Below are 124,891 nucleotides of genomic sequence, written 5' to 3'. Positions count from 1 at the left end.
ACTCGTCAATTAATCTAGGCCATGTCCCAGGACCCTTTTAAATGGCCGTCATTAAGCCTCTTATCAAGAAACCAAACTTAGATCCAAATGAACTAGGAAACTATAGACCGATTTCAAATCTTCCATACCTGTCTAAAATCCTAGAAAAAGTAGTGTGTACTCAGTTGTGCTCTTTCTTACAAAATAACGACATGCACGAAAAATTTCAGTCAGGCTTCAGACCGCATCATAGCACTGAGACTGCGCTCGTAAAAATTACAAACGACCTGCTTATAGCATCAGATAAAGGTAACATCTCACTCCTGGTCCTGCTTGACCTTAGTGCTGCGTTCGATACCGTAGACCATAACATACTTCTAGATCGCTTAAACAATTATACTGGTATTGAGGGACAGGCACTACAATGGTTTAGATCTTACTTGTCAGACAGACATCAATTTGTCCATTTAAATGGGGAATCATCAAATCTAACGCAAGTAAATTATGGATTACCTCAGGGATCGGTTCTGGGACCCGTTCTGTTCTCCATATACATGCTGCCCCTCGGAAACATTATTAAAAAACATGGAATTAGCTTCCATTGCTATGCAGATGATACTCAGCTATATATCTCATCAAGACCAGATGATTCCTCCAAGCTATCCAAATTGGCAGAGTGCATTGTAGATATAAAACATTGGATGACCTGTAATTTCCTTCTTTTAAATTCTAATAAAACAGAAATATTACTTATCGGACCAAAGACACGCAAACCAAATATTTCTGATTATAAACTGCAAATTGAAGGATGTACTGTTACTCCAACAAATACAGTAAAAGATCTAGGCGTTATATTAGACAGCAACCTGTCATTTCAAAATCACATCTCAAATGTCACAAAAACAGCCTTTTTCCACCTAAGAAATGTGTCCAAGTTACGAAATATTCTGTGTGTTGCTGACGCGGAGAAGCTTATTCATGCATTTATAACCTCAAGACTTGACTACTGTAATGCGCTACTCAGTGGTTGTCCTGCATCATCAATAAACAAACTACAGTTAGTTCAGAACGCAGCTGCCAGAGTTCTAACCAGGACCAGAAAATATGATCACATAACCCCAATTCTATCAACCCTTCACTGGCTACCCATTAAGTATCGTATTGACTTTAAAGTTCTTTTAATCACTTATAAAGCCCTAAAGGGTTTAGCCCCTACCTACCTAACAGAGCTTCTATCACACTACAACCCATCACGCTCTCTAAGATCTCAAAACGCGGGACTTTTGATAATACCCAGAATAACTAAATCCTCCAAAGGGGGTCGAGCTTTCTCATACGTAGCACCTAAACTCTGGAATAGCCTTCCTGATATTATTCGAGGATCAGACACACTCGCCCAATTTAAATCTAGATTAAAAACGCATCTTTTCAGCCAAGCATTCAATTAATGCAAATATGCTAAATAAATCAGATTTACATAGATATTATTTACTAGAATAATTGGATTTTTTATAAAACACCATGTAGCGTGTTTTACCCTTTCTTGGGTTTTTCGTTTTTCCCCTGTAAAGCTGCTTTGGAACAATGCAAATTGTGAAAAGCGCTATATAAATAAAATTGAATTGAATTGAATTGAACCCGATCGAGCATTTCCGTGGGTCTTCTCCGCGAGAAGAACACCAGGACGAGAAGAGGCGCCACTTAAAGGCGTAAAGCCGCCTCGTGGCCGGGGCCCTTGCCTATGTAATGGTCTCTACCACCGCAGGGGGCAGACCACTCAGGGTCTCCTCGTCCCATCCAGAAGCCAGACATGGAGGTCCCAGAGGTCTGGACTCGGATGCCACAACGTGCCCTTCCCCTGCAAAGTCAGAGGAATCGGCCAGGGGGAGTTGTCGTCAAGAGCATTAGCTCCGAGAACCAAGTCCGGTTGGGCCAGTAAGGCGCAACTACTCAGACTTGATGCTCCTCTTCCCTGACCTTGCACAGGACCTGTGCAATGAGGCTCACTGTTCCCGCGGCCAGCTGTGCGCTAGGGTATCCGTGCCGAGGGTGCCCTCAGTCAGGGAGTACCAAAGTGGGCAATGGGTGGTGTCCAGGTAGGCAACAGGTCCACCTGCGCCTCCCCGAACTGCACCCAAATGAGCGGAACTGCGCGGGGGTGGAGTCGCCACTCTCTCCGAGGCGTCGACTGACAAGAGAGCGCATTGGCTGTCTGGTTCAGGTCGCCCGGGATTTGTGTAGCACCCAGGGACTTCGTCACCTGTTGACTCTAGGGTTAGGGTTAGGGTTAGAGAGGCGTCGGGCGAGTTGCATTAACTGCCGTGAGCGAACGGCACCCTGGCGGTCGCTACGGCAGTAGTACTGTCCGACCTGCCATCACCTACTGCCAGCAAGTAGAACAGCTAACAACTCTTGGCAATTGAATGCAAGCGCAGGCGGGGGCCCGTCCACAGACCCAATACTGCGTTCCCGTTGCACACCGCACCCCAACCCTGCGAGGAGGCGTCTGCTGACACCATGACTCGCCCGAGATCTGCTCGAGAGGGACTTGCTGTCTGAGAAGGCTCAAACAGTTCAGCACTGACTGTGCGCGCTCTAGGGTGAGTCGTGCCCTCATGGAGACAGAGTCGAGTTCCATACCGAGAAAAAAGGGCGCTCTGCACCAGGGAGAGCTGGCTCTTCTCTCGGTTGACCCGTAATCCCAATCGGTTGAGGTGCCAGAGCATCAAGTCCCTGTGTGTACACAACAGATCTCGCGAGTGTGCCAAGATAAACCAGTCGTCGAGAAATTTGAGTACCCGCACACTGCTCTCCCTGAGGGGAGCGAGGGCGGCTTCCACGACCTTCGTAAAGGCCAGTGGAGACAGGGACAGGCCGAATGGGAGGACCCTGCACTGATATGCCCGTCCCTCGAAAGCAAACCGTAGCAACGGCCGATGACAAGGGAGAATCGAGACATGAAAGTATGCGTCCTTCAGGTCGATGGCTACGAACCGATCCTGACGTCTGCCAGACGTCAAGATGCGCCTCTGTGTGAGCATCCTAAACGGTAGCTTCTGCAGGTGCTTGTTCAGGGTACGCAGATCAAGTAATAGGGCGCATCCCTCTGCTTTTCTTGGGGACGATGAAGTACAGGCTGTATAACCCGCTGGACATCTCGGCCGGGGGGACGAGCAATCTCGGCCCGTAGTACAGGAGCATCTCTGCCTCTGCTGAGGTAAGAGGATGCCCCGAAACCTGGGCGGAGGCCTGGCGAATTGGATCGCATAGCCGAGACGGACCGTATTCTGTAGCTAACGTTATTGCTTGGACAGTGCTACCCAAGCACCCAAGCACCCAAAGACCGGAACAGGGGGACTAGAGGTACGATCTGCTTCATCGCCCCCACGATGGGGTGGATCGAAAGCCAGCAGTGCCGGTCCCCCGCCAGGGGAGACCCCCACAGGAAGGGACTAGCTACGCTGTGTTTCATGCCTGGCGATGGCACAGCTCCACGCACCGTCGAGGTGAGAGTGCTGAGGGCTGGCTATGTTTATACTCTGCACTGCGCGTCACCGTGACGCAATGTCGAGTCGCCGAACACCGTCCACAGAGGATGAGAGCGCCTGTGAGAAAGACCCAGGGGGAACGAAAGCTGTTGTGAACATGTGAAGGGGCCCAGCAGATGTCGGGATGGGGCAGGAACCATCCCAGTCCGACCCGGCAGCGATAGAATGGCTGGGGTCAGGCCCAATCTTGTTCTCCTTGGGTTCACCTCATCAGGAGCGCTTGTGCTTCCGTGGCGGCTGCTGATGAGACGGCGGACCTTTCCTTGACGTCTTCCTCCGGGGGCCGCCTGAGGAGGGGCGCCGGAACCGGGGACGACGACAAAGGTGGCCGGGGCTGTTTAGGAGCAGACCACGCACTGGACCTCGACAGCCGGAAGAGGGCCGGCCCGCGGCGGGTCTCACCAAACAGCCCACCCTGCGAGATGGGTGCATCGAGAAAGCGTACCTTCTCGGCATCCCGCATCTGGGCAAGGTTGAGCCAACCCAGGGCCCGCACCACCACCTTCGTCGCCCCGGAGGGCGAGGTCGGTGGTGGCGCAGAGTTCCTGCATTACCTTTGGGTCGGTCTTCCCTCATGTAACTCTTTCACTGATGGACCTGCAGGACGGGCATGGTGTGAAGAGCGGGGGCAGCCTGGTCCGTGGCACTGCAAGCTCCTGACACCGGGGTGCCGAGAACCCACAAGCCGCGGACGGGAGGCTAGATCGGCACGGAAATCCCCATGTCAGCCACGCTGCTCGCCGTCGCTGATGGCGTGGCCGGAGCCACCGCGGTCACAGGACAGTAAGCAAACGAGGTGGTGGCAGGCTCTTAAAAGAGCACAGCCACCCGTTACTGCAACGTCTGAGTAGCCATCTGCCCGCATTTATCCACAACGGCTGCGTCAGCGTGTTGGACCCCCAAGCACGCGAGCAGACATCGTGTTCCTCCCCCTACTCAATGAGTGTGTTGCACCCGTGAGAACAGCGAGACATGCTGCGCTGTAGAAATTTGCTCTTTTAGAGAGAAAAACACCTCCGGAACTGCTGAGACGCCAGGGGAAGTCACTGATGAGGGACAGTCCGCTGCATCACGTCGAGAAATCAGCTCTTTTAGAAGGATTGTCATCAGATGCGAAGGCTCCGAAGAACAAAAGGTGAATGAATGCAGCACGCCGTCTCCCTTTTATACCCGGATATCCGGGGGGCGGAGTCCGGCATGCAAATTTCATTCGCCAATTTCATTGGCCTTTTCAAAATAGTCAGAAGATAGGTTCTCAAGTCAAACCCCATCTGTCGGTTCGACACAACGTCGAGAGACCGACAGAAAGGAAACAAAACTTTATTTAAACAAAAGACCCACGATGGGGAAAAGAGAAACAAAAGACAAAGATGCAAATGAACACTTCCCACAAGGGGGACAAAAAAAAAGGTCCTTTGAATAATAAATAAACTTAAGTAAAATCCACAAACTTGAGCACAAGAAACAGGAACAAGAAACACGGGTAATCCAACTGGTGAGTACTGATGACAAATAATGACAAACTAAAACAATGCTCTTTCTCCACACAAAACACATGGGACTGACATGATCCTGCCACAAGACTCGAAAACCAAGACAAGGAGAGGCAGTATCATGAGCTTAAAATACTGTTTTTAAGTAAGTAGTACTTTTTCATAAAATGTACTTTACAGAAAAATTTCGTCAAATGATCCCCCGATGATATACTGAGAAGGCACGGTCGAGATATCTTGCTCCCTTTACCTACACTTTCTCCACACCCTGGTCTCCCACCCAAAAATGTACTCACCCTCTTATCATATCAAACCTGTATGACTTTCTTTCTTCCTTCCGCAGAACACAAAAGAAGAATTTTTATGAAATATGTACAATAGACACAGGAGGGTTCAGTTTCCAACTTTCTTCAAACTGTCTTTTTGTGTTCTACGGAACATGAAATGAAAAGAGGGTGAGTGAATGATGACAGAATGTTTTATTAAAATTTTCAACATTTATTAAGTGTAAAGAGCAAGGCGGGACGAGAGCCTTGAGGGAACGTTGCACTGTCTCATGTAATTCATCAGAGGAGAACTGGCACTCCCTGCTGAGACTGGTTTCTCCCAAGGGTTTTTCTCCATTTATTATTCATTGGAGTTTGAGTTCATTGCCACCATTGCCATGCTCACCGAGAGACTGCTAATTACATGTAGGCAGGCACTTTATCCAAAGCAAATTACAAGTAGGAGAGCATATAAACATTTTGTCAACACGTTAAACAGTACAGTTAGTTTACAAGGCCACGCTACCAGGAGGACAGACAGTTCTTGGTTAGTCAAATAAACGCAGAACAAGTACGTTTTCAGCTGTTTTTTGAAAGTTGTGCTGATATTAGATTAACTTCTGCAAATTCCATGACCATTGACATTGTGATTTATTTTCTATGTAACAATGCAACATTGTAGAAAGCACTATATCAATAAACTTGACTATTAAACTTCTCTTTTTGAAAAAAGCATAGGAGATGGAGCCCAAACTGTTTTAAAGTTTAATTAAAACCTACATTAATACATCAAATAGTCATTACAAAGAACATTTGTTATGCATTCATTAAAGTTATTTCCTTAAGACGCACTCAAATGTGAAGTTGCTGCTTGATATACCTTGTCTAGCAAAGCTTACCTTGAAATGCTTCTAGTTTTACCACATAAACTCATGCTTGGTTTTATCATCAGCTTATCATTTTATCATTACTGACCGAAGAATGTCTGATTTCAATCCTTGAATTTGGTAATGGTAAAGAGTGATTTCTGTTTTGGATGACAAGCTTGGTCCAAATAAGAAAGTGTAAATAAAGACCCGAATTCCAAAGTTGAGTTTATATCAACCAGAACGTAATTAGAAAAATTGGTTCTCCATTATCTACAATTCTAATAGCAGTTTTGTTTGAATCAACATTTGACAAAAAAATTGGCGCAAAGAAATTAAACTTTAAAGATGGCAATATAATAATAATAGCAAAATAGTATAAAAATCTGTTTACAAACACCACAAAGCTGAAAACTTTGACAGAAAATACTCGTTCTATAAATAAACACCACAGGAATATCCATATATTTCTATACATACAGTGTTTTAGGAAGTTTTAAATTAAACTCACATATTTCATTCACCCATAAAATTGAAGACTGATTCATAGAAATTCACAATGAAAGTTTAAAGTTAAGGACAACACTGTTACTTTAAACTCAACCCTGTGCTGGACCTTTTTTGTTTTTTAAATCAACTCAAATCGACTCATAATGTGTTAAAATGATTAATTATTAAGTATGTTTCTGAGCATGCAAGTATGAAAAGTATACCAGTGACTTTGAAAATGTTAAATCTGAGAGTGAACTGTATAAATGATTTACAAAATATAAAAATGTACATAGATAAATTCTACATACAAGGAACAAAAATCTTTCACACATAAAACATTATTTTTGGGCCATGTGTATAAAACATTCTCAGACTGAGATAATAAAATATATGTATCAAATCCCTGCTAAAACAATCATTGTAAAATATTGCACTTTTAAGTTAAAAAATATGCTTAAAACATACAAATCAGCCACACGCTATAGAAATGACAGTAGTTTAAAGGAAAAACCTGTTTTATAACACAGAACAAAGAAGAACATTTTCATCACAATTATTCACTCACAACTCACGTTAGTCTATCAGATGATGCTGTGAAAGTTTGTTTTATTTTCTCGGTTCACAGTTATGGCACAACCGAGTCAAGGTTGTGCGCATTTAGACGTCGTCAGTTTCAGTGCTCCTTTGTTATGCAAAGTTTTCAAAGTCTTGAACTCCAGTGGCATGCGATGGGGTCCTGCACTGGAGAAATAGCGATATTTCAAGGTGTCGTAGTAATGATATTTCACAGTATTTCCGTTACTGTCTTTGGGAAAAGGCCAGAACCCATAGATGTGAATTTCGTCACAGAAACGTGTAGCCATGGTGTACATCAATAATCCAGTGCTTGGTCTTTTGATATTTATTTTGTTTGTGAGCCAGAATCTAGAAAAGAAACAGACATTTTAATTCATTTGGTACTCCACCTTACAACAATTTTAACTATTTAACTACTGTTTACAATTATAACTATTTTGGTGGCATAAATATTCTGCTTTACAATGAAAAAGTATTTAGATTTCAATTAGTCAATTAAAATATATTTGAGCATAATTTTCAGACAAACCAATATAGCAATTGTCACTTACCTTTATAACTATCAGCTGTAAATACATTGAGAGGTGCAATAAATTCTTAAGTACAACTCCTTATACTGTAGTACTGGAGCAACAATTTTCAAAATAAAAAGGTGATGCTAACTCGTAGCAGGCAAAGAAAATGAAGTTTAATGTAACCTACTTTATTGTATTACTCACCCTCGTACAGCATGCATAAGTCGAAGTGAAGGATAGGCTGTGCGCACTTTCAGCTTGTGTTTAAGAATGAGCTCATTCACACAGTTCACGTGCCTCTCGCTGCCCTTCACCATGAAAGCAGGGATCCAGAGCACACTGTCGTTGAGCAGCCGTAAACGCTGAACGAAAGCTTCCTGCACTGTTTTGTTGTGCAGGCCTCCGTACACCCGCTGGACAACAGAGGGGTTCATGGTAGTGAAGTCTGACTTTAAACCCACATCATTGGAAAATTTCTCTAGAGGGGCGAGATTACATCTGTTGAGAATAAAAAGGAAAGCAAATATCAGAGTCAGAATGAATGGGACTGAGGCTAGCTCCGGTGTTCTTCTCGGCAAATACTGAAATACAAAAAAGAACTGGATCCCAAACTTTTGGAACTGAATTCCGTTTTCCCCCATCCACTCCCACCCCAGATAATGCTAGAGACCATAATGCCCATCTAACATGTATTTCTGGGAGAACTTTTGCATAAGGCCTGTGAAGCTTCTCTAGGCTTTAATCCTTGTTCAAAAATACTGAATGGTAAGAATCAGAACACAGAAAATAAGAAAACATATATCAGCTTACCTGATAACAAAATCATGGTTGTCTATTTCTTTTCCACATCCGCTCTGGAGGAGAATGCCCGAGTTTCCCACCACGGCACATGTTTTGAACCTTTTGTTCTTCAGAGGCGATACTTCAGGAAGTAAACTGTGAAGACTGTGAGACACATTAAAGGTTCGGCGTCTTTCCAGAACGTAGTGGATGGTATCGCCTGGTTTGTAATTGCTCTTGATAATAGACAAGTCTCTCTCTGCATCCAAGAAGCGAAGGATGTCCTTCCTTTCGATTTGATAAAACAAGTGAAAGGGACCGTTTACGGGCAAATACTGATACTATATGTTATAATCATGGTCTAATAGACAAATACCAGTATTCACCTATGCACACTTTCTATTAAAATAACCTAATGCATTGAAACAAGAAAAACTGTCAGTCACAAGCTGGAGTGCCCTTTATGTCCACTAGAGGGCACCCCCCACATCTGCCTCCAGAAGACCTCCAAAAATGATGAACCTTTTGCGAGAAACCCCCTTTCTATAATTCATATCGATTTTTGGAATAAAGAAGCATTTAAATGGTACAGTAAGTGCGATATTATGAAGACAACATATTGTTTGTTGAAGAACGTCTTTTTGTTTCTCAAGAATTTTCTTGGGACCCCTAAGAACATTCTGGAGGCCCCTGGGGGTCCCCGGACACCAGTTTGAGAACCCCTGTGCCAGACTTTCACTCCCACTACATTTGGCATTATTCTAAAATTTTGCTTTAACGTGATCTAAATGGAAAAAAGTGGTAAACATAATAAAAAAGGAAACATGATAATCAGGATGTTGTCAGTCACTAGATTGTTTTTCACTTCAACTTTTAAAGCGATACTCTACCAAAAAAAAAAGTTCTGTCACCATTTACTCACCCTCAAGTTCCAAACCTGTATAAATTGATTTAGTTCTGTTGAGATTTATGGGTTAGTTAAATTAGTCAAAACAAGTCCAAATATCTGTGTTCAACCAAACCAAAATATGTATACAGGTTTGAAACAACTTGAGGACGAGTAATTTATGACAGAATTGTCATTTTTGGGTGGACCATCCCTTTAAATGCTGACTTGTAACTTTGTTTGATGTTGCCCCTTAACGTTTAACTCAACATGGCACCTGTTGTCAGAGGAGTTTGTAAAGGTCATACAGAACCCTAGGCGTGAAACTAAAAATCATTCATAGGAAACCAAATCAGTAAAGAGAACAAAACGGAAATGCACTGAAAGTAAAGCAACTGACTGGCAGGTGGGACGTGATGCAGAACTCATGAACGGCTCAACACAAAGCACACAAGGGCAATATAAAGGAAGGAAATCAGGAGGGTAAACAACTATTTCAGATGGGGTAATAAACAAGGGCAGTAAATAATGCCTCGAGACATAAGAGAGAAAACACACAGCACATAAACAGACAAACTAAATAAACAAATGACAATTGAAACAAATGACAGCCAACGAGAGTTTGGATCTTGACATTTATGGTATTTTCAACGTTTGTACAGGGTTTGAAACCACATGTTTTGTTTATCAGTCACCACATAGGAAATGTGAAGCTCACAGTGCAATGCAGAAAGAAGAACAAACTTTTCAACACCAGTCTGAACACAGCCATTGTGGTCTTCTACCGGAATGGACTTCAGAATAACAATAAAATTATAATACTATCATGATGCTTTAGGTGCTCCGTTTACACACATGCATCTGCACATCTTAAAGAAATCACTTGAAAGTTAAAGTAGGGTAGTTGATTTAACAAACTTCACAGTTGTTAATTGTGATGTACATCTATCTTACATGGAGGCCTTTTCCCCTCAGATCAGATTCGTGCTCCCTCAGTTTTTGTACGTTTAGAATGAGACTTTACAAAAAAGAGAACTAATTCAAACTGTATTGTGTATTCACAAGACTAAACCTGGATTCAAGTGAACAGAGTTTAGAGTTAATCTAGGGTTTGTTGATCCTAGTTTTATTGAAACAAAGATTAACAAATCAACAACAAAAAAACTTGATTCTTTTAAAACAAGGTTTACAGTTTGGTGCAATAGAATTAATAAATAAACCTCGATTTAATCTGGATTTAAACCTAATCCTTGTAGGTGAAACCTGCTCTATCTGATATATACTAAACTATACAGATCATTTCTTCTTTTCTAAATGTTTCCTTATGTCCATTTATTTATACACAACATGGCTGTGCGTCTTTTCTTTCGAACTTTTGGACCCAATGTGGATGCTGAATTTACTTTCACTCGTCAGTTTGTATGGACTGAATTTCGTTCGTTCAACAGGGATATTAGCTATTTATACTTGGCTAAAAATGACTTCTTTGTGTAACCTAATGTAAGGTATTCACTCTTTTTTTTTAAATGTACTCACTTACAATGGAAAAAGCATTTTTGAATAGCCTACAAAACATTGTTACAGTGGAGGCTACTCACCTTATTTTGTTGACAAGAGTGAAATTTAGTTTCCATCCTGCTCTTGAGTCATTCAGATCGCCAATGACCATCAGCCTTATAGCACTCGGATCAAAGTTCCTGTTCAAAAACAGAGGGTGTGATAAAGTAGCACATCTTGATACCTTTCAATGCATGTACATTTATAACACTACACTTTGTATTATATTACATTTGCATCAAATTACAGCGTTTCTTATACAGCGTCTTTGGAAGTCATGGTAAATTCACATCATTCTTTCATTTGACTGCCGTTATTAGACTCTCTCATTGTTTCATTTATTTAAGTAGTGGAAACGCAAACGTTGAGTTTTTCTTTTGCTTTTTGAGCAAATCAGAATGGAAAATGTATATTTGTGGTTGTCTCCCATTCTCCGCTATAGACGGTTTCATCTTGACAACATATACAAATGGCTTTTGTTGAGAGGGCACATCTTGAGTTTTCCAATGCAAATTGATTGGATCTAGAAAAGTAGGCCTTTTCTTTTGAAATGGAAATAGCAGCATACTAAAGGTTGACTTGAATGGCTGACAAATGGAGCTTTCACGTCAAGTGCGAAAACAAGTGGCGCTGAGGGGCAATAAGTTTGCTGTTGTGTCAGTAAAAGAAGATGGTGATGCCTTCATGAGAAATGAAGGGAGGTATACGGAATGATGTATCATCATTATACAATGAACATATGCAGCTATAAACCGTCCAGCACTAGCTGTGACCCATTGTTCTTATTTTCCTGATCCATCCATATATTAGGTTATTTGTTCTTAGATCTGTGTGCTGTTGTGGAAAGTAGGCTAGAGTCTAATTTTTCCATTAGCCATGTCAGTTAAACTAGGCAAAGTGATATGGAAATGTAATGTGGTTGACAGACCCGAAACTACTTCAGATGTGTGTTTCCTGAAAAATAATGGGTTTGTCAGCCAATCAGAATGAGTCTTTCACAGCCTGTGGTATAATAGAGTAATACATTGCCTGTACAGAGCCTGTCCGGACTCTTCCTCAGTGCGTTTACTGCTGTACTGATGAAGACTTTACAGTCAGTTCCAGAGTATAAGTGCCACTGCATCATTTGTGTAACAGCAGCGGCTCCTAGCATGTGATGTAAAGCTCAGATCTAAAAAGGCAGCCTGTTTCTACACCGGGTGAATGCTATCAAAAATGACATACTGATAAAAACCAGTGAAGAGTGAATGTTTGAGCACTGTGTGAAAGCATTTATAGGGATCCGTTGTTTTAATTCTGTTGTGTCATATTCACATCGCTTTTCTGCATCTAGTGTTAAAGCTCCAGGTTAAGAAAACATTTTTTTCTCATTTCCAGATTTTGATCAAAGATAACACAAACCTGTTTTGTCTTGCGATGAATTGCCACAAAACTAATAGGAGCTAAATATTTTATGTATAAACTGTCTCTGATTTATGATTTGCAGACCAACAATTAGTGGCCATTTACACCAGACAGTTTTCAAATAACAATGCAAACAATAAATTATGCGTTTTGGCTGTGTTTTGGGGGACTGAAAAGCAAACTTAAAAACAAAGGGGTCTCAAAGTGTAACTTTTTGAAAACGGCGTCGTTTTCGTTTTGATGTAAACTACAAGACGCACCCAGTTGCGCGAGTAAAGCCAAAACAATACTGCGAGCTCTCGCTGTTCGACCATGTATTAACGTTTCCCAAGACCAGCGGAGACACACTACTTACATTCAACAAACACATACATGTGGCACGTCCTGTTACTTTACACAACACCATCTCCATCCACTGGCCTGGCGTGCATACTAAACCCTTTTTATCTACCCGTGGAAATGCAGACCGTTTGATGACGCTGTCATGTGTACGTGAAACTTTTCAAAAACGCAAAGGAAAGCCCGTTCCCCTTCAGTCGGTCTCTCAACGTTGTGAGAGACTGACTGGGGTTTGATCTTGAGAACCTACCTCCTCCGAGATAATTAATTATAAAACGCCAATGGGCTTGGCGAATGGCACACGCACGCCAGTCTCCGCCCCGTACATACGGGTATAAAGGAAGATGGCGGCGGTCATTCACTCATCCTTTGTTATTCGGAACCTGTGTGTTTGCTGATGCTACATGCGATACTCGACTTCGAGAAAACTTTTAACCTGCTGGATTTATGACGCGGAGCAGCGGACTTCTCCTTTCGGTGGACTTCCCCTGGGCGTTACGGCAGAAGGCTACAGACCTTAAGAGGTAAGTCCCCCCGGCTACGAGCATGTCTCGTAGCTGTAGCCTTGGGTGCGACAGACTCATCCCGGAGTCTGACGGCCATGATTCCTGTGTCACTTGCTTGGCAAGCATGCTGAGGCAGGTTTCACTGATGCGGTATGTCCCGTGTGTGCGGACATAGCAATCAGGGTGTTGCGGTCACGGTGGCTACGTTCTTTTGAGCGCTGCCACCACCCCGTCTGTTTCCCAGGCGTGTTCAGCTGCCGTTTCGGCGAGGTTGACCGCTTTGGCGAGCGGCGGGGGTGATTTAGGGACTCCGATAGATGTTGCTCCGTCAGCTTCACGCTCGCGGACCATCTATACCCCTTCACGCTCACCTGGTTCGTCCCCTATGAGTGGCAGACGGCCGTCTCATAGTGGTAAGACTTCGCACACGGATGATGACGCTATCTCTGTCGCTGCGTCGGACAGCTGCCTGCTGGCATCGGATGCGGAAGACTCCTCTGATCTCCTGTCGTCAGGAGCTCCGGAGGAGACTGACGCTGAGATGTCGGCCATGCTTTCCCAGGCAGCCACGTGCATTGGGAGCACACAGAGCCTCAGAAGCTCTGAGCGGCTCTTTGTCTGTTCTGGGAGACAGCACCCGGGGGGGTGACAGCACCAAACAGAGGTGGCGCACTGGGTACCAATCCCAGGATCGCAGTACCCGCTTGCAGTGAGAGCCCACTCCACTCGTGGGCACTGGCACAGGGCGCCTCTCTGGCAGACTTTTGTAGAACTGCGGGTTGGGCTACGCCCAGTACCTTCACAAGGTTTTACAATCTCCATGTGGAACCAGTTGCAGCACATGCCCTTAAACGCCGCCAACGTTTAGGTTGGGCTCCTGGTTTGGGCGTACGCCTGCGAAAGCGCCTTCTCCCCTCACCAGGTGAGACTAGTGCGCTATTGTAGGCTCCCTACTTTCCCCTCTCGGGCGAAGTATAGGCATTCCATCCATCACTAAGCATTGCACTTGGTAACAGACTGAGCGGAGCCGTCTGTTAGAACCAGGTCCGTTATAGGTAGAGTCATCCCTGCTCAGGCAGACCCCTGTATTAGGACTAGTGCCCCATACATAGTGACTCCCCTCTGGGTCGTCCCGTGTGTTGAATTCCTCACTCAGGATTTCCCGATTGGTGAATCTGTGACCTCCCCGCCGGTGGTAATCCCACCTGGATTGTCCCCCTATTCGGGCTAACACCGTTCCGCATGTTGTTCTCCCCGCCGGGGAGACCATGTTAGTGTCTCAACATGTAACCTCCCCTTTGGGTAGGATGTGGCGTCCGTAACAGACTCTTCTAAGAGGAGAGCAGTGTTTCCCCAGTGTTCGGCTCCGGACAGCTCCTCGCTACTAGAGGCGTACGACACTGTCCGTGAGGCCGTCAGTAGAGGTTTCTCAGTATGACCAATACTATGTGACTGGAAGATTAAGTCTCGCGGTAGCACTCTTGTGACTCGCTAGCCCAGTCAGGGTCGCTCCACTAGAGGTCGTGATTGGTGCAAGCGCTGTGGCGTTTACGATAGATCCCCAGTCAGTCTCTCACAACGTGGAGTTCCCCTTCAATCGGTCTCGTCTCGGTTACGTCTGTAACCTCCGTTCCCTGATGGAGGGAACGAGACGTTGTGACTTCATGCCAAAACGCTGCACCGAATCACTGCAGTGAACGGGAGTGCCCTCTCAGATTCCTCAGTACAAAGGGTGAGTGAATGACCGCCGCCATCTTCCTTTATACCCGTATGTACGGGGCGGAGACTGGCGTGCGCGTGCCATTCGCCAAGCCCATTGGCGTTTTATAATTAATTATCTCGGAGAAGGTTCTCAAGATCAAACCCCAGTCAGTCTCTCACAACGTCTCGTTCCCTCCATCAGGGAACGGAGGTTACAGACGTAACGAGACGTTTTTCATCGCGTAAAGATGGCCTAAGATTACTTTAGTTTCTCTGAACCACGAAAAATATTAACCAATTTGAAACTCAACAGCTGCAATGAACTGCGAGAGCTTCCCGCTTCTGTTTTTTAGCAAGCACGATGAGTTTCCACTAGAAAAAAAGGAAACCACATTTATATAAGCGCAACTGTCTGCTGTCCTCTTACTGACACACGCATCCAAACATGCAACGTTACTCGTGCACCCACTCACACAAAAACCAAACCCTACATACAGCAGATTCTCCGAATGTTTGCCCTGAATCTATTAGCCCTGAATTAAAGTAGATTTACTGAGAACATGCCGTAAAATCAGTTGTGAAACATCTCTTCTCCGCCTCCATAAAGTAAAGCAAAATATGAACAAGTATAAACTTGACCACATTTTTAGTTCCTGAAAGAAAACGTGTGCGGACTGCTATGAAAAAACAAATGCACTTGTGTTTGAAAATTAAATCTGATCTGCTTAAACATCAATAAAACAGAACAATTAGATCCTATTAAAACTGACTTGACGGGTTTCGGTTTGTGTCTAAGGTTCAGACTGGAAATGACTTAAGCGCATTTAAACAAACAGGTATCTTTCATGAAGATCTTCACACTAAAACGAGAGGACAGAGAAATAAAAACAAACACGTATAACATGTTAAATGGAAGAGGTGTGGCAGTAGTGCTGGGCTAGAGTAACCAATTCACATCAAACAAAGCTGAATCCATCCTAATTCAATTAACACGGGCAATTCCAAACGGGACAATGGGGATGTTATATTTTAGAGGTTTGTAATACAAATAAATAAACATTCAATTCAGTAGCTAGAGCTTCACATTAGACCGCGATGCACACGAGATGAACAGCAGTAATTGACTCTTTTATTGGCTGTATTACGTCGACAGTTACCCTTGCAGTACCGCTTCCTCTCGTTCACTTCTGCCGATTTCTGTCGTCTTGTAGAATATCAACAGAACACTTATGGCGCAGATAGTCCACAGTTTCCGTGTCAGTCGCATTTCGTGAACGAATCTTCCGAGGATCTTAAATAACGTCTTGAATCTTGCGCTCACCCATATCGCTCACAGCAGCCGTGACAACGGCGAGAGGAAGGGCCGATGCGCGCGGCATGTTCCACAGCTGCACACCTCCCACCGTGAGTGACAAACGCAGCAGCCAATACATTCTCTCATATGTTAATTAGCTCCTAACGCGCGCCAATCGAGATGAAGACGCAGCAGCAGTATGTTTTGAGACTGATGTAATAAATTCCTTGCAAAGAAATGGTTGACTGGTGTGTTTCTGGATAAACAATATAACAACAAATGAAATGAAATATAATATAAAATATTTTATCATAACTATAATGAAGCCTTATTTGTAGTTAAACTCCTGCGGTAATACTTCTAGTAATCAGTGGGCCAAAACTCTTGCTTAGTAGCAAACAATTCAACTGTAGATGTTTTGACGTCGAATGCAATGAGGGTTTGTTTCCTTTTCAATTTCATGCAATTACCATGAAAAAATGCCAAAGCTTTCCACCATACTAAAACCTGATATCAATATTTGGTAGCTTTATTTGGTCTCTCCTAATGTTTTAAAATATTTTTTATAGCGCTGCTTCAATTTTCACGTAACATAAGTCCTCATATATGATCGCATTAATAATAAAACTAGTTTCGGTTCTGTTCCATTTGCCAACAGGGCCTTGCATCTTGGTTGGACTCGAGCTATACGAAAAGCAAACAAGAATGCGCACATTAGAAATGCTACTCTGGTTGTGGCTCAGTGTTGACGACTAGTTTCGTGGTAAAGAAGGCTATTCAATGTTAATATCTTAACGATATTTTACGGTTTTCACTTAAAGACCGGATTTGATGTTAAGTATCGACCAGACAATAAACACTAGATGGCGATATGCCTGCACATAACATGCCAATCGCCAGTTAACAGCAAGTTGACGTCACTTTGTAGTTTTACTCATTCTATCGATTGTACTGGTCTGAACCCACCAAACCGGAAGAACACAAGCAGGGAAAATTAAGGTAAATAACAAATCTTTCTCTGGAAGGGTTGTGTGGCGATTTCATGTTATCTCAAATAGGAAATAAGTTTTAAATAAGCTTATGGTTTGAGTGTAAGAGTGTTTAAGAATATAGATTATCGGTTTAAATTCAACCAGTGACGTTCACTGAACTTCACACGACGTCATCAGTTAGCACAGCAAGCTAATCACGAAACAGATTTTCTAAAACTTTATACATAATATTGAGCATAAACGTGTATCTGTTAACACCGTTACGAACAATTTAATTATTTTAGGTAGAAATGTACTAAGACTACGTTGTGTTATAAAGCATCACGTTTAATAATATTGAACCACAAAGATCTAACTTAACGGTTTTCTTTTTTGGAAAAAAGCTTTGTTGTTGTGTAATAAAATGTATTTAGTGTCAAATATCATGCTTTGGATTACGGATTTTTCTGCGATAATTTAATTTAGGGTTTAGTCAACACGTCTGTCTACTAAGGACCACATACCATCAATGTTTATTATTGTTATTGTCCTGTTTTGAATTATGACGGATTGTCACTGTTTTTCGACGGACCGTTTTTGATTCGTCATCTTCTGATTTTCTATTTCGGGCTCTTTTTAATAATAAGAAACATTTGGCAAGGGCACTTATTTGAATAACGCGTCTATAAATGCTGTCTGTAATGTTTATCGGCCTCTGAACCTGTACTCAGACGGGTCTGGTGCTCCGAGTGACCGATGACATAATGCAGGATTGTTGGTACGTGCTGCTGGGACCGTAAACCCACGTTAGTTCGTGTCACTGTCCAGTTTAGTAGCTTGTATGAACTTTGAGGGCTAGTCCACACTGATCCAACAAATGGAAACAAACTCATTCATTATAAAGAATGTCGTATGTGTAAGAGAAACACACAGCACTATAGGGTTTATCTGCCTTTCTGCTCACTCTAAACCTTTTCCCAGACCTTTTAAACATCCAGAGCCCAGCGATGGCATTTATGAGACGCACTGATACATTTGAAATGAGTTTTCAGAGTCGTTGTCCAGAAAGAATGTGTTGTATTGCACAGTGTTTAGTGTTCTGTTGTCTGAGGTGGAGATCTAAGTTGTAAACTGTTTTTCTGATTCATGCACTTCAGAATATTCCATCTTGTCCTGCTGTTGCAAGTCCCAGAGAAACTTGTATAAAACGAGTCTCACCTTTTAATACAATTGCCATGCGATCATAGCTGTAATGCTTCATGGTGTGTTGCTGCGAATGAAAGCTCACGACTGGTTAAACATGACGATACATCAATGTGAAGAGAGAGACTCATAGGGACGGTAACCACCGGTGACTGCCTGTGGGTGTGTGCAACCATTACCATAGTTACCTTCTCATTGGGTCCTGTGTGCGATGATGATGATGATGTCAAACAGCTTGCTGGACCGCCCCTTTCTCTCCTCCTGTGAGTGAGTCACAGGCTGCAGCGAGGAAGCAGTTCGCCTGTCGTCTCACGCTGATCGTCTGTTTTCTGCTGCGCTTCAGATATCAATGCGACCAGGGTCTTTGGTAGGCAGCTTGTTCTGTATGTCTTGTGTTCTCTGGTTTAGCAAATCTGTCTTTTCACCTGCTGTCATCCATCAGTGTGATTTTCTTTAGAATCAGTTTAATGCGGTAAATATAGCATTCTGCGATTATTTGTGTCTACAGCGCATGCGTTGTTGTCTTACATTTTATGTGGAACCAAATGAAGTGCATGCTGGAAATAGTCTCGGGTCTAGAAAGTGATTCCCTCACTTGACCCTCGCGGATCAGTGCAAATATGTTTTGAGCGAGTGTATTGTGTTGCTGATTGATATTTGCAGGAGGATCGTGGTGTGTGTGTGTGTGTGTTTGAAGTCATGCAGGGATCAATCGATATGGCTGTTGTGATGCTCTGAGTGGTCTCAAATGATGGTGACATCTGAAGAGTGCAGATGTTTGGAATGGACTTCCTCGAAATGTAATGCTGGAAAGGCCATGAATAATGGCCATGAATGAAAACAGCCCATAATGATACATTCACCTTAAGACCACACAAAAGAGCATTCTGTTATTATCCTACGCAGTACGCACTTTTAAGAGCGATTTACAGAGGTGGTGTCATCTTGCTCAATCATTTAATTTCGTATACACTTTTTTGTCTTTACACCTTTTGTTACTGTGATAGGATCAGTGTATGCTTCACAGAACCTTGACAAACATGACATGATATGGTCTCATGGACTCATGGATCCCAAATGAGACACCTGATGTGGACATTGGCCCAATGTCCACATCAGGTGTCTCATTAGGGATTAAAAGGGTGCATTCTCTTTTATCCATGAAAGGACAGAGAGAAAGACGCAAGCAATTGCGATTAAAATGTGATATCTTTATCTCTATGGTTCATAGACATTTTTGTGTCTTCCATAAACCAGAACAATGGTTTGTGAGGGAAATGTAAGATTGTGATTAGAAGTGGCCTTAACCAAATTGTTTCTGTAGATTACAAAATTGTAAAACCATTTATGGGTCATATTCCTAAATGCAATAAGATCTTAAATATATGAAAGTAAGGTGTGAGTTAATCACATCAAAGGAGCTGGAGTAGCTTCGCTGCTGGTGTTGACAATGGAATTTGTTAATCTGGTTTCACATGCTCGCATTTATTATACTGTTAAATGAAATTGATGTTTTGGTCCTACTGTTCTCATAACTGATGTTCTCAGAACGTTTGTCAATTTGTGATTTCAATATCACTATAAGTTGCTCATGCAAACTATTGGCAGAGCAGTTCTGTGAAAATAGGTGAGGTTTATAGAACAAATGGGAATATATTTTTTTGCTTTTACCCTGTCTGCTGCAGATGGGTCGTGTTCACTTGATTCCCGCAGATTTTCATATCTGTCGTACTCTTGGCGATGGCTGGTTCGACGATGGTGAAAAAGATTGGTTGTCAAGCTGCTTTTCACGGCTACAGACTATCGGCAGACACACGTCTGCCCTTTCAAAACCAAACCACCTCCATGCTAATAATGACGACCCACATCTGGCAATTAAATCTAGCGTGGGTTGCGAGGTTGTTTGTGTTTGAATATTTTATCTCCCTGTTGTCTTGCTCATATTTAACTTCTTTCTTAAAGACTGCATGGATGCGCTGCTGTGTCACGCTCTATATGCGCACACAAATATTTTCTGGATTTGAAAAACACTCCAATCAGTGTTCCTGGGAATAATTATAAGAGCACCCAGGTATCACTGCTCCATGCCACGATCATCCATGGAGGAATAGCAGGGATAGAACATTTTCATCAACATCATCCACCATACACCTATATTTTCTGGAATGTTAAAGTGTGTTCTTCCAGCTCTTGTTATTTCAATCTGAAAGCAGTTCCGGACTGGATAAAGAAAACACTTTCCTATGCTCGTGATAGGAAAATATAAACCAACCACACTAATTACAAATGTTGTTGTGTATTTTATTTATACTGTTTTTCTCTCTCCGTGTCTACACCAAATACAATAGAACGCATTAGAAGCCATTATAATTAAAAAAAAATTTCACACTGGATGCGGTGTGGTACGACACAACAAACCCATTAGAACAAGCCGTGTGTCACGTCGCATCGTGCCGCTCCAAAGAACTGTATTGTTTTTGTCTTAAACAACTTTTTTCTCAAGAATAGCTTTGTATGTATTGCCAAAAACTAAAGGTCTTTATTTGACTGTATATTTATGTCATACGCCTCAGAAAAAGCATTCAGCTCTGTTGGCAGTTTGTTCCCAGAGTGCTTGTTCATACTGAAAGATGTTAAGCCTTCCAATTCTTCCTGGGTTGTTTTACTGCCATTGTTTTCTCTTTATTGAAATTGGCCACATCATTTACACAATGAAACCTGTGCTTCTATGCGATTTGGCATCAGACATGGCGACGTCTGTTTTTGCATCTCATTGATTTTATCAATGATTTGTCTCAGCTGCTGATGCTGTTTGGAGATGTGTTGTGACAGATCACATTGATTGTTTTTAACAATCCCATCATTTCCAGTTGCTCAAACCTACCAGTCGCATCCAAACGACCTCACTGATATCTGACAGAGAATATCTCTGAATGTCTAGTTCAGGCCGCTATGACATTATTGTCTTTCATTTAGCACCGCTCATCGCCGTCCACTTCGTGTCTCTCAGAGGGAGCAAACAGACGGTGTTGTGGTGGGAATCCGCTTTGATTGGATTACCGTGCTTCTGCAAAGTCTCATCCTTTTTACAGACTCTGCGTATCCATTGCATGAATGTTGGGAAGGGTTATACGAATTTGATGTAGCAGTTGAACATTTGGTACATTTTCGTCTGCTTATTCTCATTTCTTTGGTTGGTGTTTCAGCAGGTTGTAAGGGAAGTCTGATGCTGCATTTGTGACATGCTCTGGCCGTCCTGAGGGAAGCGAGGAGCCTTCTCTCGATCCACCGCTCTCGCTGCGGTGTTACACTACATCTGGACAGCCCTCGTGTCGTTCAGCACAGACAAAAGTGACGTGGGCTTCAGATCAAGAGAGTACACGATTGAAAAGACAGAGGAGAAATAAAGGGCAGAAGAAGAGAATCCGAGCAGGAGAACCAGATGCCAGAGGTGCTGAGGATTGGCAGGACAGCAACTGATGCAGTGATTGTTTCTGCTCATTTCCGGTGTTGATCGTTCTTGACCGAAACATGAAGACGGGGATGGCTGTGCTGGGGTGCAGCTTGCTTGTCTTGACGCTTTTCTGTCAAAGCCATGGCCAGAATATCGAAAACTTCGAAAAGAGGTGACGCATTTTTAACATGTGTAAAGTTTATGTGAAGTTTCATTTAATGCGTTATTACATACTTAATCGTTTTTGTAGTTTCATACTTCAATTACAATGATTCGTTTACAGAGTTCTGTCAAGAAAACAGACTTTCTGCATCCTGTTTCATGTTTATTAAAATACCATCTCTAGACATGTTGTGTCATGTTTGAAATGCAGCTAGTTCTTGTGCGATGCCACTGGTTCAAACTTGTCTTGAAATGCCAAATGAAGGCATAATGGCCTTGAAGATGAAACAGGATGACAGAATAACTGTTTTTGGGCAAAATTAACCTTTAAGAGTTGCATTAGAAGATAAATCGTTTTTAGATTCAATATATGTTTAAATGTATGCATGGTCTGACTAGATACATCCCCTTTTCGGAGTTCAGGAAAGATTTGATGTACCTAGAAAATCTGCGTTATTGAGATGCTCAAAACAGTCCCACCAAAAGATTTTTGTTTTCTGTTAATAGGTTTCAGGACAATGCCTGGTCAGACCCAAATGACTGTTCCAATGTCAGACAGCCGTTGGTCCTCTCCAATCCTTACAATTTTTCTTTGGATATTCGCCTCCCAGGGGTGACTCCAACCGAGGTGAGAGCTCTTTGTCTCTTTGGGTATTTAGTACTTAAGTATCATCTCTGAAAGCATGCTACACGGATTTATTATTCATGTTTTGTGTATTTGTGGTGTTTAAAGTTGTCATTTGTCATGTCATGGTATTGATGTGGGGGTTTCTGCCTGGCTGAGATCTGGACTGCATCTCTTCTCTATTGATCTGCTGTAATGCATTAGTACCGCACATGCTGTTACAGATGGAAGCTTATGGGTCACATGACTGACGAAGGTCTCTGGAGGGCACTGACCCCTGTCACCCTGCAGAAAAAGAGAAGCTGTCCAGCCTAATGAAGATGTTAATAACAATAACAGAGAAACGTTCCTCCAGCATATGTGTGATTGTGTGGGGGGTGAGGACGGGGTGTTTCTATTCTTGTTCTCCGGCTCAGGTCTGTGAGTCATAGCCATGTGATTCATCTATGCCGTGGGGAATGCTGATGTATGATACCTTACTGAATAACTCAAGACTTACATCATTGATCAGACAATAACTTGCAGGAAAATGTACAAAATGAAAATTCTGACAAGTGTGTAGAACACAAAGAGTTGTTTGTAATGGATGTCAGTGCATTAACACTGTTTTGAGTACACGGCTCATTCATTGCAGCATGGCGACACTTTGTTCTCGGATTGTTTCCTTTTTAAAGGCACTAAAACAAAAACATTGTCCACTTTCTGTAGTTTTGGAAAAGCTGTATGAACCAGGCATGTATTTATAGTGTTTTCCTCTGGAAAAATTGTTTGCGACTCCATAAGGGCTTTTGCACCAGAGAAATATTTTCCTAGATCTGGACCTTTTGGAGGGACAAATTTAGCTCCTCATTCGAAATAGGGTCTAATTCAGTAAAACAGGAATTTCCTCAATATTTTCCTCCAAATCCAAAATGAAATGGTTAAGGAATATTGCTGTGTTTATTCTAAATGATTTGTTTGTGCAGGTCATTTTTTTATTCATATACCTTCATAATCTTTAATCAAAATCTATATTGACCATCTAATGAAGAGGCTTCCAACAATCCAATCAAATCCCAAAGAGTGAAATTAAGCCCGCCCTGCATTTTTCTTATTCCATAAACCGTTACACTTAAGCTATACATCAGCATTTGAAGAAAACCGAATCACAACTTCCATTTTTTGTCGTCATGGAACATTAAATAACGAGGACCTATTTAAATGTATTTGTTTAGTTTTTTTGTCTGTGTTTTGTATGTCTTTTGCCTGTGTAAATAGTGAACTTAACTGCCTATTTTAAGATATGCTAATAAATGTTTTATACTCAGGCTGCAGTTTTGTGGCCTGTGCTAAAACACTTAACCTTCAGCCTTAACCTTCCTAATAAAGGAATATTTGATGTTTTCTAAATAATAAACAATAATTAAAAGTACTATTCTGCTGTTTTGTAACCCGTCTGAATGAAATGCATATCTGTGACAGAAACTTTCTAATACATGTATTGTTTTTCTGACAGTCTGACAGCTATTTCTGTATGGCTGCTCCTGTCCCCACATCACGGGACGCCTATATAGGTGAGTAGAGCAAATATCATTTTTTATATTTTTTAACAAGGTCCCAATAAAAATTCAGTCTTTGAAATTCAAGCTCTTAGTGGTATTTTTTTGTTTAATGTAAAGAGATTATTGTTGCTGTCGGTTACACGTCTCCTTTTTAGACTCACAGGCCTTTGTTTGCTTAAACACACTCATCCCAGCCTTGATATTTAAACATGGCCATGTCACGGCTCATGGACAGAATGTTTGTCGAGCTCAAACAAAGTGATATTTACTGACCGACCGCCCACAGTCCTCTACTAACACTCACAGTCAAAAAATGCATGTTTATCAGTCGTATTGGACACAGTGTCAGAGATCTGCCAGTTCAGCTGCTGTGTGTTTTCTGTCAGTCTTTGTGAGAAGCTTTTTTGTGAGAAACAGGACTAGGAATGTAATGTAATAAAAATCTAAATGTCAAAAAGGTTATTTGACCTCAGTTGTGTCATCATTTTGATGAAACCTTAATAAATGAACAGATGCCTTTGTGGTCATAAATACTACTATGTTTGCCATATTAAATATAAAAAAGTGTCCCTATACAAGTATGACTTGTGTGGTATTATTTCAATCTCATAAAACCTTGTTTGGGTTTGTTATATTTGCGGTAGTACTTCACTTCATTCTCGACTAAATCTGGATAGTGTCACTGACTAAAGGTATTACATTAGACTTTCTTGCTCTTTTCAGTGGACTTTGTGCCGCATGCCAGTATGGACACTGCCCACCACATGCTGTTATACGGCTGCAAAAAACCTTACGCCACCAAAGGCTACTGGTGAGTCACATTTGATGTTAAAGTACTTTCTGCTATCACAGCTTCATTTCCCCAGAAAGAGTCAACTCTGAGTGGTATCAAAACGTTGATGTTTGTTCATTGTTTTTGTGATGAAACTGGATTTATAAAATGGTCAGTTCAGTTCAGTTCTGTTGCTTGATTCTGATTGGTTGAGCCGAGTTCTAAGCCGTTATAAACTACCCCCATTTATAACTGCTAACATAGCCTAAATATCACTTTATTTACTTTATTTTATGAAACCTTGCCACGCATATGGAATAACCGTTTTATAAAAGCAATATGTTATTGCTTTAATAGTACTGTAGTCTATCTAAACTCAGGTCAGTTTGCAAAACCAGTCGTCTGTTTTTCTCGTTTTTTAGCAGAGTTTAATAAATATAAATTGAGGAAATGTGTTTTTCGAGATGGCTGTAAAGGTCAGGTTAGACTTAACTGTGACACTGCAGCACTGTTACCATAATGAGAATAGAATTCCCCAAAAGAGGAGACACTGATAAACCTGCCTGTTACTATGGCAACGATTCATGCCTTGACAACAGCATCCCCACTGACAAGCGGGAAGATGGGGGTTTTCTCATTTATTCCTCAGCTTCTATAGGCACCGTGGTAAGACACCAAATGAATCTTGATTCTTTACAGATACGGTTATTTTACCGCGGACTCGCTTCATGCTGTATTCCCCTGCCGCTTTATTTTTCAGTTCTCAGATCGTATCAATAATGTATCATCCCTATACTGCAGGGGGTCTGAAGCGCAGATGTCATTAGACATTTGTAGTGTGAGAGATGTGAGGTTTCTGAGGCTCTGGGGATCAGCAGGGGGTGTGAAAGTAGGCCAGACATTTCAAACCCACATCCAATAAAATGAGCAAAGTCAGCCACGGCCTAAGCCTCTAGGAATTAGAATGATGCATTAGGTTGTGACTAAACAATAAGATTTTTAGCTCTGGTTCTGATGATTTTTAAAATGCTATGACCATACTTTAACCATACTTAATTTGGAAGGAACCTTAAACAAAAAGAATGTGTTGGATTCACAAATCATTAAGAAAGAACGCCTCTTACGGACATCTTATCCTTATATTATAATTTAATGAATGCAGTGGTGTGCGGTGGACTTAAAAAATGAGGAGGCAGATTTCTAGCCATGTCATTTTTGTTCATCTCTGCACTATTAACAAGTGCGATTGTCAGAAAACCAGTGTCATTTCAGTGTTTATGTGTGAAAAATTCCTTTTAATTACTACAAGTTCATTACAGTATGAACTTCTGATTTTTTTAGTTTTTTATTTTCCCTGCTTTGGGAAAAGGTACATCAACACCACCTTCATCTTTTTCTGGAACATTTGGGATTTCCTATATAAGAATAACATCATTACCAATACCATCAATTTAATTATTAGCAGTCCCAGAAATACTCAAAGCATTTAAGAGATCAAATCAAATAGATGTGACTTACTTTAGCCTTGCTGCTATCCTGAGCAAGCCTGATCACAAGCAAAAGTTTTTGAACAAATCTGAACCACGTAATATTCTGTCATCAATCGATAACTCCTCTGCCTCCGCTATCTCCGACACGAATCCTAAACTCCGATTAATACAACTAATAAAACAATTTAATTAACGTTCAGTCTAATTTAGCGCCCGCAGTTTAAAATGTATGACGAAGACGAGCAGGAAGGCGGGATCTCGCTGATGAGTTAATCCAATCATAGCCCGTTGGAGGCATTGCCTCCTCTCACGTGACTTTTCTCCATTCTTTTCAATTACCCCCACTCAAACTCACGGCACGCTTTAGCGGGTATATGTAAAGTCAATGTGCTTAGAGGAGGCAAGAGAAACGCTGCCTCCCTTTGGAATTCTTTCGAGCGGGGGCGCTGTTTCACACTGTTGTACACGCTGATTTATCTCATATTTAGCTAAATACGTTATATCCGCTGTCCTATTCGATTTCTGAACTGTTAGTAATATTCTCATTCGATTATTTTCGAGGGGGAGGGGAGACACTGCCTCCCTTGCCTCCTCGGAGGAAACGCCCCTGAATGAATGTTAAAGAATATTGTGTATACCTTCAAGCTTGGGCCCGACCTATATCATAAATTATGCGAAAGCCGGCATCCAATTAGGATATATGACGTCATGTGTAGTTTGTTTATAAAACGAGTGGCTAATACTAAAATACAAACAAAAAATTGTGACTAATTTGACTTATACTGATGAATAAACAGCCTATAAGTTAAGGCTTTTAAAACGTTTAATCCTCACTGTTTTTTATAATAAAATTATGTTGTTATGAGCCACCACCGTAATATAAACCAATACAAAATAATGAAATAACATGGCATTTTGGGTTAATGGAAGCAAGAGTTACCATGTTGAATACACAATACTAACATGAACGGATGAATATGAATATACAGAGTATAGCTCTGTATAATGTCTGTCAGGACAGGATAGTTCGCTTTTCTGAGGTGAAAGACTTTTTATTTCGTAACCAGTAACAATCAATATGAACAGAATAATGACACTGACATTCACCAGGACAACAGCTCACCTAAACGCAGATATTGAGTTGGTCTTTCAAAATAAAAACATTTAGAATTGCGTTTTTTGTTGTTGATGTTGTTTCTTAGACGGTACACTACACATCCCACTTAGAACGGTCTTGCGACCCACCAGTTGAGAAACACAAAAGCTGTTAAAATCATAGATATTAAAGGGGTCATATGACACAATATTTATCGTTTGTTTTAGATGTAACGCAAAGTGTATAAATTATTTAAAGATGCTGTGTTTTCCACACTGTGCATGTTTGTATCTCCTCTTTGCCCCGCCTCTCTGAAACGTGCGGTGTGCTATGATTGGCCAGTTAACCGGTGCGTAATGGTTAGTCGAATACTGCAAGTGTGTGATGGAAATTTAACGCCTCGGACCACATTTGAAACATCAGATTCCAAAGCAATTGTACTGACAGGTCACTTGCGTTTAGATATGGGCAGTCTCAGTCAAATCATACCACGAACTGACGTAGATTTGTGGGGGTGTGGTTACACGAGGCGTTTCAGGCAGGTCTGGGTGAGCATTCACTTTTAGATAGAATGAATCTTTTGTTCCGATACTTACATTTTTGCAGTTTTACGTGTCTTATAGTGTTATCACACCATACGCGAATGAAGCGTTAAGCGCAAGTGATCTACATGTTAAGTCAATGCTAAGACGTGATGACCTACTTGCGATGCGATTCGTGCGGATGAGGCAGCGCGAGTTAAAAAATCTGAACTTTGGCGAAAATTTGCGCCGCGTTAACCAATCAGGAGCCTGCTCTAGTAGGGCCTTGAGTGAGAGACAGAAGCCCCTCACATGACACGAATTTGCGTCTGTAATAAAGCGAATTTCACGCGCGAATGATGCGAGCAAACTCAAAATGTTCAAGCGTCCAACTAAACGCGCGATTTACCGCATTTGGTGTGAATATGGAGCGATTTTAGTCTCATTAATTATTCACGCGTAAAACAAGATACACACATGCTTAAACAGTTTCGCATGCATAAAATCATAGATGATGTTCAAAATCATCTATGTTCATGTAACAACTCTATTATTTTGGATTGGCAACCACATAAACACATATCGTAATGGTAACGTAAGCAACATTTAAAAACATAAAAACAGACTCGCTGTGAATGGTTAAACTATGTAACGTTAGCCTACAAAACAAAATATGTGCCGCCTGCACCAAAGGTGTGCAGAGCCCTTTTCCTTGAGTCCTGCGCCCTCAGCGGGTTGTAATTGGTTGAATGGTAAGCTTGACCCAAGTGGGAGGGGTTGCGTTGCCAGGAGAGTCTCAAAACACACACGTCCAAGGCAATTCACACGTGTGTGACGATTTGGACATTCGCATAACAAGACAAACGTGTACATTTTAACCTTTCGAAAGTTTTGTACGCAGTTGTATGTTTGCGAAACGTTCTTTGTGAGAAAATAGTTTTGTTTTACGCACGTGAATTGCTTTTCGTAAATGTAAATATATATACTATGTGCACGTAAATTAGGTTTTATGCATGCAAAACTGTTTACGCATGTGTGTATCTTGTTTTACACGTGAATAATTAATGAGACTAAAATCGCTCCATATGTGAACACTCTATAATACATGCATGGGCAGCGTATAACACACCAAAGACATATGATCCCTTTAATGCTTTTGCTGTATTTGGATGGTCAAATGTTATCTCCACATAAACGCATTAGTGTGTTCAATCACTCAGGGATTGTGGAAAAGAGATGGGGACGTGTCAGGATGCCAAGATCATGTACGCTTGGGCCAGAAACGCCCCTCCAACTAAACTACCCAAAGGTGCTTCCTCTAAATCATCTCTCTCTTTCTGTTTGTTAGTGTCTGTTAGGAAATGCTTCACATTATTTGACTACATTATGATTTTAACCTGTCTTATTGTAATTGGTCATCAGTTGAAAAAAGTAGAAAAAAAAAAGGTGCTCTTTTTTTCAGATGTTGGATTTAAAGTTGGAGCCGATTCCAGTATAACCTACTTTGTGCTGCAAATTCACTATGGTGATGTCAGTAGTTTTAGAGGTGAGCACCTGTTAAAAACCTGCATCTGCTTACTGAGTCTCTTAGAATTGCTTTGGTGACTGTTTAGGGGTGTTATTGAATTGTTGACATAAATGAAATTATACAGTTTTTAACTGTATTTGACTTTTATTCCTGATCGATGTGTTTTTGACTATGGTTTTTTTTTCGTAACTGATGTGTCTTGTCTTGTGTTATTGTAGATCAGCATAGAGACTGCTCAGGACTTACTTTAAAAATGACTTCCAAACCGTAAGTCTCTTCAACTAGATCTGACATTGTTTGAATACATTAGATAAAATATCAAAGCAAATGCCCATTTTATGTTAGACATATTCTCAGAGCCGGATACTGAAAAACCTTCAACTGAGATGAATGTTGTGTCGTCTCTGCAGACAGCCCTTTATTGCTGGCATGTATTTGATGATGTCTGTGGACACTGTTATCCCTCCTGGAAAGAAAGGTATGAATGTCTATCAACACACTGAGACTGACGCCCCTTCATAATGTTTGGAGCAGATTCTCCTTAAGTTTCCTCAATGCTCTTCAATTAATTATTTTTATCAATCACAAATATTATACATTTTGGTTTGAAGATGTATTTTTTTCACATGCTCTGACAGACTTGTCTTGCACGTTCCTCCTTGTTTTGGGTGCATATGAATAGAGTACTAACAGCTCAGTTGGGATTACATGTAGATTTGGTGAACCATTTGGCCAGGCTTTTTTTTTTACAATCAATGGTTTGCATCTTGCAGGACAGCCTCTGTATTTCTGTTCATAAAGACTTGTGAGGCCAGTGGTTATTGACACGTCCACACCCGCCTCTGGAAAAGTCTTCATTACTTCTCTTCTTTATAATGAGAATTCTTCATTCTTTGGTTGTGGGCTTCTTTTTGTGACATCAGTGTTCTTGTGCTTCTTAATAATGTTCAGACAGTAGATTTAGGAAACAGGCTTGAGAATGTATCCAAACTGAGATCCAATTTAGTTAATTGGAGTTCATTGATAAATAAAATGTACTGATGGTATCAGCATTATATTTTCTTGACATGCCATGTGTAAAAGTCAAAAGCCTAACATTTGTTCACGTGTTTGAAATATTATATTGATATTTCATACTGAAACTCTAAATACATGAATGTTCATAAACCAGGTCATGTTTTTTTTTCAGTTACTAATGCGGACATTGCTTGCGCATACTCATCGTTCCCAATGTATCCGTTTGCCTTCAGGACACACACACACAGCCTTGGTGAGTTACTGCATTTATTTCATTGTTTTAAAGGGAGGTTCACCCAAAAATGTATTTGAAGTAATTATTTACTCAAACTGGTGTGGTTCTAAAGAAGTACATCTCCAGGGCTGATAGTTGTCCGGCTTCGTGCCGGATCTCTGGCTTGCGGCGTTCGAGTTCATAGGTTCGCCTAGTATGAGAGGAATTTCATACTATACCGGCACGGTGCGGGACAACTTTCACGCCTGGAGATGTACTTCTTCAGAACAACACCAGTCTGAGTAAATAATAACTTTGCTAAACAACATTACTAGCCAATCAGAAGTCAAATGGGGCGGGTCTTGGAGTGAGGTTCCTCAGTTGAGACGTCACGTTGAAGAGAAACAAGCAAGCATAGTCAGCAGGATGGAGTGTAAGTTTATAAAGGAGTTATGTCATAAACATGGAAGTTTTTGTCTGAAGTGAGCGTTAAAGGTTGAGAAAGAAATCAGATGTCATTACATAAGTGACAGCAGTCTAATATTCCTGCTATTCTACGTGGTTGATATGACTCTAACAAATGAAAAGAGAAGCACTCGCTGCTGATTCTGTAACCTTTCTAGCTTTAATAGGAATTGATATTGTTTTCATTTCACAGTTTGTAGTAGAGTTTAAAAATGGATAATGAATCTGCCTCACACATTTTTATTTTTAAAAAACGAGCTTGATAAGGAGATGACTTTTTCTTTTTTGAGGGCTCATTTATGCTTCACTGCTTTGACCAACCGTGATCTCATTACTATGTGTTGTGGATGTGACCTGTGCCATATCATCACCGTTAATAACTATGAAACTAAATATTAAATTACTTGTAGAGCACAAAATTGTTAAGTAGCGCATACAATTCATCATAGATCTAGTCACTTTAGTTTGCTCTCAAAATGCCATCCTGAATAGGACAAAAAGGTGAGTCTTATTTTCTCTATTATGATGAATTTGGTATGTTAAGTGATGTTTTTATATACCCAAATTGTATAAAACTGGTTTTGTAGGTTATAATTATGCCTCCACTTTCAAGTCATTCTGTCATCCATACACACATGGCATAGCATCAAAGTTTAAGAAACGTCTGTCTGATTAGCTCAAAAACTGCTTGTAACTAGTATTTCCAGGAAATAATGTTGTCTACTCTCGCCACCCGCAAAAAAAAGTTCAGGCTCAGAATTCTTTGCTTTAACCCATGAATCTCTTTCTTCAAATGAAAAAATATCCTTCTTTACAAAAGTGGAGAACAGCGACCATAATTTGACTGTTGTAGGGTTTTGTGAAAATTATATGAAATTTAAATTTATATTTAAATTTTTTCAGGTAAGGTTGTCAGTGGGTACAGGGTTCGAAATGGACAGTGGACACAGATTGGTCGACAGTCTCCACTGCTGCCACAGGTAAATTCTTAATAAATGCATAATTCTTTTATTGAAGATTAGAAGAAGAATCGAGAGGGATTCGTTTGCATATACTTTTAAAACAATAAAGAATTGCAAAACAGAATTTGAGTAAACAAATTGTTTGTACCCCCACAAGACACTTGGATCCCACATATCTAGATAGGATTCATTTTGGTTTTGGATTTTCAGGATAAATTACTTTACAATGTATAAATTTACATTGATCATGAATGCAATGCCTACTACTGCAGTGTTACAATATTGAACCTTATTGTGAAAAACAAATCCTTCGATGAAAATATAACAATGCAAATGAAGTTCAATAGTACAATTTGTATGTCTTTTATTAATGTATTACTTGGTCAAATAAATAGTCAAAATATTAGATTATCTTTTTAAATGCAAGTGCCTGCATGTGTGTACGAGAAAGCTGTTGATCGGCTCCAGACACATTCTGTGTGGATCTGATCTTGTGTTTTTGTGTTAACTTGTTTTCAGGCTTTTTATCCAGCAGCCAATGCCATTGATGTTAAAGCTGGAGACACACTTGCTGCCCGTTGCGTCTTCACAGGAGAAGGTCGAACCACAAAGACACGAATAGGGTAAGTCTTGTGTTAATATTATGGTCTTGGACTTCCACGGTTTATGTATTAACTTGGTTTAAAATGTATAACTGGAATGGCAATATTTTAGTGCCTGTCTAGCTAAGAGATATTTCATCTTTTGTTTCATTTACATTTAGTCATTTAGCAGACGCTTTTATCAAAAGGGACTTACAAAGAGTTCAGGGAGCAATAGGCGATATGACACACAGGAGCAATAATACAATAGGTGCTAATACAAAGATACTAGTTTCAACAAAAGCCAGACCAATACCTGTTGAGAGAAAGACTCCGCATTCATCCTCATGTAAAGTTACTGAGGTAGTAAGTGTGTTGACTGACTGATGCTAGTGTGTGCGGGCTCTTCACTTTTACAGAATCTTTTCTTCTCTCGCCGCATGATTTGCTGTTTTGAAATTCATATCCACCAAGCGTGTACTTCAGCGCTGTTCTCTCTGTGATGTTTAAAGTCTGGTTAAACACACAGCATTGGCCTGCTCTCTATTGTCTCTGGGTTTCTTCATATTTGACCGTGACTGTGGGTGGGTGTCTATGTGCAGTTCATTATTCCTGTTACCATGGTGAAAGGGAGAGTACATCATATTCTATGCATTGACGCATCTTCCAGAAAGCGACCAATCCTCCCCCCCCCCGGACGCACGCACACTGTTCCACTAGATATGGATGTGATCATTAGAATGGTTGCCGTGGAAACTAAAAAACTTCACAGTTCATGGCTTTGAAACAAAGTCCTCATTGTTTTCAAGCTCATATCAGCATGATGTCTTCTCATTATATAACTTTGTCACCTGGTGTGACGCTAAAATAGCAATAGAGATGGTTGTTGGTTTTAGACAAAAGGGCTCTCATGTTAAAAACGGTGAATCTTTACTGTAACTTTGTCCTCTTGTTGCATTATATTGTTTGTCTGGTCTTCATTTTTGGGTTGGCTGTAGTCATGTTATTGTTCATCTTTTATGTGTGTGTGCACCCCTACTCCTCATGGCCTCTTGAGGAACAATAAGTCGTAAACTGAACTAAACTAATACAAAACAATATAATAAACCAATGGAACTTCACCTCCGGTTAGTGGTGGTCGGTCGGTGTGCCGAGATGATGTTTGTTGTTAATGTTGGTTCTCTTCTCTTTCAGCGGCACCTCTAATGATGAGATGTGTAACTTTTACATCATGTACTACATGGACAACACACATGCTGTGCCTTACATGGACTGCATGGAACACGGCAGTAGTGAACTGTTCCAGAAAATTCCAGCTGAAGCCAACATTCCTATTTCTGTCGGTCCAGACCACATGATGTCCATGATGCACAAGTCAGTTCCTCATGAAGGTACCGTTTTTATTTAATCAAATTCATTTAATACATACATTTATTATGGATGCGATTAATTGCGATTAATTGTTTGACAGCCCTAGAATAAGTATATTAATACATTTAAAACTATAAAGTATATATAAGTATATATAAATATGAAATTGTATATACTCATGTAAATTTGTCTTACATATACACATGCATGTTTGTGTATTTATATATACATAATTAATATACACAGGACACACATATTATGTAAACAAAATCATTAATTTGCATTCGATTAGTCGCGACTAATCGTTTTACAGCTAAAAGAAATTGACTTAACTCTTGAAGCAGTTAAAACTTTTAAAACAGTTAAATGGATGGGACACATTCAAAGTCACTGAAGCACATTTGATGAATTGTACATTAAAGCAACAGTAGAGAACTTCTGCTTATGGTGCCACCATGTGGTTGATAAGTGCAATTTTCTGTTATCATTGTCGGTAATACTGTCGCTGTATAAGCTTGGGCAGTGCAATACACATGAATTTGTTTACTACATACTACTGGACTATACTTATTGCGCAAACTAGATTCTGAGGTAGCAGTTGGTTGTTAGCTGTTAGCGCATATCGGCTAGCTACTTAGCACATTTGCAGTTACCCAACACATGGATGTTAATGCACCTTGCCTGGTTGCAAGTGTGTTTCCGAAAATATAACTACAGAAAAATAATTTTTGTTGGTTACAAAAATTATTTTCTGTAGTTACATTTTCGGAAACACACTTGCAACCAGGCGTTGTGCTTTGTGCTAGGTGCAATCACTAACTTACAGTTAACTGGCTATGGGAATAGTGCCTAGCATAGTCATCATAGATACCGTTAACATTAGTTTACGTGCATGAACTAAGGAATCAGCAACTTTTGACCATAAAACATTTATTGTGGTTTGTTTACAAGCATAACACTAAATTGGTGAGGATTATGCTACATAATCTATTGAGACCCGGCAACATTACAGTATCTCTAGTCTACCTTACGGTTGTAAATTGTGACCCAGTAACGCTAGTGTGCCAATAAACAAACTGAGCACAGCCTTAAGACTAATACGCTCAAAAGTACAGGCTAGTAAGAAATAATTTACATATAAGTCTTTCAAATCCAGAAGCAGGAAGGCTAGGTCTCCATCCGTTTTGCAACCTGTTGCCTCTTGCAGCTCACGCCGTCAGATATTGATTCATGTTCAGGCTTGTGTCCGATCACTCTCTCTATTTCCCTTTTAGTTTTTTTACCTGGGTCTGCCATGGTGATGGTTTGGAGATTTGTGTGAACCAGATCATTTTGTCTTATTGTTAGCTGTTGGCTAACTTCACCCAGGCTATGAGTAAAACTGGTATGCCATAAAGCAGGTGATGGGCGGGGCTTGTGTACCTACCCCCACACCAAAGTTACAAGTGTGATTTCAGCCGATAGAGGACTACTTAAGTAGCAAAGGCAGTTTAATTTGTCCAGTTGTCTTACCCCTTAAATATTTTTGGAGAGAATATTTTAAGGTCGGAAACTCCCAAGCATTGCTTTATTGTGGCATCTGTGTTTCTGACATTTTTATTAGGCTATGTTATGGCAAAGTGCGACATGTGGGTTGCTCCTCAATTTCACAATTTTTAGATGGAGCACTCACGCATGCGAGTGTTTAGTTTCACCTTACATTAGATTTTAACTTACTCTCACAATGTTTTTTTCTATTTCCACAGATGCTGTGAAAGATTTGCAGCTGCAGCAGCCCATGAGAGAAGAAGAAGAAGAAGAAGAGGTTTTAGATCAGGGTATGTGGAGTTTTACATTATTTGGAATCAAAGACATAATAAAAAGAGAGTTCTGAAACACATCCCTTCTGAAATACAATAACACATTAAATCTGAAAGAAACCACCAGAATGCACATCTTTTTTTGTAGGCCACACAATAGATGTGCATTACTGACTACTAGTACAAAACTTCAGAAAGCAACTGTCAGATGTGTTGTGCAACAACGTATTGTGTTGTGACAGTGGTTTTAAATGGTGAACTTCTTCCCACATGTTCTCTCATACAGTAGATTCATTGTAGTTGGTTTGTGCAAATACATTTCCTTCTTTTCCTGTTTTTGTAAATATTCTGTATTATTGATGCCACTGAGAAGATTGACTTTCTAATCCTGCATTTGTTGGCATTTCAGTGCAAATGTATGGAGACAAAAGAATGGGGTTATTCAATGGCTGTCTATCACTGTCAGTTACTGAGTATGTGTAAAGTATCTTATAAATGAAAAAATACTGATACTTCTCTAAATGTGGATAAAGCATATTCATTGTGCCGCATGGTTGAATCAGAGAGATGCTTTTTCAGAAGGCCTGCTCGCCTTGACTGTCATTCATGATTGACTGTGGAGGCGACCACACAGCCACCTGTCTTACCGATGCCAGAGGTGTCTGGTTCAGTGATTTTGGCATCAAACTCTCTGTGAGCTTCCTGCAATGGACGCCATCTATGAGACTCCGGCTGCAGCCAATGAAACATCTCCAGAGTTTACTGTTTAGTCCCTGTGACTGGCGCGATGCAACTTATCAAAAGACATTACAAACTCACTCGAATTTTAATTATTATATTAAAAAATCTAGGTACAGTGCAGCACAACACGACAAACCCATTAGAAAAAAAAGAGTTAAAAAAAGTTAAAAGCGTGCGGTGTAGACACACTGTTAGGCACGATAGCTGGAACATTGGACAATAAAGTGTGGTTGCAGTCCGGTCTTGAGATGATGAGTTTGAATGAGAAGCGATGTACCGTACCCAGGAAAGGTCAGATTTTCCTGATATGGTAGAATGATCTAGTCTTTGTTGGAATGTGTGTTGTCAAACACCAGCCCTGATTCCTTTCCTTGAAGACCGAGTAATCTCTAGCCTTGCTGTGGTTCTCTGCCCCAGCGGTCCCAGCACGCTCTCCAGCTTTGTTTGTTTTCCAGCAGTTTGTAATGTAGAAAAGCTCCTGTCGCCCGTTTCCCTTCACTGTCCTAATCTCTGTCTTCTTACCTTAAGTAATCCTAATGTAGCCAGTAATTAAACCTATTAATTGCAAATTAATCATACATAATTTCTGGTAACACCTAAGAAAAATGTAAATTATTATTATTGTCATGATCGTGGTGGGTGAGACACGGACAGAGGACCCAGGTGCAGACAGCGGGTTAACATATATTTAATAAATAAATACAAAACAAAGACCCACGTGGGGGTAACATAACAAAACATGACATGGACACAGGAACATGGAATAACTAAACTTAACAAGACTAGGAGAACTTGAATACAATACAAAATAACTAGACTGGACTAAACTAACAAGACACATGGACTCACCACACAACCACAATGAACCAACACAAGACAGAAGACACAAGGGCATTAAATAAGGGACCAAATCAAGAGGGGAACAGGTGTAGGGAGGAGACGAGAGGACAGGAACAGAGACGAGACTGGAGAGAGTGTATGGAAGGCCATAAGGGCCATAAAAACCTCTCTCCACACAAAACATGAGACTCTGTCATGATCCTGCCACTAAACCAAGAGAAATATGACATGATGCGGCATAATCATGACAATTATGTTAACCAAAGAGACATTCCAAAAAGTAGCTTCAGAAAGAAATATTTTGTTTCAACATATAACTTATTGCACACTATTTTTTGGACAGTGAGGCTGAATAAATGATGACTGAATTTTCTTTTTTGGGTAAAATTTTTTATTTATATGGAAATATGCAGTTATTCTTTCACGCATTATACTCGAAGCTAAAACTGCCAGTAGTTGGTGGTGAATGTAGTCATGACTAAGTTATTCATTCATATGATTGTGATGTAAATGGTTCGCCAGATTTGTTCAAAGCAAAATGTTCAGGAAAGAAAGGTCACTGTGTTGCTCGGAGACAAACTGTTTTGCTTTGCCTTTATAGCTCTGGCTAAATTGAGCAAATACAGACATTGTTGTGTCTAAAATAGCAAAATATTAACTTTATTTATTGGGCTGTTGTATAAAGTCAACATCACATTTGCACCCGTTAAATTTGGAACAAAAAATTAACTCGAGGTATTGCGCTCATTATTTGTGGGATACTGCTTAACTATACTATTCCATATTATAAGATTTAAAAATGAGGCAAAACCTCAAACTTTTTAAATTTTGCCCCCCATCTCAAATTGTAGGGACATTCTGACTGCATTCTATCAGGTATTGTTGTTGCCCAACTAAAGCACGTGCGCACACATTGCCAAGAAAAGACAGACTCACTGTTCATGTCCGGCATCTTTTAGGGCTGAGACCGCCGTTCCATCAGTCAGTTTCAAACAACCTCCAAATCCAGCGTTATATCCACCGTTGTGCACATGCTCATTCTCCCGCTCTCCATGGTTAATGCGTGGGCGATCCGCATATTTTTCCGGGAGAAATGTCCAATAAAGGATTAAGAAAAGATACGTCCAACTCGTTTTGGACAAATTGATCACATTTAACATTGTAAAGTTTAAACTATGTTCGCCAAGTTCAGCTGTGTTTGTCTGTTCACTGCATTTGGGTGATGAATTTTATATAAACTGTGGATATAACGCTGGATTTGGTCAGTTGAAACTGATAGATGGAGCGGCCCTAAAAGATGCCGGACATGAACCGCACTTGGTGAGTGAAACTGATGTCTGTGTTTTGTTGGCAATGAGTGCACACATGCTATAGTTCCACCAACCCCATCTGTAGCATGTTTTAGGAAATAATTGTACTCCTGTATCCGTATTTTATAAATGTGATCAAACTAAAGACTCTACGGATATTTGAAGGGTGTGATACTATTCTGTATGTACTCAAGATTAACATGAGATATGTGGAAGCTCTGTGTGTTTTGGCTGCTTTAAGCAACAGCCCCAGGTTCAAGTCCATTATTTGGAGAAGAGCCCTGGAAAGCTTTCAAGGCTCAATTTGTTTTCGACAGAAGAAATAAACTCAATGGCTTGTATGACATGTGGCATTATAATCAATTAGTCAATTATAATGACATTTTAAAGTGAACTATTCCTTTAACCTGCTGGCATCATTTGGAGCTTTTTTACACTTGAAAAATTGGAGACTGTCCAGGGACATTACAAACTGATAAAATTCACATGTGCTTGGGATGGCATGACGGACGGTTAGTAAATATTGAGAGAGGTTTCATTGTGAGGTGAACCATTACTTTAACGTGAGAAATATTTTATGTAAGCCCCTGCTCTATGCAATATATTAAACACCACCAGCACCACTTCTCTTCCCCCACTTTCAATGACTTCAATCTCTCTTTTTTTTCATTCACATCACCCATCCTATTCTGTCTTTCCACTTTTCCACCTCTCTTTCCTCATGTGCAGGTGACTTCTTTTCGCTTCTCTCTAAAGTGCTGGGGGAGAGAGATGACATTGTCCCGGTGCATAAGTATAACCCTGCGAAGGCTGCCCGAGCCCAGGCACGTCTGCTGGCAGAGATTGATAGCATAATGCAAAAGAAAGACATGGGCTGGCCATGGTTAGGCGCCAAAGCCAGAGGGGATGCAGTTCTGGTGAGGGACAAAGTGCACAAGTTTCACCAGTTAGAGTCCACTGTCCGCCCCTCCGAGAGCAGGACAGGTGCTGCACGGGGGGAGAAAGAAGGTGGGTTTGGGACTCCTCTTATTACCCCAACAAAAATCATTCGGCTTTTCATCTCATTGCTCAATACATACGGCACAAGTTTATTGGAACATTAGTATCTGGAACATGAGCAGTGTTATAGAATGGATTGAATCTTTGAGTGGAATTCGTGCACTGGAAGATTGTTTTTTAGTTGTTGGATTAATCTAAAAGTCTATTTTCTGGATAAACATTTTTTTATGTTGTAGAATTAAATATTCTATGAGGGTAAATTCCGAAAATAATTTTAAGAACTTTTTTTAGGTTTCCGATCAATCCCCTGACGGCTATTGGTTAGCAAAACAGATAATCCCGCCCTAAACGCTTTTCTTTGGTTGACTCAAATGTTGACATTTAAGGCTGCTAAAATAAATACACAGCCTCCAGAAGCAGACTTTGTGGAGCTGTCTGGATCATTTAGTCATCGCAGTGATCTTTTTGTCAGTTCCCGTTTTGGGCAAAAAGCTACATGTGGTTTCGGCAATTTGTATTTTATATTATTGAAAAATATTGCGCTAGCATCCTTTGTTGGCATATTAAATGTAAATATTTAGAGTAAATATTTTCTGACTTTTAAGGTCTGTTTTGATTTATGGAGTGTCCTACAACAAGTTTACGTACATACATGGCTTAAAAACATTTTCATTTTCTAATAATAGGTAGTCATTCTCAAATGATTTGTTCGTCGATTCATCTGTCCAATCCCCTCCTTTCTGTCGGTCTATTCTGCTGTGATTGGTCTCTCGCGTGCAGTGTCGCAAATTGAGCGTTGGCTGGCATTACACGGAGTCTGACCCGGAACAAAAATTTAATTGACTTAAAAAATCACGCTTTTGCATGATTCCGAGACGACCCCTTTTTTCCTAAGCTAATAACCTTATTCATTCACTTTCGGCTTTACAACTTGACAGACTGCTTACATTTGCACATAGCGACATTACACACTACATGCAGTGGCGTAACTTTGAAAAGTGGTGGGGACAAAAGCTATGAATACTTTAATCAATTGTTTCTGTAATAACTCTTTGGGAATATTTTCATATATAGTGGGCGGTCCGTCCATTGCCTACTCTGCTTTTTGACTCCAGATCTCACAGTATGTGGCATTGGGGGAAGGTCACTTGGCCGTTGCAGTGCATTACACTTACAAACAGTTTATTGCTGTGACTAAAAATGCATTTTTGTGCTTGGACACTGGATACACAAGCAAGCTCTATGAACACGGTTGATGCACGCATTTCATACTGGCCGCGTTTCTGAAGTCGCGGCTCTCCGCATAAGTGTGAGCAGCGGGAAATGGTGAGAAAGCTACAGCGTTTTTCACAACTTTTACATGTTAATGGCCCCTAAACAAAACATTTACGCAATGCTCAATGCTCTTAACACTGAGCTACAGGAAAACGTGCTGTCCTTCCCACAAATTACGCCTTTGACCACATGAAATGTCATTTTAAGGACATTGGCGTTACTCTTTAAGCGTTGACTGTTATGCATTGTTGTTCTCTTAACCATTTCACTGGCCGTCATCACCTCATTAACATTTTTACATCTTCTCGTCTTGTCTTTTAGTTCAACTTCACATAACTGTGGTTTTGTCTCATATTAAATTAAATTAAAACTCTACTTTGGGTGAGCGTGTAGCCTCTCTTGATCTTAAGCTGATAGGAGTGGCATCCAGTGAGATCTTGTACTGCTGAAGCTAATCTGCTTCAAGCTTTGAGGTGTTTTGTGTGTTTAGAGAGATTCTCTCCTGCATACCTCTGTTGCTTATATGAATTCCTGTTGTCTTTCAATCAGCTCGAACCATTTGTGATTCTTGCTGCTGATTGTGTTAGATACTTGCATTAACATTTTACCAGGTGTATTAAATGAAGAGTATGCTTGTTGTGTGCGTTTCATTTTATCATTGTGGAGACCAAATGTCCCCATAATGATTGTAAAAATCGGATCTATCTATATGGTGGGGACCGGTCAGTGGACCCCACGGTGGAAATCCATCATTAAACAATTATTTAAAGTGATGCCATTTGATATTGTCAAAATGCAGAAAGGTTTAGTTTGGGGTTTGGTTTATGAGTAGAGTGATAGTTAGGAAATAGAATATACAGAAAAAACTGAAATATTGATCAACCTCAGTAATAGGCGTCTACATTGTGGAAGTTCTTTTAGATTCTCAGTTTTTGTAGCTGCTCAAAGTTACCGTTAGTTTTATTAACAGTATATTTAAAAAGAGACCACTCCAAATGTTCATTTAATCATCATTTCTAGATGTAAACCAACAGCAATGTGAAGGACTGACAGCATGAAACGACACATGAAAACCGGTTAAAGAAATGCACATTTCCTAAATCCATTGCTTAAAAGGGAACTTAAACTTGTTTTCTTTGCAGTATTTGAGGTCTGACAAATACAGAGCATCTTTTCCATTATTTTGACCTGATGAAAACCATTTTTTCTTTGTTTATGTGCTGCTGTAAATGTAATGCTTGTGGTCATGCGGTATTTTCTACAGTATTCAGTTTGCCGGCATTGTCAAAGGAGCTTAATGAAAACAGCTGAAAGCAACCTTAACGGGAGGACTCTATCTATATACCCTAAAAGTGATTTTAGTTCTTTAGATTTGGTATGAAGCGAATCATACAAAATGTTAGCACTATAAATGTAAGAAATGAGATTCATGCGCGTTACCTTGGGTTGTGGGTAAGAGAGATCACTTTCTGTTGTTCAATTGGCTGGTGATTTTTTTCTCCCTTTTAATCCTATGAATATATCATATTCGTTCGGGCAGCTTTGTATTGCCCAAAGTTAACCTCTCCAGTGACAGGCAGTTCATTCCTCAGCTGATGCTTTTATTATTCTCCTCTTTATTCCCCGTCATGATGCAGAGTCAGACTCCAGAGAGATACCGGAAGCATTATAAATGACCCGTCACGTTTATCGTGTTATGTCACGGTTTATCTGCTGGTCCGTGGCCGTATGTTTTGACCTCTGTATGTGTGTGTGCGCAGGTGCAGGTGCAGAGAGTCATCTGGTGGAGGTGGCAGACTGGCCTGAGGAGGAGCTGCAGTTGGGGCAGGTGGCTGGTTTGGCTCTAAACTCTGATGAGAACCTGGTCATCTTCCACAGAGGAGATCACACATGGGGAATCAAGTATGTTCTGCAAATCCACTCAATACAATTAAACATTCTGCTCCATCCAACTGCTTATACAAGTTTGTGAATTATATACAATTCTACATAGTGAACGTCAACCTATTCCTCGTGCAGTTCTCTCTCCAAACTCTAATCTCGCTCTCTATGAAACATTTTTGTGAAGAAAATGCCTGAAGTAAATGGATTGAGTGTTTGTATCTTATAAAATTGCTTCGTTAAGGTTTAATAGTTGAGTTTGTTACTAATATTTACAGTAAATAGTTAATCCTCTAATAAATGTAGGCTGTATTCTCTAGATATGAATATAATAATAAACATTACCATCTTTTCTGTCAGAGGGGGAGAGTAAACTTCTTCCCTCAAGTACATTTTCTATTGCTGTACTTTTTGCTCAACTACATTTTACAAATACATGATATTTTTTGTCCTTTAAAGATGGGGTAACACACGCAGTTTCTGCCGATCAGTACCTATACAGTAGTATTGCATACGTCGTATCTTCGTACTAGTATTTAGTTTGATCACATTTATAAAAGAGAGATACAGCTGTACGATAATTTCCATTCATGTTTTTTTACATTATGCACGTACGCGCCGATTGCCAACCAAACACAGACATATGACGTAGTTTGACTAACCGTGTGAGGTTCATGTTTTAGCACTGGGGCGGCACCATCTATCAGTTTCAAACCATTTCCAAATCCAATGTTATATCCACAATTTATATAAAATCCATCACTGAAATGCTGTGAACAAACACACACACCTAAACTTCACTATAGGAAGAGTAACAAGCTGCAGCTGGAGGCCCACAGCGCAGCCAATCTTGATAACCGGGTCTTTGTATTTTGAAACATTTCATAATGTGGTTGGTTGGCATGTGGGTGGGCTATTTCTTTCGCCTTGCCATGGGCGTTCTTTTCTGGGAGAGTTGCAGAATAAAGGAAATAGGATCCCTGTTACGAATCAGAGATCCAGACTTATATGTGTATTGGTCCTTAGTTAGGCTGAATCATTTTCCATATTTTCTGAAGTCAGAATCGCAGTATAGAATCACACTATAACATTTTTGTTTATATTAAATCAGGATTGTGTGGGGTTTCATGGCCTCACCACAAAACATTTTTAAAGTCATTCCTAAACAAAGAAGGTCTTGCGCTAAAATCAACCTTTCTTTCGCCCGACAGTTCTTTCAACAGGAATGGCATCTACCAACAGAAGTCTCTGGGCCCCATTCAACAGTCCACTATCGTGGTGTTGGATCCAGTGAAAGGACGAGTGCTCAGAGCTTCCGGAAGAAACACGTAAGACTTCACACCACATCCTCTGTGTTTTGTTCATATGGGCAATGCGCTGCTTTTGCACGCATTTTTTTATTTATTTATTGACATGTTTGTTTGAACAGGTTTTATATGCCACACGGAATAACTACAGACAAGGATGATAATTACTGGGTGACGGATGTAGCGCTGCATCAGGTAAAGACACGTCCAAATAATAATCTATTTGTCTGTACCTCAAAATAAAATTAAACAGTGATGTGTCTTGTAACGTAGATGTTTTATTTCTTTATATAAATGTTTTTTTTAACTATTTTACGTTTTCCGGTACATGATCGTGATAGTCATTGTTTACATGTTTTTATGCAAAAGAGTTGTTTAAACTTAATTCCAAGGCCATCAAAATAAAGAGCTCTCAGAACATCGTTCAGTAATCCCAAGTGACTGAAAAGTCATTAGATGCTAGAAAAAGTCAGAAAGACTCAAAATGAGCCAGCGGTGTGACTGATGTGATCTTTGTCCATGTTCAGGTTTTCAAGCTCAGCAGTGATGGAAAAGATCAACAGCTTCTGGTCCTCGGAGAAGCTTTCAAACCGGGAAGTGACAAAAGTCATTTCTGCAAACCTACAGACGTGGCCGTGGACCCCGTCACTGGAAACATTTTCATCTCAGATGGCTACTGCAATTCCAGGATCCTCAAATTCTCAGCCGAGGGCAAATATATTACACACTGGGGGGCAGGTAAACACAAGATCACTTCTCATTCAGACCCCTACAGTCATAGTAATGCAAAATCACATCATTTCGCTGATATCAGCAAGGTTGAATGTTAAGATTCTTTGTTTGGTTTTTCCTGGTGTCCAAGGCTTCTCAGACAGAAGACGGCGCATCCCATTCAGGATCCCACACAGCCTGACTTTCCTGCCGGATAAACGGGAGCTGTGTGTGGCCGACCGGGACAATGGACGGATTCAGTGCTTCATGGCAGAGACCGGCGAGTTTGTGAAGGAGATCAAAAAAGACGAGTTTGGAGGAGAAGTGTTCGCTATCGCATACTCACCTTTGCAAGGTTGGCATGATAGGTCATGATCTGTTCTTAGATTAATGCTAATACGGCAAACACAGGAATATTTGGATGAGCTATTTAAACTGTTCCTTTAAATTCATATGATGAATGCCCAGGTGTAATGAGTAGCTCATCACTAACAGATTCAATTTACTGGACTTTTGATCTTGGTTGCAAATAGGTGTTCAAAAGCACACAGAAGCCTTGATGAGTGATTGCAAAACGTGAATCAATATTAATGTTGTCTGCATTATTAATGCTAATGTGTTGTTTTAGGTGGTCTCATCTACGCGGTGAATGGTGAGGGTCCATATGGACGGGTTGCTCCCCTCCGAGGCTTTGTGATAAGTTATTCAACTAAGGAAATCCTGGATTCATTCAGTCCAGACACACAGGTACTTATTAGAGCTTGCACGGATATTTACACACTCACCCAGTCCATTGAAAAACACTCTTTGTATGTGTCCGCGTTGAACTCTTACGGAGAAGAGAGAGCAGTAATATTCAGCAGACACTGTGAAAGTTGTAAACAGAACATTATAGAAATATGTTTTTTTCTGAACTCCCTTAGGAATTTAAATTACCACATGATATTGTAGTGACATCGGATGGGAGTTGCTTCGTTGGAGATGCGGGATCTGATTCTGTGATGAAGTTTGTTCAGTCTGAGAGTAAGTTGATGTTTAATTCAGCAGTACAGTAAATGTCAAAAGTGTCAAACCATTACATCAGTTTAACAACTTGCAAAAGCAGTTAAGGATCCACCAATTTGGACATATTTGCCAATAACGATTTTAACTAAAGAAAAGATTACTACTGATTTAGGTATTATGCTACTTTTATTACTTTGTTTTTGAAATTTGTTTTGTTTTTCTATAGAAAAGCAGCATCAAGCTTGTGTCCCATTGTGTCCCATTTCAGTCAAGACGGATGTCATTTCAAGTGTTGTTGATATTAACAAGATATTCAAATCCATTTTAATTTAACTTAATATGACAACATACAGTGGTCAGAAAGTGTTAAACAAAACAAGTCAAAAACTAAACCGATATGTGTTTGCTGTTAGTATTATAAAGTGGTGGTTGTATTAGAATGAGGTTTTCACTTCAAAAGGGTTAATTGGGAATTGTGAAGATTGTATTCTCCTTCAGAATGTATTCACCTTCAGTCAATAAATACCAAACAGTAAATGTGGCTTGTTTTCTCTGTTGCACGTGTCTTGTATGCCTCTTCTCAGATTAGCACAATTATTTTTATTCTGATGTTCATGATCCGCATAAAAGACATACGGGATCCTCGACCTACAGTATTTAATTTTGTTTGATTTCAGAGACAGAACACCGCTCTGTTAAAAAAGGTGGAATTGAGGTCCAGGAAATTGAAGGTAAGCTGTTTGGATTGTCTTCATTTTGACCCACACTGAGCGCATCAGTGGCCCTATATGTTCCTGGTATCCAAAAAGAGGTCTTCAGTGTACCAATGGATATATTCTTGGTGACCAAGTTAAGACACCAAAAATGATTCAATAATATTTGTGTTTATACATTCGTAATGTAATGGACAACGATGATACTGCTTCAGTTAATGGATTTGTTTGACCTTAAACAGGCTTATTGTTTATTAAAAAAGTGTTCGATATGTTTTCAGTAATATACAGAATCATTTCCCAGAGTTTCTTATATTATTCTTCCGCCTTCTGTTATTTTAGAAACGGAAACATTTGTGCAGGCCGATATAAAGCAATTACCGAAGTCTCCAGTTCAGTCTTCAGAGGTAAATGTACAGAAAATCCAGGAGGTGCCACCTAAACAGCATCACCAGTCGCTGGAATCTCCCAAAGAGGAGGAGAAACCGCAGACGGTGACCAATCAGAGTGCTCGGGGCATGTCCCCTGCTGTCATCACAGCTCTACTGCTCGTCCCATTGGTGGCTGTTATCGCTGTTGCCGTCTTTATGCGCTGGAGAAAGAGCCACATGTACAGAGGTAACGGTTCATATTCAGTCTGGTGTAGTGTACTGTTGTACGTGAATTTGCTTTGATGGAGTTCTTTTTTTAAGATGATTGTGAGGTGAAGTTGGAACCGTCAGGATCAACAGGAGGAATCTTGGGTAAACTAAGAGGTAAGTATTTTTCTTCATCTGTATTTTTGGTTTAGATTTCAGTTTAAATGTCTAAATAACCTTAAAACAAGATCAATTATATTTTATTCTTAACAGATGAAACCGAACAACGCTTTGCAACCAGCTAGAGCAACCACATAGAACACCCTAGCAACAACTAGTTACAAGTGAAAACGTTAAAACACCCTAGCAACCAGCTAGAACACCTCAGCAACACCCGATAAACAGGTTATAGAACGTAACAAGGGAGTAGCACCCTAGATACCAAGAACACCTAGAAACTAGATAAAAACACCTTAGCACCACCTAGCAAACAGATTACAGAACCCGACAATGCCTAGCAACCAAATGAAACACCCTAGCAACCAGCTAGAACACCTTAGCAACACCTAGCCATGAAAATGTATGATTTGAAAGAGAAAACTGCTGGTAAGCAGATTCTTACTCTGCCCCTTGTGTTAGTGGTGAGAGTATACTAGATGTGGGGGTTTTCAGTAAGCTGTCTCTCTCTCACTCACAGGCAAAGCGGCGGGTACCTTGAACCTGGGCAACTTCTTCGCCAGCCACAAAGGCTACACTCGACACGGCTTCGACAGGCTCAGCACTGAAGGAAGCGACCTGGAGAAAGACGAAGAGGATGCTACGGACTCTGAGAACGAAGAGTACTCGGCTCCGCCTCCCCCCATTTCGCTGCCCTAACAAATATCTTTCAGTGAAAGCTGACCGGCGTTCCCGCTGCGGCCGTCAGGATGTACTTTAATCATGTATGTATTAGTTTGTATCAGCTGCCGATACATTTCATTGTGCGAAATGTCCCCTGAGACCTACCACTGCCACTTTAATTTATGATTGTTTTAGACACCATGTAGAAACGCGAAGCAATGTTCATTTTGAGTATAAAGCCGTTCATTTTAAACAGAGAGGTAGAGGTAGATTATTTATTTTGTTTTAATAATGAAAGGTTAGTTGATCTTATCAGATCCTTTATCAGTCTAACAGCATTACGGTGTATAACCGATTCATGCATTTGATTCATGACAGTTTGTTTTTCTGTACGGTTGTGCCTTTTTGGACAATGTATTTCGCCTTCCGCAGCACTTATATACTACTACAAATGTGCCACATATTTACGAGCTGCTATTGTCACCTGTGATTTAAGTTCTGTTTTGCTGCATTCGATTAAAAAGAGAAAAGACGACTTATTTAAGGCTGTATTTACTACGTTTTCAGAGCTAATGTGAGGTGTCTTATATTTGTTGTGACATACTGAGGTTTTATTGCAAGATAACTATTTTCAGTAACAATGTTATTTGTGTAATAAAGTGTTTGCAAAGCATCACCTCTTTCGTCCGGTTGTTTCTGAGCACTGGATATCATAGTAAACCTGATAAACAAAACTAAACATCTGTAATATTGTATTTTACTGTATAATTATATACATCACATTAGTTACTGTGTTCCGTTTTGATCAGAATGAGTAGCTTCTACACAGGGCTGGTAATCATTTGTATCATAAACGATGTCAAATCATTCTGTGACTACAAAAATAGCTATTTAACATGAAAAATTATAATACTCGGCAATGGAGGTAGACTAGCACTACTTTTGCACATTTTAAATGGTGAACATGCTATGTGCCTTTATATGCTGTTGACAGGAAATGACAGGAGAAACACAGGAAGTGCACTTATATTCAGGTGACGTCTCCATCTGCTGGTGGGGTCTTCAAATTAAAACAATACTGGTATTTTATCCTTTTACATCACAGTATCTTGTGAATTACTTTGACATTGAACATTTTCAATGTTTTGTTGAAATGTTAAACAAACTGTTTTTGAGTCAGGCTCAGCTGAAAGATATCATTACAAAGTCCACCTAAAGAGACATGTCATCTATATGTACAGCCCACATCCCCCCAATAAAATAGTTTGGCATATAACTAGAAAGATATAGATGTGTTATGAAAAAATAAACATTAGGAATAGCTGTTTTATCTTATTTTAATCTGTTCAAATCTATATTAAAATGTAGGGACCATATAGGAACCATAAGTATATGAATGCATGTTGAGAATATTAGGGTGGTGTTTTTGTACATTATTATTTGAGTAAAACACTGCCGGAAACCTGTCCAATAGCTTACAATAGAGGCCGCTGTTTACCGTTTTTAATGTTAATTCTGATTCACTAATATCCTGTCAAATGTTTCGGCAAATATATTGAAGTAAATGATTAGTGGTTCGGCTCTTTGAATATATGATCTGAATAATGACAGAGAAAACTTGCACAACAGTAAAAACAAAGACAGTGAGAACACCGAGGGTCAAAGCCCGGAGGACATCCTACAAACATAAACGAGGCTTAGAGGGGATTATTACATGTTAATAAAATATTAAAGACAAAGTAAATAGACGACTGAACCACTCAAAGACACACTGGTCCACTTTCCCAGTGACGTCACCCGAGACGCCACGCCCCTTCATCTGGTGTGTTTATATTAAAGCTAAAGCTGAGCAAAAGTCGGTCAGAATCACAATCACACACGAGTATATGTGTACACACGTGCCGCAGTCTGTCCGCGACGTTAGCGATAAAAACATCGCGCAGAATATAAAAAACAGACGATGCGTGAAAGTCCGTTAGCTGAGGGAGGATGCAGATGTTTTCACTGCTTTTAGCCTTTGTGCTAAGCTAGCTCGTTTCACACTGTGACTGTGTGTGGACAGCAAAGACAACAGCGTCCAGACTTTAAACAAACATTGACTTCAGCCGAACTGACCCGCATCAGGTAAGAACAGCGCGTGTTTTGTGTGAATGTCGTTAAACGCGTCTGACCTCAAGCACGTGCTTGTGTTCGGCGGCACATTTTGTGCATGAAGTGTCATCAGTTGCTGAAAGATCCACATCAGACATCACATCACCGACCTTCTGCTTTCACTTCTGCCGCAGTAATGACCGCGAACTCTCATCGTTTTAATGGACACTAATAGTTGCTGGTAATGAATGACCACAGGGTGGTGCTTTAAATGATGTTTAAATGGACATTTTCAGCAGCTTTCACATTCAATGACACTATGCGGATTCATTGCTTCGATATGAATTTTGTGTCATTTTACACTAATGCTTGTGGCAGTGCACGTGTCATGTGTTGTGTTCGTTGTGTGTTGTGTTGGTCAGTGGTGAAGGTGACAGATGCTCATGCGCAGTCTTAACCTTCGCAAAACAAACAAACATGACAAAAAACGGAATGTCAACTTTAGCTTACAAAACTAGGGCTGTGTGTAAACTTTGCACTTGCATTAGCTGCGGTAGATGCATTTTTAACATCAAAAGCAGTAAAGAGGTCACAAAACAGAAGTTTAATTCAGTTCAATTTTCTCTCTCTCTCTAGATATAGGATATATATATATAATGCATACTAAGAAGAATACAATACATTAGATGGTGTCATTGCAAATAACGTAAAAACCTTTTGCTGAGACTACAGGGTAGTCGGGGATATAATAAAAGGCAGGTATATAACCGCAAATGCTTTCCCAGCTTATATGGAAATTTCCCTTAGGCAGGAAAGAGAATTATATAAGAACTAACATGCAAAGAGAATTTACAGGTAAAGCAAGCTCATACAAAAAAGAAATGAAATGGTCAAGCTGTTAAAAATGCAGGAGGACGATTAAAAGCAAGTTTTTCTGAATGTACTGAACTCTAGGCTAATGTTTGAGCTTAGGGGGTGACGTTTGCACACACATACATATATATATATATAAATGCTATTTTTATCTGATGCCATTTCTTTATTTTATGTAATGTATAATGATGAAACCAAGTTTTCTGCACAAAAACACATTAAAGATATTTACAATTTCTTTCTGACCGTCTGAACACTCGGTTTAGCAGCTGCTGGTCCTTTATGACCTCAGACTAAACACCCACAGTTATGATTGGCTCACACATTTGCTTTGGAAATATCAACATTCAGAACTAGAATACAGCACTTTATGAAAAAGCTAGAGACTGATCCTGAATCAGCTCTACAGCTGCAAACAGCACAGCGGCTTGTTTACATACAACAGAGGTGCATGAAATATCAATGATACACCAAAGTCAGCAGATTCCTGAATATCTCAGTCATTATGACATACACTGCCAACAACAGTGTGACTTTTGAACTGTTCATTATTCAAATAAAAATCCAATTTAAACTCAAGAATGGAAAGGGTTGCGACCTTGAAGTTCTTATGTTACACCACAGATTGAATCCACTCTTAAGGAATCAACTAGCTTGAAACAGAATGCGTGCGTGCTGCCATTTCTAAATATTTCTCAGGTGGAAGATAACTTGTATTAAAAAAATTGAACCTTTAAAAATGAGGAAAGATTCCTAATGGAAAATCGAGTTTCATCAGCATAGCTATGCAAAGAGATGCAAAAACATGCAGCTGGATTGTTTTGTAAACGTAGTTATTTGTGTGTATTTTGGTTATGTTGTATAAACATCTGTGAAAAAGCTTTGTAGGCTAGCAAGCTACAAACAAGACAAACCTTATTTACATGGAAATAGTCAGAGTAGCATTAAGATATAATCATATGTTTATTCAGCCCAAGTATTGTACGAATGTCAAAGAGGTCATGATGATGTGTTGCTTTTATGGCAGTGATTTCTGTACCGATGTGTCTGACATCACGCAGTTGAGGAAGTAGAGAACAAGTTGATTTTGCTGCTTCTGTTGCTATCTTGCTTCTGTTTTTGCACCGGTTGTAACCTTTTTTATTACACGTACAGAAATAAATGTATTTCAAAGAATGATGTCATGAAAAGGTAATATTTTAACCTCTTGATCATTTTTAATTAAACAGTTTGCTTAAAGCCTACATTTGTATGTTATCTTTTTATATTCATGTTTACTACTTTAATCTATGTTACACCTCACATTTGTTTCGAGAAATAAGACTGTCACGATTATTAAATAATTGCGATTATGACGATTAATTGTCTGTTTTAAGGCTTTGACAATATAACTTAATGACAATTCATTTATTCAATGAAGAAATCATATGCTTTAGAAATGTGAACATAATAAATAACTAATATTATTTACTATAGAGTGACCCTGACTAGGGATGTAACAAACGATACTTCGTTTTACGATATTTCGTGATGCAAAAATGTTACAATGAGATGGGAGATACTTAACGATTGAATTCTATTGCTTGAGCGGTCAAGCATCGACCTACTCTCGTGCTTCTCTCACATACAGTATGCGGTCGAGAGAAGTCTCTGGGAGAAGGAAGCACAGAACACAATCTGTGTCTACAGGTGCTTTACAAAGCTTCCTATTTTCCTTCACAATCGCCGCTAAAACACATCAAACTTGAATCGTGACTTGCTGGCGCAAATGTGTTGTTTGCTAATGTTAACGAACAAGTCATTTGAATTGAGTTAGATTGAGACTGCATGAACTGGTACATGTCGCTCATGGTCTAATGTTCTCTGTGTTGCAACAATGCATATCCCAATAGTAAATGAAGGTGATGACCTTGTTTCATTTAATTCTAAGATTAAGTTAAATTATGTCAACACCGTATGGAACATTTAACTACACCAATTAAATTTGTTAAAACAGTTACATATTAGTAGACTTAATATAATGATGATTTCGTCGACCAAAACAAAATATGACTAAAACTAAATGGCATTTTAGTCAAAAGACAAAATTTGCTGTCATAGTTGAGTTGACAATGATCTTAATTTCATTTTATATTGCACATTTTATTATCAGCGACAAACCTGTAGTGAAGAAGGTTCAGTTAACATCGCATCCTAACCAAATGCGATGCGATGAAATTCCTGCGATAAGCAATTTGTTTGTCCATACCAAAAGCGAAAAAGGGGCGGGACGAGACAACCAATCACAATACACGGCCAATCAGAACGGTTTTTGTTTGTCAACGTACACTCCCGCGCTGCAGCTGAAGAGTGCAAATGCAGAGAGATGCATCATGTTCTCATGTTCTTCAGGGATGCTTTGCTAGAGTTTCAGAACCTAGAAATCAAATGCATAAAGCCTGTCATCATCCATGTTTGGCGATTAATATTCATGAGGTGCAGACCTAACATCGATTGAGATTGTTGTGTGGGTGGAGCTGTGAGCCGCGACATTGCAGAAATACAAACTGTTTCTAAAATAGAAAAGGCCGTTGCTCGTCCTGCAGCCCTGTCGCGTCTGGTTAGGACAAAACCTCTGATTAACATGGAAAAGATTCCTTTTATCATGTGTCGCGGCGTCGCGTTTGGTTAGGACAGGGTGTAAGACTCAAAATGTTCTTTCTTAAGTTGTATGTGCAACACAAAGTTATTGAAATTGTTAATATTTTTAATATGAATGTCATTTGAATTTCAGTTTTATTTTTAATTTTGTTCAAAATATTGTGATGCGCATCTTATCGTAAACCCAGCATCAAGATATGTACCGAATCGGGTTTATCGTAAACCCTCTAACCCTGTCAGAAAAGACTGCCTAGAGCACTAAAACTAGATATGAGGGTCTTGCTGTGTAGATGCAAAACATACAAAGCTAATATTACTCAAATGTGCAGATCAAGGACACCGGATGCAGAATGCAAAAGAAACTGCAGGTCACTCTTGTTTTCTAAGGATTCCCAATACTTATCTGAAATAATTACGAGGAGACGATCATTTAATGATTGTGACCTGAATACTAAAAATGTGGCGTTATGCTGGTGTGGTTTGTTTTATAGGGAACCATTAAAGATGAATGGTTGTGAGGAGCAGGAGAACGGGTGTGAAGCTGGATCATACCAGCTGTAACCTTCAGCTTTGACCGCTGCTGGAACTCGCTGAGTGATCGACATCAGTGAACATGTCTGTGAATGAAGACGCCGACCATCCACGCTTCTTTGTGGGTGGTGAGGATGGAGAGGCGGATGAACTTCTTGACCCGGGCAGAGTGCTTGGCTATGACTGCCTCTATGAGAACGTAGAAGAAGAGGACGAGGATGATGAAGAGTATGATTCGGTATGTTGTTATATGCAGATCCTCATCAGCATCTTGTTTAATTTGATGATGATAATAATAAAGTTATATATTCTTTTTTCCTCTCTCTCTCTCTCTCTTTTCTCTCTCTCTCTCTCTCTCTCTCTCTCTCTCTCTCTCTCTCTCTCTCTCTCTCTCTCTCTCTCTCTCTGTGTCTCTCTGTGTCTCTCTGAATGTTTATTTCTTAATTAAAATCTTCCTTTAAGAATATTAAACAATATTAAAGACAATGTCATTTTTAATCAGATGAGTATATCCAGAAATATATAGATTTGAGCTGACTTTATTGTGGTCACTTCAGCCCCCAGAGAGACAGATCGTGGTGGGTATCTGTGCCATGTCTAAGAAGTCCATGTCTAAACCTATGAAGGAGATTCTGGAGCGATTGTGTCTGTTCAAATACATCACAGTGGTCACGTTTGAGGAGGAAGTCGTTCTCAATGAGCCGGTGGACAACTGGCCGCTCTGTGATTGTCTCATTTCTTTCCACTCCAAAGGTTAGTGGCATGCTTGTCTTGCCAATCGTTCTTAGAAATAGACAACAACAGTTGAGTTTCATGTCTATTTGGGTGAACTTGGTTTTAAAGCAACACTTTGTAGTTTTTCGACCTTAAAATAATGTCTTAAAAATTATTTCAGTGGTAGAACAACTCTTAACCAGACACATTTTACTGCCGCTGCTTCACACGGCTACATGCACACTCTGTAAGTTCTGTGTTCGGGTCGGTACACACAGCCCCGCCCATCCCCTGCCGTCCCGAAGAGTTTCCAAACCACGTTTCTCATTATTTACATCGTTTCAATTCAATCAACTTAGTCAAGAAATGATTGTGTATTTCGCTGCCCACAGGGAACCTTACACAGCGACATTATTTACAACACTAGTAACAGACCATTGCGCTTATCAACCACATGGGGAACCTGAGAGCAAATGTTCTGGATATCGAACATGATTTTCTTGAAAACACTGGTATGAAAAAAATTCCTTTATATTCATATAAAACAAAATATGATATGTTTAAAGACATTCATTTCAAAACTTACTGAGAGATTAACACAAATTCTCATTCACCGTATCCATTTAAAACTGTCAATCTCATAGCATGTTTTGCTAAAAACAAGTGAAGCCATGATGCCTAAGCAAGTTTATATTAATCATACATAAATAGACATTAATGTATTATATTTTTATAGAATAATATACTTGTAAAATGTCTTTAAATGTGGAAAATATCCAGTATCGGTAATGAGAAGGGGAAACGTTGTGTACACAGCTGGACAAGTGAATATTATGTTTTTAACTACATTAAAGTTATTTGTTAAAGGTGTCCTGAACTGCACAATATTTAGCCATCTTTTTAACGGCTCGCTCTATCTGGTCATTCGTGAACCAGTGGGCGGGGCTAGAGAAGTCATCGTTGATCTTCTTCTGTGGAGGCGGTGTTGAACCTGTCATAGATCGGTGCATGGGCCTGGTGTCAATAACAGTTACATGGGGGGTTTCAGTTCTGACGCTTAAAGGATGTTCGCTTGAATACAACTACCTCTTATATAAGAAATGCCTGGGTTAAAATTAATGTCTTAATTCATCACCATTTATAACGCACAGGAGATTTATTTCTTCACATGAAATCAAACTTGATGTTAATATCTTTGTGTGTGTTTAAACAGTCTTTAAAAAACGTTACATAGGATGAGAATAGCAGTCCTGGACACGTCTTTCTTCCACTATTTCTTCATTTTTATTATACATTAATATTCTGTCAATAATTTTTTTGTAATTTGATAACGTCTAGTAGAACATCCAATTTTTTTCACAATATTTTGTTTGAATTACAACATAAAATGCAGTCCGACCAATCAGGAAGTGTCAAGGTTATGAGAATTTCAGCAGAAAAAGCCCTAAAATAAAGAATTCATTCCTGTGTCAAAAATGATGTTTTGAGAGAACACAATTATCTTTATTATGATCAACTTTTAGTGTTACCGAATTGTATATTTTATCATTCAAATCTTTACTTTTATTTAAAGTTTTATAATGTCGTGTGTTATGTGTTTGCTGCTTGGCTTGGAGCTATAATGAACCGAAACTACTGAAAAAGTGTGTGATGAATGGGCTGTGTTCTGTGATTCCCTCACAAGGTTAGAACTGACTCTGTCAAATGATTTCTGACCTTATGTCATTTTAACACATGCCGCACTACAGGAACCTCACAAGACCTGTTCATGTACAGTAAACACTGAGATGAATTATAAACATGTGACTGATTTATGGTAAGGGTCACAGGTCACCTTGTGTATTTCAGATTCCTCATTTTGAGCATTATTTACGGACAGACTCACCATGTCTGTGAACAAGCACATGTATTGTAGTAGCTGTGAAAACAGATTTATTCTCACCACGCTTCTGTTAAGTCTGGACATGGCTTTATTAAAGGGACAGTTCACCCAAAAAAGAAAATTCTGTCATGATTTACTCTCTCTAGTTGTTTCAAACCTGTTTTAATTGCTTGGTTTGGTTGAACACAGAGGAAGATATCTGAAAGAGTGCTTGTAACCAAACAGTTCTTGGACCACATTGACTACCAGAGTAGAAAAAATACAATGCTAGTCAAAAGTGTCCCAGAACGGTTCGCTGCCTACATTCAAATATCTTCACCAGAACAAAGAACTGTATACAGATTACTCAAAGGCGAGTAAATGATGACAGAATTTTAATTTCTGGGTTTATTTGACGTTGACGCATGTTTATTCACCTATTGTTTTCTCTTACAGGATTCCCGCTGGATAAAGCGGTGGCTTATGAGAAGCTGAGGAATCCGTTTGTCATCAATGATCTGGACATGCAGTACTGTATTCAGGACAGGTGAGATCAATGTCTCTTCTCAGAATGTCCAACCCCCCAAAAACCCAAAGCTTGCAGGAAGGTGTGGATACATGAATTGTTTGTTACTTGACTCCTGCATTTCAGCCATTTACTCTTTAGTGTTCGAGTGCTTAATGCACTTCACATAATGAACTTCACATGTAATTGAATTCTGCCTGTAGTGCGGCTGTATGATGGCATTAAAACTCACTTTGAAGGCCCGTGTTCTTCTGTGAGGGAGGGAACACATTATTGTGTACAGAATCTCATCTTTAAGTGACGTCTTCAGTCATGTAGCCCAGATGGTAGCGCTTGTTTTTCTCTTATCACGTGTATTGTTATGACTTTTGTGTGTTGCATGTTTAGGAGAGAGGTGTATGGGATCCTGAAGGCAGAAGGCATACAGCTCCCACGCTATGCGGTTCTGAATCGAGACCCTGCCAGACCAGAAGGTTTGTCTATTAAGCTCACAGTGACCTAGTTTGTAGTACTTAACCTCATGAAAGAGACAGATAATGTGTTTAAACTCTTCTGGGATGGACATTTATTATGTTTCATGTTCAGAGGCAGAAATGTATCCGTAAATCAGATTTGAAAATATTATTTCTATATACTGTTACAATTTTTCTTGAGCTAATTTGAAAGGGCACAACCAAAGAATGGCCTATAGAAATGGAAAAAAAACTAAAAATAACCTCAAAAGTAACTTAAGGTGGAGGTCTATGTTTGGTTTCGTGTATTGTGTTTGTAGAATGTAATCTAGTGGAAGGAGAGGACCATGTGGAGGTGAATGGAGAGATCTTTCATAAGCCTTTCGTTGAGAAGCCAGTGAGCGCTGAGGACCACAACGTCTACATCTACTACCCAACATCAGCAGGAGGGGGCAGTCAGCGGCTTTTCCGCAAGGTGTGGCCCACACAAACAATAATGCTTAAGTGCATTTCAATTTGATCTCGAATGATCCTTTTTTAATGGACCGTTCACCCAAAAATTTAGTCATGAATGACACTCTAGGTGTTCCAAATCTGTATAAATTTCTTTGTTCTGATGAACACCGTGAAAGGTATTTTTGCACGGACCAAACAGTTCTTGGACCCCATTGACCACCATAGTAGGAAAAATGACAACGGTAATCAAAAGTGCCCTAGAACTGTTCGCTTTCCTACATGCTTCAAAATATCTTCTTTTGTGTTCAACAGAACAAAAAAGGATAAAGTATTTATTCCTACTATGGTAGTCAATGGGGTCAAAGTACTGGTTATAAACATTTCTTCCAAATATATTTCTCTGGGTTCATCGAAAAAAGAAATTGATACAGATTTGGAACAACTTCGGAATTTGCATTTTTGGGTGAAGTATCCCATTTTAGTCAGGTGGAAATAACACGGCAGATGTTTTGATAAGTCTGTATTGAAAGGTTTACTAATATATGCATATACCTGTATATGGTGTGCCAAACACATGTTTTGCATTGTCTTTTGATTTACTTTTGATCACCGTATCTCCTTTAGATTGGAAGCAGAAGTAGTGTCTATTCCCCTGAAAGTAACGTCAGAAAGACTGGATCATACATCTACGAGGAATTCATGCCTACAGATGGGACTGATGTGAAGGTATATCTAATGCTTTATAACTAAAAGTAATGAGGTCCTGCGTGATTTATTACAAAACTAAAAAGGTTCGATTCTTTAAAAAGGTTATTTTAAAATGAAGGTCATACAGCTTTAGTACAATGTCAGGGAATGTATTCTGTCTGGCGGTATTTAATGACTGAATACTGTTCCAGATTGCTTTTAATAGGGTTGCCATCATCGGCATCCTTTGTCTCGAGAGACAATGGAGTATCTGCGCCTGGGTCAGTCTGTTTTGGAACTGCAGTGCCTGCTGTGGCTAAACCGTCCAATACTCGTCTAACATGGGCAGATATCAAGTTCCTCCATCTCAGGCAAGGAGGTGATGACAATCTCCCTCAATTACAGCTGCTGGTAGTCTGTAGCGGACTTCAGGGGAGCGATCTTGGTGGTGCATGGCACAAATGCTTTCTTCATGTCCTCATACATGACACGGATGTTCCCACATTACGCGGAGAGCTGAATGCTCTGACAGAGGTTCAGCCAATAGTCTTTGGCGCATTTCCTGGCAATCCACTGGGTGCCATTTCTGGCCTTCCGGAGTGTAACTAATGACTACCCTGAAGGCTCCCGCTTGTAATCTAGCAGAGCTGTACGTTTGGCTGTGATGGCTGCCTTAAATTCAGTTATTCATGCTTCGAACCAATCTGGGTTCTTCTTCCTCTTGCCGAAGGTTGCCATTGCCAAGTTGTAGAAGACGTGATGGATGTTGGTCCTTTATCGCTGTTGTCTGGGCGTTCCTTAAGAGCCCCTTCAATGGCACTGGCAAAGCGTGTGCAAACTTCTGTGACTGATGTCAGGGCTGTGTTGATACGTGGCAGTAGTTTTGCTTGGAGTTGTAGATCCGATTGGGATGAAGGCTGGGATGAGTACTCTTCTCCCAACAAGTGAGTGGTCAGTATCACAGTGCTGATCCAGCTAGTGCCATTGACAAGATCTGGGGTGTCGCCAGGACACATGATGGCAAAGTTTGGTTGAGAAGAACGTAGGGTTGTTATATAAAGGTAAAATAAACAGAATCTGGAATTTTTTTGTGATATTTTTCTCTCCGTCAGGTGTATACTGTTGGTCCTGACTATGCTCACGCAGAGGCCCGTAAATCTCCCGCTCTGGATGGAAAGGTGGAGCGAGACAGTGAGGGGAAGGAGGTCCGTTATCCCGTCATCCTTAATGCCAGGGAGAAACTCATCGCCTGGAAAGTCTGTTTGGCTTTTAAGGTAAATCATCAATAAAGGTGTGAACAGCTTAACTCACCTTAGATAAACCACACACATAAAAAATATGATTGAGATGTGCCTGAATCTGTATTAATATCAACATACACATGTGTATTTTAATATGTTTGTGGTAATATATGACAGTTATTGATGGAGCTATGAGTTATGAATCAAATAATTTTCTATATTTTAGTTTCATTCAGTTTGCATTATTCACAATAAACTGAGGTGTTAGCATTTCCGATGACAGCAAACAGTGTGTGGGTTCGACCTACTCCGTGCAAACGGCCAGTCATACGTCTGTGATGTCAACGGCTTCAGTTTCGTAAAGAACTCCATGAAATACTATGATGACTGCGCAAAAATTTTGGGGTTAGTACAACAAAACCATCCCTGCTAGCTATACAACTAATATTTATGATCTTCAGTTTCTTCATGAGATACATTTTTCCATGGATACCATGATATGCAAACACACATTTGTTTAAGCTAAAATCAACTCATTTTTTCTTTTGTACAACAGGAATATCATCATGAGAGAATTGGCCCCACAGTTTCAGATCCCCTGGTCTATACCTTTGGAAGCTGAAGACATTCCCATAGTTCCAACAACCTCAGGAACCATGTATGTCCTTAAAAAACATCACTGCCTGCTTTCACAGACAAGGCTTAAGGCTAGTCCTAGACTAAAATAAATGTCTTGACTGTCTTAACTTGACTTCAATTTACTCTGATAATTCATTCAGAAATGCGTTTGAGTAAACATGACGCTATTGTATTGAGTTTTTGGACCTGAGGGAGGGGTTCAAAGAGACCAATCACAGCGCAGCATACAGCATAGGTCCTACGCACAACTATAATTTACGCTTTAGTCCTTGCTTAAACTAAGCCCTGTCTGTCAAAGCCGGCCTAAAAGTGTTAATCGTGTCATCGGGTCAAAGCACACCTTTGGCATGAAGCTAAACATTTTTATGATGATTTTAAGACTGATTCATATTGGTAAGTTCTAAAATGGGGGCTAAAGTTGTACATGTTTAAAATGTTCACCGATTACTTTCTGTCCATAGCCAGATGTGATGCAACAGCTGGTGTGGACAAAAACTTAAAGGGAAAGTTCCTCCAAAAATGAAAATTCTGTCACTCATGTAATTTCACATCTGTATAAATTCGATGAACAGAAGATATTTGGAAGAATGTTAGTCATTTTCAGTTCCGGGACATCATTGACAACCATAGGAGGAAGAATTAAATGGTAGTCAAAGGTGCCCGAGAACTCTGTTTTCCTACATTCTTCAAAATTTCTCAATGTTTTCCACAGAACCAACAAATACAATATTTTATAGTGGACGATGTCCCAGAACTGAAAATTGCTAACATTCTTCCAATCATCTTTCTCAGTGTTCATTGGAACAAAGTAATTTATACATGTTTTAAATAACCTGAAGGTGAGTTAATGATGACAGATTCTTCAGTTTTAGATGAACTATCCCTTTAATAGCATGAAAGAAATGCTTTAAATTAGTCACGACATTGAACATTTCAAATAACTTTGAGCTGTTTGTATTTGTGCTTGAGCTTTTCTGTTCCATTTTGTGCAAATCAGAGAAAAAATGTAATTCAGCATTGTGCACCGTAGGAATGCATGAAGCAGTATTTATTTATCTTTGATCATTTTACATGAAACTAAAGTAGTCCAACGTTTATTCGTGTTAAGTAACATTTAGATATTTTATACCGTATGTATTAGTTATAAATTCTATAAAAGCTGAGATTAAATGTGATTTTAAGTGCTGTCATGTGACCTGCAGGATGGAGTTGAGGTGTGTAATTGCTGTTATTCGACATGGTGACAGAACACCAAAACAGAAGATGAAAATGGAAGTTCGAAACCAAAGGTACAGAATTTTTAAAACCATGTTCATAAAAATGTCACCTATATAATATGTATATAATAGCGATTTCTTATTTCTCCTTTCATCTCTCTCAGATTTTTTGATCTCTTTGAAAAATTTGAAGGTTACAAAACTGGAAAGCTGAAACTGAAAAAACCAAAGCAACTCCAAGTAAATGCATTGAATCTTGTATTTCAGTTGTATCATGTTCTACTGTGTCTGGTGTTAATAACAAAAACATTGACCCAGAAGACTCCTTTTATGTTGAAAAACAATTTATACACAGCCAAATATAATCTGAGATTTTTGATGAGGTGAAATGAATTGTTTCTGATGTTTTTTTGCATGTGACAGGAAGTGTTGGACATTGCCAGGCAGCTGTTGGTGGAGCAAAATAATGATTCCGAGATCGAGGAGAGTAAAGCAAAGCTTGAACAACTCAAAACTGTCCTGGAAATGTGAGTGTTTCTTACAATCCACTCCTGAGGCCGGACTCACAAAACTGTTCTTGTGACAAAATATAAGAATGCTCTGCAGATGAATTTTCTTTAGAATGTTTTGTGAATCCGGCCCCTGGTTTATTAAAGAATTGTATTCTCTGATCATTTCTTGTGTTTGTTTAGGTATGGTCACTTCTCTGGCATTAACCGTAAGGTCCAGCTAACATATCTGCCCCACGGGTGCCCTAAAACCTCCAGTGAAGAAGAAGGTAAAAATGTGCCTACCTCTTATTAAATCCTACTTCTGCCAAAAGAAAAAAAAATTCTTTCATAGATTACTCACCCTAAAGTCGTTCGTCAACTCTAGGACCTCCGTTTATCTTCAGAACGCAAACATCTTCTGACTCCTACATAGATTGCAATGCAACCAAACTTCAAAGCGCTGAAATAGTCCATGTCACTCCAGTGGATCAGATTTTATTATATAAAGCGAGGAGGATTTGTTTTGTGCACAAACAAAAAAATAAAGACTATTTTCAACAATTTCCACGTTAATGAGTGCATCCGAGGTCAACACTGCATGATGGATGCACATGGTGCTGACGAACATGCGTCGCGCAGTTTAACTTTGCGTTCCGGAGATAAACCGAGGTCTTAGGGTTGATGAATGACTTTAAAGTGAGTCATTTATGACAGAATTTTCTTTTCTGGATTCCTTTAAGATTTTAAATTGAAATGTTTTTAGTTCTTTTGACCTTTCATGTTGTTCGGCTTTTGCTATGGTTTACAACCAAACATTTGAAATAATTTTTTTAATAATTTAAAGTCACAATATGGAATAATTTTGTTATGCAATATCCCCAAATCACTGGCACAGTGTGATATCACTCAGTTTCCGGTTGTAGAAACTACCGCAACATGCAAACGGGTCGCAGCATCTGTCATAATATCTGATTCTGTATATCAGCACAGTAGTGATGAATATATGAACTACTTCACACATTAAATCCAAGAATGCAACCAGAAGGGAAAACCGCTGAACAAACAACTAACTATAACGCCCCTGAGGAGAAATTGTGATTATTTTCTACCGTAGATGACGATGAACTATCTAAAATCAATAGATCGTCTAAATCAACTAAATGCATGCTAGACTCTATACCTACAAATCTACTTAAAGAGATGCTCCCAGAAATGATAGATCCTCTACTTAGCATTATTAACTCATCTCTGACACTATGTGCCTAAAGCATATATGGTGACTGTTATAAGACCCCTTACTATAAAATCCCAACTCGACCCTAGAGAACTAGTTAACTACAGACCTATTTTGAATCTACTTTTCATATCTAAAGTTCTGGAAAAAGTAGTCTCAAGGTTTGTTGTTTTGCACCAAGCTGTAACATTTACACGCAATAAAGTGGCATAACCGAATTAAACTTTGTTTATTGGAAGTAACATGGTAACAGAGGATGGCTGCTAGTTATAAAGTTCCCCCAAGGTTTGATGAAGCCAGGCTATACGAGTGTTGGAAAAATTAAGGTAATATCTGGACGTGGGTTATCAATCTCGACAAAAAAAACAAAACTAGCCCTTGCTGTTGCTTTGGGGGTTGAGGGGAGAGCCTGTGATGGAAACACCGGCAGAGGACTTGGACAGTAATGACTGTATAGCAACGCTATTGGCAAAGCTAGACTATGTGTTCCTAAAAGAGGAAACAGATTGCACATATGAAACGTATTCTTATTTTGAGTGCATAACGGATGACATATTTGATGACTCATCAATAGGTCAGTTTCCATGGCCGACTACATAATTGACTTTGAGCAGACATACGACCTGATGAAAAAGATGCAGTGCTATCTTTTAAGCTATTGGACACTGCTTGTCTGGACCTAAAAAGCAGACAGTTAGCATTGACGGCATGCACAGAATTAAAATTCTCCTCCATGATGTCGGCCTTAAAGAGGCTTTTCAGAGGAAAAACGACAGGCTATACAAGTGAACCAGGGCGTGGCGTTTTACACCGAGCAAAGACCACAAGGAAGAGGAAAACTATACGCGACATTGCAAAGTGGACAACTAGGTCCACATTTCACTGGGCTAAAGACTGTCCTCATAAGAGAACTGAACAAGTAAGATGCACATGTGGAGGAATGTAACATAACATTGCTGTCATCGAAATGCTAACACCTCAGTTTATTGTGAATAATGCAAACTGAATGAAACTAAAGGCTTCAAAGTTAGATGCAGAGATATTCATGACGGAATCACTGGGACCAGCGATTATTGACACTGCTTGTACACGTACTGTGTGTGGGGAGAAATGGCTGGAAAATGATGTTGACGGCCTGACCCAAGACCAACTGAACCAACTGATACAAATAGAAACTCCCAGTTGCAGACTATTTCGGTTCGGAGATGGGAATTTGGTATATTCCACAAGAAATGTGAAGCTGCTTGCTAAAATAGGGCTGAAGAAGGCAGGGACCATTTTGGAAATGGAAAAGCACTGATGTCCAAACAATCCATTCCTCTTGAATTGACTAGTTCTGGACATTACTGTGTTGATATCAGAGACAAAGAAGAAGTTACAAAAGATCAAGCTGAAGAGGAAATCCAAACGGTGACAGAAAATATGTCTTCAGGTGAGAAACAAAGTTCTTCTGAAGCTTCATAAACAGTTCGGCCACGCGTCAGCAGACAGGCTACAGAGGCTCATGCTCAGTTCGGGAAATAAGGATAAAGAATGTTTCACTGCCTTACAACAAATAGTAAATGACTGCGAAGTATGCCAAAAGTACAAGAAAACGAAGCCAAAGCCTGCTGTTGGATTTGCCTTTAGCTTCAGCGTACAATGAGACAGTGGCGATGGATTTACATGACTTAGTACCTGGTGTATGGTATCTTCACATCATTGACCATTTCACATGTTAAAGTGCTGGTAACATTGTGAGAACAAAGGGTCACCTGAGATTGTCAACTCCATCATTCAGTCATGGATTAGTGTACATGGCGCCCCCCAGAGGCTGTACATTGACAATAACGCAGAGATCAGAGACATGGTAGAAAACTTTAACATTGAGACAAGAACAACAGCAGACTTGAGAGACACAATCAAAAACTCACCAAGATCATCCAGAAGGTCAAAAGAGGAAATGGATGTGACTGGCACACTGCCCTTGATTTTGCCCTCATGGTTAAGAACAGTATGTTGAATGTTCACGGTTACAGTCCATATCAGCTAGTGTTTGGAAAGAATCCTAATGTTCCTTCTGTTTTGATTGATAAACTACCTGCTTTGGAAGATACCACTGTGAGTGCTAGAGGAGAACACATCTCAGCTTTACATGCTTCTAGAAAAGCATTTACAGAGGCAGAATGCTCTGAGCACATTCGAAGGGCACTACGTAAGCAACTCAGGCCTACAGTATGTGATGGGTGACAAAGTATATTTTTATAAAGCATATTGCCCTGAACGGAAGGGACCAGGGGTAGTTATTGGTCAGGATGGAAGGATTCTTGTTCGAGTATATCGATCCAGGCTCTTTAAGACAAACACACAAGATCAGGAATCTCAGAATAATCAACCTGTGCGAGACAACAGTCAGACAGCAAGTGAGAAAGAAAGCTCAAACAATCTGATAGAAAGCTCAGATAATGAAGCACATAGCGAACAAGAAAATAACAGCGATAGTCAATACAGAAGAAGGGGTTCATTCTAGTATGACACAAACTACAAAAGATCACAGTGTTTGTTTAAGTCCTGATTCTTCTGCTGGGGTAAAATAAAAAACGGGATGGACAGTAACTTTTGTGAAACAAAATGCTGGTGTTCTACATAGATCCAAGGTTTTAAATAGAGCTGGCAAAGCCTCTGGAAAATACAAAAACTGGTTTCATTTGCAACATATTGCACACATAGTGTGGGGAAAAAGGAAATAGTAGATATGTCATGTTGATATTGAATCAACCGATAAGGAAAGTGATGTACTGATAACAAAATACATTTCATTTGATGCAGCCAAACACGATGAAATAATGAATTGGTTGATGATGCAGGTCAAAAGTGTGTATCCACCAGATGGGTCTGTAGTCTCAAAGACTCTCCTAAGGGTATTGTGCCTAAAGCGCGTCTTGTAGCCAAATGTTTTGAAGAGCTTAATATTCACGAGCTGCAAAAAGATACCCCAACCTGTGCTTCTGACTTTTTTAGGCTATTAGCTGCAATATGTCAAAATAAGTGGCAAGTCCATTCTGTGGACATCACATCTGCTTTCTTATGTATGCAGTTATGCAGAGAAATCTATGTCAGGCCTCCTCCTGAAGCAGAAAAGAGAAATGTTCTGTGGAAATTAAACAAGTGTGCATCATTGTATTGGTAGCACAAGGTCAAATAAATCATGCAGAGTACGTTTAAACATTTTTTATTTAGCCTTGTTGTGCAGCACTGTCGAGCTTGTGCAGAGGCTGCAGCTTTTGCCAGAGGGGAACTGGAATCCCCTGGTTAGGTCTGGTCTCCCTCTGAGGTTTCTTTTCTCCTCCAATGGAGTTTTGGGTTCCTCGCCACCCTTTGCATACTGTTTTGCACTGTTTGCCTGGCCGGGGGGCTGCTAGAATTTTTCATCTTCCGTCCATAGTCTGTTTAATATTTGACCTGTGTTTCTCTCCTTATATTGGGTGTGTGGTACTAGGTGATGCCCCCTGTGCTTGTGTCTGCTTATCTGTCTGTGTGCGTGCGTGTTGTTTGGAGTGTTTTGTGTGTGGGTGTCTGTCTTCTGTGTTTTCACCTTTTTTGTTTTGTCTTGCATAACCTTATGTTTTTAGCTTATAGTCAATATGTTTTCTTGTTCAGCTGCTCTGTAATGAAAATTATAAAAAGTCCTATATAAATAAAGTTGACTTGACTAATTAATGTAAAGGATAATTCACAGCTAGCCGTGCATTAAAGGAATTGAATGCACAACATAGAAGCCAAGAACCACCCGACACGAAGGCTTATGTATTAAATCCTTTAATGCACGGCTAGTGGTCATTTGCCAAATTAAAGCTTTTATTCATGTTTACAGTGTCACTTTTTGATCCGAGGGTTATTTCTGTCAGTTCATATCATACATTGATCTACCTGATCTACCTTAATGGTTTTAAAGCACACCTTCCGGAAAATTAGAATAGAGTATTCAAACAGACCATTGTATAAATTATTTTGACCCATGGCTTTAGCAAAAAACTAGTGTTTTCTGCATGATAAAGAAACGCTGGAGTTTCCACACTGATGGAACACTTTTTTTTCAAATATGAAGGCATGTCGATTACTTTGAATATCCCTGGTTCTCATTTTTAGATGTGCAGAAGGATGACCCGTCTCTGTTGCTGGTTTTGAAGTGGGGTGGAGAGTTGACACCAGCTGGCAGGGTACAGGCTGAAGAGCTCGGTCGGGCCTTCAGGTGCATGTACCCTGGAGGACAAGGTACGACTACTTCAAAACTGTACTACAATATAACTATTTTATAATTATTCTTAATGCCAAGGGCTGTTTTATACTGCATATGCGTCAATGTAATGTATATAAAAACAACATGTTACACAATTATTTTGTGAAAGCATCGTTTGTTCACACGGTGCAAAATAAGTTCATGACATTTAGTTTTGGTCTGTCGTAGGCGATTATGCTGGTTTTCCTGGCTGTGGTCTTCTGCGTCTGCACAGCACGTACAGACACGATCTGAAGATATACGCCTCTGATGAAGGCCGTGTACAGATGACTGCCGCGGCCTTTGCAAAAGTAGCACAACCTTTTATTTTCACCATTCTGTTTCACCATCCCGCTCTGTAGAAAGGTGGGTCAGATCATGTTTATATTTACAAGACGTCTGGTTTCCTCAGGGTCTGTTGGCGTTGGAGGGAGAGCTGACGCCGATCCTCGTACAGATGGTGAAGAGTGCAAATATGAACGGCCTGCTGGACAGTGACAGCGACTCCTTAAGCAGCTGCCAGCAGAAAGTCAAAGCACGACTTCATGATATACTTCAGAAAGACAGAGACTTTCTTCCAGATGATTTTGAGAAGGTCCCAGCATGTTCATCTAAACATTTATCCTCAGTATAATGATTTCAACAGTGTAATGTAGATGGAGGGGAGGAACGGCAGGCAGGAGATGAAGTGATGACAAAACAATATGAGAAGAGTTTATTAAATATTCTTATGCCGCGGTCACACTTGACATTTCCCCCCCATTGACTTCCATTCATACCCATGCGAAAGACCAGAAACTTAAGCCCGTCCAACGATATTTACATTCGATTCGTAGCAAAATTTAAGTTTGGTAAACTCTGACCTGTGAATTCGTGTCATGTGAGAGCAACAAAGGATCAAAACGACACAGTGTGACCTCTCGGTACATGCGGAAAAGCCGGAGGAATCGCAGATTCCAGGCATAAAAACTGAAATTGCTGTATAACGTGGAATGGCACGAATACTTGCAAATGCATTATTTTATAACTTTAATGGCTAACAAAACATAGATTGTGCATCAGATGTGGTTTAAACATATAAGCTGCATGTTTTGCGTGTCTATGAGCAAAAGAGAGATACGGTTGCATACTGCATGTTTGATGGTTATGGAACTTTTAGCGTCCGCGTATCACTCCGAGGAGGAAACTAAATACTGCATTGAAGCCACTGTCAAAGACCCATTGTGGCGACCCGTCAAAATAAAAGTCTGGTTAAAGCTGCAAGTCCTTTACTTTGGCCTTTTTATCACTGTAGTGAGGTAGGCGGGACTAGAGCTTACGTCGTCCCGCCTACCTCACTACAGTCACCATCTCAGTTTGAAACATAAAATGTCAGTCATATGCCGAGTCATTTTCTTTACGTGGTTTGTGCTTTGGCACTGCTGCGCTGTGCGGATGAATCCGAGCTCTGTGCTGAATGACTACATCAGAACACATCTGTACAACGTGACAGTTACATGTGTCTATACCAGATACAACGTGAAACATTTAAAAAGATCACTAGTAGCGTTTGATGTGCGCCACGCCTGATGAAAGACAAAAACTCTGAATAACATTGAAAATACCGCCTACATGTCGTCTGAACACTTTCCATATCTTCCACTTTTGTTCTGACTACGTGAAAAAAAGACTTCTAAATTACATTAGTGACGTCTTACCTGTTAATGCAATCCTTTCAGATGTCCAAGCGACTGTAATAAGAATGAACAACACTCTCTCATCCGTAGCAGGTGATGTAATAACGCAAAGAGGTTCTCCCCCAAAATCAAATTCCCTGCATGGGGCGACCCGCAAATTATAGATCATCAGCTTACCGTTGTGAATGATGGCAATATAAGACAATCGTTTAGAACACTGATCTGTCTATTTATGTACTCAATAATTGATTTCTGATTATGTTTTCCCCAAAATGATCGTGGAAGCTTTAAGTTATAACATACACACACATTGAACCACACCATCCCCCTTGATTTCTTTTATTTGACCACTGCGTATATTACTTACTTTAGTTAAATGAAGTAAATGTTCTAGTAAAAAATGAGTACTGCGTACTAAATTAAAAATATTTCTTTTTGGGAAAAAATCTAATCATCATTTCATAGGGCCCTAACTAAGCTTTGCAACACCGGCCTTTGAAACCCCCCTTGAGACAGAGACATTCTATTATCTTATATAACACACATAAAGGTTGCTTTAAAAAACATCGCACAAAAAAAAGTTGAATAATTATTTTGATGTTAAGATTTGCCAGTTTTTCATTATTTACTCTGCTAAATAAAGTAATTTTCCTATTGAGACTTTGGTTTAATTTTAAGTTTACATGTACAAAATAATTATTTAACAAGTTCATGTTTTGCTAATTTCGGCATCGTCTCGTCTACCTCTCCCCGTATCTCCTTCCGTATAATATATGAGTGATCCTCCAAAAAACACAAAATCACAACATCCGAGTATGTTATCTGTTGCTTTAATCATAAACATTTTCAATTTACAGATAATATAACCATCATTTTTCTTTCTATGAACCTTTTTGCACTATCTCTGTGTGACATTTGTCTTTACGTTGGATTATGGCAGCTGGCGCCCACCTCCAGCACATCTTTAGTGAAGTCCATGCAGATGATCAAAAACCCCGTGCAGACGTGTGACAAGGTTTACTCCCTCATTCAAAACCTCACGCTGCAGATCCGCCAGAGGATGGAAGACCCCAAGTATGCAGGTAACAGAATGAAATTCTCTTCAGTTTTATGTGTACATACATCCGCTTAAATAATTAAGAGTCCCTTGCAAATGTATTTCAAATCAGCATTTATAGATGTATTGTGTCCATTCCAGTCCAGTGTATTTTGAATTTCAACTAAATCAAACAAAACAAAAAGTCTGACAGCATGACAAGACACATTTACATTTAGTCATTTAGCAGATGCTTTTATCCAAAGCGATTTACACAGAGTTCGGGGAGCTAAAAGCGATATGTCATAATAGAGCAATAGTACATTAGGTGCTAATACAAAGTTACTAGTTTCAACAAGAGCTAGACCATTACCTGTTGAGAGAAGAGGGTTAGTGTTATTTTTTTTTCATTTGTCAAGTATTCACAGAAGAGATTTGAGAGATGTGGTTGACCGGACCACACACGAGTAGTTCTGTCTTGGCCGGGTTCAGCTGCAGGTGATGCTCTATCAACCAAGCTGAGATATCATCTAGGCAGGCTGTTATGCGAGCTGCCACAGAGGTATCGCCTGGGTGTAACGAGATGTAGATCTGGGTGTCGTCAGCATAACAGTGATACGAGTAGCCGTGTGCCCGTATGATGGGTCCAAGGGATGTCATGTGAATGGAGAAAAGCAGAGGTCCAAGCACCGATTCCTGAGGGACCCCAGTGATCATATGGTGAGCAGTGGACAGCCAGCCCCTCCATGACACCTGGAATGATCTGCCGGAGAGGTGGGATTGGAACCAGCGGAGAGGGGAGCCTGAGATTCCTAAGGATGACAGAGTTGCTAGCAGTATCTGGTGATTGACCGTGTCAAACGCTGTAGATAGGTCTAGCAGAATCAGGACGGAGGATTTTGATTCTTTGGCCTTGGCTAGCCGCAGTGCTTCTGTGACCGATTGCAGTGCAGTCTCAGTGGAGTGTTCTGTTTTGAAGCCAGACTGCTTGTCATCCAGTAGTTTGTTCTGGGATAGGTATGAGGAAACTTGGTTGAAAACTGCCCTTTCAAGAGTTTTCGCAAAAGGGAGAGAGACAGGTCTGTAACTGTCGGTAGTCCAATGTGGGTTTCTTGAGTAGGGGCGTTACCTGGACCTGTTTTGAATGTGGATGAAAAGGGCCGGTGAGCAGTAAGGTGTTGATGATGTGTGTGAGTGTGGTGGATATGACCTGCTCTGTTGTGCCCGCCGACGTGGATGGCGCCGACGGGACTTCGTGGAGGAGTGGAGCGCGGTCCCGGAGTGAGTCGGAACGACCCCCACGTGGATGGCCGGTACCGGATGCGAACCGCTCAAGCCACCGTCCAGCTCCCCAACGCGGTTCACGGATTCCTCCCCCGGGAGAACCTGACTGATCATCTCCTCCAGGGGAAGGTCGTCCGCGTACGGGAGCAGAACGGCGGCGAGCATGTAGTCGTCCAGACCGGTCAAAAACATACTGTTAAGTGTGGGATCGTCCCAACCCACCCGGTAACACACTCCAAGGAATTCCTCCACGTACCTCTCCAGTGGCCGTCCGTCTTGAAGAAGACCCACGAGCTGGTCCACTGGAGAGATGCAGATGTAATCCATTTTTGGGTCGGTTATTCTGTCACGGTGTCGTGCCGGACGAGACAGATGAGAATCCAGGGTTTCCAAAAACAGGTAACTTTTAATAAACTGACAGACTGGTACACGTAACGCAAGACAAGACATTCAGACATTCAATAACCGACAAAGGGAAAACAGAAACACAGAGTATAAATAGTCTTTAGTGATGAAACTGATGGCTGGCAGGTGCGGGAAACGACGTGATTACAAATGACGGACAGGTGCGGGATCGAGAAATGAAGTCCATGGGGAAAAACAGGCAGGGAAACGGACGGGAGTGTTACAATAGGCTACTACGGTAATTTTATGTGGACAAACATAAACATGTCATTGTTGTTAATCAGCCTATATATGTGATAATCTGTGCATTTTGTGTTTTTAAAGATGTTTTATACTTGTGTTACCTTTAAAACAGTTTGGCCTGTGCTACAAAACTTCAAACCTCTGTAGCACCAGTGCTATGTGCAATATATCTGTATTTCAATCGAGTTCGTGGATCTGGATTCTTTGTTCTGAAGAGCGTGATATGCTTTTTTGGGAAGATCGCCCAGCTGTAAACACTACATTCAGATTGCAATTTGAAGTCAATCCGGTGTGTCCATGTTAACGCAGCTAATGTTGCTTCATTTTTTTGTGCTATTAAATCATTTTACCGGTTTATTTGATACTGCTACGGGAATATGATGCTGTATTTTCGTTGTTAAATCTTTCTACATATTATTTAATACATTTGATTGTGTGTTCCGCTGTAAATTATTCCTACATGTTTCTTTTGTGCTGGTAGGATAATCTGAGAGGGTACTTACGCTGTAAATGTATTTTATGTGTTTATTTTAACCTGGTAGGACTCTCCGACAGGGTATTTTGCATTGTGAAATCAACCTACCTGTTTATTTTGTCAATGTGGTGTAGATAATATAAAGTTTTGCCCTGCGGTAGGAAAATCTGACATGGTAGGACAATTCGAACACTGGTACAGCCCTGTGAGCATGAGGTTTTGCTTTGTCGACGCAGCTCGTCGGTCTATCTGTGCAGCCACCGGCATCTCATTCAACTGTCTGTCACCGTTCTGACTGCCTGATCATATGAACATTAACGTTCTCGCTAAAGTCTACATCGCATGATAATATTATAACGCGTATTTTCCATCATTATCAATTATCGTCTGGTATCTGTCTGTTGTAATCGACCTCAGGATTTTTGCGAGATATCGACGATATACGATAACATTGTCACATCGCCCAGCCCTAATACACATACTGTACATGCATGTATAAATGCTAGTTACAGATACATAAGATGAAAGTAACGCTTATATTAATATAAATTGAAAGATCTTGAAGAATCATTTCCAAGTAATATTTATTTAACATTTAAAAATGATAACACATTCTTGCACTTTAAATTGCATTTAAATCCCAAAGTGTTGATCTTCAGGGATTTTCATGTGCAGTCATCTCTATGTGTCTCTCGCAGATATCCAGCTGTACCACAGTGAGACTCTGGAGCTGATGTTGCGGCGATGGTCTAAACTGGAGAAAGATTTTAAGATGAAGAACGGCCGGTACAACATCAGCAAGATTCCTGATATCTATGACTGCATTAAATATGATGTGCAGCACAACAGCTCACTAAAACTCGACGACACCATAGAAATCTACCGGCTGTCCAAAGCCCTGGCTGACATCGTCATACCACAGGTACTGCTTTTCAACAATAAACTGAGAGATTTAGAAAAATCAGCCATCACCGTACAAGCCTTTTATGTCAAATATAAGTGAATCGCTCCCAAATGTTTATTTGTATGTGAATATTGGCCTGTGATTCAGTTCAGATGTATTATTGTAACAATTCAGAGTGCGTGTTGATTTCATGCTCTAAATGCAAACTTTAAGATGTTGTAGAATGGAACACACTGACAGATGTAAGTCAAGTCAGCTTTATTTATGTAGCGCTTTTTACAATTTTCATTGTTCCAAAGCAGCTGTACAAGAAAACATATTGACTATAAACAAAACATATAAGTTTATGGAAGTCAAAACACAGGTCAAATATCAGACAGACTATATGTTCCTATATGCAGTGTTAATGAAATAAAACTATAATATTCTAGCAGCCCCCCCGGCCAGGCAAACAGTGCAGAACAGTATGCAAACGCTGGCGAGGAACCCAAAACTTCTTTGTATGAGAAAAAACCCTCATAGGGAAACCAGGCCTAACCAGGGGATTCCAGTTCCTCCTCTTGCAAAAGCTGCTGCCTCTGCACAAGCTCGACAGTGCTGCACAACAAGGCAAAATAAAAATATTCTCTCTTGACAGGAATATGGTATCTCTCAAGCTGAGAAACTGGACATTGCCACAGGATACTGCACCCCTCTGATTCGAAAGATTCGCTCTGATCTCCAGAGGACGCAAGATGACGACACCGTTAATAAACTGCACCCTCTGTGAGACAATCTACTCCAGAGCTTTAGTGTCAAACTGAACTATATATGCGTGTTGAATTAATGCTTGTTTTTACTTGATGGCTTTGATCAGTTTCGGTTGATTTATCCGTCCACAGATATTCCAGTGGGGTTATGTCTCCAGAACGACATGTGAGGACCAGACTTTACTTCACCAGCGAGAGTCACGTTCACTCGCTTCTGTCAATCCTGCGTTACGGAGCTCTCTGTGACGTAAGTCTAAAAAGCATCTCGTCCCTCTCATAGTGCATTGCCATGGGCCAGCAGAAATGAGTCATGTTAAGGTTGAAGCAATTCATACGATCGCTTTATTCCAGGAGGCCCAAGATGAGCAGTGGAAGAGAGCCATGGACTACCTCAAAATAGTCAGTGAGCTAAACTACATGACCCAGATCGTCATTATGCTTTATGAAGACCCAAACAAGGTACATGTTTTGATGTACTAGTAAGAACAACTGTTTGTCCTTTTCATTATGTATAGACACCCAAAACTGTGTTCACAAAAGCAGTCCTGCAGTTTGCCTTAATGTGCATTAGTATGACATTGCAGTGTGCCCAAATTTGTATTTTGATAGTTTACAAGGAGACAATAATGGGATTGTTTCAGAAACGTACACTTTGAAACTGGTTTTGAGAACTTTGCGTTTACAGCGTCCTAAAATGTTGTTGTCGTTGATGAAACGGCTTTTGTTTATCTTCTGTTGATTCAGTTCTATGTATAGTGCTGCTGTCACACGATTGGTTAGATGATCGTATTAACAAATAGGCGTACAGAGGTTGATGATCTTCTACTGTGCTCTTGTTGCCCTTTGAATGGCAGGATCCTTCATCTGAGGAACGTTTCCATGTGGAACTTCACTTCAGTCCAGGAGCTAAAGGCTGTGAGGAGGATAAAAACCTGCCGTCTGGATTTGGTTATAGACCAGCATCCAGAGAGGTTAGAGAGAACTTCTTTTTTAATGAAAGTGTGCCAAGAATTTGTAGATTGATAGTTTCATGTGCTTAATATCTCAGAATGAGGACTCCAAGAAAAAGTCCCAGAACGACAGTGATGAGGAGTCTGGAGGCACTAAACGGGACGAGCCGGATCGGGCCCTCATGATGTTTCGCCCTATGGTATCGGATCCCATCTACATCCACAGGAAGTCTCCTCTCCCTCGCTCCAAAAAGATCGGCTCTGTGGAAGTAAGTGCTTTTGAGTTTTCATTACTGACAGATCTTTTGTTTGCAGCAAGAGTCTAAACATTTTTGTTCTGTTTGAGTATAGTCAGGTTATTCTCAGATAATCAGAGTTGTACATGTAATGTTTGCTATAAAATACTATTTCCCTGATAATAGTCCTGTGATGAAAGAAATCAATATTTCAATAAGTTATATACAACTTTACGGGTTTTTGATGTTATCACAGTGATAGGAATTGCAGTTTTTATTTGAATTAGTCTTCATTAAAGGTTTTTCGAACACTTCACTTGGCAATTCAAATCAATTCGCTTTAGGTTTATTAGATCTATTTAGATGAATTTCCATCATTCATTTTTCTAAAGCCACATTTTCCCTTTTAATGTCCATCTCATATCACAATAATACACTAAACAATTCAATACTGCAGCCCATCCGTGTGTAAGGGCATAAAGGAAACCAAGGTTTTACCTTTGGACCGTTATGAAATATCAAGAAAAGAGTTTTAAAGTGCCACGTAGAATGACCAATAAATAAATGACTATATAATATTGTTTGATCGTTTTGGCTGAAAGAGAAATAATGATCCAGGCCCAGTCATGTGTGATGTAAATGTTGAGAAAGAGTTCACGTGTATTGATGAGATGATGTTAAGGAGGACAGGCTGTAGTGTGTCTTCAGTCTGATGGACTGCACTGAGCTCTCAGGTATGTTTGCTGTATTTGAAATCACCTGCTATTCTTCTCCAGCTACTAAAAGCTCTTTAGTGTTTTCAAATGTTTTAAAGGTTTATAGGACTTTTATGCATATCATCATGATTCCGTGGGGTTACTTGGAAGAAAACCATTGCTTAACATCTTCTGAATGAAGAAACTGACAGGATAAAAGTGCAAACATGATTGAAAGCTTAATAGTATTTCCATGTGCTGTTTGTTACTTACTCTTATTGCTGTAAAGTGTTGTAAAGTAAGAGAATTGTTTATGTATAAAGTGTTTTCCATACTCGGGAACACATTTGCAATATTGATATTTACAATGCCATGTAATGTATAAATAGAAAGTTTAATGTTAAATTCTTTATTTATTTCTCTATTGTATTGTTGTTGTGTAATGCAATTTTGGGTGTTTTGTATGATGTAGATCACTGCCTCAGCATACTACTGTTTTAAACATTTAAAGGGAAACTCAGATGAAAAATGAATATTCTACCATTAATTACTCGCCCTCAAGTATGTTAAAGGGATAGTTTAACATACTTGAGTATCAATTTGCAGTTTCTTTACTTACTCACCGCCAGGCCGTCCGAGATCTAGGTGACGTTTGTTCTTGAGTAGAACCATAAAGAAGATTGTTCGGTAAATCCACAGCCCTCTTTGCTTCATATAATGGGAGTCTATGGGCTCCACCGGTCTAAGAGTTCCTAAAGCACAAAAAGCTACATGTTTTTTTTTGGGTGAACTATCCCTTTAACATCTGTATGACCTCCATTTTCCCCAAAACCCATATTAAGGTTGTCTTGGAAGCTTTCGGACTCCTCCTTCGATTGCAATGCAACCAATCTTCTAAGTGCTTAAAGTGCGTAAAGACATTGTAAAGTTGTCCAAATGACTCCGGTGGTTCAGTATAAATGAATATAATGCGACGAGGATGCTTTTTGTGTGCAAACAAACCAAACTAATGACTTGAAACATCCTGATTTGAAAGTTTGTTTCCAGCACAAGTTCCCGAGAGCCACACCACAGTGCCTCCAGTGTCAGCATCGCTCGACGCATGTGCGTTCTGATGTAGAGCCGGTGGGGTCAGAACGCGCATGTGTTTAGTGATGCTGACACTGGAGGCACTGTGGTGTGGTTGCTGTGCAATGTATGGAGGAGTCAGAAAGCTTCCAAAACTGCGGTGCGTTTTTGAGGTCATACAGATGTTAAACTACTTGAGGGTGAGTATTTAATGGCAGAATTTTAAGTTTTCGTCCGAGTAATCCTTGAATATTGACATTGCCCTCCACATGACACAAATGATTTTAATGTTGGAGTGTTGTTTTATTAAGTGCACCGATAATTGTTCGTTCATAACTCACAACAATGAAATTGTTCAATCAAAGTCTCACTAACCACAAATGTACATTATATTCGAAATTGTCCTTTTATTGCCACCGTCTTGTATTTGTTTCCTTTTTTTAGTCGCCATTGCTGCAAAACTATTTCAAGACCCCTGCCGGCAAAGTATGAGCACACATTACCTGTTGAGCAAAGGTGTCGTAGTGAATGTTGATGGACACATACAGTAGCTGGACTGTTGTTAACGTTGTTGCATGCTTGTGCTGTTTCTGCCCCCTGTCTCACTTCCAGGAAGACAGCCCCCTGAGTGTGTCTAGCCCTGACTCTATAGGTACCTGGATACATTACACCTGTGGTGTTGGTACTGGGCGTCGAAGACGCAGATCAGGGGACCAAATAACTTCCTCCCCAGTCTCCCCCAAATCACTGGCTTTCACATCCAGTATATTTGGCTCATGGCAACAGGTTTTTACCAATTTTAATTCATTCTTCACACCAACCTGCTAACTTCTTGTCAATGTACACTCAAGAACTTGGCGGCAGTCAGCAAGGACATCTAATGAGCAGATGAATCAAAAGAGAGTGTCTTAACGCCATTCATCGTAGCGTTTTCTGTTACCATTTCATGCACCCATATTAAGATGTGAAGAGCGAACGTGTTTGGCTTGGTCTAGTTGCATTAACATTCAAACTTGCTGTATGTATTTCTTCCCTCTCCATTTTATGTTTGTTTCCAAAAACCTGATGCATCTAGTTGTAATTCTTACTTTTATTTGTAGTTTATGTTGCTGACGTTTAGCCACCACCAAGACAACTGGCAATATTTTGGGACAGTAGACTAGTCATCTGTAGTACACTAGTTAGGAGGCATGTAACGATTCACGATTCTGCGAGATAACAAAACTTAACTGCAATTTTAAAATAAATTCCAAATAAAATATAAATAAAAAATAAATAATAAGTCTCTTTAATATAAATAAACTAAGAGTTTGTCTGTGCTTTTTTTATTTTAAATAAATAACAGCATATCCATATTTACCAAGTTTGCAGTAAACACAGCGGCCCCGCTGTTCAAAACATGTATTACGATTCATTTAACATCTCAACCGACTTGAATCGTCACACATTCAAATATTCAACCGGCTCATAGTGAATCGTTTCATCCCTAATATTAAAGCTTCATTCAGCTGTAGTATGCAAAGTTTTCATGATTTTAATTCTACTAAACTAAAATAGTCATTTTCTTTTCAGTTGAAATGGTTGTAAAATTCAGTTTTATGTTACTTATTTTACATTGAGCTTAAAACTACAATCTAACTTTAATTCTGCACTATGTATGTGGAAAAATTAGGTTTGTAAAGCATGTTTGAATGCTTTCAGCCATCAATGTAAGCTCTCATTTAATGATGGTTAAATTTAGGCCCTGAAATGTTTTGTTGTGCTTCACGCTTCACTAATCGATGTCATTATTCATGATTATTCTGTGAACTCTCATCTCTTTTCATTCATCCGCTGACCTCCATTAGCTGTCCTTTGCAACATGCTCCATTTCAGTGTCCAATAATCAATCGCCCTCTCAACACGTGGCATTCACTTCAGATGTTTGGTTTGGGTGGATGTCGGCTGGCACTTGCTTCTTCCAGAACTAAGGGTCATCTCTGCTTTGACACCTTGTAACGCTCATTGGTCACTGTCCTCCATCAGATAAGATCTTGATCTTGATGAAATGACAGATCCTGAGCAGAAAGTGTTTACATCAACCTGAGGGAATTAGTTGTGTTGTTTACCAATAATTCCACATCATAGTGTTTACAATTGTAATTACATTGGATTCACAATGTTTTTGCATAATTGTAACCCAAGTGTTCCAATTACATTCATGTTTTTTGTTCATGTCATTCATAATAACAGTTTTTATTTGAACATTATCTCAAAGTGGTGAACTCAACAAAAGTATTCTGACACTTTTAAATTCTTAAACTTCATCTGTGTACATTCATGCTTGAGCATTTCTCTTACATTTATACATTTTCATTTACGCATTTGGTCGACGCTTTTATCCAAAACAACTTACATTGCATCTAACTATACACTATACATTTGTTTGGAAGTATGTACGATATCTGGGATCAAACCCATGACATTGGCCCAGCTAGTGCCATGCTCCAACCACTGAGCTACATGAAAATGCATTTGGTTACATGTGGTCACTGTCATGTTTGGAGTCCAGATATATTTTATGAAGCGAACCAACCTCCATGTGAAATATTCGGCTTGAAATAAATGTTTGCGCTTCATCACAGTATGGTTTGACTCGTTGTTATATAATGCAGAGACGTTATATTAAACACGCATATTAAAATGTGCCTAAAGGTCTCGAATACTTTTGGGTGCCACTTATTATTACAGTTCCTATTGAAAACCCTTCATATTTAAAGGAGTAGTTCACCTTCAAAATGAATGTTGAATTCTGTCATCATCCTCTTGTCATTTTATACCTGCATTACTTTTTTTCACTGAGGAGGTGTAAATGATGACAGAATTATCATTTTGAAGGTAAACTACTCCTTTAAGGACTTGTAGAGCATTTTCACGGTATTAAAATGAAAGTTCTGAGAAACTGTTAGTATCAGGATGAGATGTGTAGATGTCTGCAGTCTTCACAGGGATCTCTCCTTGTTTAGTTACTTGCTCCCCTCGGATGTCAGATTCCTTCGTTTGTTTGTTTTTTTTGCACGAAATGAATGTTTTAACCGAGAAGATCAAGGTCTGCGATCTTTGCATTTCCTGCTACGTTTATGGTTTTTACATGAAATGGGTGAACATGTGTATTTATTTCAGATGGTCGGTCTTTTGTCAGTTTATTGTCTGCAACTGTTGCCATGTTTGTTCTAATATCCCTCCTCATCCCCGATCTCATTTTCTGTTTGACATGGAATGAAGTCTGTGTGGCCGTGGGTTCATGCATGATCCATTTTTTTCCCGGTGAACTCACATATTTTCTGTGCCGCTAACTAACATCCGTCTATCTGGAAAAGACCTGTTTTCTTGATCACATTTTAAAACTGAATAAACGTTTTGTGAAGGAGTTCTATGGTTTGCTTTGTTCTTTTAGGTCCTTTCGGAGAACAACAGTCACGCCAGACCCAGCAGACTGCATGCCGATCACAAGCTCTCTTCTGGAATAGGTAAGATCAACTCTGAGTATTCTGATGCCAGATCAGTTCATTACATCTCGTGGTGGTTTATAATGTGTGAATGATATTTGGCTGTTCTCGCTCTGATGCTGTGTGATGTTGGTCTGGTCTAATGATGGATTGGTTTGAGTTTAATCCGCTGGATGAGCCGTCCTCACTGTAAACGGCTCATCCACTCGACTCTTAAGATTTTTGCCACACAGCCAACTAATACAGTAGTGACTTTGTCTCTCATATATGCTTGTAATGTCCTTTGTGTATCTGTATGTTGTGTATACACAAACGTTCATGTTGTGATGCTTATTGTGTAGAAATCCATCTTTGATATAGTCTGTGGGAGTGACCGTGTAATCCACCCCAAAACGATCATTCTGTCATTTACTCGCCCCCAAATTGTTCCAAACCTGCATAAATGTTTAAGTTTTTAAGGAAGATATTAAACCAAACCGATGTCATGCCCCATAGTATTTATTTTCCCTACTATGGCGGTAAATGGGGGATGAGATCTGTTTGGTTACAGACATTCTTCCTTTGTCTTTAGCAGAAATGAGAAATGTATACAGGTTTGAAACAACCTCAGGATGAGTAAATGATAGAATTTTCATTTTGGGCTGAATTATCCCTATAAATGTCTTTCAAAAGTATTCTACTGTACAAACATATTTTATGAGCTCATAATAAATGAGAGATTATTTGTACAGTGGACCACCAGTCATCAAATTGTGATTTAATACTTGTGTTTGAAGTATCAAGAAATCCACATTAGTCATATTGATACTGTGTGTGTGTGTGTGTGTGTGTGTGTGTGTATATATATATATATACAGTATTATGTTGTTTAACCTTGATTTTGTTCAGGGTTCAATTGTTTAACATGGTTCCAGTTACTGCTCACACTGAGAGCCATAAAGCCACAAAGGTTTTATTTGTTGGTGTAATTTGCTTCAAAGATTATCACTCTATTTTTTCTCTAATTGTCAACAAGTGTGTAAATAAACCAGAAGAAAATACATTTCGGGTGAAAAATCACCTTTCTAACAATACAAAAACATGATCATTTGCTTAAATGCAAAATGCAATCCACCTCTGAAATGTAAAAATGATGACGCTATAGTGACGTGTTGGCAGGATTAACAATGAAATTGACGCTCTATTGGTCATTTCTCATCATTGAATTGATTTGAGCTTATTGATTGTGTTTGATAAATGTAATAATAATCTATTAATAATATTCTTGAAAATGTAAATCCTTATTTGATTCAGGAACATGGCACTATATAAAGCAGTGGTTATAGAAGTAATTGTTGTTGTTGTCACCGCTCTTATTGGGGTTCAGCTTGAAGTCCGGAGTACTGTCTCAGACCTATAAGTGGCTTTTTGGCATTTTCAAAAAGCACATATTGACAATATTCAGTCTGATTGTGGTACAGGTTCACACTTTGTGTGACTAAAATGAAAAACAAAACGTTTTGGTTGCCATGGCAAAAGACATTACTGTCATTATGGGATGTGCGAGTAAGGCTGCACTACTCTGTGGCAAGAATCTTGTAGAAATGCATGATGCATGCGGGTGTGTGCGCTGAAGGCCCGATTGCTGTATGTGTCTTCTCTAACTCTCATCAGGATCTCAGTGTGCTGGACTGTTTAGCACCATGGTGCTGGGCTGCTCCTCCAGTGCACCTAACCTACAAGATTACGCTCGCGTGCACCGTAAAAAGTTGACCTCGGCTGGCTTCTTGGAGGGTATGTGCAGACACGCACGCACACCTTCTGAAGGTGAACCCCATCATTGCTTTCAGTTTCACTTTCATTCAGTTCGGAACTGCCGGAGTTTGAGATGTCTTGATCTCGGTTGTGCTGAAATGATTTGGATGAGGTTGTTCATTCTTATGTTGTGATTTCATTTATTTAGTGGTGGACTGTACACATGGCCTTCTGTGGACGGATTCATTTAAAAACTGGTAGTCTGGTTTTGCTAGTCCTAGTCAGTAAGGGATCTCTAAGGAACTGCTTTCTTTTGAACTTCAATGTTGCTGGTTCACGCGGGGAAGACTCGTGAAACATAAAAATAGTCTCATGTAACAATCAGAAATTATAGACGTTTTCATCTTAAAACATAAACAAACGTTACTTACGCACTTTTGTGACCCCAACTGAACTTCCAGTGTACATTCATAAACGTCTGTAAATAATTTCTGATAACAATAAAAAGAAACCGAGATGAATCATTACTTAGTTTAACTTGTCTCTCCAATATTTAGAATTTTGACTGCGATACCAAGCTCAGCCGCTAGATGTACCATACTGTTTCTTTAAATACGACCGAGAAATGAAATTTCAATAATCAATAACTAATCCAAAACAAACTGGTCCCGAATATGAAATATGTCGTTTCATATGAGATTTCAGAATTTAACTGAGGGAACGAATAACAAAACTGTGGTCATGGATTTGCTGGGCATGTTTTTCCTCCCAACAGGGACCTCGCAGGGTCCGGACTACAAGGATATTGTAAAACATGCCATTTCTTTGCCGTTATCACAGGTAGATGCATGTTGCTGTACGGTCCCACCGCTGTGTGACGTCACGTGAAACCCATGAATAGAACATAATATAGTTTTTATGCTTCATGAGGAGTAAGTCCCGTTATGGATGTGACGATCCTGAAAATGGCACTTACCTGACTATGTAAACTCAATCACGAAAAAATTATGTTTAATTAACAAAGTTCGGGAGGAACCGTAGCATTTAATCAGCCTTGGAACCGCCTCCAGTTTCGGGGAACATAAGATCTCATATCTTGACAGATGCGGACACAGACCTTTATTTTCTCCTCTCACCTTTATCACCCCATCAACCGAGCAGCAGGTCACTTACGGCGATCTATCGCTCACGTTTAAAAATCAGTCACCCAACCACACCCGCACACTGTCTTTCCCCAAATTTACCGTCGCTTTTTCCCGCTACACTGACGTGATCTGCACTGCGTTTCCCCATAGGAGACGCGAGCTGGGCGATTACCTCGCCATTGTGGCAGAGCTTGCTCTCCTTCCTACGGGGGCGGGCATTTCTACACGTACCACAAACTTTTCTCCGCCAAATATGCCATTCATGTGGCTCAGTGGAACCAGTCCCCCTACTGGGGCGCACTGGACACTGAGCTGCATAACAGGGTTTTCCTCGGCTGTCCCCTAGTCACTCCCTCTCTTCCCCCATGCCCAGCTTCGCCTCCCAAATCCACTTCCTCTGTTCCACGCCTGCCAAACCGCCCAGCCAACCAAGCTCACGGGCAACCCAGCAATTTGGAGACATGCAGGAACTTCAATGTAGGAAGATGTACCAGGCAGCGTTGTCGCTTCCTGCACATGTGCATGTTTTGCAGCGGTGCACACGCTCAAATTTTATGCCCTATGTCTCAAGTCCAGAATAATAATTTAAAAAATTACCTCTCAACTCCCGTGAACGTTTCTTGTTTGTCTTCGAGTTGTCTTTGCATCCCGACATTCAGTTCACCGACTATCTTCTGACCGGTCTCTCGAGCGGCTTCGACCCCGACGTTATTAGTCTTCCATCACGCAGCTTAATATGCCCCAACCTCCAGTCTGCGCTCGCCGAACCAGAGTCCGTCGATCTCCTCATAAAAAAGGAGATTGATGCAAAATTCATTATTGGCCCCTTCGATGCTCCCCCATTTTCCGTATTTCGCATCAGCCCATCGGCATAGCGACGCGTAAATTCACGTAAAAAAAAACGCCTCATATTCGATCTCTTGTCACCACACGGCTCTGCCTTTCCAAGCATCAACTGCCTCATTCCAATTGAGGAATTTTCCCTGCACTATCATAACATCGATCAAGCCATTACTTTAATAAAACATGCAGGTAATGGCGCTTGGCTAGCCAAAGTCAATATTACATCCACGTTTAAAGTCATGCCCATCCACCCAGACTTCTGGCACCTTTTCAGCATTCGAATAAATTTTACTTTTCTGTCCGTCTTACATAGATTCCGTAGGCTTTAGCATTTTCAGCACTTTTTGAGCTGTATCCACTGGTCGTTGCAGCATCCCTATGGGGAAAAGAGTGGTCGCTTTCCAGTATAATCGTGCATTGTGATAACGAGGCAACCGTTCATTGCATTGACAAAGGCCGCTCCCACTCCCCCGCTTTAATGCCGTTCCTCAGACACCTCATCTGGATCTCAGCCTGTGACCAGTTCATTCTAACTGCCAAACACATTCCCGGATCAAAAAATCTGATTGCTGATGGCCTTTCTCGTTTCGCTTTCCAGAAGTTCAGGCTGCTGGCGCCCGAAGCAGACCCCTTGCCAACACCGGTACCTCCCTATTCGGAGCTGATATGCCGGTAAACCACCCACTAAAAATCCTTGATGCATCTCGAAACTCCATCATCCAAGCTGTCTCCCTTAGGACCCTCTAATCTTATCTCACTGCATGGAAAAGCTTCAAGTCGATTCACCACGCGTTCAACATTCCCTTTCCCACTTTTTCTGTCCTCTCCATCACCTCCCACCTCTCCTTCCTAAACTCGTCAAAAAACCTCCAAGCTAGCTCAATTAAAGGTTATATGAGTGGAGACCAGTTCTTCCACAAGCTCATATTCAACTCTCAATCAGCAGCCATAGCCAGCTCCCAAACATCTATGCTCATCAATGGCATTCAAAGAACCCAGCCCGCTCTCCCAGACGCCAGGCAACCTATAACCCTAGATATACTGACTAGATGCATTTCCACCCTCCGTAAAAGATATCACTCCAAGCACGTTGATCGCACACACGACACCATGATGTTTATCCTAAACTTTTTCGGCTTTCTAAGATGTTCAGAAATTTCCACCACATCCATCTTCAACACCCAAATCCATCCAACGTTATCGGACCTATCAGTACTCGATTCAGAGACTATTTCATTCTCCATTAAACAAAACAAGACAGACCAAACCAGGAGGGGACATTTCATCTACATATTCAACCTCCAGTCACCGATTCAGCCTTATCAGACCCTTCTAGCCTACCTTCACTTCAGGAAATCCCAGACCAAAACCACATCAGACCCTCTCTTCATTGACGAATCTAACCGCCCAGCCACACGCTTTTGGTTCCAAAAACACCTCAAAGCCGTATTGCTCCTGTCCGGCATTCCCGCAGACCACTTTTTCGGCCACTCCTTCCGCATAGGCACAGCAACTACACGCAGTCTCAAATCCAAGCACTAAGGCGCTGGACATCGGAAACTTTCAAGAGCTACATCAGGTCTGATCGCTCCATCATCAGGGAAGCCCATCGAACCCTCATTTCCCGAATCATCTAAAGAATCCATCCTTCACCCACATGGGCTCGAACCTCCACAACTTCAGCCTTCATCTCCCTAGCGGGAGATCTCACCACCACTGCAACCGGCTCAGCAATCACCAGGGATTCAGACCCCACCCGCAGGGGCCATCGCCCAAATCTCTTCAGCAGAAGCAAACATTGCAGCAGCGACCGCCTCCCCAGAGGCCAGTGCTTCCATCAAAGGCGTCGAAGCCAGCATTGCAGCAGCGATCACCTCTGCAGAGGCCAGTGCTTCCAACTAAGGCGTTGAAGCCAGCGTAGCAGCAGCGATCACCTCCGCAGAGGCCAGTGCTTCCATCAAAGGCGTCAAAGCCAGCATTGCAGCAGCGATCACCTCTGCAGAGGCCAGTGCTTCCAACTAAGGCGTTGAAGCCAGCGTAGCAGCAGCGATCACCTCCGCAGAGGCCAGTGCTTCCATCAAAGGCGTCAAAGCCAGCATTGCAGCAGCGATCACCTCTGCAGAGGCCAGTGCTTCCAACTAAGGCGTTGAAGCCAGCGTAGCAGCAGCGATCACCTCCGCAGAGGCCAGTGCTTCCATCAAAGGCGTCGAAGCCAGCGTCGCAGCAGCGATTGCCTCCACAGAAGCCAGTGCTTCCATCTCGTGTTCTGCCCTCTACCACTTTCTACGGATCAAGCACCACAGCAGCGTTCTTCCCAGCAGGAGCCTCCTTCAGACGCCTCCGCCCAGTATCAGTCTTAATCCCAGGGACACCCACGAAGACGTGTTCATTTTAGACTTCTCATCACTCCAGCATGCACCCTCACTCCATATCAGTCTCAACCATCCTTGGAGGAACCCCTGCCCCATTCTTGCCTCATCACAAACCACACCTCCTAAGGGAGCCATCATCCTCTTGGCTTTACCCGACCGCAGTCCAACGCCTCCGCACCGTTCAGCACCGCGTTTGGGGGGTATGCGTACTCTAGCGGCTGTCTCACTTCTTGCTTTATGGGGGTGTGCTCTGGGCTCAAACCGGTTCTGAGCTCGGTGAACTCACCTACCAAGGTGTAGTGTTTCGGGTTCGGATAGATCTGGCCAAATACGCATAACCTTCATAACCAAGCTCTGTCTTTATTATCCCTATCAACATCACTGTTATCTGCACAGGTGAACTCTTGAATGAAATAAATGCTTTAAAAACCTGAAGAGAGACCTCACATGGGTATCTAAACCAGCAAATGTTTTATATCTGTGCTGTTTGTTTAGTGTAAACCGCTGCTGAAAACGGTTAACTAACTTATCCCATGATCATTTGTCAAGTTCAAAACAAGTTAAAAATGTTATTTGTTTTTGTTTATTATTATCATTTTAGTGCTTTAAGCTTTTTTCAGTTTATTTTCGAGGCAAACCTTTCAGTTCCAGAAGGTCAAAAACAACGATGTTATTAAAGAATATAGTGTAGTTATTCTTGAATACATCTCATAAAGTTATGGATGACTTTCGTGGGGCAACATTGACAGCAGGTTTGAGTTTATAGGTTGGCCCAGTGCATTCATGTAGAATTGTGATCAAGCTGACTGAACTATCTGTGCATTCAACGTTTTGGTGCACACGTTCCAGCCAATCCGAATCGAGTATTTAGACCGCTCATGCTAAATAAATAACACATATCATCCTGTTCCTCGCACACCTGCAACGTGAACAACTCATTTTTGATTGTGATTTAAGCTCGTTCACTGCAAGTAGAGGTGATGAATGATGGAATCTGTTGCTGGCTGTTGAACATTTTTTAGGGTAGAAAGTGTTTCCTTTTTATACGTTTTCCTGTGGTGTGGCAGATGAAATGGTATTATACTTTTGCTAATATTTTAGTGGAAATCCAGGATTGTGTTTTGTTGATAGCAAATCAGGAGAACATCTGATATCAGTTGGTTTGTTTTCATGAGCAGAAAGGTTTCTCCGTCAATACTTGTAGATGTCTTCAGTTTCTTTCCTACCCATCTCTCCTGCATGAGCACTAATACCTGCTTTCTTGTTTGCCCTTCTTTAACTCCTCTTTGTTAGCTGTTATACATTTCAGCTGCCTGTTTTTCTCTTTCTCAGAGGCTACACGTGGTTCTGCTGTAAAAAGATTTTCTATCTCATTTGCGCGCCACCCAACCAATGGTATGTTTGCTTTTGTTAAATTCCCAGTGCACGTTTTTCCCTCAAATCCATTATTGATATGATTTTTAGGGTTTTCTTTGGATGTAGTCCACGTGCACACCGCTCCCTCCCCCACAGGAATATGGCCGTCACGTAATAAAAATACGGTTTCAGAATCCATGTCATTTATCAAAACTTTTGCCTCATAATGCAAAAATATTGTGAATTTGCACCAGATCTTTCCTTAAGTTTATTATGGTCACATTAGTAAATTCACATTTTGCGATTTTGCTATTTTATTTGATTATTGAGTTGATTTCAAGTAATGCATAGTATGTTGTATATTTTGGCCTTGTTAGTAATCGTTCATTAAGATTGTTTTCCTTTTGAATAAATCAAGATAATCCATTGATACTTGAAATTAATAGAAACAAATATTTATAATTTTATAATAACAAGGATCAGAAATTGTTCAAAGAATATTAAAAGTGTGTTTTTTGCATTTAAAAGGCAACCAGTTAATAACGTGATTTACGTCACGATACTTTTAATGAATTGCCTGTATCATTTTATTGCTTATGTGCTGTAAGGAGATGCTGAGCTCATAAGATGCCACCGCACACGTGAATTCGAGACTTAATGCAGCAGTGTTTACCGCTATTTGTACTCTTATTAGAACAAGATGAAGTTGTTGTGTGATTGATTGTATAAACGGATTGATTATAAACTGGGAGATTTGTTTTTGAAGATGAGGTAACACACACAGTTTCTGCCAATCTCATGTTCATCTTGAGTACCTATACAATAGTATTCTTCGAAGAGTGTTTAGTTTGATCAAATTTATAAAAGACGGATACATCTGTACGATTATTTCCGGAAAAGACAAGTGCCTGGAGATACACAATCACATTGATTCACTATAAGTTGTGTTGTTAACATTAAAGATGAGGGAACATGCTGTGTACGTGTATAAAGACTGCCAAGGGTAGAAAAAAAGGGAATGTTTTGCTGCAACTTGCTGAAACAAATGGAATACTGATGTGGATGTTTGCTAGCCATTTCATATCAGACTCCGCACAGGTAAGTTGTTTTGTTGAACCATACTATAATAGTGTTATCTAATTTCTATACCTTTTATATGTTGTTTAAATGTAAATTTCTTTCTTTTAACATTCTATGCAGATGTATTTCATACAAACTTAAAGATTGAAATATTGTCAGCACAGTAAGCATTTAGTAGAGCAATGTAAGTTTCGGTTTAAATGGCTTCGCTTTGAAATCGATTACAAAATAAATATCAGGAAACACATTTCCGGAAATTCATTTCAGTGTACAAGGACACCTGCTTCCCTGCAAGTATTAAGGATCACCGTCCAAAAACTGCTTTTAATTTCAGCAAATAATTGCATGTTGAAGTCTGTATTTCTTTGTTTCTCCTATTGAAAGCAGCCATTTGTTTGAGTGCTTTGCCACTCAAGGGGGCGTGTTCATGTGGGAAAGTGACATCAGTGCATACCCTTCTGTTTTGTCACATTAGTTTAGTTAAGCTTCCCTTGTGAAATATTCTAGAAATCATAGTATTGATTGTTGTAGTAGTGGCTACTTTTTAGAAGTTACTGTATGTTGTGAATTCATTTAATAGTAATTTTATAACAATATTTGTTAAAGGTATTATACGGTTACAAATATTAAGCGCACCTACCAACCTCTGCTCAGAACTGAAGCTGTGTCATAAATGTATCTCGGTAACAACACAGATTGTCCAGTCTTTTGTTTAACACAAATAACTACATACTGTATGGGTGGAAAACAGAAAAATCATTGATAACAAAACATAGAACAATTTTATTTAATGTATGTCATTATTATAATAGATTGATAAGTTCTAAATGTTCTATATTATTTCAGATCAGAAGTCATACAGCTCACTAATATACAATGTCAAGTACACAAGGTGCTCGTAATTTCAGTTTTTTTTTACTTCACTTAAGATACACATTGAGCAACCTGAGTTAACCCCTTGTGTTCCAGTGGTATATTAGAAAGCAGCAGTTCTCAAACTTTCTATCAAATTGTAAAATGAAACATTGCACATTAAGGACATCTGCTGGTTAATTCATGTATATGTCATGAAATGAATGTAAAGCTTATAAAGCAGCAAGACTACATACTTTAAAAGGTGTTGTGTTATAGTGTCATTGTTGGGATTTCAGTTTTTTTGCTTTTAAAATATATTTGTCGTGTCAAGTGTAGAAACTTGCGCCTTGTCATTTTTATTATTGTTTCTTTTTTCTTTTAAACGGCTTTTCTAAATGGGTCAGTGTTGTCCGGTATGTTCAGTGGTAAGTGCTAATTTACACAATATATGTTTCATTTGGCTTCGGCGCCAAAGCTTGTGTAGATTCCAGATCTAGTTTGTATTGAGTCTTTAAGTTTTCCCTCATTTTAGTTCCACGTGGATCTCTACTTTTAATCAAAAAGAGCAATAAGGTCATTATTTTGCATATTAGTTTAAAAAAAATCCTTAGACAAATTTAAGCCAACAACTTGATTTTGTTTGGATATTGTTATCATGTGATATTTCACACACAGCTGTGAATGCAGGTTCTGTAATAATGCAGTAAGTCTTAACATTGTGTCAGCCATTGAAAGTCTACAGTTAACACCGTTTCTATTATTCTTGTTATTAAGGAAACACTGACAACTCCATAGGTCAAATTATTTATAAAAAAATTATAAATTATAATTTTTGCTTCATATAATCATCTTTTTGATCAAAGTTTTTATGACTCGTCTATCTCTAGACCTCACACTCGTGTTTGATGGTGTACAGTATTTGCATTTACATTTTCTGAGGAAACCAAATCTCTTATCTTCATCATGAGTCCGTCCATCATTTAGAGATCCGCCCAAATAATTATTCGAGGCCAGATGTTTTATTCTTCACTGCTCACGCTGTTCATTTTATTAAAGGGTTCGAGCTTTACTCCATGGTTCCTTCAATTTGCCCATTGGAGACCCTCCATAATTCCCTGTCTCTCAAACAAGTGGATGACTTCCTATCCTCCATCGCCATGTTTCACGATCCAGTACTGGACATATCTGCCTCCTCTCCAGGTACTGAGGAGTCAAATTTTCACAAAATGCCTCTCAATGTATTCAGCATATTAAATACATTATTATTATGTATGAACCTGCTTTTAGTCTTTTAAGCTTTTATGTAACCTCCAGCTGTACAAACAAAGAAGGTGCCTTTGAACACATACACTCCAGCAAAGGTTTTGCCCTGTCCATTCACCCGGTCTCTCTGCAAGAGGACACCAACAAGCTCACCGGAGAGGAGTGCTACAGGTATGTTCATATTTCTTTACGCATTGAAAAAAAATCTGCAAAAAAACAACTGTACTTCACAATAAATGCATCAGTAGATGTAAAAAGTCATTGGTTTTTAAAAACAATATGGGAATCCATTAAATCCTACAAAGCTCAAATGTTTATTGTCTGTTTTTATCCTCAGTCCAAGATTCTTGTCCAGCTAGAAAATTGAAAGAAGTTTCAGACAGTAATAAAAGCGACAGCAAAAATGTATGTCAAGACTCTACGAATGAGCATCCCAAAACTGCTGTTAGCATCTCCATTCCTTCAGGAGCTGAATGTTACGACTGCACTATTAAAAATCACAATCCACCGGCATATCAAACCCTTACTCTGGAGAATAAGACAACACCATCTCAGACCGCTAACATCTGCAAACCGCCACCCAACAAAGTGGATTGAAATGTCAGGGCACAATAAAAGAAGCGGCTAGCAAACACATGACTTGTTAGGTTCTGCTGAACATTCCAAAGTCATGGACAATTCCTATATGTATGTATATATATATTAATAAAGAACCATAAACCATAATTATTGGGTTTTACTTATGATGACATACTGTAGTTTCATATGTGTCAACGTATGTTGTCATTGCTTTTACTGATAAGACTTACATGAAGCATCAACAGTCTCCTTTGGTATTAAATGAATCATCTTAAAAAAAACAGGAGACCGCCTGCCTTTCTATTTTTATTACAATCTCATTTTAATTTTCTATTCTTAATCTAACAGAAGATTGTTACATTTAAAAGTGGATTTATCGTGAATGATCAGGACATTAATTTGAATGTTTTTCTGAATATTTCATGATTGCAGCAATTTCTGGGGCCTCATTAAACCGAATTTGCACTTTCCCTTCACTGTCACTGAAGTTCTTCAAGTTAACAAAATGAAGAAAATCTCTATTCACACGTACTGTATTTAACAATAATGTTGTGTATATTGAGAATAATTTTTATTCTTCAACATACAGCTCAGGTTGGATCAAAATGACTCCATGTACGCAGAAGATATACTTAACATATCCTTGCTATGGCAGCACAGTTGTCTCATGAATGTCTTTGGAGAAATATTTACTCTACATGTTCAGAGTCTGCAACTTCTTGTGAGAATCATCATTAAATTCAAAAATGTCCAACTTCCTACTGGCTGGAGCGGATGACTGTAATTTGAAAATGGCTTTATTAGAACAAGCAAAGTAATGTGTTGTGGTTACAGGAGCTTTAAGTACTGAACACACAGTATATACATGAACTAAAGACATTTAAATGCGTTGATTTAGAGGGATAAAAATATGAAACTTCAGGAGTTTGACAAAGTGGTCTGTAGAGGTGCAGTCATTTATGTAGAGGCGAGAAGAACATTGGGGAGAGAACACACCCTGAGAAGCTCCTGTGCTGGATGTAAATGTTCTCATCCTTAATATCTGGCATAAAGAGAGAGGCAAGTTTGGATAAAGGTGGTGCGGGATAATGACCTGAAGTATACAAACCGTATCCTGGCTAGTCTCTGCCTTAGACGTCACAACCACATATTGTCTGAAAGTCTGATGCACACGGCACACTTAACTGGAAACACTTCAGCAGATTTGAAATTGTTCTCCTATTGAATTCTACAGGGTTGCTGGGAGAAGTACATGTCACTTTCTTTACCAGTGCACTTGGACACAACATAATATTAACATTAGTGTTATGTCTTCATGAAGACAAGAAGCTGGAAATGGTAGATTCCTCTCAGTAACTTTATTAACGGCTGACACATTCAGGATAACAGCATGCACCAGCTCAGCATATCTAAACTTATTGTCTCTTATCTCTGCCCTCTATGCAACTCAAGTAGATCTAGCGGTACATTAATGTAACAACACCACATACAGTAATCCCCTTTTAGTTTAGTGATGCTCCTGTAACCAATAAGTAACACGGAACAGAATCAAGAACAGCAAATCTGCCATGCATCAACAATGTCACCCATAATGAATCACATGAAGCAACACATGAAATGAATACAAAAGAGCATTTAAAGTAACAAGCAATATGAACCAACTTCAGCACTTGACTTTCATGGATGTGTATGATGTATGTGCAAAGTCCATGTCAATTTGAGTGATTATAAAATATAATCCTTTAGCCAACCTGGCTCACGTCTTTGACATTGTTCTCTTAAATCAGCATGTGAAAACTCAGCACTGTCACAAATGTGTCCATGTCTAGCCACCATTACATTTAACGCAGGCGTTGCCATGTTCTCACTATTCCCTCATGACCCTCATGTGCAGTACAGAACAATGACTCACACAATTTTCCAGGGCACAACCAATCGAGATCCTCTAAATACAAACTCAGGTTGCACACTTAACTCATGTCGGAGCCTGTAATACCAACGAATCACAGGATCCACAGTAGTGGAAGATGAAGGCCATCCATGTGCAATTTGTTTGCGCAACGCAGAGAGTTCAGAACAGTGAGCAGAGGCAGTAGTAAACTCATCATGGGATATGGCAATCGGATCAGACGACAGTAAAGCCACAAACTCAGGTTCTGGATCCGACTCAGCATCCAAAGGAAGAGGCAAGGGCAAGCGGGATAAACAATCTGCAGTGTAGTTCTCAGATCCAGCATGATACTCAACTATGTAGTCGAAGCAGAGCAACCAAGCAGCCCACCGAGCAATGTGCATACCAGCTCTATCAGTCCCTTTTATGGTTCCCACAAGAATGATCTGATACAAATAGTATTTGGGTAGTTTGTTTTTAGTATTTGTAGTGCAGTGGCAGTATTATTGGAAACCTGCTTAAATGATTGAAATCGAAATTCGCTGTTCTTAGCCTTCCCATCAAATAGGCAGGAGACTGTAAGATTTAGATTAAGGAGACAACCCCAAAACATATGTGGAATTGAGCTTTTACAATTAAGCCGTTAGTTGTTGTATTTACCTTATTTTAGCAAGCTTTTTGGTATAGGGCAGTCAAAAGAGAAGTTCACGGGCGTGTTTGATTGGGCGTTCAAGAGTTTGGGCGGAAGTTTGATACCACAGTTCCGTCTCCTGGCTCCACTGACGATATCTTCTGTGCAGTCTACAAACTGACGTTATTGCGTAACATGTCAGCACCCCTCGTCGGACATTTTACTATGGAGGGATTTTAGTCTCATTAATTATTCATGCGTAAAAAAAGATACACACATGCGTAAACAGTTTTGCATGCATAAAACCTAATTTACGTGCACATAGTATATATTTACATTTACGAAAAGCAATTCACGTGCGTAAAACAAAACAATTTTCTCACAAATTACGTTTCGCAAACATACAACTGCGCACATAATTTTCGAAAAATCTGATTGGCTAAAGAGTACGACAACCCAAGTGGAAGGGGTTGCGTCGCCAGGAGAGTCTCAGAAAACACACACACACGTTCAAGGCGATTCACACGTGTGTGACGATTTGCACATTCGTAAAACAAGACAAACGCGTACATTTTAACTTTTCGAAAGTTATGTGCGCAGTTGTATGTTTGCGAAACGTAATTTGTTTTACGCACGTGAATTGCTTTTCGTAAATGTAAATATATACTATGTGCACGTTTTTTTGCATGCAAAACTGTTTACGCATGTGTGTATCTTGTTTTACGCATGAATAATTAATGAGACTAAAATCGCTCCATATTTTACATTCAGTTCATTAAAGAAGATGAATGTCTTCCTTCCATTGTAGTCTATGGTACTGAGGTCATGTAGAGTCATGACTACGGGAGCTACGCAGTCAGAGAAGGCGAAATGGGATCATCTTCCAAATGAGAAAGGTCAGCAATTGATTTTTGAATAATTTTGGGTTTTTCATTTAGATGCAATTGAGTGAATGTTATGATCAGTATATGCAAATGTAAAAAAGGAGTAAGTAAAGAATTTATATAATCCAAGTGTCAAGGGATGATTGCCTATCTAATGATGTAACATTAGAGTTTTGCAATATAGCTTCCATTACATTTACATTTTACATTTACATTTATTCATTTGGCAGACGCTTTTATCCAAAGCGACTTACAAGTAGTTTTATACAGTGTCACATTACTGCAGAGCAATCAGGGGTAAAGTGCCTTGCTCAAGGGCCCTTCAGTCATGACCTGCTGGCACTGAGATTAGAACCGGTAACCTTCTGATCACAAGCCCAACGCTCAAACCATTAGGCCACAGCTTCCATATATGGAATTTGTGTTAAGTGACCAAATCGTTCCTATATGCCACATCAACAAATACAACAGTAAGCATACCAAAAACACATGCGTACACAATTTAATTATGATACTTGAGTACAAAAAATATGTCCACATATATTTCCCTTTGTGCCCTTGATTGCCTTGAAACCCATAATCACTGCTTACAGCTATATTATTTGTATTTTATACAAGGCATCTTAGTAGAAGACATCACACAAAACTTTATAATTTCTTCTTTATCATTTAAAATGTTTTAAATTCCCTTTAAACAGCTTTAAACAATATTTGGTGAGTTGTTCTAAAATTACACCATGGTAGAATTGCACTTCAGATAAAAAGTCTTATTTCTTCCTTTAGGTTCTTCCAAGATCGTATATGGCCTTGTTTTCAAGAATTTCTACTTTCTGTTCTCCCTCTTTTAGTGTGTTGACTACCATAGCTCTTGCCAATGAAGTGATGGGGATTGACAGTGCAGTAGGAAATAAAGAGGAAAGAGGACCAAGAAATTTCCTGGCCATCCATTCAGCAGGCCTGCTCTCCTGTCTGTCCACCAATAACACCCTAAACAGACATACAAACAACTGATTACAGGGTATTTGATGATTTTAAAAACTACAAGCACACGGGCAAAACATACAAAATGTATAAGCTCAGTTTCAGAGGCATATGGGAAATGTATTGCAGTAATTTCAGGAAAAGATAATTTGAGTAACTCACGCTGGTCGGTAGATGGAGAGACGCTCAAAACCTAAAACCTCAATGTCTGCTTCAACCTGTCCCTGAAAACAGAACGGCACTTTCAGTCAGAAATGTACATGGATAAATCCGTAGGACTGTGTTTATTTAAGTGGACACACAAAGCTCCATCAACTATCCGGTTATATTTCTACAATATGGAAGCCTCTGTTGTACCTTAGTTTTCAGGTAGAGAAAGCTGCTGGTTTTGTCTGCTCCTTTAGAGGATTCTAGGTGAAAGTGAGAGCAACTTCCTGCTTTAGCAAGTTCTGCTGCCTTGAGTACGTAGTCATGATCCACACGCACAAACCCTTCCTGTAGCAAAGATGCACTTGATGTTTATCATTAAAAGGAGATTAGGGTTCTACAAATTAGACAAAAATCTTTATATAATTTGTGAATTTATTTGTTCTTTTAACTTGCTCAACAAAGTGCAATCATTTATTTACTTGCATTGTGATTGAGCTTTTTTTTGCAATTTTCTTTATCTTGTGAATGACATGAAAGTGGGTAAAAGTAATATTTGGGTGAATTATTCATGTAAGCATGCCATGTAACCATACAGCTCCTGCTTTGGCTTTGGTTGTTCCTAGACAGCAGTATCCCACATCATGGCCCTGAAACGCTTCGGCATACTCATCCAGCTTTTCAAAATCAACTACTTTCTGCACCTAAAGAAAATAAGGCAAATGAACAGATTATAGATTTTCATTTTGACCACATTTCCACATCATAAGAGTGTCCCCAAAATAATATAACACTAGGGACACATTTAAAATGAATTAAATCCACAATATGCAATTCATTTAAATGTATTTATTCATTTATCAAATAGACATTGTTTGTACATCTGTCTTTACTTTCATGCTACCACATTCAGTGCTCAAATTGACGGGGCTGGGAGGATCCAGGAGCCTATAAGGCCCATAAGGCATTAGGGACCCCATATAAGAGGTAAAAATAGACTTGCAGATTTTTTTAAATATGACAGATCTAATATTTGTGCTGATACAACATGGTAAATTAATTACTTTTATTTATAAAATCTCCTTTGCATTGCATTCATTCAACAGGACTGTTATGTTATGGTTGAATGGCTTTATATGCAGTAATTGTTTTCCTGATATTTAAACTTAGACCACATTATTAGACCCTTTGATTTTATAAATACACATACATGAAAGTTTAATATAGTTTCATCTTTTTTGTGCATTTATTTAAAGAACACATGCACAATGTTTTGTCACTGCTGTTTCCTTACTTCTTTGGCCAATGTGCTGATTCTCTTTAATATTGCCAGAGTTACAGAAAAAATAATAATGCAACAAATCTAAAAAACAGGTATGGTTGGTTTCCGTTCAGGGCTTGAGACTGGTCCCAGACTCAAATAAATGTAAGAGCTTAACCAAAAACAGTTATCAGTGACATATCTTATTTTGTCACAAAATGGACACAAGTAATGTTTTAGTTGTAATGCATGTTTGTAAACTACTATTTTTTTAAAGTGTGGCTTCCGGCTGAATTTAACTTGACATTACCAGATTGTCATAGGTTTTGTTGTCAAATTGTAACTGCCTTCGTCCAATGAGAGTGATCCTGGAGAATATGCTGCTCTTCATTATTTCGGCTAGTAGCACCTTTCCACTTTCCCCAGAAGCGCCCAGAATGAAACACGTGTTGTTTTTCTGACGGTAAGTCTCGGTCTTCGCATTCAGATCCATTCTGGAAAAGGAGAGAGATCGTCAGCATGACACTGCAGATTTAAACAGGTGTTTGTGTTCTTATTGAGTCGATGCAGATGTGAGATATACCGACTGCAGGTCTGCGCGATATCTACCAGCATGTCGTGCATTTGATCAAGAGTCAGACGAGCCTTACAAACAAACATTTACAGCAATATAGTTAGTAATAATAATAACTTAAACCTGTTTTGTTACCTTGGGACTTCGTCTGTATCTGAATGTTCCAGATGATAAAGAACAGCGGCGAGTGCGACAACAAATGATAAGAAACAGAATTTATTCCAGTTACTGTATAAAATATTCATTCCAGTCTTGAGAGAAACACCGTGTTCACTGGAGCGGCTTCTTCTTCTTCTGGTGTTTTATGGCGGTTTGGCAAACCTACGCACCACCTACTGATGTGGAGTTAACATGGATTTGTAGGAAAACGAATTAAACTGGATCCTGTATCTATTGTTCTTGTGGTTTTCAGATATTTTCAATCATATTTCACTGGAGCGCTTCCTGTTTGAGGAACGTCAGGACATCCACCCCGCCCACATCCGAGCGTGCCACGCCCTTGTCCATATACGTCACATTTATTTTTTATTGTTGCTTCACACATAATACACATTAATATGCAAATACAGAAATATATTACAAAGAATAACATCTCTTAGTATATTATATTACATTTACGACATAACTGTCCAGCTTAAACTTAAATTATCATCAAGTATTTCAATATAACATAAAACCCAAATAAAATAAATAATAAAAAGATTAAATAACAAAATAGAGGATTATAACCAAACCGGCTTTTCTTTTAAGCAGATTGAAGGCTAATTTCCATGACTCCAGTACCTGCTTATGAAATTTGCTCACTTGACTCGTAATTTACCAGATGTAAAATTACAACTCAACAAAAACACATAACAGATTTGGTATAAAGAACCAAGGAGCATTTCTTCCTATAATACAATATTTAATCCAGTTAATTTTGAAAACCTGGTTGAGCGTTGTGAAATCAATAGCATTGAATCCTCCTTCAGCATAACTGCTAATAATTGTTTGTAACAAAGATCCATAAAAGAAAGGAAGAAGGCGGGAACGGGCGAACATACAACAAAACCTTTATTAAATTAGCAAACACGGAAGTAAAAGACCGACAGCCACATCACGGTAGACTGCTGGCCACAAAACATAAACACAAACTTAACACACCCGGTCCTCTCTCGTCAGCAGTCCTGCCGCTCGTCCTCTTAAGCTCCCAATCCTCTCCGTGAGATATGCGGGACACAGTTGATTCCAATTATCACTCCCGGGCACCGTCTCACGGCTCTCCTCCCACCTTCCTCACCACATTGTCTTTCTTTTGATGTATTCAGTTTTGTCTTTCCTAATAAATTTGAATAGAACTGAGTCGATTGCGATATTATTTTTGAGTCAATGTACAAAGATAAGGCCGGGTAAACCAATCTGGAAATTCCTTCAGCCTTTGACTCCAACAGTCCTTCCTTGTATAGCTAAGTCACTTTGATGCCATCCATAGAAGGTATTCCGTGTTTTTTGTAACATAAAGTCGTCGTTATTCCAAGATATTTTACAGATTGATTGACCTTAATTCCATTGATATTGGTTTTGTTTGATTCATGAACAAATAATATTTCACTTTTATCTGTGTTAATAATGAGACCAGAAGCTTTGGAAAATAGCTCTAAACCTTTTAAAACTTTTAAAACCTGTCTTTCATCCTTAAGAAAAAAACAAGTGTCATCTGAAATTAAAATGGAATTGTCACCAATTTTTATGCCTTCAGAACTGATACAGTTTACCATGTAAAGATTTAATAATTGCTATCAAAAATATAAAAGGTGAAATAGGGCAACCCTGTCAAATACCTCTGCTAAGAGTGAAACGTTTAGAGGTACGTCCCGCTAATGACACACTACTATTTATATATTTGTATAAAGTTTTTACCATCTTTTTAAATTTAAATTTGAGTACAAAACCAAACTTGTCTACAGCAGTATTTATGAAATCATGTTCTATTGAATCGAAGCCCTTATAAAAGTATATGAAATAAATAAGGCCCTCTTTTTCAATGAGATCAGAGTAATCCAGTATGTCTAACACAAATCATATGTTATGTGTCTTCCCTTCATAAATCCAGATTGGGCGTGGTTTTAATCGTTTTGCAAATACAGCCGTTTGCAATTTATAATCCGAGTTTAATTAAGTTATGGGACGCCAATTTTCAATGAGATGAGTATTTTTATTTGGTTTAGGCAATAGAGTTATAAGACCTTGTTTCATAGACTCCACTAATTGACTAGAGTTTAGGCATTCTTTGAAAACTAATAGTAATATTTCTCTATGATCTTTCCAAAACGTTCTGTAAAAATTAAATGGTAGTCCATCAGGCCCAGGAGTTTTAAATCAATTATAATCTAACTCTTCTAATTCTATGGGGCTTTCACGATCGTTAGAATGCTATAAGGACACTTTAGGTATGAATTGATCAACTTTTTAATAAAACGTTGAAGTGATGAAGTATAGACTTTTGATAGAAAGATGAAATATGTGAATAAATAGATTTACTGTCAGAGGTGGAAGTCTTATTTATATACAAAGTTTGTATTTTTTTCCAAATTGAAAAAGTTTTTTTTTCCTTGTTCTCCTTGTTGCCTTTTCTATGTATTACTTATCCAGAGTCCCCTTGTAGCATATGTAAAGTTTTAATTTCACTTTCATTTAGTTGTGATTTCTTAAGGAGAGTTTTTATTTTTTCTAGTGTGTCCTTTTGAGTTTGTATTTTTTTTAGCTTGTTCTTTCCCATATTTAATTGAAAAATACCTACATTAATTTTGTGGCAAGCAGGGCGGAATGAGAGCCATGAGGGATAGGCGCGAGGCCGGTCACGTGAGTGATAACGAGCGTCAGCTGTGCGTGCACTGGTCTCGCATCTCACGGAGGAGCTCAGGAGTGTATGACGAGAGAGGCCTGAGCTCGGACATATGTTAAGTTTGTGTTATGTTTGTAAGGCCGGCAGTTGACCGCGAGGGAGCTGCCGGCATTTAAGTTTGTTTTGTTGTTTGTTTATTCAATTAAAAGTTTGTTAAATGTTCGCCGGTTCCCGCCGGCTTCCTTCCTTTTATGGGTCTTTGTTACACATTTTGTAATAATTCCCCTTTTAAAGATGTTGATATATCTTTCATATCTTTGTATTTCTCTATGATAGCTTTTATTGCCTTGTTCTAAAAAGGAACAGTTCAGTTTCCAGTAGCCAGAGTTTACCTTTTTTGTATTTTTATCATTAGAAAGTAATAAAGAGATACCAGAATGGTCTGTTAACGGGGCAGGAGAAATTTCACATGTACTTGATGAACATTAAAACAATGTTCTGCGTGTTCAAAATTGGAGAGAGGCCAGTTAAGAAAATGTTGAAATTTATTGATCAGAAGTCTCAAACAATACAGCCGCTGGGTGAGTTCTCAGACGTAAAGTCTTATACAAAGAACCGACCCCCGAAAAACACATTCACAAGCTTTTATATGTGATTTCTCGCCGAGTCTCTTCTTCAGCTGGGGTCCAATCAGCTCTTTCTTCTTTGTCTGGTCTCCAGCCAACCAGCTCACTGCCCTGTTTTTCAAATCACCATCTGTAACGCATTATATAGAGGCCCCACAATCCACCACATTCCATGGGGCTCCCTGTGTAATCTAATCTTTACACACACATACCGTTTCCTGTGGAAAAATACACTCAATATCATCCCCAACTCTTGGCTAACACAACTCACACACTTGGTTATATTTTCAACATATTATGCACAATTAGTAATCTATAATGAAATCCTAAAGCATATTAAATGTAAAGGCACGTTTAATACCACAATAAGATCCTTCAGTGTACACATTTCTTCCCCCAAAAAGATGCTTCTTTTTCCCCCACACACATAAGCAGAACATACACCCCCCACTTACTGACCACATTCCGATCTCTGGCAACATCTAGCAACTGTAGAACTCTCAGCTTCAAGCTTTTGTTCACAATCATGTCATGTAGGAAAATACATCTGATTTAAACAAAATTAATCATCCATTTTTATATCGATCCATATATTGATCTTTATTCCCACATACTGTAACAAAGATCCATAAAAGGGAAGGAAGGAGGCGGGAACCAGCGAACGTAAAAATACTTTAATTAAATAAACAAACAACAAACACAGAAGTAAAAGACCGGCAGCCACCTCACGGTAGACTGCAGGCCACAAAACATAAACTTAACAAATGTCCGGGCCCGGTTCTCTCTCGTCGACTGTCTTGCCGCTCGTCCTCTTTAAGCTCCTGATTTCCTCCATGAGATATGCTGGACCGGTGTGCGCACAGCTGATTCCAATTATCACGCACGACACCGGCCCCGCCTCATGCCCCGATCGCACCACCGATACTGTACCTACTCGCCCCCGAGGAGCCAGTCCTCAGCCCAGCCGAGAGGCTCTTCCTCGCGGGCTATGCAGTGGTTCTGGACGTCGGGGGGACGGCCCGATCCTCCTCCGCCTCCTGGCGGTTGGCGATGGCCTCGGGTTTAGGGAAGCTGGCAGCGAGTCCCCCGTTACCTGTTCCTCACCCTCATGGATTATTGGACCCAGGATTCCGGTCCACGGCCAACAGCGACGACCCCTCCGCTCCCTCCTAAATGGCCACCATCCCACCTCGGCCCAGGAGCACAGAGCGGGCTCTCTGTCCTAGCTGATTGGGCAGCGAGGGCACTTCTTCCCGGGTTTTCGGCACCAATGTAACAAAGATCCATTAAAGGCACACAAAACAAACTTAACAAACGTCCGGGCCCGGTCCTCTCTTGTCAACACTCCTGCAGCTTGTCCTCTTTAAGCTCCTGATCTTCTCCATGAGATATGCGGGATCGGTGCGCACAGCTGATTCCAATTATGACCCCCGCCACCGGCCCCGCCTCACGGCTCTTGTCCTTCCTTCCTCACCACAGGTACTTATCAATTGAGAAAGACGGTCTGAAACTATTGATGAACATTAAAACAATGTTCTGCGTGTTCAAAATTGGAGAGAGGCCAGTTAAGAAAATTGTTGAAATTTATTGATCAGAAGTCTCAAACAATACAGCCGCTGGGTGAGTTCTCAGACGTAAAGTCTTACAGAAAACACCGACCCCCGAAAAACACATTCACAAGCTTTTATGGTATTTCTCGCCGAGTCCCTTCTTCAGCTGGGGTCCAATAAGCTATTTCTTCTTTGTCTGGTCTCCAGCCAACCAGCTCACTGCCCTGTTTTTCAAATCACCATCTGTAACAAATTATATAGAGGCCCCCACAATCCGTGTGTAACCTAATCTTTACACACACACTGGTTTCCTGTGGAAAAATACACTCAATATGATCCCCAACTCTTGGCTAACACAACTCACACACTTGGTTATATTTTCAACATATTATGCACAGTTAGTAAACAATAATGAAATCATAGAGCATATTAAATGTAAAGGCACGTTTAATACCACAATAAGATCCTTCAGTGTACACATTTCTTCCCCCAAAAAGAAGATGCTTCGTGTTACACACACACACATAAGCAGAACATGCACCCCCCACTTACTGACCACATTCCGATCTCTGGCAACATCTAGCAACTGTAGAACTCTCAGCTTCAAGCTTTTGTTCACAATCATGTCATGTAGGAAAATACATCTGATTTAAACAAAATCAATCATCCATTTTTATATCGATCCATATATTGATCTTAATTCCCACAATTCCCCCTCTTGACCACTAAAAGTGGTCACAAATTATGACAATCATCGTTATCCTCCTCATCTAGGAAGTGGTCGCCAGACAATAGAGGCATCGTATATTTGGGAGGGGTTAGGTCTGTCTTTTCTATTGCCGCTAATATCAGTCGGTTACATAGTGATCTGATACAGGGAATACAACAGCATCCACATGAGACCAAAATACCTACAAATACAGCTATTGATACCACAATCGACATTAATACTGATTTCCATTTGCCTAGTGCCTTGTCTAGCCAATCTCCAATAGGATTATTTACTCCTGAATGTTCCTTCATTTCGATAGACAAAGTTTTCAAACCTTCCAATGCCCTCGTCACTGATTCGTCTGGGGCAGTATTATTAGGAATATAAGTACAGCAAAGATCACCAAACATAACACATACTCCTCCCTTTTCTGCCAACAACATGTCCAGAGCCATACGGTTCTGTATAGCCATCAGTGAAGTTGGTGCTAGCTGTTCCGCTAAACCATCTACTGCATCCCTTGTCATATTTGCTAACCTCATCACATTATAATGCACATAATTAATCCTATCTACATTCTTGTTTGGGGTGACTGGAAAAAGAGCAGCTATTATTGGTATATTCTCAAAACCTGCTGCCACTTGGTTCGCTAGCTTATATTCATCTGGAACACCTCTGGGAATCCCTATCGCATCGATATACGTCGGACTATTTAATGATAAATCTACACTTGAACCTATTGCTCTTTTTGTAATGATGTGTCTTCTAGTCAATGTTGCTGAATTCACGGTCTCCGTTCTGACAGCTCTATCTCCTATCAGGGTTATTGGGGCTCCCAGTCTTACCAAAGCAAACACTCCCTTTGCCTGCTCAGGTATCCTAGTAAACAATCTTCGATCTCCACAATAATAATACAAACCTGCCCTAGCCCACGTACCTATTTTAGTCCCATTATCTACTATTATCTGATCACACCACTCCTTGTTTATCTCCCCCAGGTTGCTGGTTGGTGATAGACGTTTAATATCATAGCAAGTATAATTTGCTTTCTTTGGTGTAAATGGACCTGCCCGTGAAAGATTGGTTATTGGTGGGAATATTGCTGCTAGTGTGCTACAATTTTTTGGACTGGCCATCCGTGTCAATGCCAACATACACTCATAGCCCCACGTATCGTTTTGGTACAACGGGGCTGGTTCAATATATAAATGGGGTCTTGCATTAGCACATCCTACACAATCATCTAAGCTCTGTTCTCTGGCTGTGGTAATTATCCATTCCAGCCACAAATTATTTTCCCCATATCCTGTGGCTCTTTCTATCATATCTTCTGGTTTTAACATGGTGTAATCTATTTCTACTACCCCATTCTTTTGTCCTACCGATAATGGCTCAGCTACTGTCCCATTTCTTTCCTCCTCAGGTGAACTGTCCACAACAAATTTTATTACTGCTTTTCTATCTGTTCCTTGCATGTGCACCCCCATTATAAGAAAAAACTCCCCTGTATAATTGGCTGATCCCGTTCTGGTGGATATTGAAAGGGTGAGTGGATTTTGGCTTGCACTGTAATCTCTTTGCATTTTAAAATCAAATTTTGCTGAGGTACGGGTCCAAAGGCTGGGTACTTCCGGGGTCCAACCACCGGTATATGCTATTACCTTATTCCATGACGGACACCATTCGCCCCTATGGGTTTGCCTAGACTGGTACGTCTTACAAACACTGTCCATATTCCCGTCCGTACATACATATACCTCGTACCCCCTCCATGAGCTATTTTTTCCCCTACAATTTATGACAGCGCATAGGTCGAAAGTAAACGATGTGGTCTTGCCCCAAACATAGTTAATTACAAGTTGTTCACATGGTAACCTCGTATCGGCTATGGCCCTTTCGTATCTTGGTTTCGATATGGTGTTGTTGCTTTCCTGACCCTCAGTTAGGCTAAAAATTATTCCTACTACAACTCCTGTAATTATTAATAGGATCCCCAACAGCTTACAGTTTTCCCACAGCTTCATCTCGTTACCCTCTCTTGGACTTTAAAGGAACAATAAACACAATCTTGAAAATTTAAATGGTTAAACACACAATACACTTAATGGGAATATGCGATTAAGGAAAAATATATGGTTAAAATCACACAAAATGTACCTAATTGTAAGGAACAAATGGTTATACGTTCATGAATATGACAATATAAAAATCACAATAGCAATATAAAAATATGAAAAATATGGAAAATACTGGATATGAAAAATATAAAAACTGTGAATATAAAAATATGAAAAATAGTAAATATGGAAAATGTGAATATTAAAATATGAAAAATCACAATAACAACAATATATATTGATTATAAAGAATTAGAAAGAAAATTAAGATATAGAGATTACGATAAAAATTAATATATGAAAATGTTGGTAACCCTTGATTATAATGAGTATATGCTGTGAACACCTATCTCAATATACTCTTGACTTTTTGAAAATCTAAATTGTCCACACCACAGCCTTTTTTTTGCACTAGATTTTTAATGCCACTGTTGTTGATGCCTGTGTCCCACTTTCTGCTCCACTTTCTGCTCCAGAGATACCCTCCCCCTCTTGGACCTGAGCCCCCAGGTCCACAGCAGTCTCTGACAGCGACCTGTTTGGTGGATCACAGTTAACACAAGAAGACAAGTGATACCAGGTGTCGCCCTTGCCAGATAGATGGACACAATGTGATGTCCTTGCCGTCACTTTCAGAGGCTCCGTCCAGCGTGGCTCATTCCACTTCCTTCGAAACTTCTTCAGGCGCACCCACTGTGAACAGGGCTCGACAGGTTCTCCAGCAATGTCAGAGGGAGTCTGCTGAGAGAAATGTTGAATCATAGCAGTCAGTTTGTCAAAATATACACAATGTGAAAGTGGTACACAGGTGTCCGGCTTCAGCGGCGTCGACGGTCCTGGAAAATATCTACCTGTAAGCAATTCAAAAGGTGTAAAGCCAGTGATTCTGTTAACAGAGGAACGTACAGACATCAGAGCCAACGGAAGAGCTGATAGCCATGATAATTTGGTCTGTGCACAGATTTTAGCCAATTTAAGTTTCAATGTTAGGTTCATCCGTTCGACCTTACCTTGCGATTCAGGATGATAGACGGCTTCGAACGCATGCGTTAGGCCCAGCGATTTCTCTACGATTTTTAAATGCTCATTTTTGAAGTGCGATCCGTTATCTGACCGGATACGCCGGGGAAAACCGTAATGCGGGATGTACAGATTAATGAGACACTTAATGACTGCAGTGCTGTCTTCTTTTCCACAAGGAAAAGCCTCAGGCCAACCTGTGAATTGGTCAACTATCACCAACAAATACCGTTTCCCTTGCACCCTCTCTACCATGTCTGTAAAGTCAATCACGATTTCCTCTCCTGGGCCTCGCAACGGCAAAAATGTGCCCTTTAACTGTTTTAAAGTTGGTTTGATGTTATGTTTTTGACAAATGTCGCATGAAAGTACAAAGTCAGACACCATAGCCGTCAAAAAAGGATGCCACCAATATTGCAATGTTTTCATCATCTGTTTTGAACTCACGTGCGACATAGTGTGTGCTTGGTTCATGATAGAGCGTGACAGGCTCATGGGCAATGCTGGTCTGACATCTGGGGCCTGCCACAGACCATCTGGTGCACACAGGGCCCCATACTCTGTCCACGTTGACAGTTCTTCTGGTGTGCATTTGCCATGTTCGGCCACAAGTGTTTCTCTGCTGAAAGATGGTAACAGTTTCACATATGAACAGTCAGTCTGTACCATCATGGTCACCTGATAGCCTGCAGCTGTTTTGGCAGCCAAGTCAGCAGCCTCATTTCCCCGTGCTATGGCACTGTCTGTTTAACAGTGGCCCTGACATTTTATGACAGCAACAGCTGCTGGGATTTTCAATGCGTCCAACAGTGCACGTGCTTCTGCGTCATGTGCTATAGGCCTACCAGATGTAGTGATGAATCCACTCCTTTGCCAAACTGCGAGTTCGACATGGACAGCACCCACGACATAAGCTGAGTCACTGTAAATGTTGACTTTACCAGAGCCTGCAAGTTTTAGTGCTTGTGTGACCGCAATTAGTTCTGCTCTCTGTGCTGACTGCTTGCCTTCTATTTTTGCTGCTTCCCTAGTGGTGTTACCTAAGTCTGTTTGCTGCACAACAGAGTATGCCGAGACCAAAGAGCCGTCATGAGCTCTAAAACAGCACCCATCCGTGAAAAGTGTAATCACGTCCGAGGCTTCAGGGATAGGGGTTGCAGTTAAGTCCTGGCGTACACGAGATGCCAGGTCAGTGATTGGTGCACAGTCATGTGGTTCCCCTTTGGTGAACAAATCTGCCATGTTAATGCCATCGGGTTTATATGTTATGTTTGGCGCCGTTAGACATTTGGACAATTTTCTCTGCCTCAACGGTGAAAATGTAAATTCAGAGTTGACAAACGACATGACAGAGTGCGTGGTTAGGACCGTTAACTGATGACCCGTCACAATGTGTGATGTCTTTTCAATGATCTTTGCCAATCCTGCAGCGAACCTGGCACAAGCCGGCTGGCGTTGTTCAATGGCGTCCATTAGGACACTGACATACATGAGCACACGTCTAGCACTAGACTGCTTCTGGAAAAGTACTCCGTGTGCGCTTTTCCCTGTTTCAGAAACGTCTAGGAAAAATGCCTTGCTGTAATCAGGGCTATGCAGATATGCTGCATGTGACAGCTCCCCTTTCAATTTAATGAACGCGGTTTCTGCTTCAGGGGTCCATGTTAACTTTGCCTGCACATTTCTCATGCCTTGTTCCTTGACCATGTCTCGTAACGGCTTGGTGACTGCTACATACATAGGGATATAGTTTCTGCTGAAACCTGTCAATCCCAGAAAGGAAAGCATGTCCTTCACATTGTGTGGCTTTGGGTGTGACAAAATGCCATCACGTTGGCGATCAGACAACGTTGTGCCTTGGTCTGTGATTAAACGGCCCATGAAAGTAACAGATGGCCTGCTGACCTGCAGTTTTTCTTTACTAACCTTGAACCCAGACGCATGCAGCTGTCTCAGAATGGCGCCCGTTGCTTTTAAGCAATCTTCGTTGGTTACGGCTGCCAGCAAAAGATCATCAACATACATTATTAGAACGCAATCTACAGGTAACACACAATTTATCAGCTGATCTTTCAGGACCTGATTGAATATACCTGGCGATAAAATAAAGCCCCGTGGAAGTCTGTTATAAGAATATTGACATTTTCGGTAAGTAAAAGTCAGGCACGATTTACATTCTTCTGAGATTGGTATACAGAAAAAAGCGTTGGCCAAATCAATGCATGTGAACCATTGGTGAGCTGGGGTCAAATTTGAGATGGCAGTATATGGGTTTGGTACGGCCATTGTTGGCCAACAGGCTGTTTACTCGACGCAGATCATGGACTAATCTATATTTGTTTGTGCGTGGTTTCTTGACAGGAAAGATCGGGGTGTTCCATGGCGATCGCCATGGAATAATGACACCTTTCTCCACTAAGCCTTGAACAGTGGGTGCAATGCCTTTTGTTAGGATATTGTCCAGTTTTTTCACTAAACTACCCACTGTAGCTCAATAAACTCCCCTCTGGAAGGTTTCAGGACAAGCACGGCGGATACAACTCGAGCCACTTTTTGAGTTTTTATTTAGAACACCTAAACAGCTAGTTATGTGTGACGTTTAGCTCGTCATTTTACTAACTGAAAGATCGCTAGGTTGTAAACCTGCAATAAAACCACAAACAATACATCAAAATAAACTAATGAAATTACACAATCTGGATATATTAACTTTCGATCCAAATTACTAGCAATTCCAGATTACAGATACTCACCGGCAAGCGCACCAGTCCTGATCAACAACAGAATTAAAAATGAAACTAAAGGCGGCGCTTGCGCACTCACCAACCACACACATACAAATACACAATCTGGTAACTAGGAACAACAATAAACATATCTGCGACCTAGTAAGATTATAACATAAATATTCCCACAATTAGAATGAGAATAAATGTACACTTATTTCCTCAAACAAGAAAAATAAAAAATAACATCCATCAATCCTAATATACCCCGCAAACAGTAGTGACACTCGCTGGAAAGTTCTACAGATATTGTGGGACCCAAACTGGTTCTGTCGATTTTAACTGAAATGTGACTGGCTCAATGTTACAGAGGCCAACGTCCGTTGGACCTTGTGACCAGAGGTCGTCCGGCTGGCTGTTAATTAACTGCTCAGCTCCGGGACCGTCTGTTAGTTCGCGACCATGGCTTCTTGTAATTTCGAGATGAGTTAATTGGCCCCTATCGGCCGTTTTTTGTGGTACCCAATATGTATCTGTCATAAGCGAATGCAAAACCCCTACAATGCCAGAGGGCTCCCAATCGGTCACCAAGCGCAACCTCTTTGTCATAGCTCCTAACTCTCGAGCTTCATGGCCTGGATGCAGTGCCATAGAAATGTGAGGTTCAGCTGTGTCTGCCATTTCATACCATATCTGTTGTTCTGGTGTCAGTGTAACTGGAACTACTACACCCTCTTGTCCTACATATAGACCCTCCCCTGTGAGTGTCCACATTTGTCCCTCAATGTCATGGAACATTTCCTGGTATGTGACAGTGTCATTACGGTCATAAAATAGTGTACAATGCAGGGGGTCGATGGGAGGCAAATAAACAGCTAAATCTTTGATCCAGGGCCACTGATTCTTATACAGTGCCCTGGCCCCTGATTGAGAATCATCTAATTCCACCCAATATATGTCTGCCATCTCCCGCAAGGGTCCTCCCAACAAAACCTGCTGGTGGCCCTCTCTACTGTGTGCCTGTGAACAGTCGACTCTAGTGCCGTCCGGGAACGTGACTGTGACACCCTCTGGTGAGCATAAAATGTTTGCACCCAATTTAATCAACAGATCTCTGCCCAATAAGGGAACAGGTGCTTTTGTGGAGTACAGAAATGAGTGTGACAGGGACTGATTTGCCACTTTCGTGGTAAGAGGAACAGTAAGATGCCAATGTTCTAACCCTCCAGAGAATCCCATAACTCCAACAGTCTTATCACTTTGATCTTTGTCAGTGATTGTGCCCCTCGTTACTGTGGAGTATGTTGCTCCGGTATCTACCAAAGCTGTTAGTGGCCTGTTGTTGACCACTAAAATCATGTAAGGCTCAGCCAAACCTCGCATGATTGTTCTCTGTTGGCCCCTTCAACAATCCGCGCCTACCCCCTGGCCCCAGGTCGGGTTCAAGGGCGCCTGAATCGAGTGGGGAGGTGGGTGTTGTTGCTCCGGGTATTTTGGAGTTTGTGGTCCTCTGCCACGACCACTGGGCCCACCTCTATGAGGATCCCATCCCCCCGCAGGTGGTCCCATATACTGGCTGTCCCCTGCCATGGGACAATCTTTCCTCCAATGATCAGTCCCCCCACACTGATGACATGCACCCCTGTGGCGCACCCCTCCCCCATTCGGCTTCCCCCTAGCCTATCCGCTATTGCCCCGTGGCCTATACCCTCCCCATGGTTCCATTAATTGGAAATTAGGGACAATTCCTCCCTGAGCATAGCCAAAAGTTTTAGGTGTGACTATGGGAATAGGTGGGGTCTGTACCCCGGGCTGCCCGTCAAAGCCGCTGCCCACAGGATGTTGTGGCATTTGTTTTGTTTTTTTACTGTCTGCCTTAGCCATTTCTAATTGTAGTTTTAACAATTGTTGCTTTGCCTTTTCTAATTCCTCCTGTTCTTTATCCTGCTTATCGACTGATCTGTCAATATGGAACACTAGATGTCTTTCCCACATTTCGTTGCTGGCTACTGGAGTGTCAGGATTACATTCCATTGCCTGCTTGACACCGTTGGGGGCCCCTGTCATTACGGCAGTTCTAAATATATCACGCGTAATTGGATTATTTAGACTATTTTCTTCTACCATCTGCTCCCATTCAGCTGCGCATCTAAAATAGTAACTCGCTCCAGTCTCACCAGGCTTAATGCGGAACTTAATGTTTTGGTATACGGTTGGGGGTGTTGGAAATTTTTCTCTGAGGGCCCTGGCGATCGCTGTACTGACAGTGGTATACCCTGCGTCATTGGGTTTGTCTTCAAGGTTTGCATCCTTCTCAAACTCTGCCATCTGAGAAACAGTAAAAATTTGGCCTAAAAGGCATCTTATGTCTCCTACCGCCAAGGTGGTGCCGTGGCACAATGCCATCAACTTTGTAAGCCATCTGCCTCCACCAGATGTAATGGGGGGCAATTTTGCCAGCACAGCAGTCATGTCACTATGGCTCCAGGGCTGGTACTTTGGTACCCCTCGGTTGCCCTGTAACAGAGGCATGTGGAATGTTAGACATACTGTCCCATTGTCTCTCTTGAGGGGGAGTGAATTGACAGGCTGGAGTGTACTGACAGGCTCTGGTACGACTCCTAGTACCCTGTGACACTGGGGTAGACATCATAGTTCCTTTAATAACTACGTCCCTACATACCTGCAGTGGCCCTCCATCCTCACTGTTATTACATGCTCCCTGTCCCTTCATGTCTTTGTCTTCCTCCTCATTGTGCACTACTTGTGCACTTTGGCTTGTTATGCTATTCTTTCTTTGTATGGTTTCCTGTTTATTTACCATTAATTCTAATTGTGCTGTCAACACGTTTATTTGATCCTTTAAAACATCTAGATCTGGCATGTCTACCTCCACCCTGGAATCTTTCACATTCACTTGCACTTGCTGTGATGCTGGTATGTAGGGCAGTGGCAACAGCTTATTCAAATCAGGATATAAGGGGACGGTCTCAGTATGACGCGAGATACTGGCTCCTGCACTTCCTGACTCTCTCACCATTTCTTTCTCTGACTCCTCCGACTGCACATGTCCTGTGCCCCCCCTAGGGGAACTCAAAGCAATTGCAGTCAAAGCAATGCGTGTCCACAGGCGTAATTCTTCTCTCAATCTCTCTTCCTCCTTTTTATGCTTATTTTTATCTAACCACTTCACATCTTTTCCTCCTTCTACATGTTTGTTTAAACTTGCATGCGCTTTTTCCTCCATTTCCCTGATTTTTGGAGTGATCTTAATCAACACTTTCTCAGATTCCTTCCACACATTTTCCATACAAATTTGACTCCATTTATTTTCCCAGATTTTCCTTTTAAATTAACTTTTTCCTTTTTACGATTTTTCGGCTCTGATTGGGCCATTAGCATATCAACAATTTTTTCCCATTGTATAATTACAGGGGAATTCCCATAAATCACACACTTCTTCTCAAATTCAGACATTTTACACAACAATATTACAGTATACAATACACAATTAATGTACACAGTTTAATCGGCTTTTAGCGTGCCTTGGGACTGTTATTACCCAGGGGCATTTTAAAAGTATTTTTATAACTTTTAGCGTGCCTTGGGACTGTTATTACCCAGGGGCGTTTTAAAAGTATTTTTCTATAACTTTTAGCGTGCCTTGGGACTGTTATTACCCAGGGGCGTTTTAAAAGTATTTTTCTATAACTTTTAGCGTGCCGTGGGACTGTTAATACCCACGGGCGTTTTAAAAGATATACCAACAATAGTTTCTGATCAACAAATATCAATGATTTTTATTTCTACTCAATGGTACGGATATACTTCAAACTCAACACATAAATTTGGAATATCCAATCTGCAGAAGTTCGTTTAAACAGGTCTCTGCTTACCTTTGGTTATTCTGTCGACAGTGTGTTGAATTAAAAGTTGTCTCGTCCCGATTTTCGGTCAATCCCCGAGTTTTACAATTCTCTTCAATAATGAAATCATAGAGCATATTAAATGTAAAGGCACGTTTAATACCACAATAAGATCCTTCAGTGTACACATTTCTTCCCCCAAAAAGAAGATGCTTCGTGTTATACACACACACATAAGCAGAACATGCACCCCCCACTTACTGACCACATTCCGATCTCTGGCAACATCTAGCAACTGTGGAACTCTCAGCTTCAAGCTTTTGTTCACAATCATGTCATGTAGGAAAATACATCTGATTTAAACAAAATCAATCATCCATTTTTATATCGATCCATATATTGATCTTAATTCCCACACTATCCAAAGGTCTATTCTGGATTTACTAGACATATCACTCTTAAACCATGTAAATTAATCTGTATCAGGGAAAAGAAACCTAAAAGGATCCATTAGTGAGAGATTATGACAAAAAACTGTCATTTGTAATGGGGTTGATGATATGGCCAGTAGTCCTAGGGTGGCCATACGTCCGGATTTCGGCCGGACAGTCTGGATTTTAAGCTGATATATCATTGGTTAAAAACGTAAACAAGCCTCACGACGTGGAGTGCACGTGCTGGCTTCGTCACATCATAACGTTAATATGCCGAAACCTCAGACCTCATTTAATCCGGAATGGACAAAAGAATACAACTTTATATAAAAAAGCAGTAGAGATGCTTTTCATGGATTTTGCACACTATGTTGCTGTGAAGTGGACGTTAGTAGTCAAGGGAAAGTCACCATTGACCGACATGCCAGCACAGAAAAGCATAAAAGTAACCGATGAGCTGCTGGTACATCCTACCTTTTTTCGAGAACCAACATCACCTAAGGATGAAAAAATTGTCTGGCAATGAATAGAGTAGGCTGTTTCAGAATCACTGTATCATGATACCATCGATATGATGGACAAAATTGTATTGTAGTTGTGAGTACACCAGAGTACTATGCAATTATTCTTGCCTCACTAAATGCTGCAAAGTGTCCTCCTTTTTGGTGTTATGGAAATGGCCACCCTAAATAGTCCTAGAGAGAGAACTATCAGTACTATTTTTGGGGGCTGTGAGGGACCGAGAAACCAAGCACAAGGAACACAAGCTTGGTACAAAAAAAATGGGTCTTTATTTGAACCCAAGAATCAAAATAACTTTACACATAAATTTCTTACAACAAAATAATATAACCAAACAGAAAATGAGATCAAAGCGGTTAGACAAAACCAAACAAACAAACACAACTTAAACTGACCAGGGGCCTGTACCATGAAGCTGGTTTAGGTGGCTAGCCAGCTATGTTTCAGTTTAGTTTGTGCCAACCCTGGGTTTTAGGTACCATGAGAGTAGCTCGGCTTTATTCGGTGTTCGTCGCCATGGTATCTTACACTGCACGGCTAACCTTCTCTGGGGCAGATTATGTTCTGGATTCAAGATCTCAGACTGAAGTTTGACCAATCAGCTGTGAGCAAAGAAACATATAGATGACGTAACTGACTCACAGTGCGTGTTAGAATGGCTAGTTATTTTTTATACTGTTTAATAAAATAAAAATATTAATATACAAATATAAAAATATATATTACAAATATAAAATCAAATATTGTTTACTATATAGGTAAAATCTGATTTTACAGATTTGCTGGCGTTCCCTTACACTCACATGAAATTCAATTGACTTACTTATATTCCACTTTTATTGTATCACGTGTATTTGCATTGCATTTTTTACATTCTTGTCTGAGGTGCAGAACATCTAGGAAGACTTTCAGTTTCACTGTATTAGGACATTTTTCTTTGTCCTGAACCGTAGTTTTTATAAAGGCTTCATTAAATGACTGACCTGGTTAATGGCGCAAAGACTAGTCTATTAAAGGTAGAGGCTTATGCATTCTGTTGTAAAAGCAGGCTGTAATTCTTATATTTTCTTCCGATTCTGTGTGTTGCAGAACACACCGCTATTTTATAATTCTGAGCTCAGTCTTCTTTCTGCAAAAAAAAACTAGTTTTTATCATATCAGACTAAAAGGAGACCAACAAATATATGAGAATGAACTTTATTTGCACGCGACTCCTCTCATGTGTACTCAGAAGGGAAATGATGAAGCAGATGTAAGGTTAACTGCTTCTGCTGCCTGAATGGATGTTTTTTGTCCGCGCGCAGGTTAAAATTGCAATATGCGGGAGCTTCAATGAACATTTGTTCATTTCTGTACCCATGCCTTACATAAAAAACGTTGCCCGCAAGGACACGGACCCCTTGTAGTTCCACCGAGGACCCCGCGGATCCTGTTTGCCCTACAGCACTACAGTAAATATGTGTACTATATAGTCTTTTAACTTGCGCATTAACGCAATCAGCAGTGTTTCTGAAACACTTCTCTCTTGCGTAGACAGCAGAAACATATCAGTCCACGGCTGAAATTCTTTTTTGTGTTCATATTGTGGAAATCGCTTTATAATGGATTGGTTTAGCCATGCTGACGTCACTCGTTCTGTGTACGCGCGCGCAAACTAATCTTAGCTTCAGGATCAAAGCTTGAGTTGACAAAGAAACTCCATGAGCTGCTTCATGGTACCAACAAAGCTTGATCACGTTGGTTTGGTTTTGTCAACCCAAAACTAATCCAATTACCCTGAGTTTGTTCAGCTACATTCATGGTACAGGCCCCCTGCTCAAATGAACAAAGCAACAGTTTATAAAGGAAAGGATGGGCCCATTACAAATTAAGAGGGGGAACAATTTAACTTCACACACAACATATAACCCTACATAAATCAAAATCAAATCAAACAGAGATATATGGTAAATAAAGTAAAGGAAGCTAAATGTAAACAAATATAATAAATGTACAACTAACTAAATCACTAAATAAATACATTAAGGTTCCTTCCTCCTCCCCGGGCAACTCCCAGTGAATGGTACGTTCGGACGGAACCAAAAAGCTAAATACGGTGTTCCTGCCGGACTCTAGTTTTCCGTCACACCAGAATGTGGCTGCAGCGGACCATGTCTGAAGTTGATCACCGGTAAACTTAAACTCAAAATAGAAACAGATATAAATAACAGATACAACGCAACTAATTTGTGTGCACTTCAAATCAGTAACAATGTATTGTAAATGTAAACCTAACAATAAATGATGAATGAATGAATATGATGTTGTGTTTCATGTGGTTACTATGCTATCATACTGAATAAAATGAATAAAAGAAGTTCAGAATAAATCTTACTCTGAAATGAATGTCCTTCGTGTAAGTGTATGCATGTGTGTGCGTGTCGTGTGTGGGTGTTTTGGATACATCCATATTATGGCTCGTGTGCGGCCACCACTCGGGCCGTCACACGGGCCTCATTAAAATCACCGCCAGCAATCAAGTAAGTTGAAGGGTATTTACCTTTTAACTGCAATATTTTACAAGAAAGTTCTTGTAGCATGACATTATTTGCAGCAGAATTATTAAAACCATAAACATTTGCTATTACAAAAAAGTCTCATCTGTCTCATCTTCCCTCTGAGGAAAAAATGGGACTCGATAATCTTCCCTTTGAAATTGATTTTAAACAATATAGCTACACCACCGGCTTTATTAGTACAATGACTAAAATAAATCTCGATGTATATGGAATTATTCGACGTATAACACTTAGTTAGCGTTGGTTAAAACATATATCGCAACACTTTTTGTTACTCACAGTTGTAATTAGAGTATCGAAAAGCTAATATTTGCAGGAATTTAAGCAGCGCCACTCAAAACATGACTTCACTCTGCGCCATCTTCAGGCTCTCACACGTCACATTCTTATTAACGTTAGGCTTGTTTGAGATGCACCTTGCCTCGCCTTATGGCAAGCAATTTTGTCATTTAATCCTTTACGTTTACTAGTAATTATATACTAGTACTTATTCAATAGATACTAGTACCTAAACATTAGATACTAGGTTTTATTTATTAGATGGGCTACTAGTACTTATTTCAATGTGACTAGTATTTAATTATACCTCACTTGTTCAGAAAAATCAGAACCAGAACTTATTTTTTAGTTACTTGTAACAGTTTAGATCATAGATATCCTGAGTTTGCTAGGCACTAGTAGATTGAAATGTAAGTATATGATCAGTATGCAAACACCATGATGAATATTAATGAAGCAGGAAATCAGTAAAATACACATTAAAAGTCCTTAAAACAAAAAACATATCGCTTATAACTGGATAGACAGAAATAAAATAGAAGCATTTTATTAGGAAAACTTTCAGAAAATGGAATCAGTTACAGGTCAGGAAAAAGACACATGATTTTCATCATCATGTGAATCAATAAAAACATTTAGTCATCAACATTAAAACTCAGTTTTACTGATTATGTAAAATTATTTGAGTATAATTCAGAACACAGTTTTGTATAATATTTTTCACAAAAAATAACAGTATTAAGACAGAAGCATAAAATAGGTGCATGTCTTCTGTGAAAAAAAGTTTAGGAATTTTAGAATTATATATACTGCAACCCCAACAAATAGAAAAGTTGTTTGTCGCTTTCCCCAAATACGACGCATTAGTTTCACTTCCCGTCATGCCACAACACCCTTATCTTTTAAAAATGTTTTTTCCATATGGGTAGCAAGGTTTCATAAAATAAAGTAAATTAAGTGATATCTAGGTTATGCAATATCGTCAGCCGTTATAAATCAGGGTATTTTATAAAGGCTTAGAACTTCTCAGCCAATCAGCATCAAGCACCAGAACTGACCGTTTTATAATTTTCAATTTAAACCATCAGGATTGACTGTATTTTCATAACGTGTAACATTACCCATTTATTTATTTATTTAATGAAAAAACAAAGCATACAAATAGTCACATATTCCAAGTGTACCAAGGTCAAACAATCAAAATTTTAAATCTTTCTGATAAAAAGACACTAAAACAAGCACCATCTGTAGTGAATCTTAACATCTGGTGAAGCTTCAGGGTGAAACATGTTTAAAGTTACTGCCAGCTAAAATGATACATCAGCTGTGATTGTGATGGCATTGGCTCTCGTGTATCTCGTGACCGATTGCGTCATTACGTCAGCTTTGAATGCGAAGTGTCAGTAAATGATTCAAATTTCCAAAAAAAGATCTACGGATCAAGATATTGTTATTTAATTACTATTATTCTTTTTGCTTTTTTGCAGTGAATATACTTTCAGTGGCAGAGAACCATTACTTCCTGTAGCCATCATGTCAATCACCATATTCACATACGATTTTTTAGTTCCTTCAGAACCTCTTTGTACTCCACAGTGTTTGTGTCCTCGTGCTGATCCTGAGACACCCACTTTTCCAGACGCTCACGCTGCTTCTGATCCAGGATTCCCATGCGGCTGTACTCTGAAACCAGGTTTCTGTATCCTGCTTTGTAGTAGCCTCTGATACCATCATTAGACAAAACAGGACACTGAGACAGAATGCTATCACCTGGAATTACACACAATAATATCATTAAATGCAGCAAGGACAGCTCACTTAGACTATACGTTTGTTATACATTTGTGTTCATTATCTTTTGTTGTATTTAACATTTCATGTTCCTTTGTTTTGTCTTATCCTAACATTGTATTGTCATGTTTTGTCTTCCTCTGATTTTGTTCACCATGTTGAAGTGACTTCTGAAATGTGGCACCAATGCAATTTATTTTCGATACAATTGTACATAATGTAGAATTACAATATCTATTGAAGGGGAAATCATGCTTTTTTCAGAATGAACACCTTTGAGTTTCTTACCTAGAGCCGATCTGAGCTTCTGTGAGGAAAGCGGGTGATGTAAAATCATGGAGCGTTTCAGCAGAAGCTCCGTGTCTCCACTTATCATGGTGTCTGCCAGAAGTTTCCTTTAAAAAAGAAATGATAATAGAAAATGTAGCCTTTTCTTTATTTAATAATCCACAGTGGAATATTCCTCAAAGTTTATTCTCTAGACTCCTCTACTATTCGGTATTCTGTATAATTGTTTGTAAGTGTGAATCTTACCTGGCCATCTGTGAACGGCTGGTTGGACCTGTGGTTAAAGCTTGTCTGTGATCTTGTTCCAGAACCTCCATAGCAACCAAGGTCTGTCCAGTATTGTCAGTTTTTATGCTGCTGATCAGTTTATAAAGCTCCATGTTTTTAGTTTTAAACTCACTTGTTGACTTTGAGTTTTCAAAGAACGTCTGCACTAGTCTAAAGGAGTCTTTTGGTGGAATATGGCTGGTGTTGAGTGTCCCAGTGATGTTTATACTTGACCTCTGAGTACCAACAATACTGTCCAGAGAGAATTATCGTTAGTGACAATTTATTACAATCAACTTACCATTAAGTCAAACTAGTTTGAGTAAGCAAGTTTTCCATGCACATCAAAAATAAACAGAGTAAATAAGTGTGCAGTGTACAGATGTGTTTGAATATGCATACATATTCCTTTACTGGTGGGAGTAATGAAGTAAACCAAGTGATTTTAAAGGAAGTGTTTTCACTTCTGCAAACATATTTACTCCGAGTTAATCACCGCAATGAGGCCCCAGGTGAGAATTTAATCTTCCTATAGCTTCTGATGCTTCACAGATTTGAATTGATGGACATTTGGCAGTGGTGGTTACGTATGCTGTTTTTAAATGTTTCATTTATAATTGTTTATTGTTATCAGTGAAAATTGGGTTATTTTTCTTTATTGTGGAAGTATACAAAGTGCTGCTGTGAATAAATAACAGACAGCGATCCAATTTTTTACCTTTTGTATTCGCCAACAAATCCAAGATGGTATATTTTGATGAGGATACGTTCATCACTTTTGATGAATTGAACACTCTGAAAATATTCCAGCAGTTGAGTGTTCACCTCCTTTTTACTTCCTTCAGTTAGGCTGTATTTCTTGGGGTTTCTGTGAGAAAAGTCATTTTCTCTCTGGAGAATAAGTTGAGGTGTGTACAATTCAAGGTTTGTCTGGATCTAAAGAGAATTGATGAGTGTGAGAATAAACACAACCATCCCTTACCACGTGTGAAAGTGACTAAAGAAACACTGTAGATGGGTCAGTAATGGGATTTTAATTCAGCCACATTTTCTTACATTTACATTTACTTACATTTTCTTTAACATGTTTTGAAAGTGACAAGCTGTATATTTTTTTCTTATTATATTAAAGATACTGGTCAAACAAGCACTGTTTAGCTGCTATAACATACTGTAAGTGACAGCAGGAACTATTGAAAAAGCATGTCTGAGCAGATCTACGACTAAAACCGTTAGTTAGTTTACTAAGGTTCTGCCAAAATTATTCCATGATGAAATCCATGACTTAAACATACCTCATTTTTCACTTTCTCACGTAGCATTAAAGCTTCCTTCTTTGGATCTTCTGTCTTGCTGCCAGTCGCTTGTACTACAGCATGATAAAGAGCATTCTGATCATCAGAGTGGATTTTGATTATCTTCCCGTCATCCTGTACAATATCAAAATGGCCGCTGTACAGCTGTGATCCAGCTCTGTTTTTAAAAAGGTAACTATATTCAATACACAAAGTTTATTAGCACAAACACTAATATGTATTTCTATACATGTATGTATGTCTTACTGTGGTGAATGTTGGTCTTTTGCAGACTTGGTTAACCTCAGTTTTATTTCGCCTGCTGATTTGTTGGTTCCCATTTGACGTTCCACAGTCAGTTGTTTTCCTTTTTCATCAACGATAATTAGACAAATTGCTTTTCCATTCAGCAGGTTACTTTTTGTGAGCACGTACACATCGAGGGCTGTAGTGGGCTGATCAGCTTTGCACGTATCTTCTGTATATTGCTTTAGTTTTGTCTTCTCCTCATCAGACAGCTGTTGCACTTTTTTGTGGCTCGCAGATCTATTGTTGTGTCTTTCTCTCTGGTCATCAAAGAAACGTTGAGTTTTATTTCTACGCATCACTTTGTCCAATGCCTGTTCTGTAGCTCTGTTAAACTGACTCTTAAAGCTGCTGTTGATTATAGAACTTATATGTTTAGAACATGAACTAATGAATTGCTCAGAAACCTTCTGAACGATTTCCTGTAGAAGTTCTCCTTTAAGGCGTTTTACATCATCTAAATCGTTTCGTCCATCATCTAAATCATTTCGTCCATCTTGGTCATTCTTTGTCATTTCTGTCTGAAGCTCATTGATGCTCTCCAGTAATTTAGGGACAAATTCCTGGTCTATTATGTTCTTTGTTGGTATGGCACTCAATATTTCAGTGAGCCGTGTTATGTACATTGCTGATTTCAGAACCACTTTTACTGCTCTGACCAAACCAGACTTTTTTACCTCATTTGTCACTATGTCACACACTTTACGGAGGTTGGTGATAACATCTCGTGTTTTGGTGCAGTCCAGCATGAGCTGAGGAGTTATTGCTTCACAAAGCATATCAATTGAATCTTTCATTTGCTTTTCATATTTTTCGTCAATCTTGAAATTCTCTTTTTTCAAGGCAGCTTTTGGAACACCTGAGCTGATGAACTCGACGAGAGTCTGATCCAGCTTTCTGTTCTGCTTTACTGACAAAGCAACAACATTCTTAAAACTGTTGTGTAAGATTCGCTCAAAGATTTCCTGAACTGCCCAATCGATTCCGTAGTTTATGGCAGTGATCACAGACTGTTTCGAGATTTCCTGAACTGCATATTTAGTCGCATGTTTGAAGTTCTCTCTGAGAGCTGTAGAAGAAGTCATGTTTTTCAGTGCAGACTTAAACAAATCCTTACTGAGGGATGGTAAACCAGACTGAACACTTACTTTCAATGAAGTTAATGCTGCCTTTCCTGATTTTATGAATTCAGACGCAACAGCAGAGAAAGACTTTGTACCATTAAGGAGACTCTTTGTTACTGAACACACGGAGCTAACTGCTTTCTTGAGTATGCTAAAGCCAGCTGTTAGCAACGAGAGCCCAATGCTGATGCTCTTAGATATCGCCCATGACGCCCAATCGAATGTGCCCTTTATCATGCCCTCTATTCCACTGATCATGTCAGATACTCCTTCAGAAATTAGACCCATTCCAAACTGACTGGCTGTTCCAAACGTTAAAGCACAAATAAGAACCCCAGCAAGAACCTGAACCATTCCGAGTATGAAACATATCAAAGCATCAATGGAAAACTTGGGCTTCTTCTTCACCTCAAACACAACTCCGAGGCCATAGTCATACAGTGATTTTAGCTCATTACTTATGATGAAGTTCTTTTCTTCAGACAGCATGTAGACCGATGAGTCCTCTGTAATGGCATCACTGTTGCTTTTCTCCAGCTCTTTAAGTTTAAGCACAGCATTATCAATATACGTCATCCAAGATTTAAAGAAGCTCATTCTGGCCTCCATTTGACTCTGAAAGTTGTTGTTCTCTGTGCTATGATCTTTGTTACCAGTGACTGATAAGTTACATGAGACCATTGTGTTTGAGACTTCTGAGATGTAGACGTCAATGGATTTCTTTGCATTTTCCAGCAGTTCCCTTGCTTCTTCTTTATAGTTACCTTTGCCAAGGTTAATGGTGATATACGCCTGGTTATAGAGTGATACAGCTTTGTAGTGTTTGTCAGAGTTCTCAACTTTTTGCCAATAGGTGTCAGCTCCATTAGAATTGCTGGATTTGTTTCGGCAGTGTAGATCAGTTCTTACAATTGCCTGTCTGATGTGATCATAGAGATTATCAGACTCTCCTTGCAGCAGCTTTTCACTCGTTCCTTCTATGGTCTTGAGAAGGTCTGCTTCGAGTTGACTGAAGTCATCATGCCTATTGATGTGATCCTCATGTAGGGTCAACCACAAGGCCCAAGATTCTTTTAAAGCATTGATGGCTGGCTGATAATCAAACTTCAAATGGTGATGTTTAAAGCAATCAGGAATTTTCTCAAGCTGCATTTGCATCGGATTCAGTTTTTCTTCTGGTGTGTAGTGCCTGTCAAAGTCTTTCAGCAAACTACAAAATGTGCAGAAGAGATCTTCCTTCAGTTTTATTTCAACCAGCTCATCACTTTCCATGTCCTGGATTCGTTTAATTTCATAATACTCTCTCAACTGACGCATCATTTCCACAGACTGACCTTGGTAAGCTGGTGCGAGGTGATCACAGTTCACAATCATCTGGACCATCCCGGGATTTCCTTTTCGAGACGTACGACCAAATATTTGTTTCTCGACTCTTCTGTTTTGTGGAAAGTGAGTAAGAAGAACAAAAAGACCACCACACTTGTTCACACTTTCATCCACTTTAATGTCCGTTCCTCGTCCTCCGAGATTTGTTGCAATTATGATTCTGCCTCCACAGAATTTCTCTCTTTCGATGTTGTGCTTCTCACTGATTGTGTAAAGAGTGATCTGTTCTGCTTGAACTTTGCCTCCATCTTGCATTTTCCCATGTAGTTCATCTGCTGTTTTAACATCTTCACAAATCACCAAGACAACT

The 124,891-nt window shown here is 40.0% G+C and overlaps 4 protein-coding genes across 12 annotated transcripts; 2 read left to right on the top strand and 2 right to left on the bottom strand.

The window, feature by feature from the left end:
* Positions 1 to 5,920: 5,920 nt before the first annotated feature.
* st8sia4 (ST8 alpha-N-acetyl-neuraminide alpha-2,8-sialyltransferase 4) lies at positions 5,921 to 16,398 on the bottom strand. Its single transcript, XM_079448898.1, has 5 exons — positions 16,066 to 16,398; positions 11,000 to 11,098; positions 8,546 to 8,803; positions 7,940 to 8,233; positions 5,921 to 7,568 (listed from the first exon to the last, which is right to left on the bottom strand). Exons 1-5 carry the CDS (start codon positions 16,173 to 16,175, stop codon positions 7,286 to 7,288), a joined length of 1,044 nt encoding a protein of 347 aa, XP_079305024.1. The 5' UTR covers positions 16,176 to 16,398; the 3' UTR covers positions 5,921 to 7,285.
* A 714-nt stretch (positions 16,399 to 17,112) lies between these two features.
* pam (peptidylglycine alpha-amidating monooxygenase) lies at positions 17,113 to 48,850 on the top strand. Of its 6 annotated transcripts, none has more exons than XM_079448672.1 (25): positions 17,129 to 17,201; positions 21,583 to 22,002; positions 22,500 to 22,620; positions 24,113 to 24,170; positions 24,882 to 24,969; positions 29,258 to 29,346; positions 29,500 to 29,583; positions 29,784 to 29,832; positions 29,976 to 30,043; positions 30,755 to 30,835; positions 32,165 to 32,241; positions 32,743 to 32,846; positions 33,999 to 34,195; positions 35,921 to 35,992; positions 42,900 to 43,041; positions 44,232 to 44,348; positions 44,450 to 44,522; positions 44,855 to 45,065; positions 45,190 to 45,393; positions 45,667 to 45,785; positions 45,962 to 46,061; positions 46,721 to 46,774; positions 47,099 to 47,374; positions 47,449 to 47,511; positions 48,032 to 48,850. In XM_079448672.1, the coding sequence occupies exons 2-25, from the start codon at positions 21,908 to 21,910 to the stop codon at positions 48,208 to 48,210; spliced, it is 2,721 nt and encodes a 906-aa protein (XP_079304798.1). In that variant the 5' UTR covers positions 17,129 to 17,201; positions 21,583 to 21,907; the 3' UTR covers positions 48,211 to 48,850. The 6 variants fall into 6 exon arrangements, with proteins under 6 accessions (XP_079304802.1, XP_079304798.1, XP_079304800.1 ...); XM_079448674.1 differs by having other exon boundaries at positions 17,174 to 17,201; positions 21,586 to 22,002; XM_079448673.1 differs by lacking the exon at positions 17,129 to 17,201 and adding an exon at positions 18,636 to 18,743.
* A 1,125-nt stretch (positions 48,851 to 49,975) lies between these two features.
* On the top strand, positions 49,976 to 92,992 carry ppip5k2 (diphosphoinositol pentakisphosphate kinase 2). Of its 4 annotated transcripts, XM_079449245.1 has the most exons (31): positions 49,976 to 50,298; positions 54,270 to 54,547; positions 54,867 to 55,062; positions 57,341 to 57,431; positions 57,798 to 57,883; positions 58,183 to 58,337; positions 58,943 to 59,044; positions 60,118 to 60,279; positions 60,530 to 60,651; positions 60,803 to 60,904; positions 62,088 to 62,174; positions 62,267 to 62,342; positions 62,526 to 62,629; positions 62,795 to 62,880; positions 67,956 to 68,081; positions 68,275 to 68,396; positions 68,498 to 68,680; positions 70,702 to 70,843; positions 73,903 to 74,126; positions 74,746 to 74,873; positions 74,990 to 75,104; positions 75,209 to 75,316; positions 75,712 to 75,828; positions 75,906 to 76,076; positions 78,251 to 78,292; positions 78,419 to 78,592; positions 81,243 to 81,315; positions 82,948 to 83,067; positions 91,736 to 91,879; positions 91,994 to 92,113; positions 92,280 to 92,992. In XM_079449245.1, exons 2-31 carry the CDS (start codon positions 54,392 to 54,394, stop codon positions 92,537 to 92,539), a joined length of 3,894 nt encoding a protein of 1,297 aa, XP_079305371.1. In that variant the 5' UTR covers positions 49,976 to 50,298; positions 54,270 to 54,391; the 3' UTR covers positions 92,540 to 92,992. The 4 variants fall into 4 exon arrangements, with proteins under 4 accessions (XP_079305371.1, XP_079305368.1, XP_079305369.1 ...); XM_079449242.1 differs by lacking the exon at positions 82,948 to 83,067 and having other exon boundaries at positions 92,280 to 92,991; XM_079449243.1 differs by lacking the exons at positions 78,251 to 78,292; positions 82,948 to 83,067 and having other exon boundaries at positions 92,280 to 92,991.
* A 3,027-nt stretch (positions 92,993 to 96,019) lies between these two features.
* htatip2 (HIV-1 Tat interactive protein 2) lies at positions 96,020 to 99,385 on the bottom strand. The gene is made up of 6 exons (XM_079448463.1): positions 99,026 to 99,385; positions 98,627 to 98,810; positions 97,652 to 97,759; positions 97,266 to 97,403; positions 97,071 to 97,132; positions 96,020 to 96,914 (listed from the first exon to the last, which is right to left on the bottom strand). Exons 1-6 carry the CDS (start codon positions 99,133 to 99,135, stop codon positions 96,707 to 96,709), a joined length of 810 nt encoding a protein of 269 aa, XP_079304589.1. The 5' UTR covers positions 99,136 to 99,385; the 3' UTR covers positions 96,020 to 96,706.
* Between the last annotated feature and the right edge of the window lie 25,506 nt (positions 99,386 to 124,891).

This window comes from Barbatula barbatula, assembly GCF_947034865.1.
Source record: "Barbatula barbatula genome assembly, chromosome: 24".
Lineage (NCBI taxonomy): Eukaryota > Metazoa > Chordata > Actinopteri > Cypriniformes > Nemacheilidae > Barbatula > Barbatula barbatula.
Note: the sequence above shows the minus strand (reverse complement) of the source record. Positions and strands in the feature narration are given on the sequence as shown.

Bases quoted from the DNA above. Each gene is read 5' to 3' on its own strand.
- st8sia4 (XM_079448898.1), bottom strand. From the start codon at position 16,175: ATGCGACTGACACGGAAACTGTGGACTATCTGCGCCATAAGTGTTCTG. The intron at 8,804-10,999 runs GTGAGTAGCCTC...TCAAATCGAAAG, and splicing joins ACTCTTGTCAACAAAATAAG to GAAGGACATCCTTCGCTTCT. The intron at 8,234-8,545 runs GTAAGCTGATAT...TATTCTCAACAG, and splicing joins AACCATGATTTTGTTATCAG to ATGTAATCTCGCCCCTCTAG.
- pam (XM_079448672.1), top strand. From the start codon at position 21,908: ATGAAGACGGGGATGGCTGTGCTGGGGTGCAGCTTGCTTGTCTTGACG. The intron at 30,836-32,164 runs GTGAGTTACTGC...AAATTTTTTCAG, and splicing joins GACACACACACACAGCCTTG to GTAAGGTTGTCAGTGGGTAC. The intron at 46,775-47,098 runs GTAAGCTGTTTG...CTGTTATTTTAG, and splicing joins TGAGGTCCAGGAAATTGAAG to AAACGGAAACATTTGTGCAG.
- htatip2 (XM_079448463.1), bottom strand. From the start codon at position 99,135: ATGAATATTTTATACAGTAACTGGAATAAATTCTGTTTCTTATCATTT. The intron at 97,133-97,265 runs GTACAACAGAGG...TTCTGTTTTCAG, and splicing joins TTCTCTACCTGAAAACTAAG to GGACAGGTTGAAGCAGACAT. The intron at 96,915-97,070 runs GTGAGTTACTCA...ATGTCTGTTTAG, and splicing joins CTCTCCATCTACCGACCAGC to GGTGTTATTGGTGGACAGAC.
- ppip5k2 (XM_079449245.1), top strand. From the start codon at position 54,392: ATGTCTGTGAATGAAGACGCCGACCATCCACGCTTCTTTGTGGGTGGT. The intron at 70,844-73,902 runs GTAACAGAATGA...TGTCTCTCGCAG, and splicing joins GGAAGACCCCAAGTATGCAG to ATATCCAGCTGTACCACAGT. The intron at 81,316-82,947 runs GTAAGATCAACT...AACTCTCATCAG, and splicing joins CAAGCTCTCTTCTGGAATAG to GATCTCAGTGTGCTGGACTG.